The 127641-nt window shown below is 54.7% G+C and overlaps 9 protein-coding genes and 1 pseudogene across 19 annotated transcripts; 6 read left to right on the top strand and 4 right to left on the bottom strand.

Moving 5' to 3' along the window:
• Nucleotides 1–2278: 2278 nt before the first annotated feature.
• Nucleotides 2279–4885, bottom strand: LOC132234842 (bone marrow stromal antigen 2-like). 2 transcript variants are annotated; one of them, XM_059696292.1, is made up of 4 exons: nucleotides 4501–4885; nucleotides 3405–3480; nucleotides 3062–3143; nucleotides 2279–2463 (listed from the first exon to the last, which is right to left on the bottom strand). In XM_059696292.1, exons 1-4 carry the CDS (start codon nucleotides 4801–4803, stop codon nucleotides 2439–2441), a joined length of 486 nt encoding a protein of 161 aa, XP_059552275.1. In that variant the 5' UTR covers nucleotides 4804–4885; the 3' UTR covers nucleotides 2279–2438. The 2 variants fall into 2 exon arrangements, with proteins under 2 accessions (XP_059552275.1, XP_059552274.1); XM_059696291.1 differs by lacking the exon at nucleotides 2279–2463 and adding an exon at nucleotides 2636–2792 and having other exon boundaries at nucleotides 4501–4880.
• Nucleotides 4886–6867: 1982 nt separating this feature from the next.
• Nucleotides 6868–9767, bottom strand: LOC132234838 (bone marrow stromal antigen 2-like). Its single transcript, XM_059696288.1, has 5 exons — nucleotides 9438–9767; nucleotides 8322–8397; nucleotides 7843–8071; nucleotides 7435–7572; nucleotides 6868–7233 (listed from the first exon to the last, which is right to left on the bottom strand). Exons 1-5 carry the CDS (start codon nucleotides 9729–9731, stop codon nucleotides 7218–7220), a joined length of 753 nt encoding a protein of 250 aa, XP_059552271.1. The 5' UTR covers nucleotides 9732–9767; the 3' UTR covers nucleotides 6868–7217.
• An 8368-nt stretch (nucleotides 9768–18135) lies between these two features.
• On the top strand, nucleotides 18136–20230 carry LOC132234489 (heterogeneous nuclear ribonucleoprotein A1-like 3; annotated as a pseudogene).
• Nucleotides 20231–24734: 4504 nt separating this feature from the next.
• On the top strand, nucleotides 24735–29265 carry MVB12A (multivesicular body subunit 12A). Its single transcript, XM_059696279.1, has 9 exons — nucleotides 24735–24909; nucleotides 25000–25098; nucleotides 25214–25310; nucleotides 26858–26984; nucleotides 27493–27612; nucleotides 27698–27804; nucleotides 28276–28337; nucleotides 28660–28716; nucleotides 28906–29265. The coding sequence occupies exons 1-9, from the start codon at nucleotides 24826–24828 to the stop codon at nucleotides 28966–28968; spliced, it is 816 nt and encodes a 271-aa protein (XP_059552262.1). The 5' UTR covers nucleotides 24735–24825; the 3' UTR covers nucleotides 28969–29265.
• Nucleotides 29266–33250: 3985 nt separating this feature from the next.
• TMEM221 (transmembrane protein 221) lies at nucleotides 33251–39783 on the bottom strand. 2 transcript variants are annotated; one of them, XM_059696278.1, is made up of 4 exons: nucleotides 38253–39783; nucleotides 37510–37595; nucleotides 34417–34647; nucleotides 33251–33787 (listed from the first exon to the last, which is right to left on the bottom strand). In XM_059696278.1, exons 1-4 carry the CDS (start codon nucleotides 38570–38572, stop codon nucleotides 33726–33728), a joined length of 699 nt encoding a protein of 232 aa, XP_059552261.1. In that variant the 5' UTR covers nucleotides 38573–39783; the 3' UTR covers nucleotides 33251–33725. The 2 variants fall into 2 exon arrangements, with proteins under 2 accessions (XP_059552261.1, XP_059552259.1); XM_059696276.1 differs by having other exon boundaries at nucleotides 33251–34647.
• Nucleotides 39784–41032: 1249 nt separating this feature from the next.
• NXNL1 (nucleoredoxin like 1) lies at nucleotides 41033–46299 on the bottom strand. The gene is made up of 2 exons (XM_059696275.1): nucleotides 45307–46299; nucleotides 41033–41463 (listed from the first exon to the last, which is right to left on the bottom strand). The coding sequence occupies exons 1-2, from the start codon at nucleotides 45630–45632 to the stop codon at nucleotides 41145–41147; spliced, it is 645 nt and encodes a 214-aa protein (XP_059552258.1). The 5' UTR covers nucleotides 45633–46299; the 3' UTR covers nucleotides 41033–41144.
• A 7008-nt stretch (nucleotides 46300–53307) lies between these two features.
• Nucleotides 53308–71024, top strand: SLC27A1 (solute carrier family 27 member 1). 6 transcript variants are annotated; one of them, XM_059696269.1, is made up of 13 exons: nucleotides 53308–53512; nucleotides 55026–55193; nucleotides 60892–61286; nucleotides 61413–61574; nucleotides 61674–61743; nucleotides 62546–62637; nucleotides 62710–62819; nucleotides 65662–65871; nucleotides 66942–67068; nucleotides 67156–67293; nucleotides 67365–67529; nucleotides 67913–68059; nucleotides 69655–71024. In XM_059696269.1, exons 2-13 carry the CDS (start codon nucleotides 55027–55029, stop codon nucleotides 69810–69812), a joined length of 1941 nt encoding a protein of 646 aa, XP_059552252.1. In that variant the 5' UTR covers nucleotides 53308–53512; nucleotide 55026; the 3' UTR covers nucleotides 69813–71024. The 6 variants fall into 6 exon arrangements, with proteins under 6 accessions (XP_059552252.1, XP_059552254.1, XP_059552255.1 ...); XM_059696271.1 differs by lacking the exon at nucleotides 53308–53512 and adding an exon at nucleotides 54088–54237; XM_059696272.1 differs by lacking the exon at nucleotides 53308–53512 and adding an exon at nucleotides 54288–54306.
• Nucleotides 71025–73360: 2336 nt separating this feature from the next.
• Nucleotides 73361–80271, top strand: PGLS (6-phosphogluconolactonase). Of its 2 annotated transcripts, XM_059696273.1 has the most exons (5): nucleotides 73370–73728; nucleotides 74814–74921; nucleotides 75593–75694; nucleotides 75988–76128; nucleotides 79714–80271. In XM_059696273.1, exons 1-5 carry the CDS (start codon nucleotides 73441–73443, stop codon nucleotides 79849–79851), a joined length of 777 nt encoding a protein of 258 aa, XP_059552256.1. In that variant the 5' UTR covers nucleotides 73370–73440; the 3' UTR covers nucleotides 79852–80271. The 2 variants fall into 2 exon arrangements, with proteins under 2 accessions (XP_059552257.1, XP_059552256.1); XM_059696274.1 differs by lacking the exon at nucleotides 75593–75694 and having other exon boundaries at nucleotides 73361–73728.
• Nucleotides 80272–83268: 2997 nt separating this feature from the next.
• Nucleotides 83269–100127, top strand: NIBAN3 (niban apoptosis regulator 3). 3 transcript variants are annotated; one of them, XM_059696263.1, is made up of 15 exons: nucleotides 83270–83732; nucleotides 84981–85111; nucleotides 88069–88194; nucleotides 88773–88887; nucleotides 90454–90519; nucleotides 91105–91220; nucleotides 91301–91405; nucleotides 91637–91799; nucleotides 92977–93167; nucleotides 94012–94170; nucleotides 95348–95464; nucleotides 95545–95652; nucleotides 96427–96538; nucleotides 98136–98219; nucleotides 99708–100127. In XM_059696263.1, the coding sequence occupies exons 1-15, from the start codon at nucleotides 83678–83680 to the stop codon at nucleotides 99812–99814; spliced, it is 1755 nt and encodes a 584-aa protein (XP_059552246.1). In that variant the 5' UTR covers nucleotides 83270–83677; the 3' UTR covers nucleotides 99815–100127. The 3 variants fall into 3 exon arrangements, with proteins under 3 accessions (XP_059552247.1, XP_059552246.1, XP_059552245.1); XM_059696262.1 differs by having other exon boundaries at nucleotides 83271–83732; nucleotides 90352–90519; XM_059696264.1 differs by lacking the exon at nucleotides 88069–88194 and having other exon boundaries at nucleotides 83269–83732; nucleotides 90352–90519.
• A 2147-nt stretch (nucleotides 100128–102274) lies between these two features.
• On the top strand, nucleotides 102275–120851 carry COLGALT1 (collagen beta(1-O)galactosyltransferase 1). The gene is made up of 12 exons (XM_059696261.1): nucleotides 102275–102621; nucleotides 103807–103917; nucleotides 104391–104508; nucleotides 108766–108900; nucleotides 109571–109775; nucleotides 111803–111922; nucleotides 115288–115364; nucleotides 115447–115553; nucleotides 116256–116388; nucleotides 117604–117731; nucleotides 118799–119005; nucleotides 119256–120851. The coding sequence occupies exons 1-12, from the start codon at nucleotides 102359–102361 to the stop codon at nucleotides 119521–119523; spliced, it is 1872 nt and encodes a 623-aa protein (XP_059552244.1). The 5' UTR covers nucleotides 102275–102358; the 3' UTR covers nucleotides 119524–120851.
• The last annotated feature ends 6790 nt before the right edge of the window (nucleotides 120852–127641 follow it).

Below are 127641 nucleotides of genomic sequence, written 5' to 3'. Positions count from 1 at the left end.
GACATGACTCAGTCATAGCAAAGGGGCCTGGGGGGCTCCCACTGAGCCCTGGGTATAGAGAAGGGGGAGGGGCGCCCAGCCTGGCCCTCTCCAGCAGAGGTTCTCACAGCATATGATTCTGACCCCCAGGGGACACTTGATAATATCTGAAGGCAGTTCCTGTCACAACCTGGGGGTAGGAGGGTCTGGCACCTGGTGGGGGGAGGCCAGGGATACCCTGACTTCCTACCCGTTCAGGGCAGCCCCCACCACGGAGAGCACTCCAGCTCAAATGCCAACAGTGCAGAGGTGGAGAAACCTGCCCTAGAGTGTCAGAGTGAGGCAGGAAGGAAATTGACAAGGTCCCTGCACAGAGATATGATCTGGGAGGGTGGGGAGTTGTGAGTAGGGCAAGGGAGGGGACAGAAGGGCCAGGGGAGCCTGTGGCAGGGATGGTGTTTGGGGGTCCCTGGGCGGTTGACCACCTCCTCTGGGGACTGCGGGACCTGAGGGCAGTGCAGAATTTTGGGCAGACACAGGGGTCCTGACCCCAGTGCCATGCACGGGAAGTTTCATGGACAATAGTCGGGATTCCAGGAGAAGTTGGAGGAAGTAAGATAACAGAGAGGAAGGAATTAGGGGGCATGTGGGGATCCAGGAGAGTGGGTGCAGGGTCTCTCAGGATGGCGGCCCTCCATTTTGGAGAAGCAGACTCTGGGGGTGGGCTCTGCAGGATGAGTAAGAATTTGGGGGATGGAGGAGGGAGGCACCTTGTGACAAATGCCTGGCCTGGGTGTGTCTGCAGATCCAGGTCTGAATCCCAGCCCCACACTTTCTGCTATTTTATTAAATTGATTTTTTTTATTTTATTGATTGCCTTTACAGAGAGAGGGAGGGAGGGAAACATCATTTTCTTTTCTCACTAATTCATACTCTCACTGGATGACCCTTGCCTGTGCCCTTACTGAGGATTGAATTGTGACCTTGGCACACCAGGAGGACACTCCCACCAACTGAGCTACCCAGCCAGGGCTGAACCGATTTTTATTTTTATTTTTTTAAAATATATTTTATTGATTTTTTTACAGAGAGGAAGGGAGAGGGATAGAGAATTAGAAACATTGATGAGAGAGAAACATCGATCAGCTGCCTCCTGCACACCTCCCACTGGGGATGTGCCCGCAACCAAGGTACATGCTCTTGACCGGAATCGAACCTGGGACCTCTCAGTCCGCAGGCAACGATGTATCCACTGAGCCAAACCGGTTACGGCTTAACTGCTTTTTAGAGAGAGAGAGGAGGGAAGAGGGGAAGGGAAAGGGAAAGAGAGAGAGACATCTGTGTGAGAGCAAAACATGGATTGGCTGAATCCTGCATGCCCCCTGCCCGGGAAGGAGCCCACAACCCGGGCCTGTGCCTTGACCAGGAAATGAGCTGGCAGCCTTTTGGTGCTTGGGAAGATGCACAACCCACTGAGCCACACCCACCGGGGTCAGCCCTGCACTTTCCATGGGAGGGGACGGGGAACCAGACAAGATGTCCTTCTCCTCACAGCCTCCATTTCCATGGAAAGGGATGGGGAACAAGAGCCTCAGGAGCTGGGTGAGGAGATAAGACTAGAATGCTGAGCACTGAGTGAGCACCGATGGGGGTGGGGAAGGGTGGACAGTCCTTTAGGGTGAATCCATCAGAAAAAAGGGCTGGGTAGGCAGTGGGGTGGTTCCTGACCAACCGCTGTGGGCTTCTGGATACATTTTGGAGCAAGGAGGCTGGTGTGGACATCACGGGGTCCCAGGTGCTTGGGACTGACACAGTGATCCTCCAGGAACTACAGAGTAAGTTCCTTCCCACAAAGGGGATGCTTATTTTGTGGAACCCAAAGACCCCAGAGGAAGTTACCTTCCAGAAACCATGACAGCACAGAACAGATGCCCCCTCCCACTTCGTCACCTGCCCTGCTTGGAGGGCAGCCTTGGGCCAACGTTGATGCTTCCCCACCTCTAAGGCTGCCCCATGAACCCCCCCTGCCACCTGGCCCCTGGCCTCCCCCTCACCTCCCCCTCCTCCTCCCCTCCCCCTGCCCACAGCCATGTGCCCCTCAGAACTGCCAGGTCAGGGAAACCCAGAGGGAAACAGGCGAGTCCAGGTGGTGGCCTGAGACAACAAGGCGGAGTCAGACAGAACTAGCCCCAACCCCTCCATGAGCCTCACCCCACTCCTGCCTGGACCCTCCCTCTGAACCCGACACAGATGGGCCTGGGTGCCTGTCAGTCCTTGAATCAATTATTAAGCAGAGACAGGGATGAATCCTATGAAAGTTTATTAGGATGGATTGCAGGCCAAATGGGAGAAAGCGCCTCTGGGACCAGGTTGTTCTTTCCAAAATGACAGGAAACTCTCTGAAAAGCAGCCTGGACTGCATTCTGAGGTTAATCCCCATGTCCCTGGGCAAACAGCCCTCAACCAGATTGGAATGTGCCTAATCTGAAGGGAACAGTCACAGTTAACAGACAGGGTTAATAGGATAACATAGCTGGTCCCCACTGTTCTATTTCTGCCCCACAGCTCCTCGCTGTGATTCCTCTCTCCCCATCGCCAGCCCCCTCCCCGCAGGCAGGCCACCACCCCAGACCCTGACTGTCCCTAACTCCTCCCATCCCTCTCCAGCCCCCTCCTCAACTGCAGGCTTCCTGGGACCTCAGGCCAGCAGAGCCAGGAGGCTCAGGGGCAGGAGCACGGCGGCCACGGAGAGATGGAGGGTGATCCCGGAGTTGGGGGGGCTCTTGCCGAAGACCAAGGCCTCATTCTCTTTTCTGAGGAGGAGATGGGGACAACTCAGGAGGCTGCCAGGTCTGGCTGCACTGGTGCTGGGCTAGAAGCCCCTCCAAATCTCTTCTCCTTCCTCACCAGGTCACTGGGCAGGGGAGTGGCCGGTTGCCACTCAGAGTTGGGTGACTGGAGGGACAAGGCTGGGCTCCAACTTTGTCCCCAGGACAATGGGAATTTTCAGAGCCAAAGGGGATCCTAGGTCTTGGGGTTGGAAGGAGGAAGGGGCGAGGCCAGGGTGGGTGGGTGTCCTGACCTTAGTTTCTCCAGCTCCGCGGATTTCTTCTCCAGCTGGGAGGATTTATTTTGCAGCGACTGATTCAATGTCTTGATCACGTCTAAGGAGGGACAGAATGAGTCCGCACAGAAGCCACGCCCCTCAACTGGCCCCACCCCCGGACAGGACCCCGCCTCTAGCCTGCTTGCATTGAGCGAGTGCACCTTGGAAGTCTGGCTTGCCTGCCCCTTCTACTTCCACTGGCTTTGGTCCTGTCCCTCATGCCCGACCCCAAGCCAGAGGCCCTCCCCTCCCTCCTCTTCAATACCTGACCTGCTCCTGCAAACTCCCTGACTGCAACCAGGGCCTGTGCTTTCCTCACCTTGAAGCTTCTGCACCAGCTCCTGTTGCTTGTGGCCCGCAGCCTTCTCCTCTTCCAGGGAAATCTTCAGGGTCTCCTGGGATGCCGGGAAGAGTAAGGGTGTTGCAAACTGGGGTTCTTGTCCCTGGTGGGCTTGGCTGCTGTCCCTGGGCCCTGACCCCCTCACCAGGCCCTGGAGTCAGAGGGGCTCAGGCCCAAACCCCTTTCAGGATTCCTGCCAACCCTTTCTGAACCTGTCTCCACCCTGAAGAATAGCCACAGCCTCCCACCCTCCCAGGATGTGATCCACTAAATAGGAGTTTCAAGTCCCCCTCCCTAGGAATTTTGGGGCTCTCTTGGCCCAAAGCCTAGGAGAAATGTCTGGATCTTCTGGGCTATTGTCCAAGAAGAGTTAGACATCACCTCAAACCCAGAACACAGTGGGATTTCTCAACCCAAGTTAGATGTCCAGTGGGAGTTTCAAGGACCCCCATATCAAGACCTCAGTTAAAATGCTGCCTCTCAGGGATGCAGTGGAAGTATCAAGAACCCCTGCCTTGCCCTGGTCAGGTAGCTCAGTTGGTTAGATCGCCATCCCAATATGCCAAGGCTGTGGGATCTATTCCTGGTCAGGGCACATACTGAGAATCAGCCAATGAATGCCTCCATGAGTGGGACAACATTCAATGTTCCTCTTGCTCTCTCCCTTCCTCTCTCTCTAAAATCAATTTAAAAAAAAAAAAAAGGCCCTGCCTTAATCAGAGTCTGATGGGGTCCCCATCCCAATCCCCTGAAGGATTTCTGCTTCCCTAAGTCTCTGCCCAGGGGCAATTCCCAGCTCCCTTAGACCCATGTCCTGGAGTTTGGAGATTCATCCACATGCTACTGGGAATACTGAGGCCCCGAATTGGGTGCTCTGGTGACCCACACTGGCACCCCAGAGGGGGTTTAGAGCTCCCCAAAACCCTGGTGGGGAAATTCAGGCTCCCCATGCAGGGGCCTAGGGGCAGTTTCAAGGTCTATCTAGATCTCCACCCAGACCCTGGGGGTCCGCCAGCACCCAGACCCTGGGGGTCCCCCAAGCACAGGGCCCTCTCTAGGAGGGGCGGTGACTTACCACAGTCTGGTTGCAAGTGGCAGCTTGGGCCTCGGTCCCCCGTAAGACTTCCTGGGCCCGGGTCAGCTCCTGCTCCAGGAGGTGGGTGATGTTTCGACACTCCTGCTCAGCCTGGAGGCCATCCTTGCAAGCTGGGCTATTGGCCTGGACAGCAAAAACGCCTACTGCCACAGACAGACCGACCACCACTACCACCAGTAGGCCCAGCAGGACCCATACCCGCACTGGCAGCTTGAGGTCCCCCAGGTTCTTTGCGAACTCATCCGTGGGCAGTTGGGAGTAGCGGTAAGAAGTGGGTGCCATTCAGAGGGATGCAGAGAAGCTTGGGAGGGAGTCAGGAAAGGAAGCTGGAACTTTATACTTGCTGGAGCTGCCCCTTATTAGCATGGGATCTATGCTGACCAATGAAAAGTTCCAAAACGGGGCACCTGCAGGAGGAGGACAGTTTAGCTTTCACTTTCCTTTCCCAGAAATGAGGTGTGTTGTTCCTTCCAAATTATGGGCGTGGCCCTTCTGGGCTGGGTGCTGGCCCATGAGCTCCTGTGGGAGAGGACACCCCATCGTAAGTCCCTGCCCTTCTCCTGTGTTCCTGAAGGTGACAGCTGCAGTGACAGAAAGCCTAGGGCATGCCAGCCTCCTGTTCCTGTGGACTGTGACCTGAGAGGCAGAGCATCATTGGTCCAGTCCCCAGCTGGGGAAACTGAGGCTGAGAGGTGAATGGTGGCCTGGGAGTGGGCAGGGCCAGGGTCTCACCCAAGAGGCTGGCTTTGGTGTCACTGTCCGTAGTGACCCAGCAGGAGCTCCCGTAGCGTCCCTGCTGCTGTGTCAGAGGGGACCCTGGGGGCCATGGAGGGTGTCAGAGGAGGAATATCCTTCTGCCTTGACCACCTAAAGCAGCGGTTCTCAACCTTTGGGTTGTGACCCTTTGGGGGTCGAATGACCCTTTCACAGGGGTCGCCTAAGACCATCGGAAAATACATATAGTTTTTGTGATTAATCACTATGCTTTAATTATGTTCAATTTGGAACAATGAAACTGGGGGGTCACCACAACATGAGGAACTGAATTAAAGGGTCTCGGCATTAGGAAGGTTGAGAACCACTGGCTTAAAGCCACTCCACAGCCACTGGACCAGGGTGGGAGGGTCTTGCTGAGGAGCCACCAGGAGCTGTGCGTCCCATGAGCAGCAGCCGCTCCCAGACCAGGAGCCCAGGTGCAAGGACGCAGCCCTGGGGGAGAGGACTTCTCTGAGCTGCGCTGTGCCAGCCTCCAAACTTTAGGGCCAACTCGGGACCCGCACTGCGGGTCAGAGGCCAAGGCTGTGTGTGAACAGCCCTGCCGCCCAGTGGGACGCTGGGCAAGCAATGTCCCCTCTGCCTCAGTCTCCATGGAGCTGTGAAACGGGGTGATGATAACTAACATTGTCGTGCCCCCTCTACATGATGCACCCAAGGCAAGTGCCTTCCTCACCTCGCACTAGTCCTGGCCCTGCAAACAGAAAGTTGTGGGTTTTCCCTATATATCGGTTTTACCACCATTTTTCTGGGTTTCCCTCAGGTTAAGGTCCAAGCACTTGTGACAAAGTCTGATTGGCAGCGAAGGGGTAGAATCTCAGGGGAAGTGATGAGAGTGAAGAGGCGGGTGTTGTGAGCTTTGATGAGGAAGTTGAAGATGCTCCCATGCCATTGGACCCCTTAGTACCAGGAAGAGGAAAGCACAGCGTGGGGGTGGAAAACACATTTTCTTTCCTCCGTTCTAAATTCTTCTGGCTAGATTAATAATCAAATTAACACCTGAAGGGTTAACAGGAGCAAACAGCCCGCTTTGTTGCACATGACATATTTATTACACATGACAGCTTTATTACATACTAGGGGCCTGGTGCACAATATCTGTGCACTCAGGGGGGAGGGAGGGGTCCCTCAGCCCAGACTGCACACCCTCTCCAATCTGGGACATTCCTTTCACAATCCAGGACTGTTTGCTCCTAACCACTAGCCTGCCTGCCTGCCTGATTGCTCCTAATCACTTCTGCCTGCCAGCCTGATCAACCTCTAACCACTCCCCTGCCCGCCTGATCAATGCCTAACTGTTCCCCTGCTGGCCCAATTGCCCCTAACAGCCTGATCGCTCCCTACTGCCCTCCCCGGCCAGCTCGGTCACCCCCAACTGCCCTCCCCTGTAGGCCAGTTCCCCTCCAACGGTCCTCCCCTGCAGGCCTGGTTGCCAACAACAGCCTTACCCTGCAGGCTGGGCCGCCCCATCCTGCCCTCCCCTGCTGGCCTGGTCCCCCCCAAATGGCTCTCCCCTGCAGGCCTGGTCGCCTCCAACTGCCCTCCCCTGCAGGCCATCTTGTGGCCACATGGGGGCGGCCATCATGTTTTGTTGGAGTGCTGGTCAATTTGCATACTGGTTATAACTAATTACCATATCCAGTCATGACTGTGAGGGTGTCGTGACCAATTTGCATATTACCCTCTTATCAGTATACGTTCATATTGTGCCATGAGAACCCCAGGGCAGACTGGGCATTTGAGGCACAGGTGCCACCCAGAGCTAAAGGGAGGGGGAGTTGTGGTTAGATTGCGGGCCGAATGGGAGAGAGCATCTGTGGGGCCAGGTTGTTATCTTTCCAAGATGACAGGAAACTCTCAGAAAAGGAGCCTGGACTGCATTCTGAGGTTAAGGCCCATGTCCCAGGGCGGACAGCTCTCAGTCAGGTGAGAATGTGCCTGATGAGAAGGGAACAGTCACAGTTAACAGACAGGGTTAATAGGACAACATAGCTGGTCCCCACTGTTCTATTTCTGCCCCACAGCTCCTCACTGAGGTTCCTCTCGCTCCAGCACCCAGCCCCCTCCCCGCAGGCAGGCCACCACCCCAGACCCTGACTGTCCCTACCTCCTCCCATCCCTCTCCAGCCCCCTCCTCACCGGCAGGCACGCATCCTGGGACAACAGACCAGCAGAGCCAGGAGGATCAGGGGCAGGAGCATGGTGGCCAGGGAGAGACTGAGGGTGATTCCGGAGTCGGGGGGACCCTTGGCAGAGACCAAGGCCACATTCTCTTTTCTGAGGAGGAGATGGGGACACCTCAGGAGGCTGCCAGGTCTGGCTGCACTGGTGCTGGGCTGGAAACCCCTCCAAATCTCTTCTCCTTCCCCACCAGGTCACTGGGCAGGGGAGTGGCCGGTGGCCACCCAGAGTTGGGTGACTGGAGGGACAAGGCTGGGCTCCAACTTTGTCCCCAGGGCAATGGGAATTTTCAGAGCCAAAGGGGATCCTAGGTCTTGGGGTTGGAAGGAGGAAGGGGCGTGGCCCGGGGTGGGTGGGTGTCCTGACCTTAGTTGCTTCAGTTCCGCGGATTTCTTCTCCAGATCCGCGGATTTCTTCTGGAGTTCCGCTGATTTCTTCTCCAGATCCGCGGATTTCTCCTTCAGCTCCGCGGATTTGTCCTCCAGCTCCGCGGATTTCTCCCGCAGCTCCGCGGATTTCTTCTCCAGATCCGCTGATTTCTTCTCCAGATATGCGGATTTCTCCCGCAGCGACTGATTCAATGTCTTGATCTCCTCTAAGGAGGCACAGAGAGAGTGTCCGCGCCGAGGCCACACCCCCAACTGGCCCCACCCCTAACAGGTCCCGCCTCCATTGGAGCGAGTGCACCTTGGAAGTCTGGCTTGCCCTGCCCCTTCTACTTCCACTGGCTTTGGTCCTGTCCTTCTCCCGGACCCCAACCCTGAGGCCCTCCTCCTCCCTCCTCTTCAATACTGACCTGCTCCTGCAAACTCCCTGACTGCAACCAGGGCCTGTGCTTTTCTCACCTTGAAGCTTCTGCACCAGCTCCTGTTGCTTGTGGCCCGCAGCCTTCTCCTCTTCCAGGGAAATCTTCAGGGTCTCCTGGGATGCCGGTAAGAGTAAGGGTGTTGCAAACTGGGGTTCTTGTCCCTGGTGGGCTTGGCTGCTGTCCCTGGGCCCTGACCCCCTCACCAGGCCCTGGAGTCGGAGGGGCTCAGGCCCAAACCCCTTTCAGGATTCCTGCCAACCCTCTCTGCACCTGTCTCCACCCTGAAGAATGGCCACAGCCTCCTACCCCCCAGGATGTGATCCTCAAAATGGGAGTTTCAAGTCCCCTCCCCCCCCCCACACCCTAGGAATTTGGAGGCTCTCTTGGCCCAAAGCCTAGGAGAAATGTCCAGATCCCCTGGGCTATATCCAAGAAGAGTTAGACATCACCTCAAACCCAGAACACAGTGGGATTTCTCAACCCAAGTTAGATGTCCAGTGAGAGTTTCAAGGACCCCCATATCAAGACCCTGGTTAAAATGCTGCCTCTCAGGGATGCAGTGGAAGTATCAAGAGCCCCTGCCTTGCCCTGGTCAGGTAGCTCAGTTGGTTAGATCGCCATCCCAATATGCCAAGGCTGTGGGATCTATTCCTGGTCAGGGCACATACTGAGAACCAGCCAATGAATGCCTCCATGAGTGGGACAACAATCAATGTTCCTCTCACTCTCACCCTTCCTCTCTCTATATATAATTAATTAATTTAAAAAAAAAAAAAAAAAAGGCCCTGCCTTCTTCAGAGTCTGGTTGGGTCCCCATCCCAACCCCCAGAGGGATTTCTGCTTCCCTAAGTCTGTGCCCAGGGGCAGTTCCCAGCTGCCCTAGACCCAAGTCCTGGAGTTTGGAGATCCATCCACATGCTACTGGGAATACCGAGGCCCCTTATTGGGTGCTCTGGGGTCCCACACTGGCACCCCAGAGGGAGTTTAGAGCTCCCCAAAACCCTGGTGGGGAAATTCAGGCTCCCCATGCAGGAGCCTAAGGGCATTTTCAAGGTCTATCTCCATCTCCACCTAGACCCTGGGGGTCCCCAAGCACCCAGACCCTGGGGGTCCCCCAAGCACAGGGCCCTCTCTAGGAGGGGCAGTGACTTACCACAGTCTGGTTGCAAGTGGCAGCTTGGGCCTCGGTCCCCCGTAAGACTTCCTGGGCCTGGGTCAGCTCCTGCTCCAGGAGGTGGGTGATGTTTCGACACTCCTGCTCAGCCGGGAGGCCATCCTTGCAAGCTGGGCTATTGAACTTGGCAGCCAAAACGCCTGTTGCCACAGACAGACCGACCACCAGGAGGCGCAGCAGGATCCACACCCACACTGGCAGCTTGTGGTCCCCCAGCTTTTTGGGATACTCATCCGTGGGCAGTTGGGAGTAGCGGTAAGAAGTGGATTCCATTCAGAGGGATGCAGAGAAGCTTGGGAGGGAGTCAGGAAAGGAAGCTGGAACTTTCTACTTGCTGGAGCTGCCCATTATCAGCATGGGATCTATGCTGACCAATGAAAAGCTCCAAAACGGGGCACCTGCAGGAAGAGGACAGTTTAGCTTTCACTTTCCTTTCCCAGAAATGAGGTGTGTTGTTTCTGCCAAATTATGGGCTTGGCCCTTCTGGGCTGGGTGCTGGCCCATGAGCTCCTGTGGGAGAGGACACCCCATTGTAAGTCCCTGCCCTTCTCCTGTGTTCCTGAAGGTGACAGCTGCAGTGACAGAAAGCCTAGGGCATGCCAGCCTCCTGTTCCTGTGGACTGTGAGCTGAGAGGCAGAGCATCATTGGTCCAGTCCCCAGCTGGGGAAACTGAGGCTGGGAGGTGAATGGTGGCCTGGGAGTGGGCAGGGCCCAGGTCTCACCCAAGAGGCTGGCTTTGGTGTCACTCTCCGTAGTGACCCAGCAGGAGCTCCCATAGCATCCCTGCTGCTGTGTCAGAGGGGACCCTGGAGGCCATGGAGGGTGTCGGAGGAGGAATATCCTTCTGCCTCGACTGCTTAAAGCCACTCCACAGCCACAGGAGCAGGGTGGGAGGGTCTTGCTGAGGAGCCACCAGGAGCTGTGCATCCCATGAGCAGCAGCCGCTCCCAGACCAGGAGCCCAGGTGCAAGGACGCAGCCCTGGGGGAGAGGACTTCTCTGAGCTGCGCTGTGCCAGCCTCCAAACTTTAGGGCCAACTCGGGACCCGCACTGCGGGTCAGAGGCCAAGGCTGTGTGTGAACAGCCCTGCCGCCCAGTGGGACTCTGGGCAAGCAATGTCCCCTCTGCCTCAGTCTCCATGGAGGTGCTGTAAAATGGGGTGATGATAACTAACATTGTCGCCCTAACCGGTTTAGCTCAGTGTGTAGAGTGTCGGCCTGGGGTCTGAAGGGTCCCAGGCTCGATTCCGGTCAAGGGCATGTACCTTGGTTGTGGGCACATCCCCAGTGGGGAGTGTCCAGGAGGCAGCTGATCGATGTTTCTCTCTCATTGATGTTTCTAACTCTCTATCCCTCTCCCTTCCTCTCTATAAAAAATCAATAAAATATATTTTTTTAAAAAAAGAGTAACAATGTCCTGCGTCTGCCCCACCTCCCGTACATTCTGCACCCAAGGCAAGTGCCTTCCTCACCTCGCACTAGTCCTGGCCCTGCAAACAGAAAGTTCGTGGGTTTTCCCTATAAATCGGTTTTGCCACCTTTCTTCAGGGTTTCCCTCCGGTTAAGGTCCAAGCACTTGTGACAAAGTCTGATTGGCAGGGAAGGGGTAGAATCTCAGGGAATGTGATGAAAATTAAGAGGCGGGCGTTGTGATTATTGATGAGGAAGTTGACAATGTTCCCATGCTATTGGACCCCTTCATACCAGGAAAAGCAAAGCACCCTGTGGGTGTGGAAAACACGTTTTCCTTCCACCTTTCTAAGTCTTCTGTGTAGACTAAAATCAGATTAACACCAGACAGGGTAACAGGAGCAAACAGCCAGTTTTATTGCACATGACATATTTATTACACATGAGATTTATTACATACTAGAGGACTGGTGCACGAAATTCGTGCACTGGAGGTGGTGTCCCTCAGCCCAGCCAGCACCCTCTCCTTTCTGGGACATACCTCTCACAATCCAGGACTTCTGGTCCTAATCACTGGCCTGCCTGCCAGCCTGATCACACCCTAGCCACTTTCCTGCTAGTCTGGTCGCCCCCAACTGTCCTCCCCTGGAGGCCTGGATGCCCCTAACTGCCCTCCCCTGCAGGCCATCTTGTGGCTACATGGGGGCAGCCATCTTGTGCGTTGGAGTGATGGTCAATTTGCATACTGGTTGTGACTAATTAGCATATCCGGCCGTGACTGAGAGGGCATCGTGACCAATTTGCATATTACCCTTTTATTAGTATACATTTATATTGTGCCATGAGAATCCCCAGGGCAGACTGGGCATTTGAGGCAGTGGTGCCATCCAGAGCTAAAGAGGAGGAGTTGTGGTTTGGGACTTGAAAGGGGAGGAAGGCAATTCACATGGAATAGAAAACAGATGTTTGCTGGGCCAACTTGAACAGTAGGACTGTGATCAGAGGGCCTTGCTAGTGTCCTCTCTGTCCTTCCCACCCAGCTCCTATTAAACTACAGATGCCTGTGCTGAGCTCCCCTCCTGGAGCAGGTCCTCTTCTAGATCCCTTTCAGGCAGTTAGGGAGGAGGGCGGGGCTCTTCCTGAGGCTTTTGTTTCTTGAAAGGAACAGCTTAAACTGTCAGCATCTCCAAAGGCATATTTGGGGTGGTACCCTCTGCTCCCCTCCACAGTAACAACAACCGAGCCAACAGGGCTGCCCCAGATTCAGGGAATGTTTGTGATAATATACTCATGCCTAGCTTATATTTTTAAATATATTTTTATTGATTTCAGAGAGGAAGGGAGAGGGAAAGAGAGATAGTAACATCAATGGTGAATGAGAATCACTGACTGGCTGCCTCCTGCACATCCACTACTGGGGATCAAGCCTGCAACATGTCCATGTGCCCTTGACTGGAATCAAACCTGGGACCCTCCAGTCCGCAGACCAATGCTCTATCCCCAGCACCCAACCAGCTAGGGCTGCAGCCTGGCTTATTGATGTAGCAGCCAGCTTCCTGCAAACGGCAGGGAAAGTATGCAGGTGTGGTTAGTGGCGGCTATGAAATCTGTGGGGCAACGGCTTTTCTCTGACCTGCAGGAGGCAGAGAGAATAAGCAATGTTCCCACTCACCCTGCCTGCTGGCAGCGCCTGCCTGTGCTCAGGGGGCTTCAGGCTCTACTCCCTTCTCCGTGGGATCATGTTATTCTGCAGGGAGGCTTTGCCCAGTGAGGGGCCTCCCTGGGCAGGTGGTGTAACAGAAGGAAAAGCTCTCTGATTCTATCTTATTTCTAGTCTGCATTTCCCCCATGGTCTTCAGGTCATGCTCTAGGTATGCTAGTTATTAGAGAAATTCTGCTGAAAGCTTGAACTTTTGGCAAAGATTTGTGGGAGCCTCAAGACCTAATGAGATGAGCAGCAGTCACTGGAGAACTGGGGGACAAAGAGAATCAGAGAGTTCTGTGCTCTTCCTTGGGTCCCTGTGGGAGCCCAGGTGTCACACACCTCTCGCCTGTTCTCCCTTCCCTTGACAGGAAATAAGCCTGAATTCTGGGCTCTCCTGCGATGGCTTTGTGGGAGCTTTAAGACCCCCATCTTCTCCAGCTGGTGCCTTCTTGATCAGTAAACCTTTTCTTATTCCAATCTCTGATGTTTTGAATATTGGTTTTTTTTGAAGCATAGGGCATAGGAACTTTGAATTGGTAACAGTGGGACCCTAGAAATCTATAGAGGGCGATCCACAAATTCTTAGGGAGCTGAAAATGCTACAAGCCATCTACACCCCCATTTTTGAGGGCCCTTATTGGGGCCACATTCACAGCAGGAGTGAAAACCAAGATACTCCAGTCTGCCCCAGCACCCAGTAAGGGATGCGGATATCCACTGTGAGCCCAGTCATGGGATGGGTCAGTTGTGAAGAAATGACATGTGGCCGTATTCAAATTCACAGGAGCTTGAAGAGGAGAAACTTACATATGTGGGCAAAGCAGCTGCCTGTTTGCAGTGGTGGCAGCCGGGGAGAAACCCACACCTTCCCGGGACAGGATTCCCCGCCCCTCCCCCCTTTTTAAAAAATCCCCTCACTGGAAGATATGCTTTTTATAGATTTTTTTAATTCATTCATTTATGTAAATATGATTTTATTGATTTTTAGAGAGAAAGTAAGGGAGAGGGATAGAGAGATAGAAACCTGGATTGGCTGCCCCCAGGACGCCCCACCTGGGGACCGAGCCTGTAAGTGGGGCATGTACCATGACCGGGAATCCAATCATGACCCCTGGTTCTTACCCTGATGCACAGCTATCGAGCCACACCACCAGCTGGGCAAAGTGTTGTGTTTGCTTTTTTTAAATTATTACCAGAGGATATGGTTTCATTGATTTTTATTTTTATTTTTTTTTTGAGACAAGAGAGAGGAAGAGAGAGAAACATCGATGTGAGAGCAAAACATTGCCTCCCATATGCCCCAACCATAGATCAAACCTTTCGGTGTATAGGATGATGCTCCTACCAACGGATCCACCCCACCAGGGCAAGAATATGAGGTTTTGCCCTCGCTGGTTTGGTTCAGTGGTTAGAGTGTCAACTCACAGACCAAAGGGTCTGCGTTTCAATTCCTGGTTAAGGGCATGTACCTCGGTTGCGGGCTCAATCCCTGGCTCAGGTCAGGGTGCTTGTGAGAGGCAATGAAGGGATGTGTTCTCTCACATGGACATTTCTCTCTCTCTCCTCCCTCCCTCCCTTCCACTCTCTCTAAAAGGTGAGGATTTTTTAAAAATACAAAGAATATGAGGTTTTGCAGCTTTCACTCTCAAGCACCCCTGCGCCTTCCCACCCTCTTTTCCCAGCGCACTGTCCCTGAAGCTCACTGGAGCCTTCCCCCTCTCCTTACCTGGGCAGGTATATCCTTGCTTTCTTTCTCCTAAGTTCCAAAGGCCCTTCTTTTGCTTCTGTAACTTGTTTCCTGAGCCCACACAGCCCAGCTGGCTCATTTCTTAGCTCACTTCTTTATCCTCTGCGACTTTCTAAATAAATGTTTGATTATATTTGAAAAAGACACACACACAGGAATATGAGGTTTTAATCTTTCCAACACCAGAGAACAGGTCAGGCAATGATACCCTACAAAGTCCAACTCTGCAAGCCTACCCAACCCCTGTGTTGGCGAATCCCCCCTCCTGTTAGAGAGATCAAACCAGTGCTGAGGGGAAACGCCCGCTGGGAACCAGGCAGTCTACACCCCTGTGAAGAGTGGTGGCTGTCACACAATATAAATTATCCAGCGTGGAGGGCATGAGCACAGAGGAGGAACTCTCTGAGAACTGTGGAGGGGGCAGCGAATGCCCTGCCCAGAGTGCTTTCCGTGGCCTGGTGTGGCTTGTGCCTGGTAAGTGGGCGCATGGACCCTCCCACACTCCAACTTCCCTCCCTCCTGCGGGAGACAGTGAGGCCATCAGTCAGCGGACTGTGAGAGCTGGGAGCCTGGCCAGGTCCTCAGGGAGGAAGACAGCTTGCAGTGTTGCTCTTACACAGGCCCCCTCCTCCCCCTGCATGGCCTGTGCTTCTGTTCGCTGTCGTCTGTGAACCTGGTGTAGGGAAAGTCTGGGTGGCAGCAAAACAACAGCACGGGCTGGCCACCCCCAGTGCGCCCCTCTGCCGCCTGATGGGACTTTAGTGGTTCAACTTGCAAGTCCTCATTAGCCCATGTTTTTCATAGACAGTCCTCTCCGTTATTTCTTTGGGAATCCAAGAGCAATACGCTGAGGTTGTCTGGGACCTCAGCACTTTTTAAAAATATATATATTTTATTGATTTTTTACAGAGAGGAAGGGAGAGGGACAGAGAGTTAGAAATATCAATCAGTTGCCTCCTGCACACCTCCTACTGGGGATGTGCCCGCAACCAAGGCACATGCCCTTGACCGGAATCGAACCTGGGTCCCTTCAGTCCACAGGCCAACGCTCTATCCACTGGAGCCAAACTGGTTAGGGCCTCAGCATTCTTTGTGAAAAAGATGGTTGGCTCCTGGCAGACGCCTATGGACTAACAAGAATTGAACATGGAGATGTCTCCCTCTCCACCCATGTGGCTCTGCCCAACTCTGCCACCATCTTAGGTACCTTGGCCATGATCCTAGGAGTGTACCAGGCTGTATTGTCCTCAGCAAATGCTTTCTCAGTCTGTCCCTGGCTGCCGAGTCACAACATAAAGTTGCCTGAGTGTGGGAGGCACAATAACAGACCTTCAAGTGCTCCCCCAGGGCTCCCCGCCCGCCCCACAGTGCCCTGAGGTGGGAGCCTGACACCTGCCCCTGTCCTTCCCCACATCAGTGAAGTGGCCCCTGCACATGAGGTAATGGTGCCGGTGGAGGCTTCCTTCCCCGCAGGACACTCTGCACACGTTGCTGGAACGTCTGCAGGTGAGAGGGTGGGCAGTTCACCCACAGACAATTCAAGGCCCAGGCACCACCATGGAGTGTCTGGGAGCTGATGGTTGGGTGAGACGCTCATTGTCCCAGCGGCTGTGATTGACAAGGTGTAGGCACATCTAACCTCTTAGAACATGTGAAAGGTACAATATTTTTGTAGGAATTTTTTTGAGGACTTTTTTTCTTAAATCCTCACCTATTAATTTTTTGAGAGTGGAAGGAGGGATGGGAGAGAGAGAGAGAGACAGACAGACAGACATTGATTTGTTGCCTCCTGATTTGTGCCTCAACTGGGGCCGGGGATCCAACCTGCAACCCAGGTATATTCCCTAGACCAGGAACTGAACCCTCAACCCTTCCATGCTTGGGCCAACACTCTAACCACTGAGCAAGGGCATGGAGTTTTGGAGGACTTATATTTCCCACCTGGCATAGTGCCCCTCTCCCTTATACTGCCTGGTAAAGAAAGGGTAGATGTGGGACTGGGGATCAGAGCAGCAAGCTGCCTGTGAGAAGAAAAAGAAAAACACTAGTGAAGCAGGTTGAAACTCTGGGCACTCCCCTGGCAGGGCTATCATTTGAGTTAGATGTGTCTGTGACTCCAGAGACTGGGTTGGGTGCTGTGGCAGAGACAACAGAAAAAGAGAATTCCCCTAGCATTTTGGTACCAACTCTGGACGAGGGCAGAAACCAGATGCACCCCATAGAGCAAAGCTCCTAGCAGTGCACACAGACTCCTGCAGGGGGAGCCTCTCACGAAGGAACAGCATCCTATATAATAAAAGGCTAATATGCAAACTGTCCGCTATAACGTGTTCTGACCACCAGAGGGCAGCATGGAACAAAGGAAGGCCCTGGCCGGCACCTGGAAGGCCTTGATGGGCCCTGATCATTGGCCAGGCCTAGGGACCTACCCGTGCACAAATTCCATGCACTGGGCCTCTAGTATGGTCATAAGAACTTCCCTTCCTATAATCAAGGGGTAGGTTGAGAATGTGATTTTTCCTGGGTACCGGGAGAGTCTGCCCCATGGCAGTAAAAGTTGCCAGTCTCCTTCTCCTCAAGGCCAGTTGGACACGTTCTGTTTCTCACTGGTACTGAGGCAGGTTAGTTTGAAACTAGGAAAATTCCCTGACAAGTGAAATGAGGAAATTGAGACAAATAGCTGAACAAATGGCTGAGCTATTAGCAGCCAGCTAATCAGTCACAAGGCCCTATCCTCCCTAACAGAGACCACCACCCCCCCCCCCAGCAGATGATTTGAATCTCTCCTCTCCAACCAACGCTATCTAAGAGCAAATGCCTTAAATCACCCTACTCAGGGGAACAGATAACAAACAAACAAATCAAAACCAATTTGAGGCCTGGCCAGTGTGCTCAGTGGTTAGAGCATCAGCCTGTGCATGGAAGGGTCATGGGTTTGATTCTTGGTCAAGGGCACATACCTGGGTTGTGGGTTTTATCCTTGGCCCCTGTCAGAGTGCATGTGGAAGGCAACCAGTCAATGAAATGTGTCTCTCAAGTTTAATGTTTCTCTCTCTCTCTCTCTCTCTCGCTCTCTCTCTCTCCCCGTCCCTCCCTCCCCCCTCCCCAAGCTCCCCGCAACCCCTTCCCATTCTCTCTGAAAAGCAATGGGAAAAATATCGTTGGATGAGGATTTAAGAAACAAACAAACAAAACATTAGAGCCAGAAAACCAATTACAGGTAGACTAACCGAAGATAGAGGTGAAACTGACCAAGTTCACTTTGATGCATCAGCATACTCAAGGATATAGCTGGAAAGCCAATGAGTATTCTGCTGAGGCCTTCCCCTGGGATTTCCCCTAAAATTCCCACCTAGAGCAAACAGATAAAACCTCAGGACAGCCCTGGCCCGTGTGGCTTGCTTGGTTGGAGCGTCGTCCTGTGGACCGGAAGGTGGCGAGTTCGATTCCCAGTCAGACCATATAACCAGGTTGCAGGTTCAAGCTGGGTGCGTGTGGGAGGCTCTCTCTCTCTTTCTCTCTCTCTCTCCCCCTTCCTGTCTCTCTAAAATCAATAAAAACGTATTGATTGGTGAGGATTAAAAAAATAAAAAATAAGACACGTTCCTTAGATCACTCCTTTCTGCAGGCGCATGCCGTGGAGCCAGCATCGTTGGAATTTCCCCTCCCGCAGTCGTCAGGTCTGAGTCTCCCAAGGAGCCGAGCGGAGCCTGAGCAGCTGCAGAAGCTCTTTATCGGAGGTTTGAGCTTTGAAACAACCTGTGAGAGTCTGAGGAGCCCTTTCGAGCAATGGAGACCTCACAGGCTGTGTGGTGATGAGAGATCCAAACACCAAGCGTTCCAGAGGCTTTGGGTTTGTCACCTGAGTCACGGTGGAGGCAGAGGGTGCAGCCATGAGTGCAAGGCCACACAAGGTGGATGAGGAGCTGAGGCACCAAAGAGAGCTGTCTCAAGAGAAGATTCTCAAAGACCTGGTGCCCACTTAACTGTGAAAAAGGTTTTTGTCGGTGGCATTAAAGAAGACACTGAGGCCCTGGCTGGTTTGGCTCAGTGGATAGAGCGTCAGCCTGTGGACTGAAGGGTCCTGGGTTCGATTCCGGTCAAGGGCACATGCCTGGGTTGTGGGTTCGATCCCCAGTAGGGGGCCTGCAGGAGGCAGGTGATCAATGATTCTCTCTCATTATTGATGCTTCTTGCCGGAAGCCAATTCCAGCATGTTCAGCAGGGCTGAATCTGGAGTGGCAAGAGCATTTCCCCAAACCTGAAAAGGGATGATTGCTTGCTGCCAGACAGCTCAGGGCATCTTAATCTACATGTTATTGCCTCCTACTGGCCAAACACCTGAACAGCCTTAAGCTAATTTCCCCCATTCTGACAATGGACTCTGTATAGGAAACCCTACCCTTTGAAGTGTATATCTCCACCTCGCCTCAGGACAATTTGTGTTAATAAAAAGCATGGGGTCCTGAGACAAGAATCTTAGTTCCTTTTAGCTAAGCCCCTCTGACCCCCAAATGCCTTTCAAAATTATGCTTCGTCTCTGGACTCTTATTTAAGTTACACACAGCCTTCTCCAGATTCCTGAACCCTTCTTAATGCTGGAACAAGAACCCTGGCAGTTTCTATCTCTCTCTCTCTCCCTTCCCCTCTAAAGTCAATAAAAATATTTTTTAAAAAAGAAGACACTCGCCCTAGCTGGTTTGGCTCAGTAGATACAACGTTGGCCTGCAGACTGAAGGGTCCCAGGTTCGATTCCAGTCAAGGGCACATGCCAAGGCTGTGGGCTCGGTGCCCAGTGTGGGGCGTGCAGGAGGCAGCCGATCGCTAATTCTCTCTCATTGATGTTTCTCTCTCTCTCTTTCCCTTCCTCTCTGAAATCAATAAAAATGTAAAAGAAGAAGAAGAAGAAGAAGACGACACTGAAGAACACCACCTAAGAGATTATTTTGAACAGTACGGGAAAACGGAAGTGATTGAAATCATGACTGACTGAGGCAGTCAGTGGCAAAAAGAGAGGCTTTGCTTTTGTACCCTTTGCTGGCGTGACTCTGGAACAAGGTTGTCATTCAGAAATGCCCTCCTGTGAACGGCCACACTGGGAAGAAGGAAAGCCCCATCTACGCAAGAGATGGCCCCTGCTTCCTCCAGCCGAAGAGGCCGACGTGGTTCTGGAAGCTTGGGAGGTGGCTGTGGTGGCGCTTGCGGTGGGAACGACAACTTCGGTCACGGAGGAAACCTCAGTGGTCGAGGTGGCTGTGGTGGCGGCCGTGGTGGCGGTGGGGGTGGCTATAATGGATTTGGTAATGATGGTGGTGATGGAGGAGGGGGCCCTGGTCACTCTTAGTCACTCTGGAGGAAGCAGAGGCTATGGAAGTGGTGGACAGGGTTATGGGAAGCAGGGCAGTGGCGATGGCGGGAGTGGCCGCTATGACAGCTATAACAGTGGGGGAGGTGGAGGAGGTGGAGGCGGCTTTGGCGGTGGGCTGAAGGGTCCTGGGTCCCGGGAGGTGGAAGCAATGCTGGAGGTGGCGGAAGCTACAGTGATTTGGGCAATTACAACCATCCATCTTCAAATGTTGGGCCTAGGAAAGGAGGAAACTTTGGCGGCAGAAGCCCTGGCCCTTGTGGTGGTGGAAGTCAATCCTTTGCCAAACCACGAACCAAGGTGGCTGTGGCGGTTCCAGCAGCAGCGGTAGCTATGGCAGGGGCAGAGGTTTTAATTACTGCCAGGAAACAGCGCTTAGCAGGCGAGGAGAGCCGGAGACGTGGCAGGGAAGCTACCGGTTACCACAGCCGTGTGACCTCAGCCAGGCACAGTGGTGGCGGGGCCGGGCTGCTACAAAGAAGACGTGTGTTAGACAATACTCATGTGGACGGGCAAGGGGCCTGGAGGACTGTGTCTGTGACTAATTGTATAACAGGTTATTTTAGTTTCTGTTCTGTGGACAGTGTAAAGCATTTCAGGGGGTTTTCATGGAGATTTTTTTTTTTTTTTGCACCCATGCTATTAATTGCTAAATGTAATAGTCTGATCACGACGCTGAGTAAATGTGTTTTTACAAAAATAAAAATAGCCCTGGCCGGTTTGGCTCAGTGGATAGAGCGTCGGCCTGCGGACTAAAGGGTCCCAGGTTTGATTCCAGCCAAGGGCACATTCCTAGGTTGCAGGCTTGATCCCCAGTAGGGGGCGTGCAGGAGGCAGCTGATCGATGATTCTCATCATTGATGTTTCTATCTCTCTCCCTTCCTCTCTAAAATCAATAAAAATATGTTAAAAAAAAAAAGCATTATTTAAAAAATTAAATAAATAAATAAAACCCTCAGGACAAAGGACATTAGCATGAGCTCTTCCTTGAGCACCCCGGCCCCTTTCCTCCGGAATATACTGTCAATTTCTTTATCCTAAACGTTAAGGTCTGACAAGATCTGCTACCAGGGGGGCAGTCGGCGGCTGCAGCTCATCCCAGGCTTACCCTGATCTGTCTCCAAGGGCCCTCCTTCTGTCTCCCTGATCTAAGTTTTAATAAACTTACTCTCACTTTCACCTGGACTCACGTCTTGAATTTTTCTTGCTCGAGTCCAGAACCTGCGCATCCCAAATGTGCCGAGGCAGACCGCCTCAGCGTGGTCCCGTTGGGGTGATACTCTTTGGTTCCGGGCAGACCTGGCTCAGCTCGGTCCGGCTCCAGGGACAGTATGACCATTTGGCTGCCATCTTTGCTCCCTCCGTTGGCCTGGAGGACATTATAGCACCCGTGGGAGCCCTAACTTCATTCACCCAGCAAGTTTTATTTAAAAATATTTTTAAATTTTATTGATTTGAGAGAGAGACAATAGGGGAGAGAGGAAAAAAATATTGATTTGCACTAACTTATGCATTCATTAGTTGCTTCTTGTATGTGCCCTGACCAGGGATTAAACCTGTAACCTTGGTGTATAGGTACAACTAACCACCTGAGCTACCTGGCCAGGGCTCCCCCAGCAACCTTTATTTTAGTTTTATTTTTAAAATATGTTTTTATTGATTTCAGAGAGAAAGGGAGAGAGAGAAAGATAGAGAAACATCAGTGACAAGAGAGAATCATTGATTGGCTGCCTCCTGCATGCCCCCTACTGGGGATTGAGCCCGAAACTAGGGCCTGTGCCCTGACCAGGAATGGAACCGTGACCTCCTGGTTCATAGGTTGATGCTTAACCATTGAGCCACACCTGGCCAGGCAGATCATGGGGCCCTTGATGGAAGAAATAGTTGCTACTCATTTGGGGAATCATTATCTTTTCTTTTTTTTTTAATTTTTATTTATTGCTTTTAGAGCAGGGGGTGGGGCGGGGAATAAGAGAGAGAGAGAGAGAGAGAGAGGAGAGAGAGAGAAAGCAATTTTTTGTTGTTCCACTTGTTGATGCATTAATTGGTTGATTCTTATATGTGCCCTGAGGAGGGACTGAACCCCCAACCTTGGCATATCTGGACCATGCTCTAACCAACGGATTTTTATCTTAATCTGTATTTCCTCTTGCATGTGCCTATGTTGTTGCTATGGTATCTGCCTCCAGGGCAGTGACATAGCTGCTATATGAGCCACGTCCATGCTGGTGAAACCCCTTGCTGACCACTCAGGGCACACTGCAGAAGATGAGGAACGAGTAAGATGCTAGGAGATGCCAAACCGGTTTGGCTCAGTGGATCGAGCGTCGGCCTGCGGACTGAAGGGTCCCAGGTTCGATTCCGGTCAAGGGCATGTACCTTGGTTTCGTTTCGGGCACATCCCCGGTAGGGGGTGTGCAGGAGGCAGCTGGTCGATATTTCTCTCTCATTGATGTTCCTGACTCTCTGTCCCTCTCCCTTCCTCTCTGTAAAAAATCAATAAAATATATTTTAAAAAAAAAAGATGCTAGGAGACAATCCCAAGGGCTGAAGTGCTGGAGAAGAGGAGGTGATGGCCAGGTGACCTTTGAGGTGGGCAAGGTCATCAGAGGCTCCCTTCCCCTCCTGCCTTGGGCTGTACTCCCTGCCCACTTTTTTTCAAAGTAGGAGCCACTTCAATGCACAAACTTGAGAGAGTAAGGTGTTGTTGAGACCGGCTGGATGGTACACGTGACTGAACCCAGATAAGGTCTCTGTATAAACTTCTAAGATTCTGGCAGGTGATGTGTTGATCTACTCATCCTACAGCGTGAAAGACAAGCCTCAGGTGTATTCCCTTGCCTATTAAACTGCCAATTAACAATCTGGAGTGGTCCGCCTCGTTCAGCCATCTCTTCTTGTCCTCTGTGTATGCGGGCCAGTTTCAAATTTCACCTGGGGAACTTCTGATGTTTGGAACCAAAGTTCTTCCTAACGCAGTGAGACTGTGGATGAAAAGGGGCCACACGCTAACCTGACTAGCTCAGGGAAGGCCTTGCAAACTCAGAGGCCTAAAGTAATCACAAAGAATGATCTGACATTAAAATTTTAACTAAAAGCAGTTTATGGTGGGTAGTCATATCCTAGGCAGGTATCTTCCCTGACACAAGTTAATCTTTACCTTAACTGAGCCTGACTATTATCTTTTTGCATCTCTGATAACATATCATTAGAATGTCAAAATAGCCCTGCTGGTGTGGCTCAGTGGTTGAGGGTCGACCTATGAACCAGGAGGTCACGGTTCGATTCTAGGTCAGGGTACATGCCAGGTTTTGGGCTCGATCCCCAGTGTAGGGTGTGCAGGAGGCAGCCAATCTATAATTCTCTCTCACCATTGATGTTTCTATCTCTTTCCCTCTCTCTCCCTATCTGAAATAAAAATATATATATTTTAAAAAGGATGTCAAAGTAATTTTCTTTTCTCCAGACCCCTCAAAGCACAGGCACTGCTCTGCGGAGACCACAAATCCGCTCATTGTTATTGTTGGCAGTTAACTATCCTGCACTCACCTAAGTAAAACAAGTGTGTGTCTATTATTTTGCTTTTTATCTAATACCAGAGGTTACCCCCGCTCTGCTTTCTCCCGCCTCCCTAATCTATCACCAATGGATTTCATGTAACACACTTCTGTCTTCTCTTTTGACTGTAATGTATAAAACAAGGTGCAAAATTGCCATTTTCCCAGAGCATCATCTCGATCCTTTGAGATGTTGCCTTCCAGCATTTGTTGACAGCTTGGCTCAAATAAACTCACAAAAAATTCTTCATTGACAGGACTAATGGGGTACTTCAATGGGAACCCATGGTTTGTTCACTCCTGTATCTCATTGTTGGTTCATCTTTCCCAGGATGTTTCTTATGGGCATTGACTTTCGAGTTTCATATAATTTTCACGTGTTAATAAACATTCTTCTTCTTTTGATTTCTTGCCCCAACATTTACAAATATAAAAAGCCATTCTTGCCGAAACCGGTTTGGCTCAGTGGATAGAGCGTCGGCCTGCAGACTGAAAGGTCCCAGGTTCGATTCCGGTCAAGGGCATGTACCTGGGTTGCGGGCACATTCCCGGTGGGGGATGTGCAGGAGGCGGCTGGTCAATGTTTCTCTCTCATTGATGTTTCTGACTCTCTATCTCTCTCCCTTCCTCTCTGTAAAAAATCAATAAAATATATTAAAAAAAAAAAAAAAAGCCATTCTTGCCCTGGCCAGGTAGCTCAGTTGGTTGGAGTGTTATCCCCATATGCCAAGGTTATGGGTTTTTCCCCCTGGTCAGGGCACATACAAGAATCACCTAACGAATGCATAAATAAGTGGAACAACCAATTGATGTCATTCTCTCTCTCTCTGAAACAAAACAAAAAAACAAACTTATGTGCTTAAAAAACACACATTCTTAGCTCACACAGATCATACAAAATCAGGTAGTGGGCCAACCCATGATACTATAAATAGTAGAAGAGTAGGTTACATTATGTCCCTAATTTTCCATAGTCCGCCTCTGAAGGGTGTAAAAACATGTTTCCATATTAAATACGTTTAAATCTCATTTTAAACAATTAATTGTATCTGTGAACGAGTCCTCAAATTATACCAAGTTTTCATGGCTTATGGTTGTTCGTACTTTTCGTTAAACTAATTGCTGCATAACCCATGAAAGTTTCCTTGGGTATGATTTCCCAGAACTAGATTTGTGTGTTTTTCTTATTTTTCCCTTAAATTTCCCGGGAAACCTAAACCTAATCGCTGCAGCTGCTGATAACGCAAGGCCTTCTGGGAAACGTAGTTCCGGCTTTGCAGCGAGTGAGTCTTCTGGCGCTGAGCCGGGACATTTCCAGCGGAAGTTGCTGCGCGGGAGAAGGAAGGAGGAGACGGTTTTCCGCAAACGTCTTTGCTCACCGGCGCACCTGGACGACGCCTGGGGGCCGTGGCTCCGCGTCCCCTTGCGATTGGCCTGCGGCTTTCCGAGCACGCGCAAACAGCTCTTTACGGGCCCCGCCAGCGCAGGGCCGTCTGGGAGTTGTAGTTCTGACCCCTTCCCGAACTCTGTGGCCGGGCGGCGGCTCCGAAATCCGAGGCGGTCCACCACCTTTGGCTTGAAGGATGGATCCGGGGCCTGACGCGGTGCCTCTGGCTGGCCTGGCCTGGTCGTCGGCCTCGGCGCCCCCGCCGCGGGGATTCAGCGCGGTGAGTGGCATCGGGGGGGCAGGGGTTGAACGGGGGCACCGGAGGCTGCGGCTGGACAGGCGCCTGGCGCTGACCCACGTCCCGCCGTAGATCTCCTGCACCGTGGAGGGGGCGCCCGCCAGCTTCGGCAAGAGCTTCGCGCAGAAATCTGGCTACTTCCTGTGCTTCAGTACCCTGGGCGGTCTGGAGGTAAGAGGCGCCCACCTCAAGGAACCCGGGGTCCGCCCACTCCCCCGGTCCCTGCGCCCGGCGCGCCGTCCCCGCTGCTCCGTGACTCGCTGTGTTCTCCCCACTCGACCCCCAGAATCCGCAGGAGAACGTGGTGGCCGATATCCAAGTCCTGGTGGACAAGAGCCCCCTCCCGCCGGGCTTCTCCCCGGTCTGCGACCCCCTGGACTCCAGTGAGGCTCGCGTCGGAGGCTGGGGGTGGGGGTGCGTCCGCGTCCCTGCAGGGAGGACCGGGGAGAGGGATGAAGGGTGACAGGCGCGATTTCTGAGCCTCGGCAACCCCCTGACTCACTGGCTGCTGAAGGGTTGGCCGAGGACTCGGAGCTGTTCCCGGGCGGGGTGGCGGGCCCTACCCTGCGTAAAAATGTGCAATTGGCACAGTGGCTCCTGGAGTAACAACAGCGACCTGTTTTGTAATTGTTACTACCACAGCTCCTACACCGCAGCCAAGCTGAACCACGCGCAGTTCTTTTATTTATTTTTTTTACAGAGAGGAAGGGAGAGGGATAGAGAGTTAGAAACATCGATGAGAGAGAAACATCGATCAGCTGCCTCCTGCGCACCCCCTACTGGGTATGAGCCTGCAACCAAGGTACATGCCCTTGACCGGAATCGAACCTGGGACCCTTCAGTCCGCATGCCCACGCTCTATCCACTGAGCCAGACCGGTTAGGGCGCGCAGTTATTTTTTTTATTTTTTAAAAAATTGATTTTAGAGAGGAAGGAAGAGGGAGAGAGGGATGGAAACATCAATGATGAGAAAGGAGCATCCATGGGCTGCCTCCTGCACGCCCCCTACTGGGGATCGAGTGTGCAAACGGGGCATTTGCCCTGACCGGGAATCCAACCCTGATGCCCTGGTTCCGGGATCCCTGCTCAACCACTGAGCCACACCAACCAGGCTCAGTTCTCTTACTTCATTTCCAGGCTTTTGCACACTCCGACTCCTCTCCGAGTTAGCTCATACTTCGCCCTCCACACCCCTCCGCTTCTGGCCCTGACGGCCCTGCTTTCTAACCATCTGGCTTTCCCCGCCTCCCACCGTGTCTTGCCATTCGTATTTGATTTTTAGGGTATACCAGGGGTTCTCAACCTTCTGGACCTTTAAATACAGTTCCTCATGTTGTGACCCAACCATAACATTATTTGCGTTGCTACTTCATAACTAATGTTGCTACTGTTATGAATCGTCATGTAAATATCTGATATGCAGGATGGTCTTAGGCGATCCCTGTGAAAGGGTCGTTCGACCGACGAAGGGGTCGCGTCCCACAGGTTGAGAACCGCTGGGGTAGACCTATTGATACTGGAGTTAGCAAACTTTTTCTGTAAAGGGCCACATAGTAAATATTTGAGGCTTTGCAAGCCTGGTGGTGTCTGCTGCACACTCTCTCACACTCCCCACCCCCTTTAAAAAGGGAAAAACCATTTTTAGGGAAACATTTGTTGGGCGGGATTTGCCTCAGGGGCACTCAGTTCTGTCTGATTCCGTAGCTACCCATCCTCACGGAGGTGCACACGGCCACCCTGTGAATGCTCCTGCCTGCCCCAGAGCTCCTAGAGGCTGCGTGGGGTTCTCTCCGGTGGCTCCACCGTTCACGGTTTAACCAGAGATTAACACCATGCGGCAGCGGCCTTAAGCAGGGCCTTGGCCACTGCCCTGGAGCCATCTTTGGGTCCCTTCCCTGCTTTTCCCTCTTCTCACTCCCCACCCTCCCAGAGGCCTCTGTGTCTAAGAAGAAGCGCATGTGTGTGAAGTTGGTGCCCCTGGGGGCTGCGGACACAGCTGTGTTTGATATCCGGCTGAGCGGGAAGACCAAGACGGTGCCTGGATACCTCCGAATAGGGTAGGGCGCCCCCCCCCCCAAACTATAAGAGAAAGTTTATTTAGAAAGTTACAGAAGTAGTAGAAGGGCCCTTGGAACTTAGGAGAGGGAAAAGCAGAGGCAGCGCACCTGGGGAAAGAAGAGGGTGAGGGGGAAAGTTCGGGCTTCCCCCCAGCTTTTGGCCTGCCCCCAACTCCCATGTGTACGCGCTGATGCTCAGAGACTCCCCCGAGGCCTCCATCGCTTCTGCCACCTCTCTGTGCCTCCGTTTCCACATTTAACAAGGGACAGTTGTACTAGTCTTGTGGGGTCGTCATGAGGGATAAACGAGTTGGTGTGTCCGAAGTCCACAGGACAGTGGTGGGACCCAGCAGTTGCTTAAGATGTGGGCTGAGATGCTGAAAGGAAAATTCCCCAAAAGGCAGGGGCCACCCAGAGATCCGGGTTCCTCCTTTCTCCTCCTGGCCGCTGTTCTCAGCCCTGGCTCTGCCTTGGGTCAGAACACCCCGCTCCCTCCCTCCCCATCTAGGGACATGGGTGGCTTTGCCATCTGGTGCAAGAAGGCACAGGCCCCTCGGCCAGTGCCCAAGCCCCGAGCTCTCAGCCGGGACATGCAGGGCCTGTCCTTGGACCAACCCAGCCAGCCCAGGTGAGTCCTTGGGCTCGGGGGTGGGGGCGGGAGTGGGGGTGGGGGGGCGCGCCAGGTCTGACCGGGGCTGTCCCATCACCACCAGCAAGGGCGGCTTCCCAGAGGGGACATTGTCGAGACTGGGTTCCAGGGCCTCCACCCTGCGGAGGAGTGACTCCATCTACGAGGCCTCCAACCTCTATGGCATCTCAGGTGAGTGCAGAGCCAGCAACTGAGGGATTGGGGTTGAGGCTGGGTGCGACTGGCCAAAGGTTTATACAGCTCATAAGGGGCGTGGCCACGGTTGGAACTAGGCCTGGCCCCACCCCATTCCGTAAAGACTGGCAGGGGCACTGCCCTGGCCCGTGTGGTTCAGTTGGTTGGCGTGTCCTCCCTTACAACAAAAGGTTTTGGGTTCAATTCCCAGTTGGGCACGTACCTAGGTTGTGGCTTCCATGCCCATCTGGGGTGTGTACAGAAGGCAACTGGTGGATATTTCTCTCTCACATGAATGTTCCTCTCTCTCTTTCCCTCCCTTCCTCTCTCTAAAATCCTCTGGTGAGGATTAAAAATAAAACTGGCCAGGGGGAAGGGAGTGTGCCGGGTGGGCTCTGGGGTGGGCAGCAGCCAGCCCCAAGCCCGCTGCCCCTCAGTTCCTTACTCCCCACCCCGTGCTTTCCTCAGCCATGGATGGGGTTCCCTTCACGCTGCACCCCCGATTCGAAGGCAAGAGCTGCGGCCCTCTGGTGAGTCTGCCCTGGGGGAACTTGGGTCTGTCCCTGCCCATCACCTTTCTAGACAGGGACACGGGGGCCATCATCCAGGCCCCGGCCCCCAGCACTGAGGCCCAAGTTTCCGGGTTGGGGGAGGCTGGAGACCAAGCCGTGGGGCTGGCGGGCACCAGTCTGGAATGGGGGAGTCCAGAGGGCACCTGGATGCTGGTGGCCAGAGGCTGTGGCAGGAAGAGGGAGGGGATGTCCAGGCAGATATTGAGAGAGGCTCGAAGATGAGGGAATGGGGTTCCAGGTAGGGGTCTGGGTCCAAGACTGACCCGCCCCTGCCCACCAGGCCTTCTCTGCCTTTGCTGATCTGACCATCAAGTCGCTGGCAGACATTGAGGAGGAGGTAGGTTCTGGGGCGGGGAGGAAAGGCAGGGGGTGCTGGGACCCTCTCCCACCCCAGGTCTCCCCCAGCTGCACCCCACCTCTCCAGGGCTGGAGATCACTTAGTCCCTCAGTGGCTCTCCCCCGCCCCCCATGCCTCACAGCACCCTCCACGGCCCCTCGCTCACTCTGTGCTCTTCCTCCCCCTCAGTACAACTACGGCTTCGTGGTGGAGAAAACAGCAGCTGCACGCCTGCCCCCCAGCATGTCGTAGCCCCTTCCTGTCCCAGGGAAGGGGCCCCTGCCCCACACCCCCAGGACTGGCAGCTGCCCCACCCTAGCTCATGTTGGGGACCTTGGCAGCACAGGGCATTCTGGACCCTCAGCCCCTGGGGAGCTGCTGGCCCGATGGGGGTGGACCTGGCTGCTTGATGGGGTCTCCTGCCCCAGGCCCTGTAGGGCAGAGGTGGGGCGAGATGGAAACCGGTGCCTTCACGTCATTTGTGTCAAGACTGTCTGGTGCCCGGAGGCCACAGGCTGTCCTCTGGGCAATAAACACTATGCCGTCTGCCGTCTGGAGTCCTGATCCTGGCCCTGAGTGTGGCTCGTGGTCTTCACCTTGTGCCAGCCGGACAGCCGTGACCCCGCAAGCGGGGGAAATCCCGGGGAGGTGGCCTGCTGCTCCTCCTGTTCCGCAGATGGAAACCGAGGCCCAGGATTCTCGGTCGCGAGGAAGACCCAGTCCTGCTCCCCTGTCCTTGCGCACAGTAACGTCATAGTAACAGCTACCGTGTATCTCGGGGACCACTCGCAACACCTTAGACAGGTGTCTCATTTAGTCCCGTCACAGCCCGGTGGGAAGCCCCTGTTCTGTCACCATTTCACAGATGGTGACACTGAGGCCGCGGACAGCCAAGATCACAGCTGGGCTTGGAGCCCAGAGCCTGCTCTCCGCCAGAAAGCTGGCTGTGCATCCTTTCCCTCCACTGAGCTATGGATACAAGGGTCGACCCTCATTATTCTCAGTCGTTCCATTTTATACTAAAGTTGCGGAGAAAATGGAATGAGTGAATCTTGGGCTCCTCAGGAAAATGGGTGGGTTTCTATGAGTAGCTGTGGTCACATTTTTGTCAAGTGGTTATTACCTTGATTATTATACGGATACTGCTGCATCCTTAACCTTGAACTCACTGCCAACAGCAGTGTAACTCACACCTGAACACAGCTCACCTCACACATATCTTCTCTGATAGTACGAGGCAGCCCGCTGGAGCTTAGGGATACCAGATGGCACTTCGGCACCATGTGTGGGGCCTTTTTAAACAGCGAAATGCCAAGAGAAAGCACAGAAATGGGAAAAGTAGACCGCAGAAAAGACTCGTTTACCGTCTGAGCTGGAACAGAAGGCAGAGTGTCACCCTGCTCCGCCTCAGCCGGGAACATGTGCCGGTGGTGTCTGCCGGTGCACATGGCCCTGCTCTGCACGTGTCCTCCAGGGAGCACAAAGCACCAGGAGTATTTTGATTTGGGGGTTTAGTCGGCAAGAGCATGTGCAAACGTGGAGTTGCAAACAATGCAGAAAGCCCCCAGGTCTCTGGCTCAGGGGCTAAGGGTTATTTCTCATCCACACCACGTGCGGCAGACTCTGTGGGTCATAGTTGGAAATCCAGGTGAAGGGGCAGCCACCATCTCCTGACGGGGCAGGGGGGCGGGGGGGGGGTGTCAGACTCAGAAAAGTCTGGGCTATCAGTTAAATGGCCTAGCTAGGAAGTTCCTTGTTCAAGGTCAGGTCACAGCTCATTGGCCACAATGGGTCCCATGGGGCCTAAAGGGACAAACCACCCAACCAGACCTTTATGTCTAACAACATGACCCCAGGGGCCTGAGGGAAGAGGGTTCCCTGCTCTGGGGTCTGAGAGGAGGGGCGAAGTTCTACTGTGGGGTCTGACCGGGGAGGCAAAGCCCTGCTCTAGGGTCTGACAGGGGAGGGCAAGCCCCTGTTCTGGGGTCTGATGGGAGAGGGCGAGCCCTGCTCTGGGGTCTGGGGGGGAGGGCGAGCCCTGCTCTGGAGTCTGGGAGGGAGGGCGAGCCCCTGTTCTGGGGTCTGATGGGAGAGGGCGAGCCCTGCTCTAGGGTCTGGGGGGGAGGACGAGCCCTGCTCTGGGGTCTGGGGGGGAGGGCGAGACCTGCTCTGGGGTCTAGGGGGGAGGGCGAGCCCTGCTCTGGGGTCTGGGGGGGAGGGCGAGCCCTGCTCTGTAGTCTGGGGGGGAGGGCGAGCCCTGCTCTGTAGTCTGGGGGGGAGGGCGAGCCCTGCTCTGTAGTCTGGGGGGGAGGGCGAGCCCTGCTCTGTAGTCTGGGGGGGAGGGCGAGCCCTGCTCTGGGGTCTGGGGGGGAGGGCGAGCCCTGTGCTGGGGTCTAATAGGGAAGACAGCTGTCTTGGAGGGGTGGGGGGAAACCGTGCACAAGGTACTCCTCCCCCACACACTCAGCTGCCCTGAGAGAACTAGGCCTCCAGTGCTGAGCTATCTCCCCATCTCCCCTGTGGGCTCTGCCGGCCCCTGCCAGGTCCCGCCCAGGCTGCTCTGGCGCCGGCCTGGGAATTCAATCTGGCTGGAAAGCAAAGGTTGTTTGTTTTCCCTGGTTGCCTTCTCAGCTACCCCGAAACCATCCCTGGATCACTTTCCAGGGCAACCGGGTGTGATCGGGGCCCTTGGATGACCTGTGCTGGCCTCGGTCTGACTGGGCCGGCTGTCACAGGGTCCTGCAAAATCCCAGCCCTCCGCCCTGCTGGGCCCGGCCCCTCACAGCACCCGGGAGGGAGCAGGGCCACACCAATCCGAACAGCCCAGGCGCCCTGGCTGGCTTGGCTCCGTGGATGGAGCTTCGGCCTGCAGACTGAAGGGTCCTGGATTCGATTCCGGTCAAGGGCACATGCCCAGGTTGTGGGCTCAGTCCCCAGTAGGGCGTGTGCAGGAGGCAGCCGATCAGTGATTCTCATCATTGATGTTTCTGTTTCTCCCTCTCTGAAATCAATAAAAATATACCTTAAAAAATAAAATGAAAAAATGTCAAACAGCCCCAGGCTGAGCTGACACCATCTTGGGCTACCAAGGGAACGAAGCCTTACCTATTCCTGCCTTTTACTCGCTCCTGGGCGCTGAGAGCCAGGCATCGCCCGAACCCGGGTACCGAGAGGGACGAGGGACCTTTCTGGAGAGACACGTCCCAGCTCCACTGCTTGCCAGGGGTGGCCCTGAGCAGTAACTTAACCTCTACACTCCCAGAACATTTCACCACCCCAAAAGGAGGCCCAGCAGCCTCTCCCAGCTCCTGGCAGCCACCGGCCTGCTTTCCGTCTCTAGATTTGCCTGTTGAGGACATTCCATACAGATGGAACCACAATATGTGGCCCTTTGTGTCTGGCTGCTCTTACTCAGTGTGATGTCTCCAGGGTTCATCGTGTTGCAGCGGGCGTCAGTGCTTCTTTCCTTTTGATGGCTGAGCGACAGTCCACTGTGCAGATGGACCACATTTTGTTCATCCATTCATCAGTTTGTGGACTTTGGGTGATTGTCACTAGTACTGCTGTGAACATGCATGTGCAAGGACTTGTTTGAACACCAGTTTTCAATCCTTTTCGGCCTCCTTATGTGTTGTACTCCCACCCTAGTCCTGGCTATGAGGCGAGGGGCCCAGCTTCTAGCTCCCCTGACCAGTCCCGGAGTGAGGCCCTCTGCACCGGCAGCCAGCCGGTCCTCATTCTCCTCTCTCCTCCGCCCTGAGTCCCCAAGGCCTGCCCCATTCCAATGAGTTTTAGAAGCTGGAGTCCCCTGTGTCCTCAGGAACCTGCTCTGTCCTGGATCCCTCGGTGATGGGGTTCCAGCCATTGCTGCTGGGTGGCCTCACTTCTCAGGCCTCAGTTTCCCCATCTGTGGGTGGGGTTGACCTGAAGATGAACTAAGGATGGGAAAGCACCTGGCCCAGAACATTTATTCTCATTTTATCCTCTTTGCTGATATCCATCATGCTCCCCAAGAGCCCACGCTCACTGGGCATGCTCACGTCCACGGTCTCCTGACCCCACGCCACGGTGCGGAGGAAGTCTGTGCCGCTTCCCAGGGACGCAGGGGGGAGAGGGCCAAGGCTGGTGGGACACCCAGGTCTGTGGTCAGCTGGGTCCCTCCCCAGGGTCAGGCTTGGGGACCAGCCGCCCTGCTGGGTGCTGCCCCTTCTCTGCCCATTGGGAAGAGTCCTAAGGGGTTTCCTTTGCTGTGGCTGAGCCTCCTCTGCTGCCTGGGCCCCGGAGTCCTCACGTGGCTCAGGAAGGGACAGGCTGGAAAATTCCTGGGACATCTGCACATTTGGGTAGGGGTGGGGGGCCAGACCACCCCCACTCCTGGTGAAATTTGTATGTTTGAAGATTTGTGGGAGACAGTTCCCAGGGCAAACCCCATCTCCCCTTCCTGCCCTCCCCACCCTCACTCCTGCCACCCCACTCCTTACCCCAAGCCCGGGCTTGGCCACAAGCACATTCAGATGTGGCTCAAGTGACGTGGAGATAGTGCGGGCCAGAGTTTATTTGCAGGATGGGAGTGGGGCCAGGGCCTCTGGAGACCCCTGGGACTCTGAGTTATCCACTCCAAGCCCTGCCAGTTCCATGAGCCCCACAAACTGGCCATCAACTCATCTTTCTCAGCCACCAGGCGCCCCGGCTGACAGCAGCACCGGCTGCCACACATTGACAACCTACTGTGCACAGGCCCCCGGAATGGCTTACACGGAGTCTCATGGGAGCCCTAGGCAGAGGGATCGATTCTGTCCCCACGTTACAGACAAGGAAACTGAGACACGGAGTGGTGAGCCCTCACCACGGACCCACAGCCAGGAGTCTGGGTGCAGCCCTGCAGGGCTGCGTGGCCCTGGGCTGCTCTGAGCTCTGCACACACAGGTTTCACATGCTCACAGACGGGAAGGAGGCGCAGAGACTTGCACTGTCAGCAGCATGGGGGTTACAGGACCTGGCTCTGATGCTCAGTACTGGCCGGGGGACCCGTGGTGAGTCACTGCCCCTCTCTGGGCCTCGGTTTCCTCATCTGTAAAATGGACGGAGACATTTAGAGACCCGCTGCCTAAGCCCCACCCGCCCCTCCTGCCTATCCCAGAACCTCACTGTCTGCGTCGCTGCATTTCCCAGTCTCCCCTGCAGCAAGTTGTGGCCATGGCCTGATCAATGTGAAATAAGCAGAAAGGTCCCAAGGCCTCCCAGGAAGACTTTGGAAAGATGCTGAGCCAGCCCTGGCCTCTGCCTTTCTCTCTGAATGAGGATGTGAAGGCTGGAGCCCTGGCAGCCATTTTGTGCCATGAGGCAACTTTGAGGGATGCTGTGAACTGAAAGAGAACAAGTTGTACTGCTACTGTGACTGATCTCTGCACACTGCTCTTCCCACTGCCTCACACCAGCTCTCTGTCCCTGACCCCTGAGCTCACACCAGTGTGGAATCTTTCCCCAACCCCCCTGGCTTATGTCCCAGCATGCTGCGCATCTCATGGGTGACCCCGTCCCAGGGCCCCCCACTGACCAACAGTGTCCGGTGCATGCAGGATGCAGACAGGCTGCTCTCCCGGACACCCCCCACCGTTGCAGACATGGAGGCAGTGACTGAGGGTCTGAGGGGGTCCCCAGGTTCTGGGCAGAATGAGTAGGGGATTTGGTGGTGGGTACCCTGCTGGGGCGGAGCCCTGGGGCTGGCCTTGGAGACTTCAGCGGAGCGGGCAGGGTCATCTTCGAAGTGCGGTGGGGACAGCTCACGGAGACCCCGGCGGGTGGCTTGGGCAGCCCGGAGCAGCGCGTGGGTCAGCACGGCCACCAGGGCCAGGGCGCCCAAGCCGAGGATGGAGGCGGCTGCTGCTCCCGCCTCGATCTCGAAGAGCAGCAGAGCATAGATGGACAGTCCTGAGGAAGGAAATGTTTCTCATTTACTCAGTCTGCAAACACATGCTCCCCAAGCCCTGGGAGAGCTTCCCACGGAGGGGCGGTCATTCAAAACCGCCCAGCACCGTAGGCACGTGGATCAACTCATCGATCCTCGCACAGCCCACAAATGTATCATCATGACGTCAATTTTACCATAAAAGGGTGAATTTCGTTATGTGCACTTTACCACCATTAAAACAACCCAGATCTCGGGTTTTCTGAATCCCCGTCATTGGCCTTCAGTGAATCACGGCTCCTCTCCGGCCTTGGTTTGCTAATCTGAACAAGGCAGTTGGTGACCTGGCCTTGAGGGCCTTGCTGGTCCAGCATGCAGTTGGCACCATTCATTACTGTGGGCACATTTACCAGTGTCTACTCCCTAGATCCCAATAGTACCTTTCTCCCACCCTGTGTGACAACCAAACACTTCCCCACATATTGCCAAATATCCCCTGGGGCATAGCCTCAGCCCCCATTGAGAACGGCCAGTCCAGTCCCTATGCCCACCCTGGAGGCTGGTCTAGAAGCTCTGACCCACCCCTGTAGCATCAGTGACGTGATAGTGCTAGGCGTGGCCAATCAGAGCATTGCTTCCCATCTTGTAGTGATTGGTGCAGGGCTTTCACATGACCCAAGCTCAGCCAATGAGAATCAGCACTGAGACTTTTGCTTGGGATTTGAGAACCCAGAAATTTTCTTACTGCAACCCCTGGGGAGCTTGAGAGAGAAGCCGAGGGCTGACAGGATTTCTTGGCACTTTATGGGAGTGTTTTCCTGCCTTCTTTGGCTCTGAACTCTTGCTTTTGAAGATGACACATTGTATCTGACGTTAAAGTGAGGCCAAGGACGTTTTTTTTGCTCTAAACAATTGTTTTTCCAAATTATAAGAGAAAGTTTATTTAGAAAGGTACAGAGGTGGGAAAGGCCAGCCAGCTGGGCTATGTGGGCTTAGGAAATGAGTTACAGAGGCAAGAGAAGGGCCCTCAGAGCCTAGGAAAAAGAAAGAGAGGACATACCTGGGGAAGGAGAGGGGGAAAGGCAGGGGCGTGCTCAAGAGAGAGAAAGGGCGTGCGGCTCTGAACATTTTTGAAAAGGTCTTTATAATTATTCTTTTGGCTCTGGTTAGCAATGAATGGAGGGTTGACTGGACATACTGGGGAATTCTTGCCAAGGGAGGTCACCAACCTTAGAAAGAATCTAAATGGGAGCTGAACGAATTCTTAATGCTCGATGAGACTGACATAGTTACTTTTTTTTTTTTTTTTTTTTGCCCTTTGTGAGTTTTCTCATATTTTAAAATGAGGATACTTTAAGTCTCCAACATGTTTGCTGGTTCGTGAAAAGACGGGAGGTTGTGGGCATTTTGTTGAAAGCCCAGATACAACCATCTTTCTAAGGGGAAGCAGGGGAAGAGGGGAAGCAAGAGGCATTTCTGATGGGCTCATTTGAGCACCTGGATTCAATCACACCTGAGGCCAACAATCGCCTGGTCTTTGCAGATACGCTGGTCACCCCATCCACTCTCTTTGCTGTTGTTGTTAATCCTCACTCAAGGACATTTTTTCCATTGATTTTTAGAGAGAGTGGAAGGAACGGGGAGAGACAGAGAGAGAAATATCTCATGTCTATTGGTTGCCTCCTGCATGCGCCCCGACCTGGGGCCAGGGATCAAGCCTGCAACTGAGGCATGTGCCCCTGACCATAATCGAACCTGGGACCCTTCAATCCCAGAGCCGACGCTCTAACCGCTGAGAAACCAGCTAGGGCTCCACTCTCTTTTTTAAAAAAAAGAAGCTATACCTGGAGCATTTTATTAAGTCAAACAACAAAAGTTAAGCAGAGTTCCCTGCACTTTACATACAATTTCCCATAGTGAGCCCTCGGCTCACATCTCTTAAATACGTATTTTAATTGTGTCTCCTAAACATTTGTCAAGATTACAACCAAATATAACATGTCAGGAGTCTCTTTAAAGAAACGTGATGATTTGATGCCTTTACCAGGAGGTGTGGGTGAGAACATTGATCTAAGTTATTAAAAGCTGGGGAAGAAAAGAGGGTGATGAGTCCTCTGGCAGCCAGCTAATTATTTTTACTCTCCTTCATGTTTGGGGATTTTATTTTTATTTATTTTTATTTTTTTTTAAATATATTTTATTGATTTTTTACAGAGAGGAAGGGAGAGAGATAGAGAGTCAGAAACATCGATGAGAGAGAAACATCAATCAGCTGCACATCTCCTACTGGGGATGTGCCCGCAACCCAGGCACATGCCCTTGACCGGAATTGAACCTGGGACCCTTCAGTCCACAGGCCGACGCTCTATCCACTGAGCCAAACCGGTTTTGGCATGTTTGGGGATTTTAAATTACATTTCTGCTTTATAAAGTGTACCCCCCCCCCCCCCCCCGGCTCTTTAAGCCATTCTTGAGCTGGAAGTTCTGATAATTGTAACCAAAACAGTTTTTTGCTAAGACCAACCTCTGAAACTATCTCCTAAAACTACCAAGGACAGAAAATTTTGTTCAAAACCAAACGTAGAAAACTGATGAGTGTTCGGAAGACAAGTACCATTTATGAATCCTCCCTTCCGCCCCCCCCCCCCCCCCCACTGGAGCCAGATGCCAAGTGCGGGCTTCTCTAAATCCTCTCAGCAATTCTATGAAGCAACAAACTGTTATCATCCCATTGTACTGATGAGGAAACCGAGGCAGAAAGTGTCAGACCCAAGAGCCAAACACAGGCAGGGTGGCTCCAGAGTTGACCCCGGTTATGGGACCATTAACCCTGGCCGTTCCCACCCACGGCCCCCACACCCCACGTCCTGTGCCCCAGCACGCACCTGCTAAGTAGACGGAGACCCCACAGCAGAAGAGGCCCACGGCCACATGTCTGAGGAGGCGGCAGTCATAGAAAAACCAGTCAGACCTGGGAAGAGGGGGCAGGAAGAGGGGGCTCTGGAGGTGGAGCTGCTTGGGGAAGGCTGGGGGGGAGGGAGTGGCCCAGCTTTGGGGGAAACAAGATCTGTGTGAGGATCCATCCTGAACACTCATCCATTGTTCCAGGTTAATGTTCACCACCGTTCACCATCCAGCCATTCCTGTCGATTATTCAACCATATAGCTACCCATCCGTGTAACCATGCCCTATGAATTCATCCGTCCACTCATTCATGCATCCATGCATCCATCCACCCACCCATCCATTCATCACTTATCAACCCTAAGCCTAACCCCCGTCTCTCTGCACTCAGGGCCTAGTGCCCCCTAAATGACCAGAGCCTCCACCAGAGAGCTAGCCGGCCCCTGGCCCTCTCTGAGCCTCAGTTGGCACATTTGTAAAGCGGGTGGTGGCAGTGGGGTCGCAGCAGTAGTTTCACCTGCTATACATTTTCAACTGATAGAATTGAGAGAGGGAGGCAGGGATGGAAGGAAGGAGGGAGGGAAGGATACATGGGGGGAGGGAGAGATGATAAAGGGATGGGGAAGGAAGGGAAGCTCCCCCCAACCTGAGGCCCAGAGAGGGGTCTTGGCTCGCCTGGGCTCGCCCAGCCCCGGGGCCGGGCCGAGAGGCCAGTCCTCCTACCTGCCGGGGCCGGGCCCCCTGGCCAGCTCGGCGCCCAGGTGGCCGCAGAGCGCGGCGAGCAGCAGGCAGGTGAGGCTCAGCACCAGGGCCAGCGCGGCGAGCGCGGCGGCCAGCGGCAGCAGCGCCCCGGCCGCGTCCTCGGGCAGCCCCGGGCCCGCGCCCAGCTCCGGGCCCAGCCCGTCCGCTCGCGTCCCCCGCAGCTCCGCGCGGCCGGCCTGCAGCTGGAACAGCAGCTGCGCGCCCAGCGCCGCCAGGACGGCCGCCGGGACGCCCAGCAGGATCAGCGCGGCCAGCACCCGGTCGCTGTAGGAGCGGGCCATGGCGCGGGCGGGCCGGGGGCCGTCGAGGAGTCAGAGATTTTCGGGGTGCAGGGGAGCTGCGGGTGGCGGGGGTCCTGAAGGGGGCGGGGTCGCAGGGGTGCTTGAAAGTTGGGGTGACTTCAGGAGCTTCGGGGTACAGGTCGCAATGGGGAAGAGGGAGCTCTGCGCAAACTTGAGACGGTGTTTTCTCCTCCTTTGGAGGACCCTGGGGCGCCCCCTCCCGGCTTCGGGTGCTGGCGGGGAGGGGCCGGCGTGGGGCGGGGCCAGTGAGGGGAGGGTGGCCCCCACGAGGGGCAAGGGCGTGGTAGCTCCATCCAGGGACCCCTCGAGGTCTCTAAAGGACCCCCACCGCCGGCCTAAGCACCTGTTTCATTGTTGTTTTTTAAAAGGAACTTGGCCCGGGCCCGGCTCAGCTGGTTGGAGCGTCCTCTGGGACACCAGAGAAGTTGCCTGTTGGATTGGGGTCGGGCACATGCCTAGTTCGGGCGTCTGCAATCTCTCTCTCTCTCTCTCTCTCTCTCTCTCTCTCTCTCTCTCTCTCTCTCTCTCTCTCTCTCTCTCAATAAAAGCCCCACAAAACGGTTGTCTTCTAAAAGCTGCAGACGAGCCTGCACCGTGCCGTTAGGTACACTGAATTTAAGAGCCATTATCACCGGGGTCCCGTGCACAGGTGGCTCACTGAGGTCCGCAAAGAGAACACTGGCTGGAACCTGCAATAGGCGGCATCACCGACCTGGAGATCGGGGGTTGGGGGTGGGAAGGAAATAAGGCCGCACTAGTCCAGTCCCCAGGCCGCCCGGGCCCAGAGCAGCGGCGTGTCAGCCTTTCCGGAGATTAGGCGCAGGGAAGGGGTTTACATCTCATTTACCTGTTTGGCCCCGCCCCCCGGACAACTTGGCTCACCACCCCTCGCTCAGGTGGCGCCAGAGGCAAAACCCAGAGGTTCCTGGCGCCCAGATAACTCCTGTCCCCGCGGGACCTGCCAGATAGGACGTGCCCTTCGTGTCATTTTTCAGAAGAAAGAAAGGAGGCTTAGAGACGGCGGTGACTGTCCGAGTCGTACAGCCAGGAAGGGGTTCCAGACTGGGGTTTTGGTTTTTTTATTTCTCTACGAGAATTCGTGCAAGGGGCGCGGCCGGCCCTTGCAGCCCGGCTTTGTCCGGAAGGTCGTCCGGGCTGTCGTTCTGCTGTTCGATCTAATTAACATATTAGCTCTTGCCGAAACCGGCTTGGCTCAGTGGATGGAGCGTCGGCTGCGGACTGAAAGGTCCCAGGTTCGATTCCGGTCAAGGGCATGTACCTTGGTTGCGGGCACATCCCCAGTGGGGAGTGTGCAGGAGGCAGCTGGTCGATGTTTCTCTCTCATCGATGTTTCTGACTCTCTATCTCTCTCCTTTCCTCTCTGTAAAAACTCAATAAAATATATTTTTTAAAAAAAACATATTAGCTCTTTACCATATAGAATTCTGTTGTCTCTCCGGGAACACTCGGGACCCCGGCATCCATGGCACCAAGTATTGAAATGCATCCCGTATAAACGATAAAGGGTTGTTGTAGTTTGCATATTAAATACACGGACACCTCATTTCCCCCCTTTTATTGAGTTTATTGGGGTGACACTGCTTAACAAAACTATCCAGGTTCCAGGTGCACAATTCCACAGCATGGACATCTCAGTTCATGGAAGATGGGCTGAGCGCCCTCAGCACGATTATTCGATTTGATTTGCATTTTCCCGTGTTGGAACCAGTAACGATCCCACCTCATCCAGATCGTAGTAAAAATATTTCTGGAGACCCGGACGGAAGGCTCAGACGCGCGCCCCTGGAGGACAGGCCAGGCCCCGGGTCCGCCCCCTTTGGGGAGAGGGTATCTCACAGCCAGATCTCCTCCCGCCCTTCACCTGCCGGGGTGTGTGTTGGGGGGAGGGGGGCGGGATCAGAACAGACTCCTCCAGCTCCTCCCCCCTCCCCGGGCCTCAGAATGACCCTTCCGGCCCTGGCCGGCCTGGGGCAGTGGGTAGAGCATCTGCCCATGAAGGGCCTCGGGTTTGACTCCTGGTCACGGGCAAGTACCTGGGATGCAGGCGCGTGTGGGAGGCAACCAGTCAATGTGCCTCACACCATGTTTTTTTTCTCTTTCTCCCCTCCCTTCCGTTCACTCGCTCTTTAAAAAAATCAATGGAAAAAATGTCCGGGGGTGAGGATTAACAACAACACCAGGCCCTTCCCACTCCCCCGTGGGCCTTGCCCGCCATCTGGAGAACTCCCCCTACACTCCCCCGCCTCCCTGCTATGGCCTCCGGCTGGGGCCCCACCTCCTGGCCAGAACTCAGAATGCCACCCCCGCCCCCCGCCGCCCCGCTCGGACCCTGTGGGGCCCGTCTCTGATTCCACCTTGGGGAGCTGAGAGTAGCCCCCGGCCCCACCCACCACCGGGTAAGGGGCGAGGGGTGAGGGGTGAGGGCGCCCCGTAGACCCGCCCCACCAGGGGGTCAGAACAACCCCCCATCCCACCCCCGCCTCCTCGGAGGTGTCATTACAGACCCCCCTCTGGTCATCCCCCACCCAGGTCAGAACAGCTCCCCCGCCGCGCCCTCCGCCCCGGGGGCGCCCCCCGCAGCCCGGCCGTGTGCGCCCCGCCCCGCCCCGTCCACGCGGTACTTGCGGCGCCGCAGCGGCTCGGTGAGGCTGCGCGGCGCGGGGTCGTCCAGGTCCTCGGGCTGCAGGAAGCTGCGGTCCAGCACCTCCGCCGCCTCCTGCCAGTTGGCGAAGCAGGCGGGGCCCAGGCGCCGGATCTCGTCGGCCGCGTCGCGCGTGAGCACGTCCCCGCTCGGCTTGAGCACCACGACGGCGGGCAGCCGCTCCACCGAGAACTGGCGTCCGAGGTCCCTGCACGGCCGGCAGGTCAGTGACCCCGAGCCGGGACCCCCACATCTACTGAACTGAACGCCCCGTGTGCATGCCCGGGCTGGGCGCTGGGGAAGCCCGGGACCCGGGCAGGCCAGGCCACACCGGCCCTGCGCTGTGCCTCCCTCCGACAGCCCGACTCGCTCCGTCTCAGGGACTTTGCATGGGCCGTCTCCCGTCTGCTCTTCCTGGTGCGCTCTTCCCAGACCTCTGCCCATTGAGACCCAACTTCACGTCGCAGCACCTCCTTTCCCGCTGCCGTTCAGTGCCGGTCAGCATCCTGCACATCGCATGGGCGATTTCCCCCACAATAGAACTAGCTTCGCCAGGGCACGGGTTCTGTTCTTACTCACTGTGTCCCCAGTGCCTGAAACAGTGTGGGACGCAGAGTAGGTACTACTCCTGAAATGTGTGGGAGGAATGAATGGATATTGATAAATGCCATAAAGAAGTGTGGGTAGGGGCTGGCGGTTAGGGAGGGCTGAGATCTGCAGGAGGAGGAGGGCGGGGGCGGGGGGGGGGTGGAGAGTTGGGGGAAGGGGTCCCAGGCAGAAGGCGCAGCGCAGCCCATGCGAAGGCCCTGAGGTGGGAGGGAGATTGGGGTGCTGACTTGATCACGCAGGGCCCACAGGGCTACAACGTTTTCTTTTCAGTCTGAGGAGGAAGCTGGTGAGAACCATCCACAGCCCACACACACACCCCAGGACCTATCTGGCCAGAATCCCGCACAGTCTGCGATGAGTAAAGGGACCAGACTGGGCCCATCACCCATAGTTCTTTCTTTCTTTTTCTTTTTTCCAAATTAGAAAGTTACAGAAGTAGTAGAAGCCAGCCAGCTGGGCTGCGTAGGCTCAGGAAACAAGTTAGAGGCAGAAGAAGGGCCCTTTGGCTCCGGAGAGGGAAAGACAAAGCTAACACACTTGCAGGGAAGAGGAGGGGGAAGGGAAAGGCCGGGGAGCGCGCCTCACCCTCCGTTCTTAATTTCCACCCCCTTGGTTCCTGGGTGGCCCTTTTCCAGAGAACACATGATACCCGCAAAATCCCACAGGAGTAGGTTGCCAGACAGCAAGTGAAGATACAGGACACCCAGTTAAGTAGGAATCTCATATAAACAAATACTTTTTTGTATAAGGAGGTCCCATGTAATATGTAGGACAAACTTATACTCAGAAGTTGTTCATAGTTCGTGTGAAATTTGTGTTTTACTGGGAATCCTATATCTGGCAATCCTGGGGGGGGGGGGGGTTGGGGGTTGGAACTGGCTCCCTTTCTCCAGGTGCCAGCTGGGTGGATGTTCTGTTGAGAGGAGCGCCTCAAACAAGGTCAGCATTTTCTACGATGCCCTGGCAGCTGGCATTTCTGCCTCAGGGACGGCAATGTTGCCACTTCTGGGGGAAAAACCCCCCCTTCCCCAGCTGCAAAGGGCAGTGGGAGTGAGCCAATGTCCAAACTTTGATAAGCTCAGGGGGAGGATGAAGTTCTCCATGACCAGAAACTTCCAACTTGTTGTGTAACAAAATGAATGAAATCAGAAAATGTCACGAAGTCTGCAACTCACTTTCAAAGGTTTCAGCACAAACCTCGCCCGTATGTAGAGAAAGCAAATATGGCAAGATGTTAACAATGACCTAGCGTTTCCCTGTGTGCTTCTTCCAACTTGTTGGTATTTTTGAAAATTTTCATAATGAAAAGTTGGGGTTTAAAAAGAGTGAAAGGCTTGCTGCAGAAAAGGGGAAAGTTCTAAAATAACCACAGCCCTAGCTGGTTTGGCTCAGTGGATAGAGTGTCGGTCTGTGGGCTGAAGGGTCCCGGGTTCAATTCTGGTCAAGGGCACATGCCTGGGTTGTGGGCTTGATCCCCATTAGGGGGCGTGCAGGAGGCAGCTGATCAATGATTCTCTCTCATCATTGATGTTTCTATCTCTCTCCCTCTCCCTTCCTCTCTGAAATCAATAAAAATATATATTTTTTAAAATAGCCACAGACTAAAGCGCCATTTGTTGGGCCGCTAATTGTAAAGCTTGACTCCTGCCACCTCTCCCTCGCTCAGCTCCAGCGCCCTCCATGGCTCCCAGCTATGCCGAGGACCACATCACACTTGTTAAGGTGGCGTTTGGGGCGCTGCTCCACGTGGTGCCTGCTGACTTCTCACACCTGCAATTACCTATCGGTCCCTAAATTGGCTGTCCTTCGAGCCTTTGTGCTGTGCTATGGCCTCTGCCCAGAAACCCTCCCCTTTCCTCAGACTTCATCCTCCCAACCTTCCTGTCCTTAGAGGTCTCTCTTTACAGCCACTTCCTTAAGTGAGCACCCCCTGACCCCCACATCTCAGCAAGGTCCCCCATTATATCTCTACGTGGTATCCTTCCTTTGTCTTCCAGAACATACTGCAGTTTGCTGTTATGTATTTGAGTCTTTGTGAAACTCCCTGGGGGTGGATGGACACAGGGGTGTGTAGGCCCTACTCTGTAGCCCTCTGTCCTCCGAATATGGCCTGGCTGCCCAACACCAGATGGCGCTCTGTCAGTAAACGAATACTGTACATCAAACTGAAAAACTGCACAGCAAAAGGAACCATCATCAAAATGAAGAGGGAACCCACTGCATTGGGAGAGCATATTTGCCAATGATACAACTGATAAGGGGTTAATTTCCAAAATATATAAAGAACTCAACAAAAGGAAGACAAACAGTCCCACTAGAAAATGGGCTCCGTGGTTGAGCGTCAACCTATGAACCAGGAGGTCACAGTTCGATTCCCGGTCAGGGCACATGCCTGGGGTTGTGGGCTGGATCTCCAATGGGGGACATGGAGGAGGCAGCTGATCAATGATTCTCATCATTAATGTTTCTATCTCTCCCTCTCCCTTTCTCTCTGAAATCAATAAAAAAAATATTTTTTAAAAAATGGGCAAAGGACCTGAGTAGATACTTCTCCAAAGAGGACATATAGATGGCCCATAGACATATGAAAAAAATGTTCAACATCACTAATCATCAGAGAGATTCAAATTAAGACTACGAGGTATCACCTCACACCTGCCAGAATGGCTACCATCACTAAATCAACAAACAGCAAGTGCTGGCGAGGATGTGGAGAAAAGGGAACCCTAGTACACTGCTGGTAGGAATGCAGACTGGTGCAGCCACTATGGAAAACAGTATGGAGTTTCCTCCAAAAATTAAAAATGGAACTACCGTTTAACCCAGCAATCCCACTTCTGGGAATATATCCTAAGAATTCCAAAATACCATTCAGAAAGAATATATGCACCCCTTTGTTCATAGCAGTGTTATTTACAATAGTTAAGATCTGGAAACAGCCCAAGTGCCCATCAGTAGATGAGTGGATAAAAAAGCTGTGGTACGTCTACACAATGGAACGCTATGCAGCTGTAAAAAAAGAAGGATCTCTTGCCCTTTGCAACAACGTGGATGGACTTGGAGACTATGATGCTAAATGAAATAAGCCAGTCAGAAAAAGATAAATTTCTTATGATCTCATTTATATGTGGAATCTAAAGAACAAAATAAACAGAATAGGCCCAGAGGCATGGATGCCTGGAACAGACTGACAGATCTCAGAGGGGAGGAGAGGAGGGGGACAGGAAGAGGTTAACCCAAGAACTTATATGCATATATGCATAGGCTATGGACAGAGACAATAGTGCGGTGAAGGCCTGGAATGGGGTGGGGACTAGGTGGAGGGGGAGAAAATGGGGGACCTCTGTAATACTGTCAACAATAAAACAAAAAAATACTTCACTCTCAGCAGAAACAGCCCCTCCTCCAAGAAGCCCTCCCTGACCTTCCCCTCCCACCTCACCTCCTCAGGTCATCCTCGAAGGGCAGGAAGAGCCACTTCTTGGGCATGTCCTTGAGGAACAGGTCCTGTTGCTCCTCTGTGGTGTCCTGAGACACATACACCAAGGCCAGCTGGGCTGCCCGCAGCACATAGAACTCATCGGTGAGCCGAATGAAGAAGTCCCTGAGAATCGGTGCAAAGGCCTGGCACTGGGGGCAGGACCCAGCGCCGAAGAACAGCAGCACCAGTCGGTTGTCCAGCCTGCGGCTGAGCTCTGCCTCTGTATCCAGTTCATCCTGGTCACTGTTGTTTCGGATCAGAACTCGACCAGAGAATAGGGAGGCCATGGCAGCCCCGGCTAGGGCCTGGGAAAGGGTGCAGGGACCTGTGTGGCCCTGGGCCTGCCAGCTGGCTGCTGTCCCAGGATTAGGGATCTTTAGGAGGTCAGTGTAGGGCCTTGCTAATCTGCCTAAGCCATGACCTGATTCTGACCTGATTCTGCAGAGCCTCCCAGGGCGGAGGGCAGCTTCCAGGGCCCTTTCTCAAGGCATAACTGCAAATCCGTTTTAAAAATGCGCAGGACTGCAAAGGAAGCCCGTCAGCCTGACATAAGGTATGAGACCTGTTCCTTGTGCGATGTGAAAACACATGCTTCTTCATGGGCACATTAAGTAATCCGATTCACCGGGGCTCTACTAACCACTGCCATCTCCAAGTGGAGATGAGCATGAGTGGTATTTTGAGGTGTCTGCCGTGACCAGGACGTGAGGTGAAATTATCTTGGGTTTCCACGGGTGAAGGGCTCCCGGGACTGGCCCGTGCCTGCTGTGACAGGCTTCAGAGACTTTCTAGATTCCGGTGAGAAGTTCATGGAAATAAAGATGACTTCCCCCCTGAATTCTGACCGGACAGTCCACCTTAAGGTCCCCTGATGTGCAAGGTTGAACATCATGGCCGCCGTATTTTGCAGCCCCTCCATCAAGAGAGGGAAACCAGCTCCCCTCTCCTTGAATCCAGGCTGGCTGGCGACTTGTTTCCATCAACAGAAAGCGGCAGAAGGTGTGAGTTTACAGGATCACTCTCACCTCCCGCTGTCACTCTCTTGGAATCTTCCTCCAGATGCTCCAAGTATCAGACAGGACAAGGGCCTCAAGGTCTGGGCAGCTCTAAGCCTTACACTACATGTTAAAATGTAGCACAGTGTTTTGCAGACAGCTGGAAACAGGATGAGCTTGACAAGAACCCAACCAGATCATTGTAGCCAATTGCAAAGAAGAAATCAATGTGTGATTAACCAAATAGTGTATATAAACAATGGCTAAGCCTTGCCTAACTGGTGTGATCAGTGGTTAGCATCGGTCCCCCTATGAACCAAGAGGTCATGGTTCGATTCCTGGTCAGGGCACATGTCCAGGTTGCGGGCTCAATCCATTGATGTTTCTATCTTTCTCTCCCTCTCCCTTCCTCTCTGAGATCAATAAAAACATATTTTTTAAAAAAACCCAAACCAATGGCTAAGCCTTCCTTAGGGGACACCAGCTTCGGATATGAATCCCCTGTCTCCGTTACTTGATGCAAGTAAGTAAAACTACCTTGCGACAACCATGTGTCATTCCTTTCTATTTAATTTTTTTTAATAAAGAAGGCAGAGTTTTCATTTTTTAATATGTTTTTATTGATTTCAGAGACGGAGGGGAGAAGGAGACAGGGATAGAAACATCAATGATGAGAAAGAATCAGCTGCCTCCTGCAAGCCCCCTACCGGGGATGGCGCCCACAATCTGCCGTGTGCCTGACAGGGAGTCAGACGGTCACCGTCTGGTTCATGGGTCAGCGCTCAACCACTGAGCCACACGGGCTGGGCTATTTATTTATTTTGGAGAGAGGAGGGAGAGAGAGAGAGAAGCATTGATGTGAGAGAGAAACATCAATCGATTGCCTCCCATACTCGCCCCCATCACGGATTGAACCCACAACCTAGGTATGTGCCCTGACCAGGAATCAAACCCACTACCTTTTATTGAACAGGACGAAGCTCTAATTAACTGAGCCACACTGGCCCGGGCCCACGTCTCATTTCTGAATAGAGCACCCCCCGAACTGTGAACCCTTTGAGTTGGTTAACACAAGGAAGCCGAGGTAGCCCAGAGGTTGACAAGCCTTTTTTGTAAAGGGCCAGGTAATAAATATTTTCAGTTTTGTGAGACACACAGTCTCTGTTGCAACTTTAAATTTTGTCATGCAAAGCTGCTCTAGACAATATGTAAGTGAATTTATGTGTCTGGGTTCCAGTAAAATGCTATTTATGGATGCTGAAATTTGAACTTCATAGAATTGTCATGTGTTATGACGTATTAGTCTTTGGACTTTTTTCAACCATTCAGAAATGTAAAAACCCTTCCTAGCTCCTGGCGAGTTGGCTTTGGCCTGTGAGCTGTGGTCTGCAGGCTCCTTTTCTAGTCTATTGGGTGAGAGGCCACCTGGAGAACTAGATGCCCAGCTGGCAGCCAGCGCCGCCTGCCACACATATCACCCTCTAGCCCAGCCACCCAAAGAATATTGCCGAGTGACTGAGTCCAGTGAGACCACAGAGGGACTGACCGCCCAGGCAACCCATGTATCCTGAGAAATAGTTGATGGCTGTTGTATTGAGGCAGGTTAGTAAGAAGCTAAGAAATATCTTGGCAAGTGGAATGAGGAAAACAGAGACACATAGTTAAATAAGGCCAAGCAATTAACAGCCAGCTAGCTCTAGCCAGTTTGGCTCAGTGGATAGAGCATTGGCCTGCAGACTGAAGGGTCCCGGGTTTGATTCCAGTCAAGAGCACATGCCCAGGTTGCAGGCTCGATCTCCAGTAAGGGGGTGTACAGGAGGCAGCCGATCAATGATTCATTCTCATCATTGATGTTTCTCTTCTCCTTTCTCTCTTTGAAATCAATAATAATAACAATAATAATAATAATATATGTAATATATTTAAAGAAAACAGACAAAAAACCCCTTGAGATAAAGGATGCCAGTGCTGCCCATACGGTTTGGCTCAGTGGATAGAGCGTCGGCCTTCGGACTGAAGGGTTCCAGGTTTGATTCTGGTCAAGGGCATGTACCTTGGTTGCGGACACATCCCCAGTAGGGAGTGTGCAGGAGGCAGCTGATCAATGTTTCTCTCTCAGCGATGTTTCCGACTATCCCTCTCCCTTCCTCTCTGTAAAAAATCAATAAAATATATTAGAAAAAGAAAGGATGCCAGTGCTGGCTCTCCCAGAGCTCGCCCATGCCCTCCCGTCCTTCCTCAGGCGTGTATCTCTGCCTTTTTACTCCTAATCTCCCAGGATTTCTACCAGACTTGCAACCAGGGGAGCAGCAGGCACAGCAACTTGCCCCAGGCTAACTCCCTGAATTCATCTCCAAGGCCCCTCCTTTTGCCTCTGTAACTTGTTTCCTGAGCCCACACAGCCCAGTGTGGCTCGTTTCTGTGACTGTGACTTCCTTCCCTGAGTCTAGGCAGCTCAGCTTAGGCTCATTCCTGTTGCTGTGATCTTGCCTCTTCTATCTTAAGTCCTTCCTTTGTTTCACCGTCCCCAGCTTTCGTAAATGTATTCTCAAAATCACCTGAACTCAAATCGTAAAACCTGCACAAAGTCCAGAACCCACATATTCCCGACTGCCCCAGGGCAGGCCCTCCTCAGGCCTGGCCCCTTTCTGGTGACAGTTATGAAGCCACCGCGTTTGGGGCAATTTGTTACGCAGCAGTAGCTAACAAAAACACCTGCTCTAGAGGATTTTTCAGGGCCTGAGAAAATGTGGGAGACCCTGAAAGAAACTTGGTACTGTTGGCTTTAAGCAAACCACAAAGCCCTCATTGCCAAGAGTGTAATTCACGTTGTCAAGGCCTCATGAATGGATCCCTTCCAGATGTGCCTGTTTCACTCCATTTGGAAACACTTTCCTAGACAGACTTTCTTCACTTCGCCTTTGCCAGAACCCTGGGAAGTCCAGGCCTGTTGGGAATTCAAGAGGGCACTGAGAGCGGAATCATCTCAACAGTGAACTCCTCTGCAGTGTCCTGAGCACAGTCGGCAAGGTCCGTGCGGTGTTGTCCCACTCTGCGGGGGAGGCACGGAGCCTGGCAGAAGCTGGGCCCCTGACTGAATCACCCAGCGAATGCCCGTGTCAGGCTGTGGAGCCAACTCCAGCCCGCCTGGAGCTGCCATCTACCCCAGGGTTCTCAAACTGCCGCACCCCTGCCGCTTGAGGCCGGATCATTCTTTGTGGTGTGGGGGTTGTCCTGTACATTACAGGATGCTTAGCAGCCCCCTGGCCTCTACCCACTGGCTGCTGGTAGTATACTCCCCCTTCCCTAGTTGTGACAATTAAAATGTCTCCAAATGTTGCCAAGTGTGCCCAGGGGGCAGTTGAGAACCACTGTTCTAACCCTTTATCCAGTGGTAGTGGGTGGAATGATGGCCCCCATACAGACACATCCAAGTCCAAACCCACAGGACTTGTGACTGTGACCTTATTTGGAGGAATAACAAAATTTGAAGATGTAACTAAATTCAGGATCTCTAGATGCGACGGTGAACCCTGAGAAAAAACACCTACTAAGAAGGGCTCCTGGTGGCTAACTGGGCTTAAATTAAACAACAACAACAGTAACACACACAGCAGCCTAGCCCTGGCTGGTGCCGCTCAGTGGTTAGAGTGTCAGCCTGAGCACCAAAGCGTCTTGGGTTTGATCCGGGTCAAGGGCACTTACCTGGGTTGCAGGTTTGACCTCTGCCCCTGTCGGGGAGTGTGCAGGAGGCGACCAATTTCTCTCTTCCTCCCACCCTCCCTCCCTTCCATTCTCTCTAAAATCAATGGAGAAAATATCCTTGGGTAAGGATTAACAACACACACACACAAACACCAAAACCAGTGAATTAATAATAAAAAACCTGTTAATTTCATTATAAGCAAATCTGAGTTAAAAACATTGTAAAATTAACAGGGCATTAATTTTCACATATGACATATGGCCGGGAAGTTTTGTCCATTAATTACAAAGTCCACTAAACGAAGGCCTGCGAAATCGAGGGTTTACTGTACTTTGTTTTGGCAGCCCCAGGAAACGCATACCGTTACTGTGGTGGGCACTTGACCACGGCAGAGAAATTGCTCACTCCCTCACGGTGCTCATGTTCTACTTACAGTGACACACCCATGCTCTGCTCTCTCCGTACCTTATTTCAATGTATGTTTCATTTCTCTCCTTCCAGAAAGTTTGAAGAACTCCTTCTGCTGTGGCCTGCAGGCACTTGGGGTCCCTCTGGGCAGGGAAATGTCCATCGGGCCGTGCCCCCCACAGCTACTGTGGTAGCCCCTTCATTCTCCAGATAAAGAGTTCCCTGTCTGTCAGCCTTTGTACAGTGGGTGATCAATAAATATGTGATTTACAGCGCCTCAGGAGTCGGGTGTTACTACCCATAGGGCAAGCAAGGTAGAGGGGAGAGGTGACTCTCCCAAGGCCACCCAGCTGGAGAAGGTGAGAGCTTGGTTTGACCCTGAGTGCTGTCCCCCTGTCTAAGCCTCAGTTTCCACATCTGTGAAATGGGAATAGAGCTGTTTATTCTGTTTCTTTTTTTAAAAAAGCCCTCACCCAAGGATATGTTTTTCTTTTTATTTTTTTAAAATATATTTTATTGATTATTTACAGAGAAGAAGGGAGAGGAAATAGAGAGTCAGAAACATCCATCAGCTGCCTCCTGCAAACTCCCTACTGGGGATGTGTCCGCAATGCAGGTACATGCCCTTGACCGGGATCGAACCTGGGACTCTTCAGTCTGCAGGCCTACGCTCTATCCACTGAGCCAAACCGGTTAGGGCCCAAGGATATGTGTTGATTGATTTTTCTTTAGAGAAAAGGGAAGGGAGGGGGAGAGAAACACGGATTGCTTGCCTCCCTTACATGCCTGGACTGGTGGTGATACAACTCAAAACCTAGGTACGTGCCCTAACCAGGAATCAAACTTACAATCTTTTGGTGCACCGATTAGCTCCAGCCAACTGAGTTACCTGGCCAGTTTCTTTCTTTCTTTCTTTCTTTCTTTCTTTCTTTCTTTCTTTCTTTCTTTCTTTCTTTCTTTCTTTCTTTCTTTTTTAAATTGCCTCTTATGTGAGGTTCCTTTTCTCAGCTCCTCACAAAAATCTCCAATGAACTATTTCTTTTTTTAAAAAATATATTTTATTGATTTTTTGCAGAGAGGAAGGGAGAGAGATAGAGAGTTAGAAACATCGATGAGAGAGAAACATCGATCAGCTGCCTCCTGCACATCTCCTACTGGGGATGTGCCCGCAACCAAGGTACATGCCCTTGACCGGAAGCGAACCCGGGACCTTTCAGTCCACAGGCCGTCGCTCTATCCACTGAGCCAAACCGGTTTCTTAATTGCTCATCTGGAATCCCTGGCATGGGTAAGGTTGTATGAAAATAAGGGGAGCCCTAACCGGTTTGGCTCAGTGGATAGAGTGTCGGCCTGTGGACTCAAGGGTCCCAGGTTCGATTTCGGTCAAGGGCACGTACCTTAGTTGCGGGCACATACCCAGTAGGGAGTGTGCAGAAGGCAGCTGATCGATGTTTCTCTCTCATCGATGTTTCTAACACTCTATCCCTCTCCCTTCCTCTCTGTAAAAAGTCAGTAAAAATACATTAAAAAAAGAAAATAAGGGGGGAAACCTCACTAAAATGGAGTGGGGAGGCCAGCAGGGGGCGCTCTCACACAGTACCGCTCCATGTCAATTACAGACCCTCAACAGAACGGGGTGTACATCCCCCCTACCCCGCTTACCTAGCCAATGAAAAACTGATCTCCCTGAACTCTCACTTTTCTCTGCTGGACTTCCTCTTACAGCAACCCTTCCCAACTTCCTCCTTTTTCCTCCACAAAGTAACAGTCCTCTCCTTTGTATGTGGGACTTTCCTATGGCTTTTGCTAAAACTTGCTTGTCCGGAATTAAAATTCTTTGCTGTTGCCTATTTTTGCTGGTAAAATCGCTGTTTTATTTTTAAGGTCACCATGTATTTTGGGATTGGGAGTTTTTTCTATCTTAGGAAGGCAACTGAGTGTTGCATGATGTTGCTGGGCTGTGGGGGTATCGCTGAAAAGGGAAGAATAAGGGATAAAGAGGAATAAAACATGTTTTCAGTTTTGATGACTGAAAACAGCCTGGGTCACCGCTGGAGTTCTGACACCACCTTAAGAAAAAGTTGAGCTTCCAGAGTCTTTGGGATTTCATGATTTCAGGCTGAAGACTCAAAAGAGAATCTCCGGGAGCTGTGGCTAGAGTTGGAAGAGATTGTCACGTGCACTATTCAGTTCTGGCTCCGTGAGCTTGGTGAGATAATGGGAGGAGGAGAGGGAACTAAGAGGGAGGAGAGGAGGAAGAGGAGGAGGGATAGGAGGACGGAGAAGGAGAAGGAGGAGTGGGTGGAGGAAGAGGGAAGTAGGGGAAGAAGAGCCTAAAGGGAAGTGGAGGAAAGGGGAAGGGGGAGAAAAACAGAAGAGGGGGAGGAGGGTGAAGGAGGAGGGAGGCAGGCAGGGGAGGCGAGGGAAATCTGGGCCAGAAGCCGCAAGGGGTAGAGAAGTTTAGGGAAGAAGGAAAGGGGAGGAGGGGGACAAGCTCTCTGCCCACGTTGGTGAATGAATGAATCTCAACTCTGAGCTGGCATGACAGTTCCAGTGCTCAGTTTTTTACCTGTAAAATGTGGGTGATCACAGTAGCAGGATAGTTATCGGTCGTTGTTCTGGGCCTGTCGGGATTTGTCTCCTCGAACCCATTCCGCCCACCCTGGAAGGCCCCAGGAACCAATGACAGCATGGGGGAGGGGGGAGGGCGAGTGAGCTCCTGCCAAGCCTTGTCCTCCAAATGGCTCTGGAAACAGGCCCAGGCCTTCTTCCAAGGATTGCACTGAAAAGGTCTGCCAAGCAGGGAAGAAAACAAGCAGGGTGGGGTGGGTAGGAGGGCAGAGGAGGGGGAGCTTGGAGAGAAGCACAGGGCAGAGGCCCTCATGGGCACAGTGCAGGAAAGCAGGACCCAGGAGTCTGCAAAAACAGAGGCCCTCCGGAAGGTCCACTAGCTGGGACTAGGTTGGGGTTTTCTATCTTGGACTTGCCTGCCTCCTGCCTGAGCTTCTGGGAGCCCACGAGGGAGCAGCCAGGACGGCGGCTCTGTGAGCAGCTCCAGGTCAGCCAGGAAACAGGGTATCGGGCAGCCAGGCCGGCCCTGGCCTCACCTGATCAGGAGGGTGCTTTGGGGGGCTCGGGGTGAGCATTAGGATCCTCGGGTGCCAATAAAGGACTCCTGTGGGAGGGTGGGGGTCTGGCGTGTGGATTTTGTTCTCCCTGGGCTCCTGGGGTGTTACATTGAACCTCACTGACAAGATGTTGGGATACAGATTTGGGATTAGCTGGGTCCTAGTAATGTATCTTTCAGACTAAGAAGGTGAGGTTTGAATTGAGGAACGTCTAGGGCCCCAGGCTGTGAGTGTAGGACTCCCAAGGTCACTGGAATGTGGCTTTGAGATCCAAGAGGCTTGGGGCTTGTATTTAGAACAAGCTGGGGCAGGAGTCCAGTCCAGGCGGGCCCGGATTGTAAACTGGGATTTCCCAGCTCCCCGGTGTAGGAATCGGGATGACATGGGGGCGGGGGGCGGGGGGCGGGGGGGGGGGGGCGCGAACGCCCGGAGGCCACGCCCCTCGGCTGCGGGACGCACGTGTTTGCGGGAACGCGCGGTGTGGGGGCGGATGAAGTTTGGTTGTCAAGGAGACAGCCGGCGGCTTCGCCGGGCCGTTCTAGCCCCAGGGTCTCGTTAGCCGTCGCTTCTCTGGCCCGGGGGCCCTCTTGATGGTTGTGGCCTCCGGAAGGGGGCGGGCCTCGGCTCCGCGGCTCCGGAGCGCTTAGGCGGGCAGGTCGGAAGAGGGGCTTTGGGCGGGACTGGGCGCAGTGGGGCGGGGCCGAGGGCGCTAGCGGGGGCCGGGGTGAGTCCCGGAGGGCGACCGGCCGCAGCGTGGGGGTGGGGCCGGCAGCCGGGGATGGAACCTGGAGCTGGAATGCGAGCCGGGCCCGGGGCTGGGGGCGGGTCCGGTTCGGGGTGGGCGGGGGCTGGTGCTGAGGGTCGGGGCTAGAGGCCCGCGTGGGGCGGGGCCCGCCGAGTGGCGGGTGGCGGAGGCGGGACGCTCAGGAAGACCCGGGCTGGCGGCCGGGCAGGTTGGGGACAGGAAGTGGGGAGGCGTCCCGGTCCCCGGACCCGGCGCCGCCGCCGCGAGGTCGAGGCGTGGGGGCGCGGCCTGGCCGAGTGCCCGGGCAGGGCCTGGGTCTGCGGGGCGGACCAGGTGGAGCCAGGCTTTCGGGCCGAGTCCCGAGGGCGGAGTCGGGTCCGGGGTCGCACGGCTGGGTCACGGCATGGGGTGCGACTGACAGTGACGGACAGGGGAGGACAGCTGTGTGCGGGGCGTGACCTGGACGCGGACGAACCGGTAGAGAAGTGGGGCCCGGGCCAGGAGCTCGGAGGCCTGTGCCCAACACGGGGCCTGATGGGACCCCGGCCCGGGGGCGGGGTCTGACCGGGACGGGGCCGGTCCCAGACTTGGGGGCGGGGTCTGCGCGGAGCAGGTGGGCCTGAGCCGGGGGCGGGGCCGGCCTGGCCGCGGGGCGGGGCCTGCGCGGCCCGCGGCCTCAGCGCTCTCCGCCTCCCCAGGATGCGGGCTCCTGGTGCGGGGACGGCCTCCGTGGCTTCGCTGGGGCTGCTGTGGCTGCTGGGGCTGCCATGGACCTGGAGCGCGGCGGCGGCACTCTGCGTGTACGTGGGCGGCGGCGGCTGGCGTTTCCTGCGCATCGTCTGCAAGACCGCGAGGCGGGACCTGTTGTGAGTGCCACCCCGGCCTGGCCCCGGCCGTGCTCCCCGGGGGCGGGAGGAGGGGGCTGCTGGGCGGCGTGGGGGTCCCGAGGGCCTGTGCGGAGGGTTTGCACGCGGGGGCGGGGCTCGGGCTCGGCCTGCGAGAGGGCCGGGTTGGGGAGCGAGGGGACTTGCAGGTGGCGGCTTGAGGGTCTCTGGAGGGACCTGCGTAGGTTCCCAAGTCCTTGAGGCCACGTGGGAGATCTCGGGGGGCGTGGGGGGAACTTGGGGGTGGTCTGTGGGCAGCTGGTAGGAGTCCCATAGAACCCGGGCTGATTGTGAGGCTGTGGGTGTTGGGGGTGGGGCCTTGGTGGGAGGCCTCTCAGGGCTCCTCGGGGGACTCTGGTAGGTCCCAAGGGGCTCACACGGGCAGCTCAGTGGTCTCTGGAGGCTGTCCGGACTGACTGGACACTTTGGGTCTATTTAGGGCTTTGGGAGAAGGAATGAATGGGCTTCTAGGGGCATCTGTAAAGGACCGTTAAGGTCTTTGAAGGGTGTGTGCCTCAGCCATTGACAGGTTTCTCTGTGACCACTGACAGGTGCTCTTTGAGAGTTGGGGTCTGGGCGGGACTTGGGGTTCAGGGTCTGTGGGGAGGTTCTGTGTGTTCTGGCTTGTGTGGTGGTCTCTGGAGACTGGGATCTCTGGGGAGAGGATTCTGCTGTCATGTGCAGGTGTCCTTGGAAGGTCTCTGGGTCTCTGAGGGTCTGGCTCAAAGAGGCGGCTGTGGGAGTCTTCTTGTGTGAAGTAGGCATTGCTGGAGGTGCCCGGCAGAGACGTCTCAGTAGCAGCCCCCATGTTGGGAGAGTGTGTGAGCACCTGCCATGGGTCTGTTGCCTTCACAAGTGTCTTCTCCTCTTGGGGACTTGGGGAGCCCAGATGGAGCCCGTGGCCCTGGCCTCCACTTAGGGTCGCACACCCAGGAGCACAGCTGGCGGGCCCTCCCTGCCTCCTTGGGCTTGTCAGGGCCCTCGCTCTAGCCCATGGACTGGGTGTATCCATGCCTGGCCCTGTCTTCTCTGGGGACAGGGCGGGAGTGCGGTCCACGCTGAGGCCTTGACACAGGGCTTGGCACACTTTTCTGTGGGAGGCAGCCTTGCGTATGGCCCCACACCCTGGTCTTCATGCTCTTATCAGATCCCCTTCCTTTGAGTGTGGGCTGGGCCTGGTGACTCACTTCTAACGGACGGCACACAACAGAGGTGATAGGATGTTACCTGTGAAGAGGACCGAGGCTTCCATGTTGAGCGCTCTCTTGGGTTGCTCTCTGGGGGAGAAGCTGGCTGCCACATGGGAGGCAGCGCTGGGGGAGGCCCACATAAATGAACTTGGAAGCGAATTCCCTCCTAGTAAACCTTGAGCTGAGCACAGCCCCAGCTGACACCTTGATTGTAGCCTCACCAGAGACCCTGAGCCAGACCACCCTGCGAAACCACTTCCAGATTCCTGACGCACAGGAACTGTGAGATAATAAATGTTTGTTGTTTCCAGTGTTTGTTTTGGGAGTAATTTGTTATGCCGCAGTAACTAATGCAGCTTGTATAGCCCACTCCATGCAGCAGGCTTTGTGCTAATGCTCTCTCTTAGCCCTGTAAGGAAGAAGGGCCTATGAAACCTATTTTACAGGTTGGTCAACCGAGGCACAGAGAGGTGAATACATTTGCCCAGGAACACACAGCCAGGGAAGGGCAGGGCTTCAGAGTCCATGTTTTTAGCTGCTATGCTCTGCCCAGGGTGGCTGTATTTAGAGCCTGGGTTCAGAAAATATTTAAGCCCCCTGTCCAAGTTCTTCCAACTGGTCTTGTAATTGTGGCATGAAATCTGCCCACATGTAACCTGATTGGTTTCTTCTTGCCCCGGGTAAATACAGAAGGCGGCACAAGGAGCGGAGGGATGAGAAGAGGCCTTGGGAAGGACCCAGAGGCGGAGAGTGGCCTCTTTGTCCCCAGGGTGGGGATGGCTTGGGCTTCTGCCCAGGCATGTGGCTGGAGCTGAGCACTGGCGCTCACTGCTTGCCTGTGTGGGTGTGCTTCAGAGAGCCTGGGGCTCGCGCAGGACGGAGTGGTGACAGGCTGAGGGGGCTGGGACCCCGCCTTGAGTGCTAACTAACCTGAGTGTGACCAGCCACAGCCTCAGTTCGGTTTCTTGCTGTATGGTCTGTGGATGGAGCCCCCATGCAGGGGCTGCTCTCTGTGGTTCCAAACCTCGCTGATGACCCTCTCCCTGTGGCTGTTGCACAAGCACCACCTCATGGAGTTCTTCGGGTGCTCTATCAGGGAAGCTCTACGAGGGGAGCTGGGCACACGGAGGCGTTCAGATGTGCTGGTGCCGATTGCCCTCAGCCGGCGTGGGTGCCTCGGCGGCTCTGTAAGCTGATGTTTACCAGCTTGGTGGTAAGACAGAGTCAGCATGTCTTAACTGGACCGTGGCCCTGTGCCCTGCTGGCCCTTGGATCATCGCCCTTCGAGTCCCAGTTCCTTTATCTGTAAGAGTAGTCTGTGTACAATGCCTGTCCTTCAAGAAGCATGAATTGAGCAACTGCTGTGTGCACCATGGGCACTTGGCCTGCCTTTGTGGCCAGCCTGAGGAGGAGTGTAGGGACCGTGCCAGGGGACCTGGTTCTTGGTTATTCTGTCCCTGACTGTGACCTTGTGATCTCGGGCGTGTTAATTTACTTGTCTGAGCTCTCAGCTCATTCATCTGACAAATGGGGATCTTAGGACCCAACTTCGGAAGGTGACCATAAAGTTAGCATAGTGCTCATCACATAGTAGTTCCTCAGTAAACGCAAAGCCTGCTCATCTTAGCTCCTCTATTTATTAGTTGAATGGATGAGCGATGGGGATCTGACCAGGGAGATGGATGTATAAACAGCTAACTTTTAATATTTTGCATCCTTACTTTTTTTTGTAATAGTTAGTACTTAACACATGGTACAGATTTTGAATGTTGTAGATCCGTGGTCGGCAAACTGTGGCTTGCGAGCCACATGCGGCTTTTTGGCCCCTTGAGTGTGGCTCTTCCTAAGCCTTAGGAGTACCCTAATTAAGTTAATAACAGTGTACCTCCCTATGTAGTTTAAGTTTAAAAAATTTGGCTCTCAAAAGAAATTTCAATCATTGTACTGTTGATATTTGGCTCTGTTGACTAATGAGTTTGCTGACCACTGTTCTAGAGGGGTATGCAGTGCCCTCTCTTTGCTGACCCCTGCCCTGCAGTTCCCCTCCTCAGTATCGCTCTCCCAAGATATGATCACAGGAATCTATGCAGACCTCGTCTGTTCTTCGTGCCCACGAATGAACACATTCTCCATCCTTTTCCTCCCCTGGTGCTCTCTTTCTTCTTTCTACTTTCATTTGTAATTTTTACTTTTATTTAAGTCATATACGCTTTGGGATGAAAGACTCTAGTGGCAGCAGCCTGCCCCACTGTCCATCTGCATTTTCCCCTCTTTGCCCAGAATGACTCTCACCTCTTATGTGAATCTGGCCAAGTTTGGCCTCATTTGGAGGAGTGTATTCTGTGATGGGGGAGCAGCAGGCACAGTGCAAGGGCTGATCCCCGGAAGGCTTCCTGGGGGAGGCGGCAAGGAAGCTCAGTGAATGAGCGGGCAGGTGAGGCCTGTGCATATGTCAATGTGCTGGCAGGGAGCATGTGTGCGGATGCTGGGGTTCAGCTGGTCCAAATTCCTGGGGGCAAATTCCTACAAGGACCAAAAACCCTGATCCCTTCCCAGGTGCAGCTCGACGGGTTCCTAGGGGCTCCCAGGATAAGCAGTGACCCAAGCGGGAAGACTCACAAATGTCATCAGAATGCTGAACCCTTAGTTTTGAAAACTGCAGCCCTGATCGGTTTGGCTCAGTGGCTAAAGCGTTGGCCTGCGGACTGAAGGGTCGTGGATTCGATTCTGGTCAAGGGCATGTACCTTGGTTGTGGGCACATCCCCAGTGGGGAGCGTGTAGGAGGCAGCTGATCTATGTTTCTCTCTCATGGATGTTTCTAACTCTCTATCCCTCTCCCTTCCTCTCTGTAAAAAATCAATAAAATATATTTTAAAAATATATTTAAAAAAACAAAACCCCCCCTGCAGATCCTTGCAGGCCTGTACGTCACTCCTCTAACAGACCTGTCTGCCCACCAAGAACCTCGTCTCCCTCCATCCCCCTCTTGCCTGATTCCTGCCACACTGGCCTCTGCTCTGGTTCTCGAATGTGCCTCATTCTCCAGGCCCATTTCTACCTCAGGGCCTTTGTACCGGCTGTGCCTAGCCTTACCATGGCCTCTTCTTTTCATCTTGCCAGGCCCTGCTGCGAAGTGATCTACCTGTCTTCCCTCAGGGCCACTCTCACCCCTGGCCCCGTCCGCATCACTCTGGCTGCGTCACCCATCAGGGCCTGCTCTCCAGCCAGTCCTTCCTTCATGCTCGTTCATGTCTGAGGAGGGGGTGCGTCTCCTGGAAGTACTGTGAGCCCCTGAGGGTCGGACCTGGTTGTGCCTGAGCCAGAAACTGTACCCAGCACATAATAGGTGCTGGTGCGCATCAGCTGTCTGCTAAATGGAGGAGGAAGGGAATGAATGAATGAATGAATGAATGAATGAATGAATGAGTGAGTGAGTGAATGGCAGTGCTGAAGTCTACTGTGAAGATGTTGAGTCCAGGGATGGAAGGAAGCCATTTCAAGGAACCAAGGATGCAAGGGGGAAGCAGCGGGGATGCAAAGAATGGATTTGATAAGGAATTTGATGATAAAGCAGGTGGGACATGATGGCCAGATGAGGCCTAAATGGAGGTATAGTTGAGATTATATCTGTATTGTTCAGGGCAGAGCAAGCTGCTATAACAAACAGAACCCCATTATCAGTGTCTTAACAAAGTTTGAGGTTACCTCTCAGAGCCAGAGACTCTGGGCACCGGGGCAGGGAGCCACATAAAAACAGGGGAACCACTCGTTTCTCAAGCTGCCACACCAAGAAATTTAGAAATTAAAGCAATTTTTGTTTACTTAAAACAAAACAAAAAGTTAATTTCTCACTCATCTGATGGCCTGGCATCCTTGGTGGCTGCTCACCTTTACACAGTCATTCAGGGCCCTGGCTACTTCCTTTTGGGGTCTTGCCATCCCCTGCGCCTCTGATCCCCTCATCCACTAGCATGTTGGGAAGTGGAAGTGAGACGAACCTGCTTCAAATGCTCATTGAGTTGTATCCCCCCATCTTGACAACAGGTCTCTTGGCCCCACCGGGGAGAAGCCACCCCTCCCCTGGCCACCTGTGTCTATTGCCATTGAGTGACTTGGGGGTGGAGCAGCTGCCCAGCTCATGGCTGGACCCCGGGGTCTGGTTGGGGCAGATGGCGCCTGAGGAGTCCGGCAGGTGTGCTTGGCGCGTCCCAAAGGAGAGAACAAAGACAGGACTAGGCCTCGGCCTCCTCAGCGTCCTGGAGGGCCTGGCCAGCTGTGAGAATCTGCTGCTTTCGGGGCTGGTTGGTGGATGGACCTTAGTCCCTGCAAAGCCCTCCAACCAAAGGGTCCTCCTTGAACCCTCACTGGTCTGGGGGGTACAGGGACCTTTTCTTCCACTTTCTCCAGATGTGGCACAGAGGCTTGGGGTGGTCCCCTGGGAGCCTGGCCAGGTACCCAGTAACGCCGTCCCCTCCGTCCCCCCTCCCAGTGGCCTCTCTGTGCTGATCAGAGTGCGCCTGGAGCTGCGGCGGCACCAGCGAGCCCGCCACACCATCCCAGGGATCTTCCAGGCAGTGGCGCGGCAGCAGCCGGACCGGCTGGCCCTGGTGGACGCAGGCAGCGGTGTGTGCTGGACCTTCGCGCAGCTGGACGCCTACTCCAACGCTGTGGCCAACGTCTTCCACCAGCTGGGCCTCGGGCCGGGCGATGTGGTGGCCATCTTCCTGGAGGGCCGGCCGGAGTTTGTGGGTCTGTGGCTGGGCCTGGCCAAGGCTGGCGTGGAGGCCGCTCTGCTCAACGTCAACCTGCGGCGCGAGCCCCTCGCCTTCTGCCTGGGCACCTCGGGCGCCAAGGCCCTCATCTTCGGAGGGGAGCTGGCAGCAGGTGAGGCTGGGTGCAGGCATTATCCTGGGCAGGGCTGTGGCTGCTCAGGGCAAGGAGACAGTGCACCTCAGCCCTTAGGAGGGGCCGGCCCATCCTTGACTATAACACGTCTGTTTTGGGCTGCAGTGGTGGCTGAGGTGAGTGGACAGCTGGGGAAGAGCCTGCTCAAGTTCTGCTCTGGAGACTTGGGTCCTGAGGGCAGCCTGCCGGACACCCAGCTCCTGGACCCGCTGCTAAAGGAGGCATCCACGGCACCCCTGGCCGAGTCCCCTGGGAAGGGCATGGATGGTGAGTCCAAGGTGGGGCCCCTCTTCCCCACCAATGCCCACGCTGTCCCCTCACCCCACCTTCCCAGCACCTGGTCGCCAACACCCTCATCTCCTGCAGATCGACTCTTCTACATCTACACGTCGGGGACCACGGGGCTACCCAAGGCCGCCATTGTCGTGCACAGCAGGTGAGGGGCCCATGGCGCCCCAGTCCGGAGGATGACTCCAGGTCGTCTCATAGCTTGGTTCCCCAACCCCATAAATCCCACTGCCCTATTCCTGGTGCTCTGGGGCTCCTCGTTGCCACACCTCTTCCCCACATCCAGCCCATTAACGGGGTCTGTCCTGCAATCTGTCCACTTTTTCCACACACACCCCCACTCTACCCGGACCTGCCCCAGTCCCTCTTTAGCATCCTGCTGCTCCCCTCAGTGGCCACAGGAAGGTTTAAAGACTTGATTCAGACCCCGCCCCCCGTCCCGGGCCAGATGGCCCTGTACCTGCCTTGGCCTTCAGAATAAAACCCCCGTTCATGTTGTGTGGCCCTGCCACTTCTCTGATGTTTTCTTCCTTTCCATCCCTTGCTCACTGTCTTCTCGGCCACTCCCATTTCCTCAATCTGGCCAGGCTCCTCTGGTCTCAGGGCCTTTACAGGTGCTATGCCCACTGCCTGCTTGCCCTTCCCTAGCTCGCCCCCTCAGCTCCTTGCCAGGCCTTAGCTAATGTGCCACTTCCCCAGGCAGGATCCCCCACCCTCCCTGGCTGTGTCACCTTCAGCCCCTTTCTGTCCCTTAGCCCCGTTACATCCCTCAGGGCACACAGCACCATGGACAGTTCTGTGTTTGCTGCATGTGCCTCTCGGCCAGCCCGCAAGCCTGGGAATTGGGCTGGCTCTGCCTGGCGTGCTGCTGTGTCCCCAGTTCCCAGCACACTCCCCCCTTCCCACGCCCTGGAGGATGTCGGTCCCAGCCCCTGCCCTCCTGCCCTCAGGTACTACCGCATCGCAGCCTTTGGCCACCACGCCTACAGCATGCGCCCCTCAGACGTGCTCTACGACTGCCTGCCCCTGTATCACTCCGCAGGTACCAGGGGGTGCTGGGGTTGGGGGACAGGACGGGGGGCCGGGAACCCCTCACCAAGCTTGCCTTCTGCAGGGAACATCATGGGCGTGGGACAGTGTCTCCTCTACGGGATGACGGTGGTCCTCCGCAAGAAGTTCTCAGCCAGCCGCTTCTGGGACGACTGCGTCAAGCACAACTGCACGGTCAGGCCCGCCCCTCCCGCAGGTCCTCCACTGCGCCACGGCCCCCTCTCCCACCCCCTCCAGGGCTCCTGATGGGGACAGGGGGTGACCAGTGTTTCTTGAGCTCTGTGTCCAGCCCAGGGCTAACCCTTTACCCACCTTGGGAGTGGGCAAAGACTTCACACCCATTATGCACATGGGGATTACACATGGGGAAACGAAGGCGTGCAGTGTAACTGCAATTGGGCTCCACTTCCCTGTGCCCTGGCCCCTCCTTCCCTCCCGGGTCTTCCCTACAGGCTCTGAATGGAAATGAGACCAGTGGGCTCAGTCACCAGTCACCGCCCTGGGCTATTTCACATTTAAGGCCACAAGGCGTGGGACTTCCAGGTGGGGTGTGCATGAGGCAGAGGTGGAGGACATTTTCTGTTCCTGACAGCAGGCGGGCTAAGACACATCCCCCCCCCCCCCTCAAGAGGGCTTCACCACTGCGATGGGGTGGAAATACAGATACTAGCCCCTGTCTCCAAGAAGAGGGAGGGGGAGGGGAGCGGGGAGAGGATGGGACTGCAAGTTGGCAGGTGCTATCCCACAGTGGACAGGTGGGGCCCAGCGAGGTTCAGCCACCATCCCAGGTCACAAAGCTGGGCGGGGGCTCTCGGCAGGGCATCCTGGGGGACCCCTTGGGGCAATGACTGTACTCTCTGCTTTTGAGGATTTACGTTCTGCTTGGGCTGAGGTCTTGGGGGACGTTGCTAATCTGAATCTTGAAATGCAGACAGTCTGGGGATTTACCTTACTTACTGAGAGTTGCAAATGCATATAAATGTGGACAGGAAAGTATGAGGGATTCCTGAGCACCTGTCACTGCCTCCCCCGCCCCCACCCAGATCCCAGATTCCAGTCCCTCCTGCAGCGTTGTGAAGTCGCCCAGACAGCAGCATGCTTCCTGCATGGATGTTTCAGTGAAACCTCTGAGAGATGATGACCTTTTTAAAAATGGAGGTGAAATCCACATAACATAAAATTAGCCATTTTAAAGTGAACAGTTCATCGTCTAGTACCTTCACAATGTTGTGCAACCATCACCGCTATCTAGTTCCAGAACATGTTTATCACCCCAAAAGGAAAACCTGTACCCGTGAGCAGTCACTCCCGCCCCCGCTCCCCAAGCCCCTGGCATCCACTAATCTGCTTTCTGTTTCTGTGGATTTGCCTGTTCTGGAAATTTCCTGTGAATGGAATAATATACTGTGTGGCTGTTTGTGTCTGTGGAGGACTGATTTTAAAACGAAAGATTTAAAAGCAGAGTGTCAAAGAGATGTCTGTACACCCATGTTCATAGCAGCAGCATTCACAATAGCTAAAACATGGAAGCAACCCAAGTGTCCATCGACAGATGAATGGAGAAGCAGATGTGGTCCATCCACACAGTAGAATATTATTCAGCCATAAAAGGAAGGAAATTCTGACACATGCTACAATGTGCATGAACCTTGAGGACATTGTGCTAAGTGAATAAGCCAGGCACAAAGGGCAAATACTGTGTGACTCCACTTACGTGAAACCTGTAGAGTAGTCAGATTCATAGATACAGTTGGTAGAATAGTGGGTGCCAGCACTGGGGGATGGGGACGAGGAGGTAATGTTTAATGGAGACAGAGTTTTAGTTTGGGAAGATGAGACGTTCTGGAGATGGAGGGTGAGATGGATGTTGAACAGTGTGAATGTGCTTTATGCCACTGAACTATTCACTTAAAAAGGGTTAAGCCCATGCCCCAGCCGGTTTGGCTTAGTGGATAGAGCGTTGGCCTGTGGTCCCGGGTTCGATTCTGGTCAAGGGCACATGCTCTGGTTGTGGGCTCGATCCCCAGTAGGGAGCATGCAGGAGGCAGCCAAACAATGATTCTCTCTCATCATTGATGTTTCTATCTCTCTCTCCCTCTCCCTTCCTCTCTGAAATCAATAAAAATACATATTTTTAAGAAATGGTTAAGCCTTGCCCTGGCCAGTGTTGCTCGCAGTGGTTAGAGGGTTGGCCTGAGCACTGAAGGGTTGTGGGTTTGGTTCCTGGTCAAGGGCATATACCTGGGTTGCAGGTTCCATCCCCCGACCCGGTTAGGGAGCATGGGGAAGGCAACCAGTCTATGTGTCTCTCTCTCTAATGATGCTTCCCTCCGCCCCTCCTTCCCTGTTTCCTTCCCTCCCTCCCTCCCTCTCTCTACAATTCAATGGAAAAAATATCCTCGGGTGAGAATTAACAAAAAAAATAAAAATAAAGTGGTTAAGCAAGTGTGGCTTAGTTGGTTGCACAAAATTACCCTGACTCAGCGGTGTCCTTGCTGGGGGTCCCAGGTTGATGATCACCTCCCAGCTCCTGTCCAGGTACTCCCTGCAGAGGGCGTCAATGAGCAGGTGACTTGGAGGTCAATTGGGTGGGGTTCATCCGCTGTGATTGAGAGGCAGCGCAGAGTACATAGAGTATGTGCCTGACAGTGGTCCCGCCCCAGGAGCAGTGCTGCAGGCAGCCTGGGTTCAGCTGGCCGGGCTCTGGGGGACAGAGTGGAGCACATGGGCTCTGGGCTGAGTTGCCCTGTGGGGTGTCAGTGCTGAGGCCCCCCCTTGAGGCCTGCGTGCAGCACATAAGGTGTCCCCAGGAAGCAGCATGGGGATAGAGAGACGGTGAGGGGCAGAGGGGGAACCAAATGCATCATTTACGTAGAAGGCCTGTTGAGGCCCCTTTGGAGGACTGGGCTGTTTCCCCACAGTCATGAACCTTAGGGCTGTTTTGTTCTAGTGCCCAGGATGGGGGCGGGGGTTGTCCTGGGGTGTCAGGCCCCATGGTGTGCTCCCTCTCTGCCAGGTGGTCCAGTACATCGGGGAGATCTGCCGTTACCTGTTGAAGCAGCCAGTGCGTGAGGCAGAGGGGCAGCACCAGGTGCGCCTGGCCGTGGGCAATGGGCTGCGGCCTGCCATCTGGGAGGAGTTCACAGAGCGGTTCGGTGTGCGCCAGATTGGCGAGTTCTATGGGGCCACCGAGTGCAACTGCAGCATCGCCAACATGGATGGGAAGGTGAGCGTGGCAGGGTGTCTGGCACGAGTTCGGGTTTGGGAATCGCTGTGGCCCGGAGCACAATGGCGGGTTAAGAGGGCTTCTGGGCTGCCCCCCACATGTGGGGAGCCTCTCCTAGTACACAGTCATGTAACTGTCACTCCTGAGTTCCAGTCCATGGAGTGGCTGTGTGCGCTAGGCAGCTGCCTCAGTTTCCACCTGGGGAGGTGGCAGGGAGGCAGGGCTCACGGGCACCAAGGGAGGAGGTTGGGTGCTGATCCCCTCCTACTGGACAAGTCTCAGACTCCTTGTTTTTTGGGGGGCTTTGTTTTTTCTTCTATAACAGGGGTTTAATAGCTCATTGGGTGTGTTCTACTTACTCAACATCATGAGCTCAGTGCAGCGCCCCTCGCTGGCGCTCTCTGCAAACAGATGCTTTCATGATTAGCAGTTACCTCCTTTCTGCCCTTACCCTCTCCCTTCCCAACCTCCTCCTCCTCGAGGCCAGGACCAGATGAGAATAATAAGAAAGCAATCACCAGGGCCAGAATTCTTTTCTGTCTTGCTGGCTGCTGGGGCCCCGGCACCGGACTACAAGGCCTGGCGCCCACAGTGCATATCTGTTGAGTGGACGTCCCCAGGGGCCGCCGTGGCCTCCCTAGCACAGGTTGCTACTGCAACAAACATGCCCAACAGGATGTAGCGGCACAAACCCATCAGACAGGCATTTTTGCTCAGACTGATCCAGGCCGGCTGACATGCTGCGGGCAGTGAGCAGCAGCCTGCCAGTGTCCCCACGTGGCTCCAGAGTCACTCCAGGTGCCCACTTCAGCTAGTGTGGAGGGTTTTGTGGACCAGGAAGCGGCAGCAAGCCAGCAGGTCACCTGCAACTGTAAGGGAGACTGAGAAGGTGGGAGGAGGAGTCCTAGGGAGTACTCTACTTAATTCCCCCCTTTTCGGGTCACCCAGGGTCACAGAGCTGGGGTGACACTGGGGGTGCTATTCCAGGCCCTGGGGCAGGAAAGGCAGCGTGTTATGGGGGAGGACACTGCCACCCTGGGGCTCCTTGCTGACAGTTCTCCTTGCTCCAGGTGGGCTCCTGTGGCTTCAACAGCCGCATCCTGCCCCATGTGTACCCCATCCGGCTGGTGAAGGTCAATGAGGACACCATGGAACTCCTGCGAGATGCCCAGGGCCTCTGTATCCCATGCCAGACAGGTGAGCGGGCCCTCACTCAGTCTTCCCGGAGCTGGGGTCCCTGCCCTCTGCCCTCCTAGTGCAACCTGAGTGTGGCCTCCTCCCCAGGGGAACCCGGCCTCCTCGTGGGCCAGATCAACCAGCGGGACCCATTGCGTCGCTTCGACGGCTACATCAGCGAGAGCGCCACCAGCAAGAAGATTGCCCACAGTGTCTTCTGCAAGGGCGACAGTGCCTACCTCTCAGGTGTGCACACCCTAGGGGCTGGCTGTGGGGATGGTGGCTGTCATCTCACCTTCCCCTCCCCCCTCTGCCAGGTGATGTGCTGGTGATGGATGAGCTGGGCTACATGTACTTCCGGGACCGAAGTGGGGATACCTTCCGCTGGCGTGGGGAGAATGTCTCCACCACCGAGGTGGAGGGTGTGCTGAGCCGCCTGCTGGGCCAGACAGATGTGGCCGTGTATGGGGTGGCCGTGCCAGGCAAGCTGGGGCTGTGGGGGTGGTCCTAGGGTATGGCAGCCCCAAGGGAGCCCAGCCAGGAGGAGCTTGAAGGTACAGGTGCCCTTGGGCAGTACACATCCTGGACAATTACACACAACAGCCTGGGTGGGTGCCGCTGGTACTGGAGTCCCCCCTCTTGTGTGATTTGAGCCTCAGTTTCCTCATCCAGAAAATGGGATCATGAAAGCGACTCTGACTCAGGGTTGCAGGAGTGTAGCAGGAGCTCAACAAAATGTTTTCTGCTTTGGCCAGTGTTAGCCCAGGTGGAAGGGACTGGAGATCAGAGGCCAGGGGCTGCTGTGTGTGTGTCTGGTCCCACGGTGGGCGAGGAATGGTGTTCTCAACTGAGCCTCTGTTTCTAGGAGTAGAAGGCAAAGCAGGCATGGCGGCCATTGCAGACCCCCATGGCCAGCTGAGCCCCAATGCACTGTACCAGGAGCTACAGAAGGTGCTAGCACCCTATGCCCGGCCCATCTTCCTGCGTCTCCTGCCTCAGATGGACACCACAGGTTCGCCGCACCCCTCCCCCACCCCCGTATCTGTCCTGGTTCAGGCACTCAGGCCAAGTCCGACGTAGTGGTTCACAGCCAGCTGGCACTATGGGCTTGTGCAAGACCCTTCTCTTGTTTTGCTTACATATTTACTCCCGTTCCTCCTTCCCAGCCGCACTAGACATCCTTCAGTTTTTGGTGTGTCTTTATTTTCTGCATTTTTCCGATGGAAGTTTGAGCAAATCATCTCACACCTCTGATCTTTCTCGGCTCTCTCACCCATCTTTGTATTGCCTCACTCTTTTTCTTTTTGATTTGTGGTAGTTCTTCAAAATGGTCTGGATATTACTTACTTAGCAGTTTCAGACATTGTAAGTCTCTTCTCCTATTTGGGAGTCTGTGAACTTTATCCACTATAGCCTTTGTTGAAAAGAAACCCTTAGTTTTGTCACATACTTATCATTTTTTTGTTTTATTTTGTTTTGTTAATCCTCACTCGATATTTTTTCCATTGATTTTTAGAGAGAGAGATGGAGGGAAGGAGGGAGGGGGAGAGAGAAACATCAATGTGAGAGAGACACATTGACTGGTTGTCTCCTGCACACGCCCTGACTGGGGTCTGGGATTGAACTTGTAACCCAGGTATGTGCCCTTGACCAGGAATCAAACCCACAACCCTTCAGTGCACAGGCCGACACACTAACCTCTGAGCTATGGCCATATTTATCCTTTTAAAAAATCTTATGGTTTGTGCTTTTGAATTTTTGTTTAAAAAAAACCCACACAGACCTGCCTGGCCTGCGCAGCTTGGTGGTTGAGCGTCGGCCTATGAACCAGGAGGTCATGGTTCGATTCCTGGTTGGGGCACATGCCTGGGTTGCAGGCTCAATCCTCAGTGTGGGTCGTGCAGGGGACAGGTGATCGATGATTCTCTCTCATCACTGATGTTTCTGTCTCTCTTCCTCTCCCTCTCTGAAATCAATAAAAATGTATTTAAAAAAACAACAGACCTTCCCAACTCTAGAGCATGTAGGTATTCTCCCTTGCTTTTTAATACTAACCCCAATCCTATCTTTTATAAAACCCTTCTTTAATCATCCACTGCAGGAGTGCAAACTTTTTCTTAGACCCTGGATAGTAAATATTTTCAGTTTTGTGGGCCATACACTCTCTGCCCCAACAACTCTGGTCTGCCTTGTAGCACAAAAGCAGCCTAGACAGTGTGTAAGTGAATGGGCATGGCTTTGTGCCAATGAAACTTTATTTACTGAACAGGCGGTGGATTGAATTTGGTCCTTGGGCTTTAAGTTGCTGACCCCTGACCTATTGTGTGACAGACCCTTCTCTGCCTCGGTCTCATTGCGGGGGAGGGGACCAGGCAGCGAGTGCACCGTTTCAGGCTGTGATGAGGATGGTCAGAGAGGCCTCCCTTGAGGGAGGGGACATGAAGCTCGGGCCTGAAGGACATGGAGGAGTCGGGCAGGCAAACGGGGAAGAATGTTCCTGGCCGCGGGGAGGGCATATGCAAAAGCCTGGAGTCACGGGAGAGGATGGTGAGTTGGGGGCTCCTGAAAGCCACCTGCCTCGCCCTCACCTCCCCCTGCACCCCACAGGCACCTTCAAGATCCAGAAGACACGGCTGCAGCATGAAGGCTTTGACCCATCCCAGACCTCAGACCGGCTCTTCTTCCTGGACCTGAAGCAGGGACACTACCTGCCCCTGGACCAGGGTGTCTACACCCAGATCTGCTCGGGCTCCTTCTCCCTTTGAAGCTCCTCCTTTGCTGGCCAGAGACTCCCGGCCAGGCCCCTCAAGCCAGGCGGGCTGGAGCCAGGCAGCTCTGCCCTGTCCTGGGGCGGAGAAACTGGACCCCAGGAGGAGCCCGTCTCCCCTGCCTGGTCCTCTGAGCTGTCTCCTTGCCCCTCTCTGCCTGTCTTCTGCTGTGTCTGTGTCTCTTTCTCCTCTCTGCTTCCTGGCCGTGGCCTCCCCGCTGTCCCCATCTGTCCTCACCTTTCCCCTCTTTTCCTCCATCTCCCCTCTCTCCTCCTCTGTTCTCCTGTGAAGTGCAGAGCAGACATTTCCTGGGACCCGGCGTTTGCTTGGGGCCTCCATCTATCATCCCTGCTGAGCCTTAGACCCAGAGTGGGGCCTTCCCACTTCCCCTCAGCTGTGCCTTACGGAGCCCCACCCAGTCCAGTCTTCTGAGGCTGCTGGGTTCCAGGATGTGTAGTCCCATGTGAAATCCAGGCAGGCCCTCTGCCCGCCCTGCCAAATGGAGGCGCCAGAGTGGTCTGCTTTCCCCACCCAGTGCAGGGGCATCAGCCGGGACCTCTGGGTCAGCTGGAAATCGCTCCTAGGCCAAACCCATTGCCTTTTGCACTTCCCATCCCTGGTGGGTCTCCCTGCCTGGCCTGCCTTTCCTGATGTCCTGGACGCTTCCAGAATTGCAGTGACCATTTGGATGTTGCCTCTACCTGGATGTCCCTGTTCAGGCATCTGCACAGAGCTCCTGCTGGAGGGACCCTGAAGACGGTGCTGGGTGGCTGCTTGCCCACCACTCAGATGCTCACCCTGGAAGAGGCTTCTTGGGTGTCCCCATCCAGCATAGCTGCTGTGGGACCCGTGGGAGCGGCAGCAATGGGGGGTGGGGGGGGGTGGGGTCTGCCATTGGTGGCATCCGAAATGGCCTCAGGGGTTCCAGTCATTGAATGTCCGTCCCCACTAGCCTTGCTAGTGACAGCCTGGACCTTGTGTTGGTGACATCCTAGACAATCCAGCCTGCCTTGGTGGCTCATCCCGTACTCCTACTGGGGCTGGCCACTCTGACTGCCTGTCAATCCTCCAACAGTGCCGTCCAGCACCTAGAACAAAAAGCAGTAGGGCCAGTAGCCAGTGACCCTGCATTGTTTTGCATGGGCCTTTCCAAGCACCAAGGTTTTGTTTTATAGTTGAGTTTAAGAAATAAAGCTGCAGAATATCTGATGCCTGATGTGAGCCCAGTTGTTCACTGTCCCCATGTGCACAGAACCCTGAGTCTCAGAAGACAGGATCCTCACTGGGGAACATGCTGCACCAGAGACAAGCGAGGCAGATTTGGCCTTGTTGCCCTCTGTTGCCTGTTCTTACACCAGTATGGCTTCTGGGAGGAGGTGGACTCAGGTTAGCATTCTCACCGCTACCCTTAGCCTCTGGGGCCTCACAAAGCCCTGTTCTGACCTCAGTGGTCCTAGGGGAGAGTCGGCCAATCTGCCTGTTGGTTTCAACAGCTGCACAAAATGGCCCAAAACAGAGCGTGTGTTGTGGGTGGCACGGTTTGCTGCCCCAGGAAGGGTGCCCCTCTGTGTATGGGGCCAGCAGGTGTGGCTGTAGCTCTGGGTGAGAGCTGCTGAGCTTGTAGCTTTGGGTGACTGAGCTGGAATATTAACCCAGGACATTGAGCTCCAAAGTCTCAACTTCTACCTTCTGCTGTTCCCCCTCTAGTATTAGTGTCGCATCTTGTCTCCAGAGGACAGAGGAAGAAATGTTTGTGACAACAGAATATTGGCTGGGAGGGGGTATTGAGTGAGTGAACCTGGGGGTGTATCAGGGGACAGACAGGGCCTTGGCTGGGTCAAGGCTAGATGAACCATCAATGTGTGGGGTGGGTCTTTGGATGCCCGGTCTGCAAGGAGAGGGAGGTAAGATAGAGCTCTCTGAGATGCCCAGTGAGGGGAGGAGAAGGGTCTGCTGCCAGTGAGCATGGAGCCCTCTTGGTGTACTTATAAGCAAGGGTGTTCTGGATAACATCCCCACTCCATAGTGTCATCATGGTCACCCCCATACAGATAAGGAAACGAGCATGGAGAGGGGAATGAGGTCATTGCCAGGGTCTCCTGTCGAGAAAGTGGTCCTGTGGGGACCTTGGAGAGTTCCCAAAGCCTGTGACTCCAGCTGCAAAAACTAAATTAAGTTCCTTCCCAGGTGGTGATAAAAACATTCCTGATGACAGGATCAGGCTCTATGTTGTGTGTTTGTGTTTTTAAGTCAGAGACTCCATGAGAGCAGTTTTCAGTTTACAGAAAAATGAGTGGAAAGCACAGAGTTCCTACCTATCCTCTCACTGTTATTAACATCTTGCATTAGTGCTACATTTGTTATAGTTGATGAGCCAATATTGATTCATCATTTACTCAAGCCTGCAGTTTAAGGTTCACTGTGTTGTAAGTTCTATTTCAACTAGTGTAGTGGTTCTCAACCTTGGCTGCACCTTAGAATCACCTGGGAATCTTTTTAAAATCCTGATTTCTGGGCCCCATCCTCCGGAAATTCTGTTTCTTTGTTATGGGGTGAGGCCACAACATTGGTAACGAAACAGAATTTCCGGAGGATGAGGCCCAGAAATCAGGATTTTAAAAAGATTCCCAGGTGATTCTAAGGTGCAGCCAAGGTTGAGAACCACTGCTCTAAACATTCTCTGTGCTCCATTTCTTCATTCCTTCCACCCCCACTCCAAACAACCACTGATTTTTTTTCTGTCTCCATAGTTTTGCCTTTTCAGACCGGCTTCTTTTACTTGGCAAGATGCATTTAAGATTCCTCCGTGGCTTGACAGCTCTGTCTTTTATGCCAAATGCGAAGCTCTATCCTATCTGAGCTGGTCTGGGGGCTCCTCCAGGCGAGAGCCAGGGCGGAGGCATCTGGGTCCTCCGTGAGACAGAGGTCCCCTGGGAGAACCTGCAGAAGGAAGTGAACATACAGGTTTTCAGTCCCACTCTGTCCTAGGCTAACTCCAGACTTTCAAGGCATCAGTGAATAAAACAAACCCTGCCCTCATGGAGCTTATATTTTAACTAGGGGCCCAATGCACGAAACTGGAGCAAGAGTAGGCCTTTTCCACGGCTGCCGCACCGGCTTCCCTCCCGTACCTGATACCTGGGCTTCGCTCGCAGCCCCAGCTTCATCTGGAAGGTTGTCCGGAAGGACATCCTGTCTAATTAGCAATGTTACGCTTTTATTGTTATGGATTAAAGAAACAATACTAGCAACAAGATAGATGTTAGAAGGTTCCAAAGTCCACCAAAATGCGTCCTCCTTCAGGAAATCCAATGTCTCCACCCCACCCCATGTCCTCCTCTTGGGGTTCCCCAGCTCTGTGCTCCCCTGTCTGGCCTCGCCCTGACACTGAGGTGGGGAGCCGGTTCTGCCAGCCCCAACCCAGGACAGAACTTGTGTCCACGCCAGCTTGCAAAAAACAAATGAGCACGGAGCCTCCAACCGCCCTGCCCCGCCCCGGCTTCACTTGCGGAGCTGCGCATGTGCCGAGGCTGCCGCCCAAGGTACTGAACCCCGGGCGTCCAGGCCGACCGGCGCGCAGGCGCACTGGCCGCCGCCCGGAGCGCTTCCGCCTCCCGCCGTCGCGATGGCCGCGCCGGCCCCCGGCTTCATCTCGGTCTTCTCGAGCCCGCAGGAGCTCGGCGCGTCGCTGGCGCAACTGGTGGCACAGCGGGCCGCGTGCTGCGTGGCGGGCGCCCGGGCCCGCTTTGCGCTCGGCCTGTCCGGCGGCAGCCTCGTCTCGATGCTGGCCCGCGAGCTGCCCGCCGCCGTCGCCCCCGCCGGGCCGGCTGGCCTCGCGCACTGGACGCTGGGCTTCTGCGACGAGCGCCTGGTGCCCTTCGAGCACGCCGAGAGCACGTACGGCCTCTACCGGGTGAGCTACGGGGGCCGCCGAGGGCCACGCGGCGCCCCGGCCTCTCCTCCGGGCGGGAGCCGGCCAGGTGGGCCCGGCGCCCCGGAGGTCACACCTGGGCTGCGCCGCTCTGCCTCCGGATGGGCCGGCGGGGCTGCGGAGAGGGCGCGGCCAAGGCGGCCGGGGAGCGTGGCCGCTGCCGGGGACCTAGGGACGCTCGGGCGCAGTGACGGGAAGAGCCAGGTGGGGGTCTGGCCGGAGCCTGGGCTCCAGTCTCTTCACCTGCAGCCTGGACGAGCTTTCCCCGGTCTCCACGCCGCCTGCTGCGTTCACGACCTCCGAGGCGGTGTCTTTGAGCCCGGCCCCCAGCGATTTACAAGCAGGAAACAAGGCTGGAGGAGCCCTGGTTTGCTGGGTCCTCGGCTTCGGTGCCCACTCCTCCTGCTTGAGCTGATGATGTTTTGTTTTTTGTTCATCCTCATCCAAGGATATTTTTCCCATTGATTTCTAGAGAGAGTGGGAGGGAGGGGTGAGGAGAGAGAGAAACATTGATGTGAGAGACACATCAATTGGTTGCCTCCTGCATGCGCCCGACTGGTGACAAACCTGCAACCTGAAACCCAGGTAGTGCCCTTGACTGGGAATCAAACGGGCAACCCTTAGGTGCACAGGCCGGCGCTCTAACCATTGGGACACTGGCCAGGGCGAAACCCTGTCCCTTTTTATTTTGTCATTAAAAAATATTTTTATTGATTTCAGAGAGAAAGGGAGAGGGAGAGAGAGATGGAAACATCAATGACAGAGAATCATTGATTGCCTCCTGCATGTCTCCCACTGGGGATCGAGCCCACAACCGGGGCATGTGCCCTTGACCAGAATCGAACCTGGGACCCTTCAGTCCACAGGCTGATGCTCTATTCATTGAGCCAAACCTGCTAGGGCCAACCCCCAGTCTTAATGGACTGGAAAGACCCCTGGTGCATTGGCATGGGATCCACTATGAGCCTGACTCACAGGCCTGGATGACCCATGTGGACACAATGCAAACCCACAATGTTAAGACCCATTCGTTACTGTTGGTGACACTGTCCCTCCATGTGCCACAGACCCACCTGCTCTCCAAGCTGCCCATTCCCGACAGCCAGGTGATCACCATTAACCCCCAGCTTCCTGTGGAGGAGGCAGCAGAGGACTACGCCAAGAAGCTGCGACAGGTGAGCCCCTCGAGTCGCCACAGGGAGACCTTGTCCACTCGATGGCTAATCCCAGGCAACAGCCGTTCTGCAGGTAGCACTCTGTGATTGTCATCGACAGAAACTCCCCTGGGGTGAGTCAGCAGACCGAGCCCCGCCCTGGGTAGACACATTAATAGGCCACACCCCTGCCTTGGGGTCCCCTGGGATGCCCTCACCTCTGACACCTAGGAGCTGGCCTGGGTCCTCACATCTTGGGAACAGTTGTGTCCCCAGATTCTTCGCCAGTTGGGCAGGTGAACGTAGAACCTCGTAGATTAGAGTCCCTTTTATGCAGGTGAGGCTGAGTGACATCACTCCCTGTGCTATGGCTACTTGTGATTCTTTTTTAAATTTTTTTAAAATATGGTGTTATTGATTTTTAGAGAGAAAGGAAGGGAGAGGGATAGAGAGATAGAAACATTGATGAGAGGAACATCATTGATAAGCTGCCTCCCGCACGGCCTCTACGGAGGGTGGAGCCTGCAGCCCGGGCATGTGCTCTGACGAGGAATCCGACCTCCTGGTTCCGGGGTTGATGCTCAGCTGCTGAGCCACACGGCCAGGCACCACGTGTGATTCTTTTTCTGACAATTGTCTCTGTATTCTTCCCCTTCCTCAACCTCCGTGGACTGTCTTCTCCCCCTGGCCAGGCCTTTCAAGGGGACTCCATCCCAGTTTTTGACCTGCTGATCCTGGGGGTGGGCCCCGATGGCCATACCTGCTCACTCTTCCCAGACCATCCCCTGCTGCAGGTGAGTGCACCCACACAGGCCCCACGCACACCTGAGCTCTGGCCTCTGCTGTCTGGGGCTTCCACAGGGAGGCCAGGGGTTGCCCTACAGCAGGGTTTGAATCAGCTTCTGCCAATAGGCATGCCCGCTGGGCTTTATCCTCCTGAGCCTCGGTTTACCCATCTTGTAATGGAGGCCTTAAATCAAGTACCACAGGATTGGGAGGCTGGGATGGAATGATGGATGGATTATGCTTGATGTGGGTGAGCGCTTGAGAAGTTGAAGTGACATTGTCCTCTTCAACTCCCCCCCAGGAACGGGAGAAGATTGTGGCTCCCATCAGTGACTCCCCAAAGCCGCCTCCACAGCGCGTAACCCTCACACTCCCTGTCTTGAATGCGGCCCGAACTGTCATCTTTGTGGCGACTGGAGAAGGCAAGGCAGCTATTCTGAAGGTAAAGCTGGGGCCCATTCCCAGGAAGGCTGGGCATGTGAGCCTGGGGACAGAATAGGAGCCCGGGTGCTATTGTGCTGGAAGCACCAGATCCCAAGATCCTTCAGTAATTCTCGGGTTGAAGGGGAGATGGAAACTGCCATTGCAGGCTGGTTAGGAATGAGTAAGTACAAAATGAGGTTGATGAGATGAGACAACAGCTACACCGAGAGGTAAATTCATAATATTAAAATACATTTTTAAAATAACTATAATAATAAAAGGGTAATATGCTAATTAGACCAGGATGTCATTCCGGACGTCCTTCCCGGGGCCAGATGGAAGCAGCCTGGGTCCCGGGTGCCTGCGGGTGGCCGGAGGAGGGAAGCCCGGGTCCTGGTTGCCTGCGGGCGGCCGGAGGAGGGAAGCAGCCTGGGTCCCGGGTGCCTGCGGGCGGCCAGAGGAGGGAAGCAGCCCAGGTCCTGGGTGCCTGCGGGCGGCCGGAGGAGGGAAGCAGCCTGGGTCCCGGGTGCCTGCGGGCGGCTGGAGGAGGGAAGCCCGGGTCCTGGGTGCCAGAGGGAAGCCGGTGCCGGCAGCCGGGGGAAGGAAGGCCTACTCTTGCATGAATTTTCATGCTTCGGGCCTCTAGTTAAATAGAAAACTACTGAATAAACAAATCAAGCACTTACTCTTGAATTAGAAAAATGAACAATAATGTCAATCTAAGGAAAGTCAGCAAAAGGGATATATGAAATCAAAATCAGAAATTAATGAATTGGTTAATTTTTTTAAAATATATTTTTATTGATTGCAGAGAGGACGGGAAAAGAGAGAGAGAAAAATCAATGATGAGATAGAATCATTGATCAGCTACCTCTTGAATGCCCCCCCACTGGGGATCGAGCTTGCAACCCAGGCATGTGCCCAGACCAGGAATAGAACTGTGATTTCCTGGTTCATAGGTTGATGTTCAACCATTAAGCCGCACTGGCCAGGCTTTATTTTTGAAAATTTAATGATATAGAGGTCCAAAAGATAGACAAGGCACTGGCAAAGCTAACCAAGAAGGAAAAAAATCATATATAGAAATAAGTAAAAAAAAGTAGGAATAAGAAAGAAGGTATAGTTATATATAATATTTTAGGAAAATATAAACTAAGATACTAAAAACAAACTAAGCTGGTTTGGTGTGGCTCAGTGGTGGAGTGTCAACCTATGAATCAGGAGGTCACGGTTTGATTTCTGGTCAGAGCACATGCCCAGGTTGCTTGATCCCCAGTGGGGGGCGTGCAGGAGGCAGCCCATCAGTGATTCTTTTTTTTTTTTCCTCTTTTTTTTTTTTATTGCTTAAAGTATTGCAAAGAGTATTACATATGTCTCCTTTTTTTCCCCCCGCCCTTGACAATCCCCTGGCCTCCCCTATCCCCCAGTGTCTTATGTCCATTGGTTATGCTTATATGCATGCATACAAGTCCTTTGGTTGATCTCTTACCCACCCCCCTCCTGCCCTCCCACCCTCCCTGGCCTTCCTGCTATAGTTTGACAGTCTGTTCGAGGCAGCTCTGCCTCTGTATCTATTTTTGTTCATAAGTTTATAATAGTCTTTATTATCCAGAAATGAGTGAGATCATGTGGTATTTTTCTTTCATTGACTGGCTTATTTCACTTAGCATAATGCTCTCCAGTTCCATCCATGCTGTTGCAAATGGTAAGAGTTCCTTCCTTTTTAGAGCAGCATAGTATTCCATCATGTAGATGTACCACAGTTTTCTAATCTATTCATCTACTGATGGGCACTTAGGCTGTTTCCAGATCTTTTTTTTTTTTTTTTTTAAATATTTTATTGATTTTTTACAGAGAGGAAGGGAGAGAGACAGAGAGTTAGAAACATCGATGAGAGAGAAACATCCATCAGCTGCCTCCTGCACATCTCCCACTGGGGATGTGCCCGCAACCCAGGTACATGCCCTTGACCGGAATCGAACCTGGGACCTTTCAGTCCGCAGGCTGACGCTCTATCCACTGAGCCAAACCGGTTTCGGCATGTTTCCAGATCTTAGCTATGGTGAATTGTGCTGCTATGAACACAGGGGTGCATATATCCTTTCTGGTTGGTGTTTCTGGTTTCTTGGGATATATTCCTAGAAATGGGATCACAAGGTCAAATGGGAGTTCCATTTGTAGTTTTTTGGGGGGTTTTTTTGTGAGTTATTTTATTTATTTATTTTTTTATTGCTTACAGTATTACAAAGGGTATTACATATGTGTCCCTTTTTTTCCCCCACCCTTGACAGTCCCCTGGCCTCCCCTACCCCCCAGTGTCTTATGTCCATTGGTTATGCTTATATGCATGCAGTGATTCTTTCTTATCATTGATATTTTTCTCTCTCTTTCCCCCTCCTTTCTTCTCTGAAATCAATAAAAATATATTTTTAAAAAAATAAAATAAAGAATGTTTTAATTGCCATCATTAAAAAAACCAACAACTATTGGGGGGAAAAGGGGGACATATGTAATACTTTCAACAATAAAGAATTATTTATTTTAAAATATATATTTTATTGATTTCAGAGGGGAAGGGAGAGGGAGAGAGAAATAGAAACATCAATGATGAGAGAATCGTTGATCAGCTGGGCATATGCCCTTGAACGGAATTGAACCTGGGACCCTTCAGTCCGCAGGCCGATGCTCTATCCACTGAGCCAAACTAGCTAGGGCAAGAATTATTTTAAAAAGAAAATGCCAAAACTATAGGAGAAACTGGAAATATTTTGAAATATAAATAAATAATAATTCTCTCCCCCAAACCATTGGGCCCAGAGGTCCTCACAGGGGTGGCTAATGTTGTGGTTTGGGGGCAGATTCTGAAGAGTGCAGCAGACCCATGTCCCTGCCAGTGGTGCCCACCGTGGCTTCAGGTGGTCCTCCCCCCACCGCCTCAACTTTCCCATCTGTAAGGTGGGTCATGAGGGGCCCCTCGCCATAGACCCCCTGAGAGAGGCCTCTTGGAGCCTTAGCTTCCCAGACTGTACAATGGGGTGGGAACAGAGGGGACTTCACAGGGTCGTGATCAGAAGCCAGTGATTTATAAGCACAGGGTTCCTGGGGGCAGGCCCAGCTGGCAAAAAGCCGTGTTTATAATGTCCATTCACCCTGAGGCCACATTAGCGGGTTGACACACCACAGCCCGTGTGCCAGTCCTGCCAGCCAGGAAGGGTTTTTACTTTGTACCTTTTTAAGTTTGGGCGGTGGCGGGGGTGGGGGGGAGGGCGGGTGGATCAAAAGAAGTATATTCCCAGACCTGTGAAAATTCAACAGAATTCAGATGTCAGTGTTCACCAACAATGATTTGTTGGAACACAGATACCCATATGCTAACGTGAGCCGAAATAGCGACTCTCTGGTCTTTGCAGGAAAGGTGTGCCAACACCCTGCTATACAGTCACGGAGCTAGAAGGGAGGGCCTGTCCCTGCTGACTGTTTTAAGCTGGGCAGCTGGAAGGCGGACATCACATCCTGAGAGCAGGAGAGTCTAGTCCACGGGGGCCTGCGAGCTGAGGGGCGCGGGCATGCAGCCGGGCCTCACCAGCCTATCCTCTTCCCACAGCGCATTTTGGAGGACAAGGAGGCCAGCCCGCTCCCTGCCGCCCTTGTGCAGCCCCACACTGGGAAACTCTGCTGGTTCCTGGATGAGGCAGCAGCCCGGCTCCTGACCGTGCCCTTCGAGAAGCATTCCACTTTGTAGCTGGTCCCGGGGACACCACCGTGGCGCCCACGGCGGCTTGAAGGGGCTGGGATCGTCCTGGGGCTGGGCCCCTCCACGGCTGTGTTCTAGGCTTCACGTTCGACAAGCCACATGGTGCTGACAGGGCCTGGCCCCTGGCTCTGCCCAGGTATTAAAAGGAGCTTTGGCCCAGCCGGTGTAGCTCAGTGGTTGAGCTGGTTGAGCATCGACATATGCACCAGGAGGTCGCCGGTTCGATTCCTGCTTGGGGCATATGCCTGGGTTGCGGGCTTGATTCCCAGTAGGGGGTGTGCAGGAGGCAGCTGATCGATGTTTCTCTCTCATTAATGTTTCTATCTCTCTCTCCCCCCCCCTTCCTCTCTCGGAAATCAATAAAAACATTTAAAAACTATAGTAAAAGGAGCACTTGCTCCAAGTGTCCACTGTCTGTGGTCCTTGGTGGGCAGTGGGACAAGGGGCTCCCAGGCCGACTCGAAGCCCCCATCCCAGCAGGTGGAGGACAGGAATGGTGTCCGCGCTCGGTTCCGGGGCCCGCGCAGCAGGTACCACCGCATTTACTGACTCAGTCCTGTGGTGTGACGTCAAGGAGGTGGCCGGGGTGGCTCCGTCTGGAGGCTCTGAGGGAGAGTCTTCCCAGGCTCCTCTGGGGGCTGCCAGCAACCCCGGGCTTGTAACAGCGTCACTCCAGGCCCTGCCTGTCCTCACATGGCTTATGTGAGTATCTCTGTGTCCTCTCCTATTCAGGACACTGACATTGGATATGAGACCACCCTAAGTCCAAGATGAACTCATCTCAAGATCCTTAGCTAAGACCCTTATTCCAAATAAGGTCACATTCTGAGGTACCCGGGGTTAGGACCTGGACATCCGTGTATGTGTCTGTGTGCGTGTGCATGCGTTAAAATACACATCATGTAAAGTTCACCATCTTAACCATTTCTCGGTATCCAGAAATGGTACAGTCACACTGTCGTACAACCATCCCCACCACCTACCTCCAAAACTTACCATCTTCCCAGATTGAAGCTCTGTCCTATTCATCAGTAGCTCCATCTCCCCCTCCACTAGCCCCCCACTCTACTCTGTCTCTGAATTTGACTGGTCTAGGGGCCTCATGTAAATGGGATCATACAGTGTCCTTTTGTGTCTGCTTTTACTCAACATCATGTCCTCAGAGTCAACCATGTTGTCACATGTGTTACAATTTCCTTCCTTTTATGGCTGAATAATAATCCACTGTGTGGATGGGCCACATGGTGCTTCTCCATTCATATCTGTGGGCACTTGGGTTGCTTCCATGGTTTTGCTCTTGTGAATAATGTTGCTACAAACATTGGTGTACAGCTATCTCTGAGACCCGACTTTCAATTCTTTTGGGGATATACCCAGAAGTAGAAATGCTAGGTCAGATGGTAATTCTGGTTTTAATTTTTTAAAAATATATTTTCAGTGATTTCAGAGATGAAGGGAGAGGGGGAGAGAGAAACATCAATGATGAGAGAGAATCATCCATCGGCTGTCTCCTGCACGCCCCCTACTGGGGATTGAGCCTGCAACCTGGGCATGTGCCCCTGACCGGAATCGAACCTGGGACCCTTCAGTCCGTAGGCCAAACTGGCTAGGGCCTGTTTTTAATTTTTGGAGAAACCTCCATACTATTTTCACAGCAGCTGTACCATTTTACATTCCCACTAACAGTGTATGAGGGTTCCAGTTTCTTCATATCATCACCATTGGTTATTTTCTGTGTGTTTTTTATAGTGACCTGTGGATGTTTCTTTCCAGGGGCACACAATTCAACCCACTACACACTCCCTCTGGCAGAGTTCCCACTGCACACACAGAGCAAGTGTTTTTATTTATATGTTTTTATTGATTTTAGAGGAAGGGAGAGAGAAACATCCATGTGAGAGGAACATCCATTGGCTGCTTCCCACACATGCCCTGACCTGGGATGGCGCCCTGACTGGAAATCAAATGGAAGAGCTTTTGGTGCATGGACAACGCTCAACCAACTGAGCCACATCAGCCGGGGCCTGAGCCGGTCCTAACCTCCACCCAGTCCCGCTGCAGGCCTGCCCAGAGCCTTGAATGTGTCAGAGGCCTCGTTAGTCTCAACTGTGCCAGCACTGCAGCCTTTCCATCTGCTGGGCCCACCCAGCTTCTCTGGCTCCTGGGACCTCAGCAGAGAGTGGGGAGCATGGGGTCTGGGGGCGTCCCACAGCTGCGCCTGACGGGGAGATGGGAATTGAAAGCTCGAAGCCGAAACCACAGAAAGAGAAGTTTCCTTCAACGTCTTGGGGTCAGTCTCTCAGATGTGAGAGTGAGGAAGTGGGCCGGGGCCCGGTCGGAAGGAAACAGGTTGAGAAAGCAGAGGAGGCAGCCGAAAGGAAGGTTGCCCAGCCGTGGGCTTGAGCAAGCTCAGGTGGCCATGACCCCTGGGGCGGAGTCCGGGGCAGGGTGGCTAGAGCAGAGGGGAAATGCTGAGAATGGCACGGGGACCTCACTGGGGGGCCCTTCCTGAGGCATCACCTCTCCGTGCCTCTCCCCATGACGGCAGCTGTCCCTGCACCAGACCAGCCTGTGGCTCCCTTTCACCTGGAGGGAAGCCCACCCTTCCTATTGGCCCATAAGCCCCTGGGTGGCCCTGAAACCCCCACCCTCCCCTCGCAACACCTGCTGCTCACTCTCCCTTTTCCGTCCCACCCACTCTGTGCTGTTCCCACCTTAGGGCCTTTGCATGCACCGTGCCCCCTGACCGTTCTCTGTCCTCCAGCTTTTCGCACTTTCTTCGGTCCCCCTACAGCATCTCCTCCCTGCCCCTAGCATTTCCTGTCCCCTCCTGTTCCATTTTTCTCCCTTCCTCTCACCACTATCTGACAGTTTTGTCAGTGTGCCTATGATGGCCATGGGGGCTGCTGGGGCAGCTGCAGGGAACTGTGTGGGGCTGGAGAGGGTCACTGAGAGATGAGCCGGGCTCTGCAGGGCCTGGCGGGAGGTGCTAGAGGTCATGGAATTTGGAGTGTGCTGCGCTGGGGGCTGGGCCCGAGAGTAAGGGCACCTTTAATAGACAAAGAATTGAATGGAGATGAGGTGATTAATTGGTGGGGCTAGGGATCCTGCTGGAGGTCAGGAAGTAGCCAGTAACTCCCTTAAATCTCCACACCTCCCATTCCCCCCTCATCTGGGACCCCACCGCTTGCTCCCTCAGTCTCAACACTGACTCCAGAGATCGGGGGTGGGGGGTGGGGGAGGCGGGCCAGCTCTCACTCCCCCGCCTAGGAACTCTAGGGGCTGGGCCAGGGTTGAATCCTCTCAGCATTGCCCTGCATGGAGCAGGCACGGCGGGGGGGGGGGGGGGGTGCGGGGGGAGCACCAGAGGGTGGGCACCAGAGGGGGATAGACACCCCATCCCTGCTCATCCTTCCTTTCCCCTCACACCAACAACTGGTTGCCTGATCCTGCCAGATACCTTCCCCGCATCCCTCCTCCAAAGCCAGGGGAATTGTCTCCCACCCCGTACCCACTCTCGGGGCTGCTGGGGCAGCCCCTACAGAAACCAGCAGCTCTGGAGGCCTTGGCCCCAGGGGAGTTGGGAGGACGCAGGTGCAGGGTTGGGTGGGGCAGGGGGCGGGCATCCTCACCCCCCAGCACACACAATGGGAGGGCCAAGCTCTGGCTTTTGACCCCAGACACTGGTCGCCATAGCATCCAGGATCCTCACAGGCTGCCCTGCTCCCAGAGTGCCCCTGAGCAGAGGAAGCTGGGGAGCCGGGGGCGGAGAGGGGTGTCTGCTTCACTCTAGGGCATCCCGGGACGGAGCAGGATGGGCGGGCGGCCTTCAAGCCCCCTGGACAAGAGGCAGCAGCAGCACCTGAGGGGTGAGTGAGGGTGGGGAGGGGTGGGGATGGGGAGGAGGGTTCAGGGTTGTCAGATACGCAGGATGCCCTATTAATGTGAATTCCAGATAAGCAATAAATAAACTTTTTTTTTAGTATAAGTATGCCCCAAATTTTGCATAAGGGCATAGTTATGCTAAAAAATAATTCCTTATTTACCTGAAATTCAAATTTAACTGGTGTCATGTACATTTTGGGGATAAATCTGGCAATCTGACTACGGGCATGGGTTTGGGGTGTGGGGCACGGGCCAGGTGGGAGCTGCCCTGGGCCCAGCCGGATCTGGGGGGATAATTCTTCCAGGGGGGCAGGGATCAACAGATCCCTCTGTGGACCCGGGGACTGGGTCACAGTCCTGTTTGAGACAAAGAGGCGTCAGTGCCCTTCATCCTCCGTGCGCAGGGCTGAGTATTTACTGTGCGCTGGGCATGGGAATATGATCTAGATCAGGACAGGCTAACTCACCATTAGACAAATGGATTCAGTCAGCTCTTCTGCAAGCGTCAGGTATATCTATAGCGGCTTAAGGCAGAGAGTTATTCCTCTCTCCCACAGAGGGGTACAGTGGCAGGCAGGCAGAGAAAAGTTAGATAACCCAGCTTCTCCCATCTCATGGTTCTGCCATGCATGGCTTCTGCGTCTGAGGCCACCTCACGGTACATAAAGGCTGTCGAAGCTCCAGCCGTTGGGCCCACGTTCCAGGCAGCAAGACAGACTGGATGTTTTACATACAGTCATGTGAGTGCATCTTAGGGAAACAGCCGGAAGAACTTTAACACCTGTGTGGCCACCTCTTAGATCAGGACACAGAATACTTCCATCACTCCAGAAAGTTCCTCTGTTCTGGGCTGAGGCTTTTGAAAGGTTTTGAAAAATTCTCTAGGTAAGGGGCGTGAAAAAGCTTCCAGGTGCAGTGGAACTGTTCATTATCTTGATCGTGGTTTCTGGGTGTGGACATGGGTGAAAGCTCATTCAATTCTGTGCTTTATTCACGTTTGTTGTGCATCAGTTATAAGTTAAGCTGGAGTTGCCTTAACTCCCCCATCCCATCCCCCAAGGATGGAAACAGACAGTGGGTGGTTAAGGGTGAATGGAACTTGGAGGATGTCTCGTGGGGTAACTTTGGGGTGTGGGGTGACGGCAGAAGCCCACCAGTTACTTCCATCCTGGCTTGCCTTCCCCTGGTAGGTGGCCTGATTCAGCCACCTCGCTGTTCCCTTGTCCCTGCAGACCAGGTGGAGGCCCTGCTGAGGGACTTCCTGCCTCAATACCGCGTACAGCTGGCCGCCTCTGTCCTGCAGCAGATTTCCCGGGAGCTGGTCCCCCAGGAGCCGGCTGGATGCCAACTGCTACACAGCAAAGTGGGTGCCACAAATGAGGGGGGAGAGCTGCTGAGCACACAAGACTGCGGAGGCCATTGGTTCAGCGGTGGGGGGCGGGGGGGTTCTCACACCTTTGTCCTTGCTGGTGCCACAACCTAGGATGCTATACACATTCACTAGCGTGTCCTGGGCTGGACGCTGGGGACACAGCAGAGACGGAGACATACCCCGTTCTGTTCTCTGGGGCTCACAGTCTGACTGGGGGGAAATGACCCCAAACAAGTGAACAGATCATGACACAGGGTAACTTCTGATAGGTGCTAGGAAATCAAGAGGAATGGCACAGTTGGGTGCGGGGAGTCGAGGTGCAGGGGACCCCTTTGAGCTGAGATATAAAGGATGAAAAGAAGCCAGATCTGGAGCCCAGAATGGGAAGGGCATTGTAGGCAGAAGGCACAGCTGGGGCAAAAGCCCTGAAGTTGGGAAAAGCTTGCCCTGAGTGCCACACTCAAGGACACAGCACAACCACTGGATGCCCATGTTTTTGCATGTGAGGTGACCTCTGTCTCATGCACTTTCCCTTCCTCCTTGTACTTCAGTTGCCACTTCTTCCAGGAAGCCTCCCTGGATTGCCTTTGCCCCCACCTCAGTCAGGCACCTCCCCTGAGACCCCCATCCCAGCAAAGCCCCAGGTCACACATTAGTCACCTCCATGGTCTGCTCTGCAAGGGAGGAGCCAGCATAGTCTCCTCTTTCCCTCACACCCACTCCTCATACCCACATGGTACCTGCATATAGTCGGGGTGCAGGAATAGTTTGTGGATGGAACAAAGGAGCCTGGAGCTGTCTGGTTCCAGCTCCATATGTCTGCTGAGCTGGCAGTGGCACCCAGGTCTTCCATGTGCCTGACACAACATACTCAATCCTTACCAGCCCCAGAGATGGGTCTTTGACCAGCAAGGAAACCAAGGCACAGAAAGGCAAAGGGATCTGCCTGAGGTCATACTAGTACCGCCAGCAAGAGGCAGAGGCATAATTTGAACTCGGAGCTCATATTTCTTACTGACATTGGGTTCCCTGCCCCATCAGGGCACTGGGTTTTCCCACCTCAGTCAGGTGCCTCTTCTCCCAGCTGTGCCTGCCCTGGGTGGGGCTCCCTGGCACTGTGGACACAGAGCACCCTCCCAACCAGAGCTCTCCCTGTCCCTCTTGGGGTATCATGGGGCCCGGGTGTCACTCCCCCCTGCACCTTACACCACCTGCTGGTTTCAGTCACGTGGCCAGGGCCCAGCTGACATTGGGTTTCGGGCAGTGTGGAGGGGCTTCCCCTTGCTTCAGTTTGAGCATTTTATATAATATTCATTTACTTACTTACTTACATATTTTAATCCTCACCCAAGGATATTTTTCCATTGATTTTTAGAGAGTGGAAGAGAGAGGGAAAGACAGAGAGAAACATCAATGTGAGAGAAACACATCAATTGGTTGCCTCTTGCACATGCCCTGACCAGAGCCTGGCCAGGAAGGAGCCTGCAACCGAGGTACATGCCCTTGACCGGAATCGAACCTGGGACCCTTTGGTCTGTGGGCCAACGCTCTATCCACTGAGCACCAGCTAGGGCAATACTTATTTTATATGTTTGTATTTTATATATCACTAGAGGCCCGGTGCACGAAATTCATGCACTCAGGGGGGTCCCTTAGCCCAGCCTGCGCCCTCTCACAACCTGTTGGAGTCCTTGGGGGATGTCCGACTGATGACTCCTGCCACCGCCGCTGTGCTCACCAGCCATGAGCCCACAGGGGGCGCGCACTGACCACCAGGGAGCAGCTCCAGTGTTGAGCGTCTGCCCCCTGGTGGTCAGTGCGTGTCATAGCGACAAGTCATTCCTCTGTTCGGTCGATTTGCATATTAGCCTTTTATTACATAGGGTTTCTATAATAGCATTTTAACAATATTTTATGAAAATGTTTAGAACTGGGAAAAGGTATGGAGACTCATTAAAAACATACTGAGTTCCTATCACCCCAGCAAAGAATCAAAATATCACAGTTGCAGTTAATTGATTCATCCTATATTTATTGAGCACCAGCTAGGCACCAGACACTGCTCTGGGACCCAGTGATGACACAAAACACACAATGCAGGTGTCAGGTAGTAGGGAGAGTGACAAAGGAAATGAAACAGAGGACAGAGAAAGTGTCCCCCTGAGGGCAGGGTCTGCGGACAGAGGCCGGCCTTTTCTCATATAGTTGCACTACACCTGCCCCAGGACCCCGCAACTCCACTTGTATTGCTTAGTTAATGCTGTGTGACAATATACTGCAAGTCAGTAGCTTAAAGCAACACACACTTCTCTCACAGTTGCTGTGAGTCAGGGATCTAGAGGCAGCTTCTCTGAGTCCTTCCTTTCAGGGTGTCTCACAGGTTGCAATTGAGATATTGGCCAGGGCTGGGATCTCATCCGAGGCTCAAGTGAGGAAGGGTCCACCGCCAGATGAGTGGCGATGACAAGAATGCCTGTCTCAGGGCTGTGTGATACAACTAATAAGATACATCAGTCTTGCCCTAGCTGGTTTGGCTCAGTGGATAGAGTGTCGGCCTGTGGACTGAAGGGTCCCAGGTTCAATTCCGGTCAAGGGCACATGCCTGGGTTGCAGGCTCAATCCCCAGTAGGGGGCATGCAGGAAGCAGCTAATCAATGATTTTCTCTCATTGATGTTTCGCTCTCCCTCTCTCTCTCCCTCTCCCTTCCTCTCTGAAACCAATAAAAATATATTTTAAAAAAGATAAATTAAAAACAAAAAGGATATATCAGTTCTTATTTGGAAGGGCCACAAATAAGTGCATGCTCTGAGCATGCCTGGTAAAGACAGGAGTGCCACCTGGCACCCAAGTGCCCTATGCTTAGTGCCACCTGTGGGAGCTGTCCTGATGGTCTGGACCCCGGGGCACTGGGCAGGGCCCCTGACATCTGAGAGCCCCTCCTCCACAGAAGCTCCCCCGAGTCCGTGAGCACCGCGGGCCCCTGACCCAGCTGCGGGGCCACCCACCCCAGTGGCAGCCCATCTTCTGTGTCCTGCGTGGGAATGGCCACCTGGAGTGGTTCAGCCACAGGGAGGTGAGTGAGTGGCTTGTGTCCCTTTGGCCTCCAGATTCTCCATCCCGCCCTCCCCAGAGTGGGCTCAGGGTCCGGCTACCAGCATAGCCCCTCTCCTCTCTTCAATCATCTAGCCTGAATCGAGGGCCCCTGTGTCCCTGGCCTGGGCCGGGCGACCATCTCCTGTTGTGCCAGGTGGATGGACTGAGGCCAGGGACCGGGGTAGGGGCTCACTCATGGTCGTCAGCAGAGCCGAGGTTGAAGCCATGTTAGGCTGCGTGCGTCAGGCCCACGCCCTGCTTCCCGGCTGGGGCATTCACTCAGGTCCCTTGATGCCCTGGGAGGCAGTTTCCACCTTATGAGACGGGTGATGCTGGCCCACGAAGCACGGGGCTGTCTGACTCGGTGAGACAACCCCACCCAGCCCAGCGCGCAGTGGAGGCTGCAGGGCTTCTGTGGAGGAGGAGGGGGGAGGTGGAGGCAGGGAGGGAGCTGGGGATTTCCCCATCTAACCCCAGACCTTCCCTGGGTCCTGCACTGAGACGTGGAAGCCACAGGTTAGACCCGTCCCAACGCGGTTCTTTGGACACTTTTCGTAGGAATATGAAAATGGGGGCCGTCCTCTGGGCTCCGCGGCCCTGACAGGGTACACAGTCCTGACTTCCCAGCGCGAGTATCTCCACCTGTTGGACACTCTCTGCCCAGACTCCTCAGGTAAGGCCCGGGGACCCCAAAAGCAGGTGTCTCTACTTCAGTGCTGTTGACCCCGGGGCCCCGTCAGTGGGGCTGCCCTGAGCATGGCAGGGTGTTGAACAGAATCCCTGTCTCCACCCACTAGATGCCAGTAGCAGCCCCCCCCCCCAAGTGCAACCACCAAATGCGTCTCTAGACATGGCCACGTGTCCCTGGCGGGCAGCGTTGTTTCTGGATAAGAAGCCCAACTCTAGAAAGAGAAACACCATTCTCATCAGCGAGAGAGGCTGGTCACGGGACCAGAACCAAAGTAGCAGAGCAGTGAAAACAAGCCCTGCAGCAGCGAGTCTGTGGGGAGATGGGCACTGGTGTGTGTGGGGGGGAGGTGCTGGGTGATGGTGCAGTCTAGCGTTTCCAGGAGGTTCTCCCTTCCTCCCTCTCTTCTTCCATTCTCTCTTCTCCTCCTCCCCACCCTCCCCTCTCTCTCTTTCTCTAACTTCCTCCCTCTTTCCCTCCCTCCTTTTCTCCTTCCATTGCCCCTTCTCCTCCTCTCCCTCCCCTGGCCTCCTCTCTTTCTCAATCTCTCCCTCCTTTTCTTCCTCTCTCCCTCCCTCCCAGGACACACTGTGCAGGAACAGGGAAAGGCGCAGCACAGCTGGGCTGGATGCATCTGAGGGCTTGCGTTATCTCATGAATATCAGGCCGCCCCATCACTAGCTACCTCATTCCACAGATGCATGCATGAGGCCGAGACCTGTCGTACATCAGTAAGGCTCAGAGCTAGAACTGCGTCACTGACTTCACTGAGGAGCTATCTTGCCAGCCACTGATGCAAATGCAGCAACAAGGACAGGCTGCAGGCACGTTGAGGACGGTGCGAACATTGGGATCCACCCACATACCCCTTTGTGTCACCCTTCGCTACTTTGCTTCTGGCCCAGTGACCAACCTCTTGCCCAGCAAAATGAATGTGTTTCCCTGCAGTCTGTATATACTACTCTGGACATCAGGACAAAACACTGAGGATTTTAGGAGGCCTCAAATAGATTAAACAGGATGAAATCCACCCACTGTGTCCTCCCAACCATTCTAGGTCATTGATAACACCTTCGAACCCATTTTACAGGATCGGAGAGATGAAAAACGGTGCCCTACGCACGGAAAATGGTTTGGCCAAGTTTGAGCCTGGGCATGGCATGAGCAGGGCTCAGCTCACAGGCCAACTAGGATAGGTTGTTGGTGGCTGCCCAGGCCACCGTGTTGAGGAGGACGCAGAGGCTGGGAGACAGTGCTGGGATGAATTGCTCAAGCCGGGGCACATCCTCCCTGGAGACTGAGCTGGAATAGGGACACTGCAGCTGTAGCAGGGATTACACGCATATTGAGCACCTCCTCGAAGTGTTTCATGGTTACTTTCTCCTGGTGAACGAATGATTGTAGAGCAAAGGCATGAATGCAGCTGTGCCCTCCTCTGCCTCCTTTCAGGAGACCACACGCAGGAGGAGCCTGACCCCCTCCTGGAAACGCCCGTGAGCTTCCCCCTGTTCCTGCAGCACCCCTTCCGAAGGCACCTCTGTTTCTCTGCAGCCACAGCGGAGGCCCAGCGCGCGTGGAGGCTGGCCCTGCAGGGTGGCATCCGGCTCCGTGGCACAGGTGGGCCCCGGGGAAGGTCAGGCAGGGGTGGGGCCTCGGGTCTGGGGTTAGCCGGCTCTGCCCCTGTTGGCTGTGGGACCCACTCCCAGTCTCAGTTTCCTTATCTATAAAATGGGTTGTGGGGGGAGACAGACAGGATAGGGCTGTGACAGGGACACTGCCTGGTGGGAGCTTGGGGGGGGGGCGATCAGGGAGGGCTTCTGAGAGGAGGGGATGCCCAAGCTGAGGTCCAAAAAAGGGGAGGGGCCAACCAGCGATACAGGGAACAGGACCAACACAAATAAGTGGGCAGGCTGTTGGCAGAACGAATGAACCCGAATGGAGAGGCAGGGAGACGCAGTGCAGCCTGGCTGTGGCTGCCGCAGGGGTGCCCTTCCCACGTTGTGTAAAGGCTCCTGATGGGCTGGCGAGGTCTTGGGCAGCGTGTTCCCCGCGAGGGCCAAGGTCTGGAGGTGGGTGAGACCGGGTGTTCGGGACCTGGCAGGGAGGACGAGGGCTCCCGTCCTCTTGGGGAGCAGGGGAGCCAGGCAGAGCGAGAGCAGGGGAGGGTGGATGGGCACTCAGGAGCCTCCCCCCTCGCCCCAGTCCTACAGCGAAGCCAGGCCCCCGCCGCCCGTGCCTTCCTGGAGGCCGTACGGCTCTACCGGCAGCACCGAGGCCACTTTGGCCACGACGACATGACGCTGGGCTCGGACGCGGAGGTCAGTGCCGTGCAAGGCCCCACCCGGACCCCCAGAAGCCCCCTCGGCCTTCAGCGGAGCCCAGGTCCCCTCTCCTGCAGGTGCTGACCGCAGTGCTGGTGCGGGAGCTGCTGCCGGCGCTGCGAGCCCAGACCCAGCCGGGCTTGCGCGGGGCCGGCCGAGCCAGGGCCTGGGCCTGGACCGAGGTGCGCGCAGGGTCGCGGAGGTGCCGCAGGGACACGCGGGCGGGGGGAGGGGTGCGGCGGGCGGGGGGGGGAACACTGCGGAGGGGGTGGGAGCCGACCCGGGCACCCAGCTTCGCCTCTTCGGGCTGTCGCCTAAACTCGCCGTCTCTCTCCGCGTGTTTGTCTCTATCCGTCCCTCTGTCCCTCCATCCTGCGCTCCGGGCCGTGGGATCCCTGGGCTGATCCCCGCAGCTCCTGGATGCGGTTCACGCCGCTGTCCTGGCCGGGGCCTCCGCAGGGCTCCGCGCCTTCCAGCCCGAAAAAGACGAGTTGCTCGCGGCCCTGGAGAGGACGATCCGCCCCGACGTGGACCAGCTGATGGGGCTGCGGGGGCGCGTGGCAGGGAAGCTGCGGAGTGAGCCTGGGGGACGGGGCGGGGCCGGGCGGGGCGGGGCCGGGCGGGGCGGGGCCGGGAGCCGGAGAGAAAGAAGGGACCCAGGTGGGTGTAAGGGTCGGGGCCGGGAGGGGCGGGGCCGGGAGCCGGAGAGAAAGAAGGGACCCAGGTGGTCGTAAGGGGCGGGGCCTGGGGAACAGGGCGGGGCCTGGAGGGGCGGGCGGGGCCGGGAACCTGAGAGAAAGAAGGGACCCAGGTGGGTGTAAGGGGCGGGGCCTGGCGGGGCGGGGCCGGGAGCCTGAGAGAAAGAAGGGGACCAGGTGGGTGTAGGGGCGGGGCCTGGGGAACAGGGCGGGGCCTGGAGGGGCGGGCGGGGCCGGGAACCTGAGAGAAAGAAGGGACCCAGGTGGGTGTAAGGGGCGGGGCCTGGGGAATAGGGCGGGGCCTGGAAGGGCAGGCGGGGCCGGGAACCTGAGAGAAAGAAGGGACCCAGGTGGGTGTAGGGGCGGGGCCTGGGGAACAGGGCGGGGCCTGGAGGGGCGGGCGGGGCCGGGAACCTGAGAGAAAGAAGGGACCCAGGTGGGTGTAAGGGGCGGGGCCTGGCGGGGCGGGGCCGGGAGCCTGAGAGAAAGAAGGGACCCAGGTGGGTGTAAGGGGCGGGGCCTTGTGGGGCGGGGCGGGGCCTGGGGGACGGGGCGGGGCGGGGCCTGGAGTCCGGGAGCTGAAGACGCGCAGGGGCGGGGCTGGAGGGTGGGAGGGCGTGGCACGACAGGCGGGGACTAAGCAGGAGGATGGGCGTGGCCCTGCGGCTGTGCCTGGACCGGGGCGGGGTCAGGAGGAGGGCGGGCCGGGGGAAAGGGGTCCGGCCAGGGATGGAGCGGGCGCATCTAGTGGAGAGGACCGGAGGCCCTGGCGGTGGCACGTCTGAGCCGGGTTGCTCAGCCAGATGGCGGAGGGGCGCCCACTGGGCTCAGGTACAACGTGAGCCGGGCTGGCATCCGGACTCGGTCTTCCCGGCATCGCTTCTGAGCCGACCCCACCGCACTCGAAGCGAAGCCTCGTTTCTCAGGAAAATGGGGCGGAGCGGGTGCTCAGTCCGCGTTCCGCCCACCTCACCCTGCGGAGCTTCGGGTCTCCCAGGACTCCACTTGCGGAGCACGTGGCGAGGGAGACCCAGGCCAGTGCCTTCCGCCCTCAGCCGAAGTCCAGGGCGCCCTGGAGTGCTGCCTGCGCAGAAGGGTGGACGCACAGCTGCCCCGGGTCATGCAGACCCTGCTGGACATGGTGGAAGCAGCACTGGCGGCCGTGCAGACCCTCCTAGCCCAGGGCATGGACCGCCTGGGCCGCCACCTGCGTGGGAATCCCTCGGGCGCCCGGCTGCGGAAAGAGGTGGGCTCTAGCGGGTGAGGGCTGTTAACCTCATAGAAGAGCTTGCATCTTTCTTGTTTGACAACCTTTTCTTTTTAAAAACCTCGAAACAACTTTTTTCTAGGCTATTTTTTTTTTTTTTTACTTATTATGGACAACCATGCTATGGTTATCAGCACACACACTGTTTAAAATGTGGGGGAAGGGGTAAGATGGTGAGAATAGCACGTAATAATGTCAGTTTGGAGTCACCTTCCCCACAAACTCTCCCTCCTGCCATTCCTCTGTTTAGCCAGAGCCCTCCCTGTCCCCAGAGAATTCTGCTCCATGCAGGTCAGCTCAGTTCTTCTAATATTAAATGAGCACCTACTATGCACCTTCCACTCATTACGCATCCACTCCCTAATCACCTCCATCCGGAACTGTCCCTGGCCCCTCTCTGCATCTGCAGCTGCCTGAGCCTCCCTCATCACGGAGGCAGTTACACACCATTGTGGTTGATTGTCTCCAGTCTATCGCCCCAAACTTTCCTGTGTGTTCCCAGGGGTGTTGGATGACTCCACTCATGCAGGCCTAGGGCTCAGCCCCGAGAGGCCACCAGATGGTGGGCATAGGTGCCACAAGGACTGAGTGTGCCCACTTCCCCTCAGTCCTGCTGGCACTGCATATTACCAGCAGGTCTTACCGTTGTATGCCCATCACACCACACCTTACTGTTGCTTTTATTGTGCATTTTTGTGGTGATAGCCAAGGTAAGATGTGTTCCCATTTGTGCTTGTCCTTCGCTGCATCGGCTGTGAGGCCCTGGGCCCTGCTTTTCCATCAGCTGATGGTGTTCTCTCGCCTGCCTGCCGCTGGAGCACAGGTTTACTCCTTTGGGGAGATGCCGTGGGATCCGGAGCTGATGCAGGCTTGCTACCGCGAGGCTGAGCGGGGCCGGGGCCGCCTGGAGCAGCTGGTGGTGCCCTTTGGCTTCCTCGGAGCACGAAGTCTGGTGTTTGGGGCCCAGGATCTCGCACAACAGGTGAGGCCAAGGCAGCTGCCTTCACTGAGCAGGCGTCGATTGTGTGCTGGGGAGATCGTGGTGACCGAGACAGACCTGGCCTCCCTCGCTGGGCTCCCGGCGTCATGTAGACATGAACCATGACCAGGCCGTGAGCACGGGATGGACAGGGCTGTGGTGCGGATGCACGAGGTGCTGTGTGAGCCCCAAGGACATGCTTGGTCAGTCTCAAGGGTTGGGAGGACTTCCAGGAGAGGACTTCCAAGCGGGGGCAGGAGTGGGAGGAGTGGGGGTGGGGCGTGTCCTGGGTAAAGGGATCCGTGTGTGTAAGCGCTGGGAAGCGAGAAAGCTTGTCTGCCTTTGGGGGAATTAAACAACTTAGAGACATTGGGTTGTAGGTTTCCAGGGAGGGCAGAAAGGTGGGAGATGTGCCAGTGGGGAGGGTGGGCAAATGGGTCAGGGCCCTCTGTATGGGGTTAAGAGGCTGGGCTCTGTCCCAAGGGCAATGGGGAGCCACAGCAGGGGAGGGGCGTGACCAAATTTAAAGTTCAGAAGCCACACCTGCCTTGGGAAGCATGGGCTGTGGGGGCAGGAGGGGCGGAGGCCTCCACTAGTTGGGTGCTATTGGTGAGGAGCAGCAGGTGTGTTTTGAAGGCCAAGGGGCCGGGACCTGCTAAAAGACATGGTAAGTGAAGGAGACAGGGATTGAGAAGACCCAGTGGTGCCCGCACAGTTGTTCAGTCTGCATACTGCTCAGGAGCACTCCACCGATGAGGCGGAATCCAGCCCGCCCGCTGCTCCCCAGGCTGGGCGCCCGGCACCGTTCTCCCGCGGGCAGGCTGCTTTCTCCCAGTTGGCACGTAGGCCCCCACCGACTGGGCGATCCCTGGCTCCTGAGAGGAGGTGCTATTTTTTTTTAAATGTTTTTCTTGACTTTAGAGAGAGGGGAAAGGAGAGGGAGAGAGAGATAGAAACATCAATGATGAGAGAATCATTGACCCGATGCCTCCTGCACGCCCCCTATTGGGGATGGCGCCCAGGCATGTGCCCTGACTGGGAGTTGAACCGTGACCTCCTGGTTCATAGGTCGACGCTCACCCACTGAGCCACACTGGCCAGGCAGGAGGTGTTGTTTCTTGAGGCTGGTAAGGCCAGAGAGTGAATTACCCGGGAGTCATCCCAGTTCCTCCCTCCACAGCTCATGGCCGACGCCGTGGCCACCTTCCTGCAGCTGGCTGACCAGTGTCTGACCAGTGCCCTGGACTGCAACCAGGCTGCTCAGCAGCTGGAGAAAGTCAGGGGGCGCGTGCTGAAGGTGAGGTCTGCGGGGAGGGCCTGGACGTGGGCCTGGGTGCCCCGATGGCCACTGGACTGGCCACTGTGTGTGTCGTGCAGAAGTTCCAGTCGGACAGTGGCTCAGCGCGGAGGAGGTTCGTCCGCGGGTGGCAGCTCTGCATCTTTTTGCCCTTCGTGCTGAGCCAGCTGGAGCCGCGCTGCAAAGCGGTGAGCGAGGGGGGGGCATGCAGGCAGGGGAGGGGCGTGACCAAGCATCTGTATCTCTCTACGAAGTGCTCGCTCCCGCACAGAGCCACTGTGACAATTAGAGACTTTTGTTCCCTGAGCTCTGGGGCTCCACGCGGCTCTCACAAAGGCCCTCTGCTTCTCCCATGACAGTGCTCAATATCGGTCACTTGAGAGCTGGGGTGAGGGCACATGCATCACATACTAGCAGGTGACACAGGTTTCAGAGAAGGGAGGAGCAGAGGGGGAGTGTGTGTGGGGGGGCTATGGGCATGGAGGCTCTCCCTGAGAAGATGACACTGGAGAGGGAGTGAGCTGAAGGCATGAGCCATGTCCCAGGGAAGGGCATTCCAGGCAGAGGGCACAGCATGTGCAAAACCCCTGAGGTAGGCCTGGGCTAGCATGTTAGGGAACAGTGAGGCGGTGGGAAAGGGCTGAGGGGAGAGGTCACAGGGGCCTGGCCACACAGGGCTTACGGGCACCAGGCAGGGCTTGGTTTCAGGTGCCAACCGGCTCCCCTAGAGGAAGTGGCTGTGGGGGTCCTAGAAGAGACATCTGTGCTATTCCTGTTGAGGTGGGAGGTGCTTGTTTTATCTCCCACGGCAACCCGAGGGAGTACAGGTCACGGAGTCCATTTTAAAGACGAGGAAAACGAGGTTCAAGGCCACCCAGGTACCTAGGCCAGGGTCAGAGCGGGAGCTGGCACCTGCAAAGTGCCCACCCCTGCAGCCCAGCCCCTCCCCACCTCCATTCCAGGAGCTGCTTGAGTTGGAAGGGGACGTTCTTGCTGTGGGCAGCCCCGCCCTGACCATCGAGGGCATCTATGAGGATGTCATCCGGGGGGTCCTGCAGCAGAGGATCGACGGAGGTGAGCCTCCCCCTGTGGCTCGGGGGAGCCTGGTGACCCCTGAGCCCAGTTACCTCATTTCCTGTGAACACTAGCCTTGTGACTGTGGGTCCAGCCCAGGACAGAGGTGGACAAGTGTGGAGGGGCAGTGATAGCAGCTCCCTGGGTGAGGGCATTGGAACGAAGCTCTCAGGGGTGTGTAGGACTTCTAGGATGAGGGGAAGGAGGCAAAATTAAAAAACTGCAGGTAGACATTCACATTTAGTCATTAACAATCACCGCCTGTGTTTTGCTGCTGGCACTGAGCCCCCAGGAGTTCTTGGACGTGGGCTCGGCCTCCCAGGATCTCCTGCCCTGGGAGGCTCCAGAGGCTCCAGAACTGTCTCTTCTCCCTCCTGCCTGGTCTGTTCACTCAGGACCCAATGTCTGTGCTGCTGAGGCGCGTGCAGTAACTTGGGGCTGAGCAGCATGTAATGGCGACTCAGGGCATCCACGCGGCCCTCACCGAGGGAGGGGAAGAGAGACAACAGGTGGAGAGGAGGCTGGAGGCTGCCGAGGCAGACATGCAGGGGCTTGAATGACAGGCAACAGGGAGTCATGGAGGGGGTGTGAGCAGAGGATGACAGTGGCCAGGCTGAAAATGAGGGAGGAGGCTGAGGGCTCGGCCCTGGGAACAAATGATGGGCCCAAGCAGAGGCAGCTACCAAGAGGACGGAGCCCAGTGATGAGGATGAGGCAGGAGCAGAGGTGCCAGCATTGCTGGCCTGGGTGTCGCCGAGTACACAGGAGAGCCCGCCACCTGCGAATGGAGTGTAGGGAACGGGGAGGCACCCCTGAGAGCCTGTATTTGAAGGACAGGAAGAGGAAGAAGGGACGCAGAGCAGCTTGATAGGCGACAGCAGAGTTTTGGGAGCAGGAAGTAAGGGTGAGGATGTGGGCTCCATCTGTGGGGAGCTGAACAAAAAACCCTGAGTTCTTTTTTCTTTTTTTTAAAATATATTTTATTGATTTTTTTTTTTTTTTTTTTTTTTTTTTTACAGAGAGGAAGGGAGAGGGATAGAGAGTTAGAAACATCGATGAGAGAGAAACATCGATCAGCTGCCTCCTGCACACTCCCTACTGGGGATGTGCCCGCAACCAAGGTACATGCCCTTGACCGGACTCGAACCTGGGACCCTTGAGTCCGCAAGCCGACGCTCTATCCACTGAGCCAAACCGGTTAGGGCAAAAAACCCCGAGTTTTTAAATAGGGGACACTTTAAATGAAAAAAGGCTATTCTCTTGATTGGGGGAGGGGATCCCAAAACAGGTAACACCTCCATTCCCAGAGGTTTTCCATGTCCTTAGGGGGTTTGATCCTTAATGGATTTGCTTGGAATGCAGTGTTTTGAGCTGGAGCTGGTACCATCTGGCTCAGTGAAGATGTCGGGGATCAGCTAGCAATGTCTGCCTTGGGCACAGGCAGGGAGAGAGGCTCAGATAAGCCATTTGTTTAAAGTTCTTGGTTGAGCCCTTTCCTCCATCCTTTGCCCTTTTGTGGCTTCTTTGGGGGAATGACGGAAGCCCTTTGATGCCCAGGCTTCTCCAGGTGGGTCCAGGGAGTTATCTGTTGTTTCAGAGCTGAAAAAGGCCCTCGGTGCCAGCAACGTATCCTGTACTCTGGACAGCTGCTCGGAGGACCCATGGGACCAGGCGGGAGCAGGTGAGGACCTCACAGGTTCTTGGGCCAGGCCAGTGAATTGATGGGATGTGGGAGTGGGGACGTTACAGGGTGTATGGGATCGTTGAAAGTGTAGGTTCCTGGATGGAACGGCATCCACCTGTCTCCTGATGTGGCTGGTCTGGCCAAGCTCATGGAGAACAAGAGCAGTGGGGAGACACGGAGTGTGCTGGAGCCACACAGGGACCCTCTTAGCCCAGGCTCTGCCATGAATCTGTGTCCCATCTCATCTGGCCAAAACTCGGCGGGGCCTCTCCCAGCAGCTGCTAATTCCCAACACGGAAAGGCAAGGTTGTGGTGGTGGGAGCCTTGGGCTCACCCTGAGCAAGGGCCCTGCAAGATGGGAGCAGGGATTCGAGAGTGGCTCACAGCTCCCTGGGGAACTGCTGTTACGAGAGCTTTGGGAACCCACCCGGCTAAACTGCATCCATGTTCTTCCCCATGGGAACTCTGAGATAATAGATGTGTGTTGTTTTCAGCTGCTAACTTTAGGGGTCATTTGTTATGCAGCTATAGCCAACTAACATGGATCTAGGGCCGTATCCCTTAGCCCAGCGGTTCTCAACCTGTGGGTCGCAACCCCTTTGGCGGTCGAACGACCCTTTCACAGGGGTCGCCTCAGACCATCCTGCATATCAGATATTTACATGACGATTCATTACAGTAGCAACATGACAGTTATGAAGTAGCAACGAAAAGAATTTTATGGTTGGGTCACAACATGAGGAACTGTATTTAAAGGGCCAGAAGGTTGGGAACCACTGCCTTAGCCAGTCGCCGCAGATAAACTGATGCATATTCACACACACTGGGATGAACAGGAGATTAAACAAAGACTTCTTACCAAGACTTCAGGGTGTCAGAATGCTTTGTGATTTGCAATTGGCACTGAGTTTGTAGGGGAGCTCCTTAATCTATTTGAGCAGAATCTAAGTGGTGATGGGTTTTGCTTCTAGTCGTTCCCTCTAACAGGTACCACCACAGGGGATGGCCTCCTATGTACTTTTCAGCAAGTGCAGGTGTTTGTGGGTAAACCCCTCGATGTGAAACCTCATGGTTTAGAGCATGGGTGCTTGCCATTCCAGTGGTGGTCTTCAGAGCTCTCCCCATCAGTGTGGTCCCATCTGGCTGTTGCCCCTCACCTGTGTGCAGGTGGCCGCTTACCCGACAGGCTGCACAGGCTGTCGGCTGACTTGAAATTTCTCATACCTTCTGGGTGGAAAATGGACTATTGGCTTCATTTGAATGAACACATCTTCTTGGAGAGGAAATTAAACATCTTTTCATGTGTTTCGGAACCGTTTTTAGCTCTTCTGTGGAGCCCTGTTCCTCTCCTTGGCTCACTTTTGTTCTAGGTGCTTATAAATTAAATTGTTCTTGCGAATATCCAGTTTACTGAGCATTTATTACGTGCCAGGCATTTGATGTGTCCAATTTTTTGGCATCCTTGTGACACGTTCCATTTTACAGATGAGGAAACTGAGGCTCAGAGAGGGACTTGCCCCAAGCAGCCAGGCTCCCGCACTGAGGCCCAGCCGCTCTGCCCGCTGCTGCCTCCAAGGACGTTCCGGAGCTGATCTGCCCACAGCCATCTTCGTGCCAGCAGAGAAATGTCTCCCAGTGGGAATTCCGGGTCAAACGAACCAAGCCAAGGCTCTCACAACCAGCTCACCTCCGCCTCACTCCTCTTCTGAAGGGCCGCGCCTTCTCACATCTCCACCAGCGGAATTTGTGCATGTTCTCCAGATCCTTTCCAAATATTAGGAATTTTCATCAAAGAAAAAAATGTCAACTTGATGGGCACACACATTTCATTTTTTAATTTTGAATTTCTCTGATGACTGAAATGAATCTAAAAATGTTTATTGGCCATTTATATGTTTGTGGGTTGTTTAACATTGAATTGTCTTTTCATGGATTTCCATACCCCCCCCCCCGCCCCTCCCCAGAGTTTATCTTTTTCATATGCATCCCTGGTGACTCTGTATATTAATGGTATTAACACTTTGCATCCAGATTACAGATATTTTTTTTCTCAGCTTGCTGTGGGCCTTTTGGGTTTGCTTACACCGTTCCCAAATTTAACTCGGTAACAAGTTTCTCAGCGGAGAGAACTTAGACGGACTTCCCTCTGTTGCCAGAAAAGTCATCTGTGCACTTGAGCTTGGCAGCTTCCCCGCATCACAAGCCTTCCAGCTGCTTCCGGAGCCGGTTCCTGAGGGACTTCCCCAGTGTTCTTCTCCTCTCGGCTTTCAGGGGGGCCTGCACAGCCCACAGCCATGGCTTCCTCCCATTCTGTCCTGGAGATTTGAGCCTTCCCCAAAGAATAAGATTTCCCTCTCGTTTCCGGATGTCCCCCTCCACCACCATCTTCTGAGATGCATTTGTGCCTCACAGCCCCGTCCTGTCCAGCTGGCTGCGTTTTACCCAGGATGTCGACGTCATTCTGGGAAAATCGCAGCAACAAGACCTTGCCACCCCGCCCACTTCGAGATAACCGCTGTGTGCCCCGGGGTCTGAATCCTCCCGGTCTTCTCTCGGTGTGTCAGGACAGGAGGCACCTGTCGCCCTGTTCTTCTTGCTTAATACGAAAGACCTTTTGCTGCCAGGCCCCTTTCCTCCACTCAGAGTCAAACCACGTAACCAGAAAAGGCTGGGCTGCGTTTCTAAAAGATTCAGCCCCAAACTTGACTTGTGCAGATAATTACTGTAAAAAAAAAAAAAATCAGAAAACAGGCGCAGAGTAAAGTAATTAGAGGAAGGGCATGGACAGGGGAAGAGCCTGAAGAGGAGGAGGGGCGAGTGTCACCTGACTCCATAGGACGTGCTGGGAGGTTTGGGGCTCCCCCGCACCCCAAGCTCCCATCTTGCATGCCAACGAGGACACACAACCCCGTCCCTGAATTTTACCTAGCAACCGTAACCCTCTGCCATGCACATTAATAAATATACATCTGAGCATCATGCTTTTTTTAAAAAAAAATATGTTCTTTCAATATTGTCTACTCTTTTATTTTTTTAAGATATATTTTTATTGATTTCAGATAGGAAGGAGGAGAGAGATAGAAACATCAATGATGAGAGGGAATCCTGCATGCCCCCTACTGGGGACCGAGCCCCCAACCCGAGCATGTGCCCTTGACCAGAATTGAACCTGGGGCCCTTTAGTCCGCAGGCCGCAGGCCGCTGCTCTATCCACTGAGCCAAACCAGCCAGGACCTGAGCATCATTCGTAACATTTAATCTTTAAGAATAACCCCAACACAATCAGTTAGAAAATACACCCAGAATTGGAAGTCTCCTGGTAACATTTCCATGGAAAAGCCATCCTGCCTCTGGCTCAGCACGTGAAAGCATCACGTGGCTCCTCTTTACGCCAGCCCTGCGGGGTCAGCAGAACCCTGGTTTACAGTGGACACAGGAAGGTGGACACAGGAAGGCTCACACAGCAGCCCATGCAGGGCGGCTGGGGACACCAGGGTCCACGCGCTTAATACCCAATAAGCCTGGAGGGCACCCCAGCGAGGCGGGGGCCCAGGATGATAAAACCTGCGTTGCAGCCAGGGACACGGAGGGTCAGATCTTCCGGTCCTAATTACCCAGGTCCGCCTGGTACCGCCCAGGGATTGTACGAATAAAAGTTGGGTGGGCCCTGGGAGTTTGCTCAGTGGTTAGAGCCTCGGGCTGCGGGCTGAAGGGTCACGGGTTCGACTCCTGGTTCGACTCCTGGTCAAGGCATGCACCTCCGTGGCAGGCTCCCCAGCCCCGGTAGGGCATGTCTCTCTCACGTGGATGTTTCTCTCTCCCCCTCCTCCCTCCCTTCCACTCTCTCTAGAAATCGTTGGAAAAAACATCCTCGATGAGGATTTCATAAAACCATGTTGGACAGGGCATCAAGCGCGGGTGCCGCGGAGGCAGTGGGTCGCAGGTCAGACAGACACTGAACACCGTGCCTTTAAGGCGTCCGGAGGCGGGGCCTGGAAGGCGGGCCCAGATGCCCGATTCCAGCCCGGCGCTCTCCTCCCCTTTAAGGCGCGGCAGCGGCGGGACTCCGACGGCCCCTTTAAGGCGCGGCCCTCGTCTGCCGGCAGAAAAGAGGCTTAAAGGAGACGCGTGGCGCGATGGCGGCGACCCCACGCGCGAGCCGGCGGTGCGGGCGGCCGCGCCCGGAGCTGCTGCTGCTGCTGCTGCTGGCGCTGCCGCCTCCAGGGGGCCCGCCGGGCGCCGCCGCCTACTTCCCGGAGGAGCGCTGGAGCCCCGAATCGCCGCTGCAGGCGCCGCGCGTGCTCATCGCGCTGCTGGCGCGCAACGCGGCCCACGCGCTGCCGGCCACGCTGGGCGCGCTGGAGCGGCTGCACCACCCGCGGGAGCGCACGGCGCTGTGGTGAGTGCGGCGCCGCCGAGTCCGGCCGGCTGCCCGGTCGGCGGGTCCGCCCCGCGTCCCGCCAGCTGTTCTGGCCCCGGGCAGGGCGGGCCAGACCCATGCGTGCCTTCTGCTTCTTGTCCCCCAGCTGCGCACCAGACCACGCGTGCCTTTTCCTGCTGTCCCGACCCCCACCCTCGCTGTCCCGCATACGAATGGGCAAGACCCCCGCTTTGCCTGCCGGCCCCCATGAGGGCAGATCCGGGACCACACCCAGGCAGGCCGCCCTGCCTCACCCTCTCAACCCGCAGGCTCCCGGGAAGGGGGCCCGGGGCCGCCAGGGCGCGGCTGTGGCCCACATTGCACCTCCCCAGCTGTAGATCTTTGCACTCCTGCCCGAATCAGGCCTTCTCACCCGAGCGTGGGCGGGAGGTGGCCCCTTCCTGGAAGGGGAACGGCGTACCCAGCGCTGCCCTCATGGTTACTGTTATCACTGCGGTCCTTGTTGGCAATTTAGTAACGGTTCACGTGGGAAAATAGCCCTGGGCTCCACGTCAAACTAGATTCCCAGGTGTCCCTCGTCTCTGCTCCAGACTCCCTGGCCTGGATCACCCACGCACAGGGCTTGTTGAGGTGGTGGTGTTCATAGGAGAGACTGGAGGATGGTGGATGGGACCGTGTGATGTAGCTGTATTTTTATTAAGTCTGACATATTTAGTACCTAAGCTTCTTATAAGATCCTAGGTCAGTGGTTCTCAACCTTCTGGCCCTTTAAATACGGTTCCTCGTGTTGTGACCCCAACCATAACATTATTTTCGTTGCTACTTCATAACTGTCATGTTGCTACTGTTATGAATCGTCATGTAAATATCTGATATGCAGGATGGTCTTAGGCGACCCCTGTGAAAGGGTCGTTCGACCGCCAAAGGGGTCGCGACCCACAGGTTGAGAACCGCTGCCCTAGCTGCTCAGTAGTACTAATAGTGTCTCCGGTGTTTTTCTAAATGAGCTTGTTTAATCTCTGCAGCCTAGTGAGGTGTCCTCACCCCGCGTGATGAGGAGCCTGAGGCACGGAGGGGGAAGCGCCTGGCCCGTCCGTGTAGCGGAGAGCAGGCTGAGCCAGGGTGCGGAGCCCAGGTTCGGGTCTGCTCCCCTGTCCTGGTTTGGGCTCCCCAACCTCCCTGACTGTCCCCCTCCGCCCGCAGGGTGGCCACAGACCACAACTCAGACAACACAACGGCCGTGCTGCGGGAATGGCTGGTGGCCGTGAAGAACCTGTACCACTCGGTGGAGTGGCGGCCGGCAGAGGAGCCCCGGTGAGTGCCAGGCCCTGCCCTGAGCGAGCCCTCCCCATCGGACTCCGCTGCACCCCTGCCCACATGCCCTCCACGGATTCCCATGGTCCGGCCTCAGAACCCTGCCCCTCCGCCCCGGCTCTCTAGCCAGTTCTGCAGTGCCAGCTCTGGCTCCTCTGACTCCTCTGACCTGCCCTCAGCTTCACAGATTCTGAGTCTGGGAGGACGGGTTCCACTTTCCTTTTGCTCTGTGTTCCCTCCCAGTGGCGCTGCCTCCTCCTGAGCTTCCTTCCTTCTCTGTCGATTGCCCAGATGTCCTCCCCTCCAGGCCTTGGCACTGGCCTGCCCCCTGCTGCAGACATACCTGCCTACCCCGTGTGCCCTGCGCTTAGCCGTCCCCTCCGCCAGGAACCCACCTCTGGCCGCCCTGCAGCCGGGCCCTGTCGGGGCTCCGCAGTGCCTGTGCCTCCCCACATCACAGCTGCCTCCCCCAGGTCCTACCAAGACGAGGAGGGCCCCAAGCACTGGTCCGATGCGCGCTACGAGCACGTCATGAAGCTGCGCCAGGCGGCCCTGAAGTCTGCCCGGGACATGTGGGCTGATTACATCTTGGTGAGTTTCCCGGCCCGTGGGTCACAGAAGGCGTCGGGTGTCCGAAGGGAAGGCAGAGCAGTGACTGTGGAGACTCCTGAACTCCGGTTTACGGAGGGGGAAACAGGCACCAGAGGGGGTGTGAGCTGTCAGAGGTGATCCGGCTGGTTAGGTGGAGGATTTGGGATTCAACCAGGGGACCCTGGGCTCCTAACCACCCGATGTGTCCCCCATTGCCCTCTGTGGTTGGACACTCGGTTCGTCTCTGCTTTTATCGCCATCATGAGTCGTAAGGAGCAGCTATCGGGTCACCGGATCTCCACACACCCTCAGTGACACTGTCTGGGTCACTGCAAGAAGCAGGAAGGTGGGCTGGGGACAGCGGGAACTGCTGAGCTGCTGAACCCTGGTTTTCACTTCCTCCTCCTGGGCCAGTTTTGCCTCTGGGAAGGCAGGGACGTCGAGTGTTCAACGAAATCACGTTGGATAAGTGCCCACAGGTCCCGGGCCTTCCTGCTTCCTTGACCTGCGCGTGACTCCCTCCCCCGGTGCAGATGGGGAGGGAGTTGGTGACAGGGAGGTCATGTTGTGATGCCAGTCTGGCTGGTTTTGTGTACGTGCCAGGCCCTGAGTTGAAGTCTGTACCTTTTTTATTTATCAATCAACCCACATTTATGAGCCCCTACCAGTGCCCTCCTGCCGAGGCCTGGGGACACAGGCTGAGCCCCACCTTGCTGGCGTCCCGGGAAAGGTGGATGTGACCGGAAAAACCAAACTGAGAGAGGCACCATCAGAAGGCAGCGCTGCTGTGAAGTTGTAGACGGGCATTTGGTGGTGAATCAATGTCCTGGGGCCGCTGGGACAGAGCCCCACACGCTGGGGGACTGTGTTCTGGGAAGTGTATTATCTCAGTTCTGGAGGCTGGAAGTCTGAAATCCTGGTGTCAGCAGGGCTGTGCTCCCCCAAAAAGCTCCAAGGGAGGGTCCTCTCTGCCTCCTCCAGCTCCAGGAGGCTCGGGCATCCTTGGCTTGTGGCTGCATCCTCCAGTCTCTGCCTTTGTGGTCACATGGACTTCTCTCCTGTGTGTCTCTTCTCTTCTTCTGAGGTCACCAGTCATTGCATGTAGGGCCCACCCTAGTCCAGTACGACCCCATCTTACATTTTTACTAAATCTGCAAAGACTGTATTTCCAAATAAGGCCATAGCCACCTATACGAGGAGTTAGGACTCTCAACATTCAACCTCCAACAGATGGCCTAGCCAGGGTGGGGTGATGAGTGAGCAGGGTTGGGGGCCTTCCTTAGGAGGGGACCCCAGCAGAGATCGGAAGGAGCAACGGAGCCAGCCTTAGGGGAAGCCGGAGGACAGTGTCTGAGGCAGAGGGAACAGCAGGCATCAAGCTTTGGATGTTCAAGGACTGTGAGGAGGCCAGTGTGGCCGGAATGGCCTAATGAGGGAGCGGTGGAGGGGGTGATACCGAGATGGTGGGTGGGGGCTGGCCTATGCAGGTTGAAGGAAAGATTTGGTTTTCACTCTGATGGTAATAGGGAGCCACGGAAGGTATGTAAGCAGGGGAGGGCTGTGTTCTAGTTTATGATTCTCAGAGCCCCTGTCCAGGAGTGGGGACAGCAGGAGGCTGGGGTGGAGGCCTAAGGGATGGGGCTGTGGAGAAAGGCAGATGGGTTCAGGCCCTGCTTGGGGTCTAGAGGTGAGGGTGCCAGGAAGATCCCAGGCCCCTGGCCTGAGCCCTTTGGGGAGGAGAGAGCTGTCTCCTGGGAAGAGGAGGGCTCCTGGGCCCTGTAGGTTGATACTTCCTGAGACCATTTTACAGATGGGAAAGTAGAGGCTTGGAGAGGGAGGTTTCACTGGCTGGGCTGGCACAGAGGTGGGACTGGCCCTGCCTGGCGCCATCCTGCACAGGGCCGCCGCGTCTGTTTTGTTTTCATGGTTTGAGGTTGACTGTTTTTCGCTTTTACCCTCAGCAAACCTGGGTAGAACGCCAGGTGTTGGTTCAAAACTCAAAGCAGCTTTTGACACCCCATGTCATTTTTGAAACTGGGGACTTTGGAAGTCCGTATTGGGATGTGAAATCACTTGTCCAGTGTTTTAAAATTATTGTTAAAAGGGCCTCTTTTTTTCTTCTCTTTTTACAAACGCTATCGGCGTTGCTTGTAAGAAAATCTAGAAGAAAAAATAAGGAGTTTAGGAAAGAAGGAAACAAACCTCGTAATCTTACCTTTCAGAGAGACTGAAATTGAGGTGCAATTTACAGAACATAAAATTAGCCTTTTAAACCATGTAATCGAGTGGTTTCTGGCACATTCACAGTGTTGTACAACCATCATCCCTGTCTAGTTCCAGAACCTCCCGTCATCCCCACACAGTCACCCCCACGCCCCCTCCCTCTCATCCTGGCAGCCACTGTCTGCTCTCCGTCTCTGGACTTGCCAGTTCTGGGCACTCTGTGTGCATGGAGTACACAGCACATGGCTTCTCTCAGCATGTTTTCGAGGTTCTTCCATGTTGTAGCCTAAGTGCTTCTGACCTTTTTATGGCTGAGCGATATTCCATTGTGTGGCCGGACCCCGTTTTGGTTATCCGTTCATCTGTTGGACACTGACATTGTTTCCACCTCCTGGCAATGGTGAATCCTGCTGTTTTGAACATAGGTGTTCACGTATCTGTCGGAGTCCCTGTTTCTAGTTCTCTTGCTCTATCCTCAGGGATGGACTTGTTGGGTCACATGATAACTATGTTCTTAACTTTTTGAGGACCTTCTGGACTGTTCCAGCTGCTTTTTAAAAAATATATATATTTTATTGATTTTTACAGAGAGGAAGGGAGAGGGATAGAGAGTTAGAAACATCGATGAGAGAGAAGCATCGATCAGCTGCCTCCTGCACACTCCCTACTGGGGATGTGCCTGCAACGAAGGTACATGCCCTTGACCGGAATCGAACCCGGGACCTTTCAGTCCCCAGGCCGACGCTCTATCCAGTGAGCCAAACCGGCCAGGGCCCAGCTGCTTTTACTGCACATATATCCAGAGGTCAGGATGTAAATGTCCGCAGGGAGCTGGGTGGGGAACATACGCACCTGCGCAGCCTGTCCCAGGGCTGCCCCTCCTGTCTCCAGCTGAGGGTCCCGTGCGGCATGCTGTGCCATGGTGCCAGAGGAGCCTGGAATGCCAGTGTCTGCTGTTGTTTTCCTCAAGTGACTCAAATGCTCTCAAAAGCCCCTGTGAGTAACAGAATGCATCTTTAAAAAATATATCTTTTTATTGATTTCAGAGAGGAAGGGAGAAAGAGAGAGAGAGATAGAAAGATCAATGATGAGAGAAAATCACTGATCGGCTGCCTCCTGCACGCCCCCTACTGGGGATCAAGCCCACAACCCAGGCATGTGCCCTGACTGGGAATCGAACAGTGACCTCCTGGTTCATAGATCGATGCTCAACCACTGAGCCACACTGGCCTGGCCAGATGCATGTTTGTTTGTTTGTTTTTTTTATTGATTTCAGAGAGGAAGGAAGAGGGAGAGAAAGAGATAGAAACATCAATGATGACTGAGAATCGTTCATCAACTGCCTCCTGCACGCCCCAACATTGGGGATCGAGCCCGCAACCCTGGCATGTGCCCTTGACCGGAATTGAACCCAGGACCCTTCAGTCTGCAGGCTGACGCTCTGTCCACTGAGCCAAACCAGCTAGGGCCAGATGCATTTCTTAAAAATCATCTCCTAATCGTTCTCTACGGGACCTGCAGGACAGAAACATCCTTACCTAATTGTTCCAAACTTTTTTCTTTGTAACAAACAAGTTACCATATTTTTACCCCAACATTCAAGGTGTTAAAGCAAAATAAAGTATCTATTTTTATGAACTTTTTATTGGCATCTAACTCACAGAGAAAAAAGTGTATTCCTCTCGGAGGTGGCCTCTGGTCCACCCCTCCTCTTCACTGACCAGCGCTGCCTGTTGTAAAAGTTCCCACTGATGGAGCCACATGGCCCGCCCCCGTCATGTCTGGTATCTCGACAGTGCCCTGTCTGGGACCCATTTGTGTTTCTGTGCGCCATGTGGCCCATTCCTGCCCCTTCCGTAGCAGCCCGTTTCTTTGTGTGGCTGTAACTTGGCTTGTTACTAAGGTAGAGCTGTGGGTTGGGGCACCGGATGGTTCTTCAGACCCCAGGACGCTGCCTCTGCCCCATCATTCCGAGCTGTGGCCCAGCCGGTCACTCCAGCAGCTCCCAGTGATGTCCTGTTGGATGTTTTGTAGTTTGTGGACGCAGACAACCTGATCCTGAACCCTGACACGCTGACGCTGCTCATCGCCGAGAACAAGACGGTGGTGGCACCCATGCTGGATTCCCGGGCTGCGTACTCCAATTTCTGGTGTGGGATGACTTCCCAGGTCAGGCGCCTGCTTGGGTAGCGCAGAGGGCTTGGGGTGCTGGGGGCTGGGCCAAGCAAGTGGGGGCCGAACTTATTATCACACCAGCTCATGGTGAGCGTTTCACACCTTCGTGATCGTCCTTAGTCCACACGGTAGGGAGTGGTGGTGCCCAGATGGGACGGCAGGCACGGCTTGATTCAGACGTTCAGACAGCTTCCTGTCTTCCTCCACCCCTGGGTGGCTTCATTTTCAGACCCTGGGGAACCATCCCAGCAGCTTCCCGCTGAAGTCCTCCTGGACTGGCCTTGTCCATCTCTCCTCCCATCCCCGGACCAGTTCCTGAAGCCAAGAACTCTTTATTTTTGTTTTTAGTTGTAGGCCAGTTTAATGTTAAAACCTTTTTCGGCTTTTAAATTTCCTCCTTCATAGGCTGCCTTTCTGATCGGAAGTGTGGGGCCAGGTCTGCAAGTAGACAGCCGTTTTTCTGTTATCGGCCATTGTCCCCTTAGCCCAGGCGCCGGGGGCGGAGCCTGTCACCGACCATGCCCAGAGCCGGTGCTCAGGAAGGCCCACCCTAGGCAGGAGTTGGCACCTGGGCCTCGCTCTCTAGGTGTTCCATGGCTCTCATTGTCCTGGGTCGCAGGCCTCCCCTCAGGGGACCCCTGCAGAACTCCGCCCCTCCCCGCAGGGCTACTACAAGCGCACGCCTGCCTACATCCCCATTCGCAAGCGGGACCGCCAGGGCTGCTTCGCGGTCCCCATGGTGCACTCGACCTTCCTGATCGACCTGCGGAAGGCGGCCTCCAGGAGCTTGGCGTTCTACCCGCCACACGCGGACTATACCTGGGCCTTCGATGACATCATCGTTTTCGCCTTCTCCTGCAAGCAGGCAGGTGAGCCCTGGGGGGTTGCTGTCCCGGGGATGTCATCTGCTCGGTTCTCTGGAATCTGAGCTGAACATGTCCCCGCAGAGGCCACAGAAGGTCCGCAGAACCAGAACGCGCGCAGGGTCCCGGTGGCCGCAGGTGGGGGCGTGTCCAGGTGTTCAGATGGTGGCCACAGACCCATTCTTTCTCCAGCCCTGGCTTTGCCGAGGGTCTTCGCCTCCCAGGTCTAAAGGGGACCTACTTATGGAAGGTTATTTCCAACTTAATATTTTCTTACATTCTCCCAATTTTCTGTGGTTGAACGTAACCGTTCCCTAATTGTATAATTATGAAAAAGCCCTTTAGAGAACACGAGAACAGAGCCGTATGCTAACCTGTCATTTACTTTAAATCAAGGGTTATTAGCAAACGGTGGCCAGCAGGCCAGATCTGACCCACCATCTGTTTCTGTATGGCTACAAGCTAAGAATGGTTTTTATGTCTTTAAATGGTTGGAAGAAAACATGAAGAGAATAGTAATAGTTTGTGACATCTGAAACTGCATGAAGTTCAAATTTTGGTGCCTACAGGGGAGGTTTCACTGGCACGCTGCCACACCGTGTATTTAAGTGTGGTCTATGGCTGCCTCCACATCCCAAGGGCAGGGTTAAGTTGTTAAGACAGACTGTCAGGCCAGCAGCCTAAAAGATCTATACCAGTGGTCGGCAAACTGCGGCTCTTTGGCCCCTTGAGTGTGGCTCTTCCACAAAATACCACGTGTGGGCGTGCACATACAGTGCGATTGAAACTTCGTCGCCCATGCGCAGAAGTTGGTATTTTGTGGAAGAGCCACACTCACGGGGCCAAAGAGCCGCATGTGGCTTGCGAGCCGCAGTTTGCTGACCACTGATCTATACCATCTACCCTCATTATGTAAAAGCTAGCCAGTTAAAGTGAAAATTATTTTCATTGACTTATTAACTTTTTTTAAAATATATATTTTATTGATTTTTTTACAGAGAGGAAGGGAGAGGGATAGAGAGTTAGGAACACCGATGAGAAAGATTGATCAGCTGCCTCCTTCACACCCCCTACTGGGGATGTGCCTGCAACCAAGGTATATGCCCTTGACCGGAATCGAACCTGGGACCCTTCAGTCCGCAGGCCGATGCTCTATCCACTGAGCCAAACCGGTTAGGGTGACTTATTAACTTTTTAAAATACACACTCAGTATAAAAATTTAAACCATCCAGAAAAAGACAAATGCAGATGGAGGTCACCTTACTGACATTTGATCCAACTGCATCCCATTTTTGTGCAGAAATGTGCATCAGCCCCAGTCAGTTTGGCTCAGTGGATAGAGCGTTGGCCTGTAGACCAAAGGGTTCTGGGTTCGATTCCTGTCAAGGGCACATGCCTCAGTTGCAGGATCCTCCCCGGCCCGGGCCCTGGTCAGGGAGTGTGCAGGAGGCAACCAATCGATGTGTTTCTCTCACATTGGTATCTCTCTCTGTCTTTCCTTCTCTCTTCTACTCTCTCTAAAAGTCAATGGAAAAATATCCTCGGGTGAGGATTTTTTAAAAAAAGAAAAAGGAATGTGCATCTTTTTTATTTTTAAACCTCACCAGAGGACATGCTGAGAGAGAGAGAGGGAGAGAGACATTGATGTGAACAAGAAACATTGACCGGTTGCCTTCTGTACCTGCCCCGACCAGGAAACAAACCTGATACCTGGGTATGTGCCCTCACCAGGAATCGAACCCTCACCTCCTGGTTCATAGGTTGACACTCAACCACTGAGCCACACCAGCCGGGCATAAGGTGCTTTCTAACAGTTCTGATTGTCAGTGTCTCGCCTGCCAGCGGGAACCCCTGTTCTGACTCCAAGTCCCAGGTGGAGGTCTGAGGGGTTTCTGCTGGTTGCTGGGAAAAGGGGGTGGGACTCCTTTACTTTCCACCCCACACTGGGCTGTGAGGCTGACGCTGTGGTCAGAGGTGGCCACTGCCACCTTGTTGCTCAGTTTTCAGTTTTGATTGTTGTTTTTGGCCCCAGAGGTCCAGATGTACGTGTGCAACAAGGAGATGTACGGCTTCCTGCCAGTGCCGCTGCGGTCACATAGTACTCTCCAGGATGAGGCTGAGAGCTTCATGCATGTGCAGCTGGAGGTTATGGGTGAGTCCGTCCACACTGCCCTTTCTCTGTCATCACACATCCATACCCTGAACGCTGATTGAGCACCTGCTGGGTGCTAGTGCCTTTGCCAGGCACTGGGAACCTGGCATGAACAAGGTGGACAGTTGTCCCTGCTCTCAGGGAGCACTGGCTTGCAGCAGCTGGGCATGGCAGTCAGGGTGGGCTTCCAGGAGGAGGTGGCATTAAGAGGCAGAGTGAGTAGTAGTTAGCCAGAAGGGGATTATAGCCAGAGGGAGTATTCTGCAGACTGGGAGGCTAGAGGGACACGAGCTCAGGGAGCAGGCAAGGTCAGCGGGGGCAGAAGTGGGGCTGCTGAGCGGGTAGAGCTGGCGGGCTTAGGCACTGCTTTCCTCAGGGGCAGTCAGGAGCCATGGAGGGTATGGGAGCAGGGAGGACAGAAGGTTTTCACTGATGAACCTTTATGTGCATGGCAGTGTCTGGGCCACAGCCTTTTGGGCCATTTCTAAACCTCAGACCCATTACTTATTTAATACATATCGTATGTATATACTTTTGTTTTATTTGAATACATCTATTTTAAAAAGGGAATTACATATTTTTACCATAGTTGCAAGCTCATGTCTTTTCAGTAAATAAATCTGTAAATTATTAAACTAGCAGCCCTACCTCTGGTGGCCTCGAGATGGGTTGAGCACACAGGGCCGAGCTGCCATCAAGGTTGCTCGAGGAGCGGCCTCCTGGTGGACGTGGGGTTTCTCCAGAGCAAGAGGACAATGGGACAGTGTCCACTTCCGGGGGGCTCTGCCCTCCACTGGCCACACATCTCAGAGAAGGCCTGCAAAGCAGCACCCCCGCCCCCACTGCACAGATGGGGAGGGTCCAGGCTCCCGCTGCTGGTAGTTGCCCCACTCTTACCTGCTTCTAGAAGGTTGTGTGTATGTGTGTGTGTGTGTGTGTGTGTGTGTGTGTGTGTGTGTGTCCCTGGTGGCTGAAGGTGGAATGGCACGCTCCCTGCACAATACCCAAGTGTCTGTCACATGCAGATGCTCAGGCCTAGGCCAGGAGCCCCCCGGACCACTGTCCCGAGAGAGAGACCTCTGCTTGGCGCCCACTCCCACCTGCGGCTGGACCCTGGAGCATCCCTGTGGCTGCCATGGTTTTCCTCATTTAAATTTCACCTCTATTTCTGTTACTGTTTCTGGTCAAGAAGCCGTTAACACTGCTGCTATACACTCCACCGTGACAGAGGCATGAATGCCCTCCTGCTTCTTTCTTGAGGGCCAGAGCTGAGCACACAGAACAGATGGGGGGAGGGCCCGGGGGGTTCAGATATGTGTGTACATCCTTCCTCTGTTAAAGCACGGTTCCGCTCCGTCCGCGTGTGGGGACCCGGCCCTGGGCCGAGCAGGGGTTTTCATGTGTTCGGAGATCTCTCTCACAGTAAAGTTTCAGACTTGCAGAAAGGCTCAGGGTGACAAGATCCCACCTCCCACTGGCAGTTCTCTCACCACTCACCCCATCCCCAATGGGGGGTTGAGCTGAGGGTCAGACAGAGAAGGGATGGGCACCTGGGATTGGGGCCTGTGTCCCAAGATCCCCAAGTCTTGCCGTTGGTGTCAGCCATCCTAAGGAGAGTGGGGTGCCCAGGAGCTGCGGGACTCGGGGGGAGGAAGCCCTGGGGCGTGGTGGCCTTGGAGGAGGCCCAGGCTGTGGGTGGAAGGTTCTGGGTCAGGTCTGGGCCTTGTCCAGGTCTCTTCCAGACAGAGGGCCCTGTGTTTGTCCCTTGCGCTCACACGGGGCCTTTGTTTTTGGTGAAGCAGACACCACACTTGGAATCCAGTTGGGCTTTCCTGGGCAGCCTGGGGGGCAGGCAGGGGCGTCTGCAGGCTCATGTGTACCTGAAAGTCTGGCCCTTCTGGGGGAACCACAGGCATATATATGCCAGGATCGCTGTGGGGATGTGGTCTGAGCAGCTCATGGGGAGCAGTTAGGACTGCTCTGACGTTCTGGGCGCACCTTGGCCTGGAGACGTGCCCCTCGGTCAGATGGCCGTCTTCTCCTGTGTCTTCCCTCTGTGTGTCTCTGTGTCCACATTTCCCATTAAAAAAAAACCCTCACCTGAGGATATGTTTTTATGGATTTTTGGAGGGGGAGGGGGAGAAACATTGATATGAGAAACATCAAAATATCGGTCAGTTGCCTCCTGTATATGTCCTGACTGGGAATCAAACCCACAGCCTTTTGGTGTATGGGATGATGCTCCAACCAACTAAGTCACCCGCCAGTCAAATTTTCCATTTTTTTTTAAAGTTTTACATATGAATGGGCTGTCTTTTTTTTTTTTTTTAAATATATTTTATTGATTTTAGAGAGGAAGGGAGAGGGAGAGAGAGAGAAACATCAATGATGAGAGAGAATCATTGATTGGCTGCCTCTTGCACGTCCCCTACTGGGGATCAAGCCCGGAACCCAGGCATGTGTCCTTGGCTGGAATCGAACCCGGGACCCTTCAGTCCCCAGGCCAATGCTCTATCCACTGAGCCAAACCAGCTAGGGCCAAAGTTTCCATTTTTATCCGGATCCCAGTCATAGTGATTAGGGCCCACGCTAACAACCTCGTTCTACCCTGAACACCTCTGTAAGCACCCCGTTTCCAAATAAGGGCACATTCTGGGCTCCTGGGGGTTTGGACACCAACTTAATGTTTGCGGGAGGATGCCTGCCATTCAGCCCACGCAAATGTGACTGCATGGCATCATTTCGTGAATAACCTCTGAGGTGTTATCAGCCCATTTTATAGATGAGGAATCTGAGGCCCGGGTAGGTCAAGGCCATTCATCCTTGGTTCATTCTGCGAGCAGTTATTGAGTGCCTGCTGTATGCTGAGCCCTATGTTGGGCACTGGAGACCCAGTGTGCGTGGACAGACTTGGTGTTGATTTCACGGGGCTCACAGTAGACAGCGAGTTAGGATAGCAGGGTAGAGGTTTGATGATGGAAACCCCGGTGCTGTGGGGAGCGGGAGGAGGTACCTGACTCAACCTGAGGCAGTGGGAGACTCACCCCTCCTCAACATGGCATCTTAGCTGAGAACTGGGGTAGGGGGAGGAGGAAGGAAGGGTGTTCCAGGCAGAGGCTCAGCATGTGCAAAGGTCCTGAGGTAGGAATGGATGAGGTTGGTGTGCTAACAGCCAGAGTGGGTAGGAGGTGAGGGAGAGACTAGCACCAGGATTATGGTTGGGGACAGGCCAGGCAGTTCTCCAACCTCAGGCTGATATGGAGCCATGGAGGGGATGCGGAGGGCGCAATGGAGAGAGGTTGGAATGCTCCCCCCGACCGCACCCCATGACCCAAGTCACCCCTCGGCTTCTTTCCTCTCCGCAGTGAAGTACCCCCCAGCAGAGCCCTCCCGGTTTGTCTCGGTGCCTACCAAGATGCCTGACAAGATGGGCTTCGACGAGGTGGGCCAGGCCTTCTGGGGCGGGGCGGGGGAAGGGTGGGGAACTTAGGGCTGGAGAGTCCAACAGAGGCTCTGTGCCACAGGTCTTCATGATCAACCTGAAGCGGCGGCAGGACCGGCGGGAACGCATGCTCTGGGCGCTGTGGGCGCAGGAGATCAAGGTCCGGCTGGTGGAGGCTGTGGACGGCAAGTGAGTCCAATCTGAGGGCAGGGGTGTAGACCGTGCACCGGGGCCATGGGTGGCAGCTGAGCCCTACCCTAGGGGAGGAGTGTAGACCGTGCACTGGGGCCATGGGTGACAACTGAGCCCTACCCTGGGGAGGGGTGTAGACGGTGCACTGGGGCCATGGGTGACAACTGAGCCCTACCCTGGGGAGGGGTGTAGATGGTGCACTGGGGCCATGGGTGGCAGCTGAGCCCTACCCTGGGGAGGGGTGTAGATGGTGCACTGAGGCCATGGGTGGCAGCTGAGCCCTACCCTAGGGGAGGAGTGTAGACCGTGCACTGGGGCCATGGGTGACAACTGAGCCCTACCCTGGGGAGGGGTGTAGATGGTGCACTGGGGCCATGGGTGGCAGCTGAGCCCTACCCTGGGGAGGGGTGTAGACTGTGCACTGGGGCCATGGGTGGCAGCTGAGCCCTACCCTGTAGACCATGCTGGAATGTAGACCGTGCTGATGGGGCCCTGGTGGAGGGGAAGTGAGTCTGACCCTAGGAGACGGCTGACAGAGCCACACTTGGGTGGCCCGCCCCCCGCAGACCTGGCCGCAGGCCCAGGAGGGGCGCCAGTAGTTGAAGAGGGAAGCAGCTGCTCAGCAGGAGGGCACTAGCCAATGGTGGAGTAGCCGGCAGCATGGGGTGTCCACTGACCCCTTCCTGTCCCCCCTTCCAGAGCCATGAACACCAGCCAGGTGGAGGCACTGGGCATCCAGATGCTGCCCGGCTACCAGGACCCCTACCATGGGCGGCCCCTCACCAAGGGAGAGTTGGGCTGCTTCCTCAGCCACTATAACATCTGGAAGGAGGTGAGTCCAGCAGGTAGAGTGTCTGGCGAAGTGAGTAGGGCAGGGTCCTCCTCGGCCTTCGCACAGCTCAGGGAGGGCATTGCTTGCCCCCCAGGCAGACTCCCAGGCTGCAGCAGGACCCAGGGCCCCTCTTTAGGGAATGTCCTTCCATTGTGTAGATGTGGACACTGAGACTGGGGAAGGGGAGGGGGGAGCCCAGTTTCCAAGTGTGGCCTCTTCACACCTAGCTTCTTTCAGATGTCTAGAGCCTGGACTCTGGTCTTGACATTTACTGATAGCTGTAGCAGCCATGGTGACATTAACTGGCACAGAGCCCACGCCAGGGGTAGCTCATTAGCCCTGGGGCTCATCAGACACACTTGGAGAGAGAGGCTGTGGTAGGTGGGGATGCCAGGCTGGGATTCGAACCTGGGACTACAGGCACGAAGCCAGATGCGGTGTCCAGATGCAGGTGGGAGGGTGCTCTGGAGGGGGTGTTCAGGGGTTTCAGGCAATGAGTGCTCGCTAGGGTTGCCCTTTTTTCTGAGATTCATTGTGGGTGGCATGAGGCAGAGGTGGTGGTGTCCACGCGGCCCTGGGTTTAAGTCCAGCCCTGCCTCTTAGAGGGCTGAGCCCTGTGAGCAGGAAGGCTCTTCCCAGCCTGAGCTTCAATTTCCCCATATGACAGTCATTGCCTCCGGGCACCGTCATGAAGATTCAGGAAACATTTGCCAAGCACCTACTGTGTACCTCGCCTGGTGCTGGTGCTGGGGACATGATAGCCACCGGGACAGACCCAGCCCCCTGCAAGGGGCTCACAGCCCTGGGAAGTGGGCGGACTGATGATAAGCCACAAAGAAACAAATGAGAGTGAAATAAGTGAGATACATCTGGAGAAGGGACCTAGGGCTATGAATTGTCCTCAACTGGCAGCTTTGGGTGGTGGTTGGGAAGGAGCTCCTGGGTGGGCAACATTGGAGCTGAAGCCTAAAGGGTGAGAGGTAGTCTGCCTGCCATTGCATGAGGGAGAGGGCTGTGTCAGCTCAGTCCCAGGCCCTGGAATGGGAGGAACGGCCAGGCCCGGGCATGTATTGTTTAATGTTCTAGAAAGTGGTAGCCCGAGGGGAAGTCAGTCCAGACAGCGGCGGCGAGGGGTGCATTTTCTTCTCGCCTGCTGCCCCAGAGCCTTCAAGCTGAGCTGGCTTCAGGGTTAGGCCTGGCCCTGTTCCCCCTCAGGTCGTGGAGAAGGGACTGAAGAAATCGCTGGTCTTCGAGGACGACCTGCGCTTCGAAATCTTCTTCAAGAGGCGCCTGATGAACCTCATGCGGGATGTGGAGAGGGAGGATCTGGACTGGGACCTCATGTGAGTGCGGGGCCTGGGGGTGGGGCCATGCCAGGAGGTGTGGCCTGGGGCGTGGCCAGAGCCCGGGGGTAAAGTATGGGGTGGGGTGGATTGGGGCCTGGGGTAGGGCCAGAGTTCAGAGGTGTGGTCTGGGGCCTGGTGTGGAGTGGGTTGGGGCTGAGGTTGGGGCCAGGGCTCGGGCATTGTCTGGAGTGGGTGGAACCGGAGCCTCTGTGCCTGAAGGTGTCTGTGGGGACTAGCTGGGCCAGCTCTTGGACGTGTGGCAGCAGTGCTCTGTGTGTGTGTGGCCGGTGTGAGGGGCGGACCTGAGGGTAGTCAGGGCTGGGGCGTGGCCTCGGGCCTGTGGGGTAGGACCGTGGGAGGAGGACCTGGAAGTGTAGGGCCCTGGCTGTGGGGATGAGGCCTCCTCAGGGCTTGGAGACGGGAGGTGTCCTGTGGCGGGTGGGGTGGCGAAGATTTGCCCAGGAAGTCTGTGGGCTGGCTAAGGAGCTGGGGGGTGGCCTGGGGTCGGTGTGGTCAGGACATGGTAGCTCAGAGCTGGCCCAGTGTGGGAAGTAGCCGGGGAGCCTGGGTCTTAGCCCACCACTAGGTCAGGTGTGCTCACCATATCTCTGGAACAGTTCTTTGGGATCTCATATGGGGGGGGGGGGTTGGTTCCTCCTCCCCCTCCCCTGCAGTGTGCAGGGCCCTGACCGTAACTGCACCCCTTCATTCCCGACTGCTCGCAGATCCTCGCACCTTCCTCCACTGCCACACAGCCCTCTGAGCCCAGCGCAGCTTCCTTCTCAGCCCCTTTCCTCCTTGTAGCACAGCCTCAGAGAACGTCCCAGAAATCCCATTGCCCCCAGCTCCAGATCCTTCCATGGCTCCCTAGTGCCTAGGGAAAAACCCACCCTCTTCCTTGAGGCCACAGACCCCTGTGGTTCTGCCAGTCCAGCCACACTGGCCTCCTTGTTATGCCCCAGACACCCAAGCCTGCTCCCTCCCCAGGGCCGGACAGGGGCCTTGCTGGGTCAGCGTGCTCTGGTGGGCGGGAGGAGGGTGACGGCCTCAATTCCACACCCCAGCTATGTGGGCCGGAAGCGGATGCAGGTGGAGCACCCCGAGAAGGCTGTGCCCCGCGTGAGGAACCTGGTGGAGGCCGACTACTCCTACTGGACACTGGCCTACGTCATCTCCTTGCAAGGCGCCCGCAAGCTGCTGGCGGCCCAGCCGCTCTCCAAGATGCTGCCCGTGGACGAGTTCCTGCCGGTCATGTTCGACAAGCACCCAGTGTGAGAAGGGGTTGCTCGGGCAGTGGGCTGTGGTAGCAGGCGGCAGTCCTGGAGGGGGCGGGGCATGAGGATCTTGGGGGGGCCCCAGGAAGGTGCCGTTTTCTCTGCCCACTTCCTCTGTGTGTCCCCTCCACTTCTGGCTCCATTTGAACCCCATCCCCCTTCTGTCTCAGACTGTTCCCTTTCACTTCTCCCTCCATCGGTCCCGTCCCCTCGACCCACTGCTGCCCCTTACTCCCTGCCCTTCCAGGTCCGAGTATAAGACCCACTTCTCCCCTCGCAACCTGCGCGCCTTCTCCGTGGAGCCTCTGCTCGTGTTCCCCACGCACTACACGGGGGACGACGGCTACGTGAGCGACACAGAGACCTCGGTTGTGTGGAACAACGAGCACGTCAAGACCGACTGGGACCGCGCCAAATCCCAGAAGATGAGGGAGCAGCAGGCCCTGAGCCGAGAGGCCAAAAACTCGGACGTGCTCCAGTCCCCGCTGGACAGCGCTGCCCGGGACGAGCTCTGAGGGGCAGTGGCCACAGCAGCCTCCGTGTGCCTGCTGGGGACAGCAGGGCCCCTGCGGACCCTGGCAGGCCTGGGAGGGCTCTCCATGCAGGGCGGTGGCCAGCCAGCTCTTGCTCAGCAATCTTGTACACACAGGCAGCATTAATGGAGTGCCTACTGTATGCCAGGCATAGTGTTTTGCACTGGGAGACTGGGTGGGAACAAGCCATCGTTCCTCTCCACGTGCCTGGCATTTCTTAAGCATCGACTATGTACCAGGTTCGTGGGTGATGGCCGTGAATGAGGCATAATAATTTCCTCAGTGATGATTCAGTCATCAAGCATTTATTGACGCTCCCCCCCCCCCCCCCGCAAGAATCAGGCACTAGTGATACACATTCATTTTTTAAAGATTAATTTAAGTATTTATTGAGTGCCTACTGACGGTTGGGCACCATTTCAGGCTCTGGGAATATTGAGTTAATTAAGACACTTTCATTTATTCAAACACACATCAGGCACCTACTGTGTGCCTGGTACTTGAGACACAAAAGTTCTTATCAACTCCGTGCTGTTATTGAGTGTCTGCTGTGCGCCAGAAGCTGAGCTGGGTGCTAGGCATGGAGATGAACAAGGTGCTTTTCACTCTTTAATTGGCTTCTCCCCCACTCACCTGAAGAGCACCTACTGTGTGCGCTAGACATCCGTGATACAAAACAGTATAACCCTTGTTCAGTCACTACATTTGATTTCCCACATGTGTGCTGGGCCCCAGAGATGAACAAAGAGAGTCCTTTCATTTCATGCCTTAGGCATTTATTGAGTGCCTACTGTGTACCAGGCCTTGTGGACGCCCAGTGGGGTTAGCGAAGGGTTGAGTTTGAGTCCTTATCCATCCCCTAGTCACCTGAGCTACGTGCAGGTCACCACCCCGGAGGGAGGGTGACTTCTCTCACCAGGGGCTTCTGCAGGCCCCAGTAACCACATGGCCGCTTGCAGGTTCCTGCGCCAGCCCCCCCGGAGGGGGCGGGGTGAGGAAGGGGCTGGGTCTCCCGCCTGCTCCTGGTGCTGTTGGCTTGACCTCCCAGGCCTGCGTCTCAGGTGTGTCCGCCTGCTCAGTGGGGTTCCTCTGTCTAAGCCTTTGGGGGGCTCAGGGCACTGGGGTGCTGTCTGCACTTGGGCAGTATGTTCCCCGGCCCAGGCTGGAGGGCTTGCTGTGCCTTCAGCCGGAAGTGAATGTCAGAGCCGGCCAGCGGTGCTCCCCTCTCCGGATGGACACTGCTTGCTGGGTCGGATCCTGGATAACTTGCTTATTTTTTTATTAAACGGTCCTGGATGGTTTTCACGTAAGTCTGTGTTCTCTTTTTTTTTAATCCTCACCTGAGGATACGTTTATTGAGGGAGAGGGGACGGGAGGGAGAGAGAGAACAGAAAACATTGATGGGTTGCCTCCCACATGTGCCCTGACTGGGAATGAACCCACTGCCTTTTCGGCGTCTGGGACGGGGACGATGCTCCAACCAACCGAGTCACCAGGCCAGGGCGGCGTTCACTGCCAACACACCACACCCAGTCCCCTCGCCCGTTGCTGGCCAAGGTGTGGGATGCACCCAGTGCCGGAGAGGGGCTGAGGGGGGCGTGAGTGTGGGTGAGGGGGCAGGGAGAGCCCTGTGGCCCAGCCTGTCCCGTGAAGCACCCCCTAAAATAGCCCAGGGGCAGATGGCCAAGCTCACTCCATCCTGTGGGGTCAGCTGCAGGGTTGTTTCAGTAGACAGGCTGTGGAGCAGGACTTTCATGGTTGGGAGTCCCCAGAAAACGGACTCTAAGATGGGGGTTTGGTATCCCGGAGGTCCCGCAGGAAGCCCCGATGGAGGTGGGACACGAGACGGGGAGGAAGTGGCTGCAGGAGGCGCCAGCGGGCAGTGGGCACCTGGGGGCCTCGGGGACATGGCCGGGAGCAGGGGCCTCGGGGGTCCCACCCAGGGATTTGGGTTTTCTGTGTCAAATAGTTCAGGGTTCTCAGATCCCTAAGTCCTTAGGGTGCAACTAAGCAAACTAAAAAAGCAAAACTAAGTCATCCTCAGAGAACATTTTGGTAAAAAAAACCTAGCCTTATCCACCTGCCTGGAGCATATCTATACACATTTTTAAAAAGAGGATCATGTGCCGGGCTGGTGTGGCTCAGTGGTTGAGCATGAACCAGGAGGTCACGGTTCGATTCCTGGTCAGGGCACGTGCCCCGGGTTTCACGCTCAATCCCCAGTGTGGGGCGTGTGGGAGGCAGCTGATCTATCGATGGTTCTCTCATTAATGCTTCTGTCTCTGCCTCTCCCTTTCTCTCTCTGAAATCAATAAAAACATTTTAAACAATAACAAAAAAGAGGATCATGTTACATACACTCTACTCCAACCTGCTTTCTTTTCCCCCATCCAACACATTTTTATTTCATAAACATGGGATCAATTTTCTTTTATTAAAGTTTAACACATTGTGGACCTGATCTACGCTGTTCTACCGGTTCTTTTTGGTTGTAACATACGCCGTTCTGTGGAGGGAGGGCCATTCCGGCTGGAGAACATCACAGCGCGCAGTGGACAGCATCGTGTGATACCTCTGCTGCTGGGGTTTGGATTTCAGTTGGGTAAGTGGTAACAGCTGGAATCCCTGGGCTAACAAAGCTGCACTCTGAGCTTCAGTAGCGGCCAGCGGAGTTATGTTCTTGTTAACTCCTCACCCTTCATCCAGGAGGCTGATCCGAGTTTAGTAACCAGTCCCCTCTTAGGGGACGTTGGAATCCCTTCTCACCTGTTACAGTTACATGTTTTCAGATCGTATGTGAATCCAGTGGGTCTCAGTTGGGAGTGATATGGCTCCTCGGGGACATTGGCTGATGGAGACATTCCTGGTGATCACGCTATTGGTGTCCAGTGGACGGACAGAAGCTAGAGATGCAGCTAAACATCCTGTAGGGCCAAAGCAGCCCCAGAACAAAGAGTGATGGGGCTCCCCAAGCCCCCCACGCCAGGATTGAGACTCTGCGCCCAATACCATTCGGCCTCTTGGGGACATGAGCCTAGAGGGTCTTTGTGGCACGCAGTGGGTTTGTTTTTTCTTCCCTGCAAAATGTCTCCGATTAAAATATAGAATCTCAGGCTCTGCCTCCAGATCGAAGGGGTTATTTTAGAAGCTTGTGGGCAGTGCCTGGGGATCTGAATTTCATTCTGAATGCCCCACCCTCGCATCCAATTATCTAACTGAGATCTTTCCTTTTCTCTTACCCTCCAGGAGAGCCGATCATTCCTTCTGTAATGGTTCCTATAGATAGTGTTTTAGACGTTTCTATTGCTTTTTAGAGAGAGAGTGAAGGGAGAGGGAGAGAAACATCAATTAGCTCACAACCAGGGCATATGCCTGGCTGGGAATTGAACCAGTAACCTTTTGGTGCACAGGACAATGCCCAACCAACAAAGCCACACCGGCCAGGATATAGTGTGTGTGTGTGTGTGTGTGTGTGTGTGTGTGTGTGTGTGTGTGTGTGTGTGTATAGTTTTAATGTAACTTTTAATTGAAAAGTGATTCATGTTCATGGAAAAAGCCTTCAGTTGGCCCATCAGCTCATTGTCTCCGCTTGCTGTGGTTGCAGTAACAAGTTTCCACGGACTTAGTGACTTAACACACATTGCCCCACTGAAGTGGCTCAGGTGGTTGAGTGCCGTCCTATGTGCTGAAGGGTTGCTGGTTCGATTATCTGGGCTGCGGTCAGAGTGTTCGGAAGGCAGCCAATCGATGTTTCCCTCTCACATCGATCTGTTTCTCTCTCCCTCCCTTCCTCTCTCTAAGCATGTCCTCAGGCAAGGATTTTAAAAATAAGTGATAAAACAACGCACATTTATTCTCATGTCGTTCTGGAGGCCAGGAGTCTGAAGTCAGTTGCACGGGCTGCAAAGTGTCAGCGGGGCTGGTTCCTTGGGAGGATCCAGGGGGAGAACGTGTTCTTGCCTTTTCCGGCTTCTGAGACTGTTGGCTTCCTGGGCCTGTGAGCCCTTCCTGCACCACGCGAACCTCTTGCTTCCCTCATCACATCCACTTCACCTGGCTTCTCCGGTTCCTCTCGTAAGGACCCTTGCGGTTGACTACATTTAGGACCCACTCAAATAATCCAGAATAATCTCCCTGTCGTCTCAAAATCCTTCACTTAATCCCATGTGCGAAGTTCCTTTTGCCATTACAGTAACAGCCACAGCCCTGGCCGGCAGGGCTCGCTGATTGGGGTGTCGGGCTTTGCACCAAAGGGTCTTGGGTTCGATTCCTGGTCCAGAGCATATACCTCAGTTGCAGGCTCATTGATAAAAACAGTCAGTGAGCCAGATGTGGTCCAGGGGCCATTGTTTGCCAAATTCTGGTGCAGAAGGGCAGGACCCCGCTGGTCCTGTAGGAATGATTTTGCAGAACTGGCTCACCCAGGGAACTGAGTCCCTCAACAATCACAGAAGACAGGAAGTCAGGGGGGTCCTTGAAACCTCCAACTTCGGGCACAGACCCCATATCTGTGATTAAGAAATAGGATCCACAACTGTCTCCTTCCTTCCTTCCTTCCTTCCTTCCTTCCTTCCTTCCTTCCTTCCTTCCTTCCTTCCTTCTTTCCCTCCTCTCTCTCTCTCTCTCTCTCTCTCTCTCTCTCTCTCTCTCTCTTCCTCCCTCCCTCCCTCCCTCTCTTTCTCTCTTTCTCTCATCATCAGAGGATATTTTTCCCATTGATTTTTAGAGAGAGTGAAGGGGGGAGAGAGAAACATTGATATGAGAGAGACACATTGATTGGTTGCCTCCTGCACACACCCCAACCAGGGCCAGGGATCGAACCTGCAACCCTTTGGTGCCTGGGCCAACACTCTAACCACTGAGAACCCCGGCCAGGGCAGTTTAAAAAACGTTTTTATTGATTTTTTTATTTTTAGAGAGATAGAAACATCAGTGATGAGAATCATCGATTGGCTGCCTCCCACACGCCCCCTGCTGGGGACCGAGCCCGTAACTCGGGCATATGCCTTGACCAGGGAATCCACCTGTGACCTGGTTCATGGGTTGATGTTCAATCATGGAGCCACACGGGCCAGCACGCCTGCTTTCAGAGCCCGCCAGCGTTGGCTGCCGACAGAGCGAAGAGGAGGAAAAACCAAGATAGCAGTTCCTTCTTCCATCTGAAGTCCCACTGGTGCCTCCGGCTGCTGGACCCCAACAGGCGCCCAGCAACACGGGAGCCTGAGAGCGTGGCAGCAGCTTTGCAGCCTCTGCGGGAAGGGGGTGGGCGGGGCAGGTGCTGCTGTCTACCCACAACTTCCTTCTCGTTAATTACCGTACCGCATGGGCTGGCGAGGGTGATTGTGTAATTGCAGGGGGCATAGTCACGGAAACTATGATGTGTAAGTGCAGGATTAGGAGCAGAGTAATTACATGCAATGCAGTAAGTTATGTAATGAAATGTAATCTCACAGAGGCCATGAACCACATCATTGTGTTCAACCCCCCAGGAAACCGAAGGTACATCTCGTAGACATTGCCTGGGTGACCCTGCTATGTTGGCAGGTGACGCGGTGAAAAGGCAATGGATAAACGGGGGAGAGATTAGGGTAGATGGAGGGGATGAGAGGGCGAGGAGAGGGTGAGGCTGAGGGTTCCGGTGTGAGTGGAGGGTGGAGTGAGCATGAGGGTGGTGCTAGAGTTTGCCTAAGGATGGGAACAGTGAGGAGGGGAAGTTGAAGAAGAATTATTCGGTCAAGGAGTGGGCAAACAATGGTCCATGGACCAAATCTGGCCAGCCACCTATGTTTGTTGTTTTCTAACTTGGAGTGAAATTCAGATAAAATTAGCCACGTTCAAGCGTACCACCTCATGGCATACATTTACGTTGTCCCACCGTTAGCTCTATCCGTTTCCAGAACGTTTTCATCTTCCCAAACTGAAACTCTGTCCCCATTAAACACTAACTTCACATTCCCCTCCCCCAGCCCCTGGCACCCACGCATCCCACTTTCTGTCTCTGTGAACCTTGACTCCTCTGGGGACCTTATGTAAGTGGGGTCACACAGTATTTGTCTTTTTGTGGCTTGTTTATTCAGCTCAGCACCATGTCCTCAATGCTCACCACGCTGTAGCAGGTCAGCATGTCCTTTCTTTTTAAGGCGGATTAATATTTCATCGTATGGATGGACTATGTTGTTTTTCCATTCGTCAGTGGACACTCGGGTTGCTTCCATCTTTTTTTATACATTTTTTAAATTGATTTCAGAGAGGAAGGGAGAGGGATAAAGAGATAAACATCCACGATGAGAGAGAATTATGGATCTGCTGCCTCCTTCATGACCCCACTAGGGATTGAGCCCACAACCTGGGCATGTGCCCTTGAACCTGGGACTGTTCAGTCTGCAGGCCGACACTCTATCCACTGAGCCAAACCGGTTTCGGCTAGGGTCATCTTTTGGCTAGTGTGACTAATGCTGCTACGCACATGGGTGTGCAAGTATGTTATTGAGACGCTGCTTTCATTTTTTTTTTCCAGATACATATATCCAGAAGTAGAATTGCTGGGTCACATGGTAATTCTTTTTTTACATTTTTTGAGGAACCTCCATACTGTTTTCCACAGCAGCTGCACCATTTTACATTCCCACGTACAGTTCACAAGGGTTCCAATTTCTCCACATCCTTGCTAGCACTTTTTTTTTAATGTTTTTGATTTTAATATGTAATTGATTTCAGAGCAAGGAAGGCAGAGGGAGAGATAGAAACATCAATGATGAGAGAGAATCATCCACTGGCTGTCTCCTGCACGCCCCCTACTGGGGATCCAACCTGCAACCCGGGCATGTGCCCTGACTGGGAATCCAACCGTGACCTCCTGGTTCATAAGTTGACGCTCAACCACTGAGCCACACCGGCTGGGCCTTCCTAACACTTTTTTAAAAAAATAGTAGCTATCCTGATGGGTCTGGAGTGGAGTCCTCCATTTTTTAATCCTTAGTTCCATGCTTATTGTTTTTTATTAATCACATTTATGTGTCATTAAGTTTTCTCTCTGTGGGTGTATTTGTGGGTATAAATATGTATAGCGAGTCTTTGAGCTTTACAAATGTGGTGTCATGTTTTCCGATGCCTCTCACTCAGCGTCACATTTCTAAGATTCACTCGTGTCATTTGTCAGAGAAAAACCTTACCCATGGAGAATGGCAGAAGTACGCCTGTTCCCCCTCCAGAGGTGCAGCTCTGAGACTCAGAGGATCGGAGCAAGATGCTTGTAGTTGCAAATGAACGCTTCTCACAGCACAGCAAGCAGCATGCTCCTCGGTCTTCGAGCCCCATGGGTGACATGATGGACCCCACGTACTGAGGGACACAGGGCCAAAGGCTGAGCATGGCTTGTAGCAAGCAGCAAACAAGCCAGCTCCCCCATCAGGGAGTGAGCAGTTACCCAATGCTGCATAGCCCACCTGTGTTGCTATGGAAACTGCTGGGTCTTGGGGCAGAGATAAGATCTTCAGTCTGGCACTGCCACCAAGGATGTTTGGGGACACTCGGGGCCCCCGGCAGACTGGCCCTTTCGACACCATGCAGACAGCTGTGGTTCATCCACGTTTATAGCTGCATAACATCCCCGTGGGAAAAGACCGCATACGGTGCTTTCCGTCTTGTTGCCCACGTGCAAGTCTTGGGGGTGGAATGGCGGAGCTATGGGTAACCCCTACGGTTTAGCCACTCTTTGTTCCACTTTTAGGCACCCCCCCTTTTCTTTTCTTTTTTAAATCCTCACCTGATATTTTTCCCATTGATTTTTACAGAGAGTGGAAGAGAGAGGGAAAGAAGGGGGAGAAATATTGATGTGAGAGAAACACATCGATTGGTTGCCTCCTGCATGCACCCCGACCAGGGCCTGGGCCAGGTGGAGACTGCAACTGAGGTACGTGCCCTTGACCGGAATTGTACCCAGGACCCTTCAATCCACAGGCTGACACTCTATCCACTGAGCCAAACCGGCTAGGGCTAGCCCTTTTTAAAATTTTATTTGCAACTAAAAGCATTCATGAAACCCATTCCCGATGGTGAACCCCATGGCCGGGCTCTGGCCACTCAGACACAGAAGTAGCC

This window comes from Myotis daubentonii, chromosome 5 (assembly GCF_963259705.1).
Source record: "Myotis daubentonii chromosome 5, mMyoDau2.1, whole genome shotgun sequence".
Lineage (NCBI taxonomy): Eukaryota > Metazoa > Chordata > Mammalia > Chiroptera > Vespertilionidae > Myotis > Myotis daubentonii.
The sequence above is the reverse complement of the archived record's forward strand: the minus strand, read 5'-3'. Positions and strand labels throughout refer to the sequence as shown.

Coding starts and splice junctions, on each gene's coding strand:
- NIBAN3 (XM_059696262.1), top strand. CDS start 83,678: ATGGGCGGGCGGCCTTCAAGCCCCCTGGACAAGAGGCAGCAGCAGCAC. Junction 85,112..88,068: donor GCCAACTGCTACACAGCAAA/GTGGGTGCCACA, acceptor CCTCCTCCACAG/AAGCTCCCCCGAGTCCGTGA. Junction 93,168..94,011: donor GCGCCCGGCTGCGGAAAGAG/GTGGGCTCTAGC, acceptor GCTGGAGCACAG/GTTTACTCCTTTGGGGAGAT.
- SLC27A1 (XM_059696266.1), top strand. Junction 62,638..62,709: donor GCCCCTGTATCACTCCGCAG/GTACCAGGGGGT, acceptor TGCCTTCTGCAG/GGAACATCATGGGCGTGGGA. Junction 68,060..69,654: donor GCCTCAGATGGACACCACAG/GTTCGCCGCACC, acceptor TGCACCCCACAG/GCACCTTCAAGATCCAGAAG.
- COLGALT1 (XM_059696261.1), top strand. CDS start 102,359: ATGGCGGCGACCCCACGCGCGAGCCGGCGGTGCGGGCGGCCGCGCCCG. Junction 104,509..108,765: donor TGTGGGCTGATTACATCTTG/GTGAGTTTCCCG, acceptor GATGTTTTGTAG/TTTGTGGACGCAGACAACCT. Junction 111,923..115,287: donor TGTGCAGCTGGAGGTTATGG/GTGAGTCCGTCC, acceptor TCCTCTCCGCAG/TGAAGTACCCCCCAGCAGAG.
- LOC132234838 (XM_059696288.1), bottom strand. CDS start 9,731: ATGGAATCCACTTCTTACCGCTACTCCCAACTGCCCACGGATGAGTAT. Junction 8,072..8,321: donor GCTGGTGCAGAAGCTTCAAG/GTGAGAAAAGCA, acceptor GTGCCTCCTTAG/AGGAGATCAAGACATTGAAT. Junction 7,573..7,842: donor GCGGAACTGAAGCAACTAAG/GTCAGGACACCC, acceptor TCTCCTCCTCAG/AAAAGAGAATGTGGCCTTGG.
- PGLS (XM_059696273.1), top strand. CDS start 73,441: ATGGCCGCGCCGGCCCCCGGCTTCATCTCGGTCTTCTCGAGCCCGCAG. Junction 74,922..75,592: donor ACGCCAAGAAGCTGCGACAG/GTGAGCCCCTCG, acceptor CCCCCTGGCCAG/GCCTTTCAAGGGGACTCCAT. Junction 75,695..75,987: donor CAGACCATCCCCTGCTGCAG/GTGAGTGCACCC, acceptor ACTCCCCCCCAG/GAACGGGAGAAGATTGTGGC.
- LOC132234842 (XM_059696291.1), bottom strand. CDS start 4,803: ATGGCACCCACTTCTTACCGCTACTCCCAACTGCCCACGGATGAGTTC. Junction 3,144..3,404: donor GCTGGTGCAGAAGCTTCAAG/GTGAGGAAAGCA, acceptor GTCCCTCCTTAG/ACGTGATCAAGACATTGAAT. Junction 2,793..3,061: donor GCGGAGCTGGAGAAACTAAG/GTCAGGACACCC, acceptor TCTCCTCCTCAG/AAAAGAGAATGAGGCCTTGG.
- MVB12A (XM_059696279.1), top strand. CDS start 24,826: ATGGATCCGGGGCCTGACGCGGTGCCTCTGGCTGGCCTGGCCTGGTCG. Junction 24,910..24,999: donor CGCCGCGGGGATTCAGCGCG/GTGAGTGGCATC, acceptor GTCCCGCCGTAG/ATCTCCTGCACCGTGGAGGG. Junction 27,805..28,275: donor CAACCTCTATGGCATCTCAG/GTGAGTGCAGAG, acceptor TGCTTTCCTCAG/CCATGGATGGGGTTCCCTTC.
- TMEM221 (XM_059696276.1), bottom strand. CDS start 38,572: ATGGCCCGCTCCTACAGCGACCGGGTGCTGGCCGCGCTGATCCTGCTG. Junction 37,596..38,252: donor AGGGGGCCCGGCCCCGGCAG/GTAGGAGGACTG, acceptor CCCTCTTCCCAG/GTCTGACTGGTTTTTCTATG. Junction 34,648..37,509: donor GGTCTCCGTCTACTTAGCAG/GTGCGTGCTGGG, acceptor TTCCTTCCTCAG/GACTGTCCATCTATGCTCTG.
- NXNL1 (XM_059696275.1), bottom strand. CDS start 45,632: ATGGCCTCCCTATTCTCTGGTCGAGTTCTGATCCGAAACAACAGTGAC. Junction 41,464..45,306: donor TTCGAGGATGACCTGAGGAG/GTGAGGTGGGAG, acceptor CCGGCCGTGCAG/GGACCTCGGACGCCAGTTCT.